The sequence below is a fragment of the Tursiops truncatus genome, chromosome 1, assembly GCF_011762595.2.
Source record: "Tursiops truncatus isolate mTurTru1 chromosome 1, mTurTru1.mat.Y, whole genome shotgun sequence".
Taxonomy (NCBI): domain Eukaryota; kingdom Metazoa; phylum Chordata; class Mammalia; order Artiodactyla; family Delphinidae; genus Tursiops; species Tursiops truncatus.
Window position 1 is genome coordinate 124,415,145 of NC_047034.1, and position 144,179 is coordinate 124,559,323.

At 37.1% G+C, this 144,179-nt stretch overlaps 1 long non-coding RNA gene across 2 annotated transcripts; it reads right to left on the minus strand.

The window, feature by feature from the left end:
* Positions 1 to 28,370: 28,370 nt before the first annotated feature.
* Positions 28,371 to 94,050, minus strand: LOC141275857 (uncharacterized). Of its 2 annotated transcripts, XR_012324324.1 has the most exons (3): positions 93,986 to 94,050; positions 93,643 to 93,847; positions 28,371 to 28,483 (listed from the first exon to the last, which is right to left on the minus strand). It is a non-coding gene; the product is annotated as an uncharacterized lncRNA (long non-coding RNA). The 2 variants fall into 2 exon arrangements; XR_012324325.1 differs by lacking the exon at positions 28,371 to 28,483 and having other exon boundaries at positions 92,028 to 93,847.
* Between the last annotated feature and the right edge of the window lie 50,129 nt (positions 94,051 to 144,179).

The window sequence follows — 144,179 nt, forward strand, 5'->3', positions numbered from 1 at the left end:
ATCTGTCACCAAGTCTTGTTAGTGATACTCTCAAAATATATCTCAACTCTAAGTAAGCTCTTCCGACCAGCTTCACTGCTACTTGCCAAGTAAAAATGGCCTGAATTGCTGCATAATTCTTTCAACTAATGTCCCTGCTTTTGCCCTTGTTCCCTACATTCCATTCTCAATATACCAGAAAGGGAATAAAACTTCTGAACATGTAAATCATATCACATAACTCCTTTGCCCCAAATTCTCCAATACTTTCCTACGACAGTCACAAAAATACCTTACTCCTGTTCACAGCTCACAGCTGAAGCCCATTACCCTTTTGACCACATCTGGGCAAACTGCTTAGAAGGCCTAGAAAGCTGCTCCCTCCTTCGGTGCAGGTGGGCCTCAGCCCCACCACTAACCACAGTGAAAGCCTAAGCCAGTCTCCTTCCTTGCACTGTCCTTTTTGTTAACCAGTTTGGGCCGCTCACCCTGTTCTTCCAACAAGTCTGATTATATAAGGAATAAGCCTTTTCATACTCTCTTGGGGTGTGTATGTGTGTGTGGTTATTGGTCTTGACATCCGGAACAAATTTTCGGGGGGGGGGGTCCATCCTTGCTGTGCTACTAGCTAGCTAGCTATCTGTCATTTATCAATCATCCATCTATCTTCTCTCCTCACCAACTTGGAGTTTTCATACTTGCCTCATGTACTCTTGGTGGTGTGTATACCTTTTGCTCCAATTTATTCACATTTAAAAATTCTATACGAGGACTCCCTTAATCTCTACATATAGGCTTTGAGTTTGGGCCTTTATTCCTTCTCCTAAAAACTTTCTTTATATCATTTATTACCATGTGTTATCACTGACAACAACTCTCTCCTTGACCAAACTCTAGATAGGAGCCTCTGAGCCTGACTAGACCCCATCCTTGGCATGTCTTCAAGAACCAGTTTTAGGGGCTTCCCTGGTAGCGCAGTGGTTGGGAATCCGCCTGCCGATGCAGGGGACACGGGTTCGTGCCCTGGTCTGGGAAGATCACACATGCCGTGAAGTGGCTAGGCCATAGTGAGCCATGGCCGCTGAGCCTGCGCATCCGGAGCCTGTGCTCCACAACGGGAGAGGCCACAGCGGTGAGAGGCCCGCGTACCGCAAAAAAAAAAAAAAGAAAGAACCAGTTTTAGTAAAAATCCTGTCCAATCAGTTTAGTCAGAATCCCCCCCTTACCCCTGATGTTTCTCCTTAGTAGTTTTCTATCTACAGACCCCTACCCTGCTCCTTGGCTATAAGTTCCCCTTTTTCCTTGCTGTACTTGGAGTTGAGCCTAATCTCTCCATACTGCAAAACCCCACTGCAATAGTCCCTATAACTATCAAGACAGTTCTGAATAAAATCTGCCTTTCCATTTTAACAAGTGATCACTTCACACTTTTGATAATACTGACCAACCTCTGAGCACATATATTGACATCCAGAGTCTCTAATCGTATTCACATACAAGTAATACTCCACTGTGTGGTTTCTCTGATTGCTTTTGTTTATTTTTAAACCTAGACACCTAGATGAAGTTACTCCACATTTCCATGCTTTAAGTTGTACACAGAGCAAATGCTACACTCCCTGGGCAACTTCTCTCTTTTGCATTTATAAGGAGCATATATTCCCAAGTCTTGTCCTCCTCCTTTCTTAATAATAGCTGTAGTTTTCGTCTTGACATTTTGTGTCTTTCTACAACAAACATAAATTATTACTCCCCTCTTGGTTTGGTGATCAGCACTTGCCTATCAGTTGTGGCACACTTGCTATCACATGCCTTCCTTTTCTCCCCGGTTAACCTGTCTTACACTCTGTGACCAATGCTTCAGAATTCACTCAGAACAGTTTGCCAGCTGCCCATTTCAATATATTTAAATGATCTCAAGAGATAACATCGATTTGCTCTTCAGTATCATTGTCAAGAACCCTTAACATAGTCTATTATCAAAACATTTTTCTCTTTTTTTCTTCCATCTTTTGTAGTTAGGGGCTGAAATCTAAGAGGGGTCTGTCTGCTGGGCTGCTCAGTCCAGGCTTGACGACTGAGCCTGGATCAGAATCCTGGAACCAGTCTTCTGCCTCATTGGTCTTGAAGCACCCTTTTATTGATGCCCTCAGAATTGAGAAAGCTAAAACTTCCCCTAACTGAGCTCACAAGCAATTGAGACATAAAATAGAATGTTCCTCTATTAATAGATAAAACGTGGTAAAGCTAACCAAAGATTAGAATATTCATACTGTTTGATTTGCACATTCTGTTCCTCTGAGAACAGCTGTATGAGAAACTAGTGTTTTTATGTGAACTTGATATGACGACAAGGCTGTCATAAAGGCTAGTATAATAGATCTACTATATTGTGATGAACCACCTCCACTGGTAAGGACAAGCCTGCCAAGTAGAGACTCAGAGCTTTTCTTGGATGGTTTTCTTCTGTTCTAGTCTGCATGCCGACCGCTTTCTCTCCATTCACATATTCTTTCATGGGACAATAGCTTCAAAATAATAACTACCTTATATTAAGTACCTGCAATGCTTCTAATGTTTTAAGATAATAATAATAAAATAATAATAATAATAAACACATTAAATACTATACTCCAGGCACTGTTCTAAATAACTTGTTTATCCTCATAACAACCTTATGAAGTAGGTACTTATTACAGTCTCTATTTTTAAAAATATACATAATCTTTACAAAGGAGTGTATAAAATATGAATATTGATAAAATGAACACCTAAGTATCCACCACCTAGCTTAAGAAATAAAAAATGCATCTCCCTCCTTTCCTACATTATCTCAATGGACCAGTATCTTGAATGTGTTGTTAATAACTCCCTTTCTTTTCTCTTGGTTTATTGGTTTGTCTTTTATCTTATTGACTTGTAAGGCTTTTATTTCACTATATCCTGAATATCAATATTTTATGTTTCATATAAGATGCTGATATCTTCTCCCAGTTTATGGTTTTATTTTCACTCTCTTTACTGTTATCTTTTGCAATTAATTTTAATGTAGTCCAATTTATCAATCTCTCTCTTTTTAAGTTAAAATTATTTTTTTCTTGTTGAAAAAATCCTTCCCAATCCTGAGGTTGTAATAATATTATTCAATGTCGCTTTCAAAGGATTTGATAGTTTTGCCTGTCAACCCCCGGAAATGATTTTTATGAATGTTGCGGCAGATAGGTAATTAGTTACATCTTACAGATAAAAAATCTGAGGCGGGGACATTGTCTTACTCAGGTTTACAGATGTTAAGTAGTAGAGCTAAGATTTGAATCCAGGCAGTCTGATTTTGGAGCCCACATACCTATACTGCCTTTGAGGGCATTATTAAAAAAATTATACAGATGTGGAAACTGAGGCTCAGCGAGGTTACGTGACTTGCCCAAGGTCACACAGTCAGTAAGAGCTACAGATAGTATGCAAACTTTAACACTCCTTAGATCAGAATTTGTATATTTTCCTTTATATGTCCTGTCTTCCTAGAACCACATGCTGGTCTGTGGATTCTATTCCCACAAACTCTCTGCTCTCTGTTTTATTTTGGGAGTGAGTCATTTTCTTCTCCTCTGCAGAGAGCTGGTTTTACCTGTACTCTTTGTTCTTAAATTGTTTAACCCACAAAGTAAAAATTTATCTCCTGGTCTTGTATCTTATCTCATCTTTTTCTGAATTTATCACATCACCTTATTTCTTAGTCTGAATTTATATGTAATTTTCACCTCTTAGAGCCCCATCTGCTGACCTTCTAATATTCTGCATTCAAATTCTATTTACAGCAGATCATTTTACTTTCAGCTTCATGTTTCCTCTTTTTCAGTGATGGCAATTAACACATCAAGGATTTCTTTGATCTTGCTCCTTCCCCGCTCCTTGGGCTCATCTTTTACTGCTCCTTACATTTAATTTTGTTTCATTCTTTCCTTCGTTCATTCAACCAGCGCTCACTCAATTCGACTTCCTATGTTTAAGGCCCTGTTCTAGATGCTGAAAGAAAAAAAATGTTTTCGCCCTCATGATGCTTGCATTCTAGTGGGAAGGCAGATAATAAACAAGTAGACGCATAATGTCAGATGATGAAAAGTGCTATGGGGAAAGGAAAGGGAAGGAAACGAGTGTGGTCAGCTGGAGTTGCTTTTCTTTTTTTCTTTTTTTTTTTAATTAGTTGATTCATTGGATAACTATGGGGAAAAAAACTAACAATTGGCAAGTATCCTGAGTCCTAGATTTGGTTAAGTGCTTTATTTATTTATTTTAAGTTTTATTATTTTTAAAGTATTTTTATTCAATTTCACTTACACTTAACTACTTCTCTAGAAGTCAAGGATGATAGCTGACTTCTCCTTGCCATGCCTTGCAAGGGCAGAGATACAGGTAAACCTTTTGATAAAAGTGGGCTACTGTTTCTGACTCTTAAAGATAAATGCTGGCTACTGTTTCTGACTCTTAAAGATGATATACATATGCTCCTTTCTATGGTTACTTTGAGTTCAAAGGAAGCAGCAAGCTTGTCACTTCTGGATTTTTAGAAGGTCCTTAATTCAGCCTAAATTATCTCAAAGTACAGCCTTTATGCAAACAAACTACTCTTTCTATTTTGCTGATACATCTTCCTCTGCTCAAAATGTCATTTGTCCTATTGTCACATAATGAAATTCTGCTCATCTTTCAAAGTCCAAATTAGATATCACCACCCCATTCCCTGCCAGGGATACTTCTCTGACCACCTGATGCAGAATCCAAGAGCACACCCAAGCATGTGGCATCACTCTTAGTTCATTATACCTAGTCTTGCAGTGCTTTAGTGTCAAACACATAGAGTCCCCTAGTATACTGCAAGTTCCTTAAGGAATAAAAACAAGACTGATTTTAGGGAATTTCAACTAAAATAATATTCTTATTTAGTACTGTAGTTCTCCTACAGCCAGAATTTAATAGGCCTATTGTATAAACTTTTAGAAGTATTTATTGAACTGAATTGAATTACATGATTGGTCAGACCGAATAGTCTTTTCTTCTTTCATGAAATCATTTAGGATCTGCTCTATGCCTTGAACTGTGTCATGAAGTAAAGATAATAACATAAATATAACATCGGTCTTGTCTTATAGACTGGTGAGGTAGACAGATGAGATGAAAACATGCAGTGCAGTGGAAATACAGAAACTGGAAAGTCAGCACTTCTGCTTAGTTACCAGCTTTGACACTAGCTAGCTGTATGCCTTGGATATGTCTCTAATCTATTGGTGCCTAAACTTTTTCATTTGCAAAATGAGGGGAGTAAATTCCCACCTTTCAGAGAGACTTTTAGGTGTACAGATAATGCCCAGAGCATAATTATCAATAAGTGGGAGCCATTATTATCACTGTAGTATGACCTTGTGTATCAGCTAATGTGAGAGCAGCCAGGATTGTTAAACCAATTCAGCCTGGAGGATTAATCCAGATGACTAAGTCAATACAGTGGTATGTCCACTCAAACCAGACTTGTTCTTGGGGGCACAACACTGCTTGTAGAAATGACCACTGTCAAGATCACCTCAAATTTCATGTGTAAGAGAACGTGTAAGTAGAGGGACTTTCCTGGTGGAAAGTCAGTGCAGGCGACACGGGTTCCAGCCCTGGTCTGGGAAGATCCCACATGCTGCGGAGCAACTAAGCCCCTGCACCATAACTACTGAGCCTGAGCTCTAGAGCCTGTGTGCCACAACTACTGGGCCTGTGTGCCACAACTACTGAGCCTGCGCTCTAGAGCCCGTGTTCCACAACTATTGAGCCTGTGTGCCACAACTACTGGGCCTGTGTGCCACAACTACTGAAGCTCATGCGCCTAGAGCCCATGTTCTGCAACAAGAGAAGCCACCGCAATTAGAAGCCCACGCACCGCAACGAAGAGTAGCCCCCGCTCACCACACCTAGAGAAAGCCCATGTGCAGCATTGAAGACCCAATGCAGCCAAAATTAAAAATATAAATAAATAAATAAATAAATAAATTTATTTTAAAAAAGAGAATGGGAAAGTAGGTAACATTTATTGAATGACTGTTATTTGTTACATTCTTATTAGGTGTTTCATATACATTATTTCATTCAATCTTTACAATAGCCACGCTGGTAAGTGGTCATTATTATTCCCTTAGTATACACCTAGAAACTGAGATTTGGAGAAGTTAAATATATGCGTTTCTAATATTGTAGTCCAAAATAGCCAATTAAACTTCAAAAACGTGTGTATGTGTATAATATATAGACACCATAGTTGTTTCACTAGGAAGCATGTTATTAAATAGTGATTTTGAATATCTGCCCTCTTTAACTGCAATTCAGGTGTGTTTATAGAACAATGTCATCCCTTTGCCGAATCGAGTGACACATAATGTACTATCTAGCATAACAACTGAAACCTAAGGTGTCCTTTGAAAATTTCCAGTCTACTTTTCAGAATATAGTAGGCATAGGATTACTGGCAAATAGAAGAGTCATCTTTGCCCTCTCATATGAGCAGACAGCTACTGTACCTCCCAGGTAGTAGAATAGCAGAATATGATTTCTAGATGAAATCATCTGTTTGTTGGGGTCATCCCTGTTATTATATAATCTAGGCTGAGTTGATACAAAGACCATAATTAAACATTGTTAAGAATTTTCTCTGTGCCTCCTGTGGCACACCAGCGGCTATTCCCTTTGCTTCTTTTTCTTTGAATTACTAGAACACTGTTGGCTGTACTTTGTATTTCATATACCCTGGAATGTAGTCAGGCTCTTGATATTGTAATCCTTTAACTGAGAAAATATTTAGAATTGCTTTTATGAAAGAATATTGCTGTATATTCAAGGCTGAAGTATTAGTGCTCTTCTGCTCTGCCTCTATGATTTTTAAAAAATGTAGATTCATATATATGTATAATATACATAGGTATTTATATGTTGTATATATAAATAAATATTTGAAGTGCATGTGAGTGTACCCATCGACAATATTCTTTTTAACAAAACAAACAACAAGATAATAGATAATGAGTAGGATTTTTTTAAATTGAGCACAGTGATAAATGTGCCCAGGTCTGCAAATGTGAAGAGCATTCAGCTAGCATTTTTAATACCAAAGATAAAAATGACATGTCAAAGGAATATATTTTTCTGTGATAAAAGGTAGATGACTGTTCCAAGTCGGGATCTGTCATAACAGAAGTGGCTTCACAATATGGCATCCTTAGCCCTTGGCAACAAGGATAGTGAGGACAATTAAAGGAGACAGGGCCTGGCTCTGTGAGACTGACTCTGTCGGCCTGCAAGCCTGGCATGGTTTGGACAGACCTCACCGCTCGGTGCCTGGGGAAGGAAGAGGAAGAGGAACGTCCAGCCTGGACTGTGCGGCACAGCAACGGCCTGTGAACAGTGCCGGTGGTGGGCAACTAATATCATTCAGCGGATGGTGTTCTCAGGATGATGCAGTGAATCTCACAGTCTTAGACAGGAAGTCAAAGCGCCACTAAGGAGAGGAGAACGATAGGCTGGTAAGAGCTAGACAGTTTCAGAGCAGTTCAGGTTATCAGGCAAATGGGGTGGGCAAAGAAACCAACGTACCTGCCTTGTCTTCTGGAAATAAAAGTATTAACATGGTATAGAGGTTGTGGAGCAGAGAATCCTGTGACTCAGAAGCTTCTTGGACTCAACCAAGAGCTTATCCATGGCACACTAGACACTGGGCCCATTGGCTGCATAATGCAGTCCAAAGCCCCTCACATGATAGCAAGAGACCTTCTTATGTAGACTCTGACTTTGTCATAATTGGCTCGGGAGGGAGGTAGGCAGAGAGGAGCTTGCCTACCAGGTAAAGTTGGTTGAAATTAGGTTGACCTGAAACTGCAGTCTGTTATTGACCCACCAGATAATACTTGAGAGGCAGGAAAAGGAATGACCATTGTTCTGCTTTAAGATGAAAGGTATGCCCTTTGCAGCTAATATTTTGAAATTCTTTATTAGGGATTTTCCAATTTGAAAACAAAATCTTCCTATCCAAATGTCCAACTCAGCATTTTTGGGGACCCATAATTATCTGAAAAAAGAATAACAGAATGAATGCAAGAAACAAGATGCCTTAGATTAAAGAACAAAGGCAAAGACAGCCCTCATTTCTGTGATGTTTTTCACATAACTGAATGTCCCCAAATGCTTCACAAAGCATTTAATTACATGCTAGCAGCGGAGGAAATGCTGGCATTGCTGTGTGCCAGCTTCAGCCCACGTAAAGTGGGGAATGTCAAGTTAACTCTCTAACTGCAAGGAATTTGCAGAAAGCTCGCTCCCAGTTTTTTCTCTTGGAAAGCACAGCTTCTCATTTCTTATTACTTACACATTTCCTGGGGAATGAAGTGGCCTAAATACACTACTTCCTAGCAGGCAGTCACAGGATGGTAGTCAAGACAAGATGGTAAAAATGGGTGCTATCTGCAACCTAAGAGTCCACAAAAAAGACCTGAACATCTAGGAGTATGTAAGAATGGTGGGCAGGAAAGCATTTGAGAACTTCAGCTGGAGAGTGACAGAATTGGCAAGGCCAGGGGTATATAAAACAGGCTGAGAACATTTTAGGTTTTGCTTTAAAGGTTGGCCTACATTTCAGCACACCCACTCTCTTTAGATCCATAGGTAACAAAGAGCTCCCACAAGCTCTTTGTGGGAGCCCTTAGTGCAAGGATGGCATGATTGACCAGACCCTGAAATAGTTCAACTGTGAACCTGGATGAGTCATGGCCTTGAAGCCTGAAACCCTAACATGCACTGGAAGAACTGCTTATATTTTAGTAGAATGGGATCATGAATAAATGTATAGACACAGCAAAGACTCTAGACTAAGTCTCTTCTATGAGGAAGAGACTGATATACAACTGAGGTGAGTTCAGGCTTTATTCTGTAGACAAAGGGCATCTGTTAAAAGATTTTAAGCAATGATAAGTTAATTATTTATTCAATTTCTTAGAAAATATGTACTGAGAATCTTCTTGTATGCCAGGCACTGGGGATGTATAAATGAAACAACCTTTGATCCCAAGGAGCGCACAGTTTAGTAGAGGCAACTTCTTGTGTAAATAAATAAGTACAGTTAGATATTGGCAGTGCTTTAGTAGCATCATATTTTATGTTTATTTAAGGATAACAAAGAGATATGAGGAATTGGTCAATTTGACCTGAGTATTTAAGGTAAGAGGTTTAAGAAATACAAGCTAAAAGAAGAGCCTGATGAGATGACTTTTGAAAGATCAGTGAGATCCCATTTGGTAAAGGCGCAGGAAAGGGGCATTTTGAGTACAGGCAGAAACATGGTCAGGGGCATGGAGACTTCAATCAGGCTGGCTTGTTTTGGAAACTGGAAGTAGTTGAGTATAACTGGAGTGCAGGGGTGAAGTGGTATGGTGGGAAGCAGCTAGAGGGGCAGATAATCATCTTATAGTCCACACTATGGGGTTCTGAGTATAACAGCAGTGTGGAGAACAAGTTAAGGTTGATGTCAATGAGATAGCTAAGAGATCATCATAACTGCCCCTTCAGAATAGGTAAGAAGAAAATATTTGCAAAAGACACATATGATAAAGGACTGTTATCCAAAACATACAAATAAATCTTAAAACTCAACAGTAAGAAAATGAATGATTAAAAATTAAGCAAAAGAGAGACTTCCCTGGTGGTGCAGTGGTTAAGAATCTGCCTGCCAATGCAGGGGACACGAGTTTGAGCCCTGGTCCGGGAAGATCCCACATGCCACAGAGCAACTAAGCCTGTGCGCCACAACTACTGAGCCTGCACTCTAGAGCCTGTGAGCCACAACTACTGAGCCTGCATGTCACAACTACTGAAGCCCGCACACCTAGAGCCTGTGCCCGCAACAAGAGAAGCCACCACAATGAGAAGCCCACGCACTGCAACAAGGAGTAGCCCCTGCTCGTTGCACTAGAGAAAGCCCGTACACAGCAACGAAGACCCAATGCAGCCAAAAAAAATTAAATAAAAAAAATTAAAAATTAAGCAAAAGATCTTAAAAGACACCTCACCAAACAAGATATACAGATGAAAAATAAGCATATGAGAAAATGCTCAACTTCATACATCATTAGGGAATTGCAAATTAAAAACAATAATGAGACACCACTACATATCTACTGGAATGGCAAAAATCCAAAACAGTGACAATGCCAAATGCTGGTGAAGCTTTGGAGCAACAGGAACCATTATTCATTGCTGGTGGAAATGCAAAATGGTGTAGTTACTTTGGAAGAAAGTATGGCAGTTTCTTACAAAACTAAACATTCTCTCTCTAATAATCACACTCCTTGGTATAAAATCAAATGAGTTAAAAACTTATGTTCACACAAAAGCCTGCACATGGTTGTTTACAGCAGCTTTATTTATAACTGCCCAAACTTGGAAGCGACCAAGATACCCTTCGATAGTTAAGTGGATAAATAACCTATGATACATCTGGCCGATGGATTCAGGGCTAAAAGGAAATGAGCTATCAAGCCATGAGAAGACATAGAGGGAACTTAAATGCATATTTGTAAGTGAAAGAAGCCAATCTGAAAAGACTACATTCTACATAATTCCAACTACATGACATTGGTAAGAAAGGGGGAATAAAAAGGGAGAGCACTGAGGATTTTTAGGGCAATTAAACTAGTCTGTGTAATATTATAATGGTAGGTACATGTCCTTATACTTTTGTCCAAACCCATAGAATGTATTCATACAACACCAAGAATGAATCATAACATAAACTATGGACTTTGGGTGATAATGATGTCTCAGTGTAGGTTCTTCAGTTGTGACCAATGCATCACTCTGGTGGGGAATGTCAATAATGGGGAAGTTATGCATGTGTCAGGGCAGGGCATATATTGGAAATCTTTGTATTTTCTGCTAATTTGTTCTGTGAACCTAAACTGCTTTTAAAAGTAAAGTCTATTTAAAAAAAGATAGTGCCTAAACAAAACAATAGCAATGTGGATGAAGAGGAATGGTCAGATGTCCAACAGTTATTGCTAGAAATGTGATGTGGGGATGACAGTGAATTCTGGCCTGGATAACCAAGTAGTTGATGAGGTTGTCTATTACTTTAGACAACAGTATTTCTCCACATCATCACAGACTATTGAATCATTACTAATTTATAAATAGAAAATACTTTCAAGCATTTGTTGTTTTATAAATATGTTTTTAGATGCAGCTCATTAAGCTTCACAACATCTAAGCATTTAACACATGGCTTGGCAATCAGCAACCACTTGTTGAATGAATGAGTGAACAAATGTACAATGATGTTGCATAAGGATTGAATTGTGTCTGTAACTTAAATCTTGAGTATTATGAATATTTTTGAATCTTGAGTATTATGTAATCTTAAGTATTATGCCTGTAATTTGGATTCAATTCTGATTCAAAGTCCAGTGTTTACTGCACTGCACCACAATTGCCACTTTTTAGACAGAAGGAAAAATACAGAGATCATGCCACAGTCATATACCCAGGATTGAACCCATCTTACCACTTGTACTCTGGGCCTCTGCTTACAAAATGGTAATGATATCATTCTCATGAGGCTGTTTTATGTTTAAATGAAATGAGATGATGAAATCTCCCAACACATAGAAGATATTCGACACAAGTTAAAGGAATCTGCTTTGATCATATGTTGTGCTAATTTATAGCAGTTCTTTACTTTTTTCATTCTTACCAGTTGCTACTGCTAATGTAGCAGATTACTGCTATAGAATCTGGTCATTACATTAACACTAGATATGATGTGGAAAGGCTCTCAAAAAAAAAATACTTCCCCCTTGTACTCCTTAAGAAAGTCCAAACATTAACAAGTCATGTATCATATAAATATGTCTCAGACTAAATTCTGTAATAGACAGTCATCTACTAGCAGACAGACACACTGATGGCCAAGCAACATATGTGGAAAGTGAAAGGAAGCCTCAGGTCTCTATCATTCCGGGTGCTGAAATAGTACCTGAGTGAAAAATTAACTCCAGAGAGTTATGAAAAATTCCAGTGTCAGGATTCTAACCTTATTGTTATAATCTTGAGGGAAAAAAAAATCAGCAGAACAGATGGTCTAACCAAGGGCCAGTTATGAATCCTAACCCTTGGCCACTCTTCTGCCTGGTATAATGATTGAGTTCAATAGACATCATACATGTATTTAATTATATTTAGTACACTTATAATTTAAGTGATGTATTTTAGAAAAAAGTCACAGACAACACAATAAAGGGAAAGTTCAGTGAGGGGATGGAAAAAGCCTTTTGGAATCAGGACACATGGGTTCTGATCTCAGCCCTGCCAATAATGAACAGAATAACTTTGGGTAAATCACTTTGCTTCTCTGAGCTTCCATGAATTTTATAGCACATTGCAGCGATTTATAGCATTTAATATAATGTTCTAGTTAAGGATGCTTTATAAACTCTAAATTTCCATGTAAGTAGTTAGATTAAGATACTGTCTTTGTTGTTCCAATCATCATCATCATCATCAAATTTAGTTTCAAGCTCAGAGTATTAATCAAAATTGGAGCATAACTGGTCATCAGTGGGGACTGTCTTGATCAGCACAGTCCACTGAAAATATAATGCAAGATACATAAACAATTCTAAATTTTCTGGCAGCCATAATTAGATGTGGAAAGAAAAGGAACAGGTGAAATTAATTTAAATACTATATTTTATTTAACCTAATGTGTCCAAATTATTATCATTTCAACATGTGATCATCAGAAAAATCATTAATAAGATTTTCATGTTTTTTTATATTAAATCTTAAAAATCTGATGTGTATTTTACACTTTATCCCATCTCAATTACATACTGAATTTTCACCAAAAATACTTGATCTGTATTTAGATTGCATAAAATTTAGAGAAAAGGTAGAATCACATATCCAAGTATTCCCAAACATACTTAAAGTTTTCCCATAACTGAATTCAGTGTCAGTTTTAAAATTTAAATCAATTAAAATCAAAACTTCTGTTTCTCAGTTGCACTAGACACATTTCAAGTGCTCTGTATATGCAGGGCTAGTGGCTACATATTGGACAGTGCCAGCTCTAGAGTATAATGTCTTCAGGGGTTCAGGCAAGCTTGTAGATAAAATATAATAGTACAACAGGTACTAGGCATAAGCAGGGACACGAGGGTACAGGAGACAACAAACAATCTATAATAAGAAGAGTAACAATAATAATAATTCCTCACATTTCACTTTAAGAAGCACTTACTCGATATCAGAAATGTACCAGCTGCTGGGAGTTCAGTGATGAATGTCCCTGTCCTCAAGTAACTTAGTAGCCAACATTGAGTTAGATTAATAAAAGCTATATAGCAAGTTACAGTTTAACTACATTTATGCAAGTGTTACTTAATCTACTTAACAAACTGTGAACTAAGTAGAATTATCAGGGTTTTTTAGATGAGGGCAAGTGAGCTGAAAAATGCTATTCCACAACATTGAAATGAAACTTGGGGCTTAAAGACACCATTTGGCAGGGTCACAGAAAACTGGAGAGTGTTTTGGGCCCCCTAAAACAGCCCCCTATACCAGGGAGCACCTTATTTTCTCTCAAAGTGATTGGCACTCCAGTCCTTCAGTTAGTATATCTACACTATTGAATTGTGCACCCCAGTAAAATGTGAAAGAAGTCTAGAATTTAGCAGGTCTTACCGTTCAGTAATTAGTCTTAGGATCCATCAGCAAAGCACAGCGACCCCACCTTTAATTCAGAGACAGGTAAAGCTCAGTTGTATGCTTTAAAAAAGAAATGTTTTATTCTGAATTTCATCGTCATGGTTTATATCAATTTTTTCTTTGTGCTATGTAAGAGAAAAAAAGGATAGACTCGAAAAGGAGAGGATAGGAAAAGAGGAAGTAAAAGAATAAAAAACTGAGCACTTCAGGATCTTAGTTACTGCCAACATGTTTTTTTTTTTTTTTTTTTTTTTGCTGTACGCGGCCCTCTCACTGTTGTGGCCTCTCCCGTTGCGGAGCACAGGCTCCGGAGGCACAGACTCAGCGGCCATGGCTCACGGGCCCAGCCGCTCCGCGGCATGTGGGATCTTCCTGGACCGGGGCACGAACCCGTGTCCCCTGCATTGGCAGGCGGACTCTCAACCACTGCGGCACCAGGGAAGCCCTTCCAACATGTTTTATTCTGGCACTGCGTATTACCTTTTACAATCAGTCCTGCTCCTGTTTCATGAACCTCCATAACATAAGAGCAGACTTCTAGAACCCCTCACAAGGACTTCATCCTAAACGTCTTTTCCTGACTCAGGCTGTACACCGCACTGAACCTTCTCCACCTAATCATTTTCGGATCTGATGCTTTAGCAAAATATTTATAGCTTCAACCCAAGGTTCATTCTCAGATTATGGTTATGATTATTCATTCATTATGATTATTCAATCATAATTATAGATTATGATTAAAAGTCTTCAGACTATAATGCCTCTGCTTCTCTCCATTTCCCCTTCCTTTTACAGCTCTGGGCCTGCTCGTTTGCAGGGCCTGCTCAGTGTAATCTGTAGTGGGAGACCCTCCTATGGGTCAGGAGATACTCCATATCTGTGTCCCCAGATAGAGAGGCGAGAACACTCTGAGGTCTTAGTATCACCAAGGCTTGATGAATAAGTGAAGGGTGGATGGATGGATGGTTGAATGGATGGATGGACTGATGCATTAGTGATAAGGTGTGCAGAACAGATGGAAGGATGAAGCAAAAGACAAGGTGACTCTACATGCCAGAAGCTCTTTGTTACCCAGCATTCTATTACCTAGCCCTTCACCACTTCTGCAGCACAGCGATAACTGAAGCAGCTAAAAGTGGCCCTGAGGCTCTGAAAAAGCTAATGTGCCTTCTGAATTCTCCAAAGAAAAAGTGCATTCAAAATAATTCTATGCTCAGGATATTGGGTTGAACTCAAATGTTCTGATTGGCAACCCAAGTAAATACTGAGGTATACAACATGGATGTGATTTTTAAAATCATAGAAATTAGAGATGAAAAGGCAATTTGAAAATTACTTAGCCCACCAGTCTCATTTAATGAGCTGTCTATATTCCCGGCGTCTACTTGCTCTTTAATTATTCATGAACTCACTTCTATCAGGTTTGTCCTCACCACTCCCCCAAACCGCATTTGTCAGGGATATTAATACCCTGAACAGTACTAGATTCTAGGGTACAGTCACAGTCCTCATTGTTTTCAACCTATTAGGCAGCTTTTGAAACAACTGATCACTCTTTCCTTGAAACTACGGCTTCACTTGGTTTCACTCTTATTCCTCCTTCTCAGTCTGCTCTGATGGCCCCGCGTCTAAACCTTGCTCAGGACGCTGGTCTTCTCTGCCTCCACTCACTCCCTTGGCAGCCACGTGCAATTCCATGGCTGCTTTATCCGTATTTCAGTCGTTTTCAGATTTTTATCTCAAACTTCGAGCTCCCCTACTCTCCAGGCTCAATTATCGTACTGCTGACTCGAGATTTCCTCTCGTATATACTTATATATCTGTATCTACATCTTTATCTATAGCTCTATATTTATATCTATGTCTATATCTATTTACATCTAACTTGGATCCTTTGATTCTTCTCTCCCCTCCCCAAATCCGCTTTTCTCACAGTGTTCCTCACCTCAGTAAATGGCATGAAATTTTAAAATCATCACAGATTATTCTATTTCTTATGCATCTCACATCAAATTCATCAGCAAAAAAGCTATGCTATGAAATCTGTCTTCAAAATGTATCTAAGACCCAACTATTGGGGGCTTCCCTGGTGGCGCAGTGGTTGAGAGTCCGCCTGTCGCTGCAGGGGACACGGGTTCGTGCCCCGGTCCGGGAAGATCCCACATGCCGCGGAGCGGCTGGGCCCGTGAGCCATGGCCGCTGAGCCTGCGCGTCCGGAGCCTGTGCTCCTCAACGGGAGAGGCCACAACAGTGAGAGGCCCGCATACCGCCAAAAAAAAAAACCTAACTATTTTTCTCTGCTCCCCCCGGTTCCCGTCCTAGCCTGAGTCATCAGCAGTGGTTCCTAACTGATCTTGCTTCTACACTTATCCTCCTAACAGTATTTACTCCATACAAGAGTCAGAGTGCTTTAATAGAGCAATCAGATTGTGCCTCAAATCTGCTGAAAATCTTTCAATGGAGTTTTCTGCAACTCAGAGTAGAAAGGAAACACCTCCCCACTAGCTACAGGCCCTGAATGATTTGGTCCTGCCCACTCTGACCTCATCTTTTTCTACTAGCCCCTTCTTCACTGTGCTCTTACCACAATAGGACACTTATTATTTGTGGAACATGATAAGCGTGATCTTGCCTCAGGCTCCTTGACCTTGCTGTTCCCTTTGCTTGGAATGCTCTTTCTCCAAAGATACACATGCTCACTGGTCTCTGCTCAAATACTACCTTATCAGAACGGCCTCCTCATACCATCCTATTTGAAAATTGTATCCCCTTGCTTCTTTAACCTCTGTACCCAGTTTCACTTTTTATAACTCTTACAATAACTTGCACGCTATATGGCTATCCATTTGTTTTTGTCTTCTCAAATACAGTGTGAATTCTATGAGAAAGAGACTCTGCCTGTTTTGGACACTACTACATCCTCAGCACCTAGAACTGTGTCAGCCCCTAGTAGTGACTCAACAAATATACATTTTGAAGTATGTGAATGAAATAGAGGCTCAGACAGTAGCTTGGAGAGTCAGTAATAAGAACTGGACCTCCTGACTCCCAGTTTGGTGGTATCCTGCCTGAACATTAGTACACCAAGAACCCAATCTCTGACTGTGGAGTTAGAGAAAGGGTACTGTGCACACTCATATACTGATGGTAGAATATCAACAATTCATTCCATAATCATCGTTGAGTACCCACTGCTTGCCAGGCACTGAAGTACAGACATGAATAATACCGAGCCTCTGCCCTCAAACTACAAATTCTCAACTAATCGCGGTGTAGTTTGAACCCAGGCAAAGAATTCTTCCAGACTCATGGTGTTTGTGTAGTCAAAAACGATGATGCCTGGTAAGTCCTACAGAATAAAGAAACAGTGGCCAGGCAGCCAAAAAAACTATCCTAAACAGTAAGATTTGTCATAAAAACCTCTGAAAGGGTTTTATATGGGAAAGCAACATGAGAAGGTTTGCGCTTCAAAAAGTTAATTCTATTTGCCAATATTGAGAAACACTCTTGGAAAAGAGGCAGGAAGGCCAGTTAGGAGGCCATTGTCATAGAACCGGCGCAAAGTTATGGGGGTCTAAGGTGATGACAGTGAAATTTATTCTATTATGGAAATCCTATTGGGATTACAGCATTTCCAGTAAACATCAACATGATTCCTCTATGTTCCTGAAAGGAAGCAAGGGTGGCAAATAAGGATCATAATAAAACATCCTTCAAGGCCAGCATCCAAACTTTTTCTCATTCCGAGAGCAGAGGCATATTTATATACGAGAAGATTACTATCTTGATAACCAACTCTGACAGCAGAGGCTGGTATCAGTGACAAAAGTAGAAAAGATGAGGAGCTTGTAATGGTATATCTGAGATAAGCACCTCGGTTTTTTGAAAAGGCAGAGACAAGCAGAGGCAATTCAGACATAAGCCTGCAAGATTAGGGAGAGCTGGGGTGTGGGAAAAGAGGTGAGACCTTTCCAGGGAAGTTGGAAACATGACACTGAAAATGATATCCTTCTTGGGGCTGGTAGCAGGCCAAGACCCAGTGGGAATGTTGTTACCATTTACACTCCCTTGACTTATGAAGCCTTGTATCTCTTTATACAGAAGGACAATTGCAACTGTGAACCAGGGAGAAGCAGAGAGAAGGACTGGCAAAATAATCTTCTGACTGAAAGAATGATTTTCCACAGTGTAAGACCCATTGGAAAGTGGCTTATTTCTTCCTAATAAAGACAAGATCTTTGAAGCCCAAGGTCTGATGTCTAACGATATATTGGAGAGCACAGGGAGAGAGATTTGAAGAATGTCAGGAAATTAGAAGATGAAGTTTTAAAGGTTCAATTTTGTAAATCATTCAACCTCCCTGTTCCTTTTTCCCCCTCACATCTAAAGTAAGGGTTATAGACCCTGCCCTGTCTGCCATACGGTGTGGGAGAATTACACTACCAAATGTAAAATAGATAGCTAATGGGAAGCAGCCGCATAGCACAGGGAGATCAGCTCGGTGCTTTGTGACCACCTAGAGGGGTGGGATAGGGAGGGTGGGAGGGAGGGAGATGCAAGAGGGAAGAGATATGGGAACATATGTATATGTATAACAGATTCACTTTGTTATAAAGCAGAAACTAACACACCATTGTAAAGCAATTATACTCCAATAAAGATGTAAAAAATAAATAAAATAAAAAAAGAAACAGGAAAAAAGATGTAAAAAAATAATCATAAAAATAAAAGAAAGGTGAAACCAGTTTGCAAATTCTACATGAGTATTGATAAATATCTCCCTTGGGAGATCTTTCTAAATGATAAATAAATCATTCTGTATGTTAAAATTTTAAAGCTCACATTAAAAGATACTTTTGCATTTTGCTTTTGTTGCTCATTTTCCCTCATGAAAAGCTAAAGTCACACTGAATTGTAAATGTTCAAACACACATACACACAATGAGGATCTGGCTTCCTGGATAAGTTGCTGCTCTATTTTCTCTTGCCCTTCTTTTCTTAGCTACTTTTAGACCATTCGTTCACACTGATCATTGGTCAGCAGGTGCTGTGTGAATAGAACTTTGTAGCTTCCAAGATGACAGGCACACAAGATGAATAATGAATAAGTGTAAAGAAAATGTGAATAAACCTCAAATGTTACCTTTTCTCACAGTCTGTGGCTGTAGGATTTTCAATACTGACTGTGACAGATGCATACCAGCAATTGTACAGCCAGGACTCAGACACTTAGAAAAACAGACTGATGCTAAACCCCATGATCTATGGAAGTATTCTGACTCAGTTCAGTGTTTTAAGTTCAAGAATTCTTAGAGGCTTGCAGGCACCAGCCACTTCCTGTTCTTGCTTCCTTTACAAGGTGTTATTTCCAAAAGATGTAAAATGTTGGGAAATGTAATTGAGAGGAAATATGTTCCTAATGTCAGGGGCAAACATCAAGGCTTGGTTAGCAGAGAAAATCACTGCTCCTATAGTCAGACCACTGGCGGTATAGGCACACGGCACAAGGTAAGCTAGTCGGGACACCAGGGTGCTGATGAGAAGAAAAGGGTGGACAGTGTATCTTGGGCAGAGTCCTGACAGCTGTGAAAGCAGGCTCATTTGGGGAAATTAAAGAAATTTAGTATGTGTGGAGCCTAGACTGAGAAATAAAGTGTGAGAAATAAAGTGGAGAGAGATAGGACTAGAAAGTACAATGGAGGCAAGACGGAAGGGCTTTCCATCCATTTTAAAGGTGGTTGAGGATTGTCCTATTTCTGGCTGGGGCAATGCCTGGACTGCAGTGTGTACAGCAGCTGTGACGTTATAACACATTGTCTCAGGGCCTGAATAGTAGCTGTTTTCAGGATTTGTTGGTGGTTGTGACCTGTCACTTAACGGTTAGGAAGGTTTATGAAGAAGAGGTGCTATAGCTTAGAGGCTAAAAATCTACTTTCTCGAGTCAGATAGCCTGAATCAAAATCTCAGTGAGCTGTGCAACTTTGAGCAGTTATTTAGCTTCTTAAATCTCAGTGTTTCATCTCTAAAAATGAGGGAAATAATAGTACCTATTTCATACTGTTCTTCGGGAGATTACAAGAGTGTTTAGTCCAGTAATTGGAACACATACGAAAAAGCAAACATGTTTGCATTTATCATTACAGTTATTATTTTTGTAAGTTGACTTCCATAGTTTCCCCAGCATGCATGATATACATATATATATATATATATATACACACACACAAACACACATCAGTGGAACATCTGAGAGATTTTGTTTTTTGTTTTTCTCTCTGTCAAATGGATAAAATTAACATTTACTATGTGTCAGGTACTGTGATAAATGCTTTCTATACATTACCTCATTTTATCCTCAAACTTTTCTGTTCTTCCCATCGCTGTTATAAGTGAGATCTCATGGCTTGTAAGAGGTAGAGCCAGATTACAATCTAGCTCTGTCCTAATCAAAGTTTAAAGCTCATAATCATTGTACTAGAATGCCTACTGTGACGATGATGGCTTTCCTTTTAGGATTATAATGCAGAGCCCTACAAAGATTCCCATTTGCATTCCTCTCTTTGGGGTTAGCATCCATGTAAAATACAGTATACTATATATGTTCATATAAATCTATATTCATTCCCTTTCAGGAAGAAAGATAGCACTACTGAAAACAATCATAGTATACAGGTATAGTTTTAAATACCAATAGTGGTGAGCAATCTGTGTACATACAAACTAATTTATACTAATCACTAGTAGAGTCTTCTATCTACACCTAATTCACAAGGTAATTCCTTTCATATGCCCACAAGAGGACTTTTTCATGTTTTGAGTCTCATTGATTTCTTACAATTTCATATCTAGTCTGTAGAATAATATTAATATCCTCAATATCAATTAATAATGTCAACAACCACAACAATAATAATACAGATTACTTATTAACACTGACACTCTACCATTTATAGAAGTAAGGTATGTCAGGCACTACTTAAGCACATTATATATGTTATTATATATATTACATATATACATGTAAATAAAAATTATCCCCATTTACCATATGAGGAAACTAAGATTAAAAGAGGTTAAGCAATTTGCACAGGGCCATACAGGCAGCAAATGGTGAAGTCAGATTTTAAATAGAAAGAGAACTGAGTCTAAAACCTATATGTGATCTTTCTACTTACTGTACTCTACCAGAAAGATTTTTTTTTTTCATTCAGCACCATTTCTTCTTGCTACAAATCACACATACTCTACTCTTCAATGTTCTAGAAGTATTTAGAAATACTGTTCTCTTCAACCCTCCTCTACTACAGGACTGAGGGCAGGCATGGCCTACAGGGTTTTATGTGACTAGAGACAGAGAAAACCTTGGGGAAGGGCAAGAGAGGGGAATAGCGTTGCAAAAACTAAACTGTAAAACAACAGGTCCCAAATAGAAATTCAAAAATCAAAACAGGAAGTCTCAAAACTCTGTGAAGATTCAAAAAAGCTGAGAGAGCCAGAAGGTTTTGACATCTGTTGTATGTATGCAATTTATAAATTTGCAGACAATATGGTGTGTGTGTGTGTGTGTGTATGTGTGTGTGTGTGTATGTGTGTGTGTGTGTGTAATGTATTTGAATTTATAATCTAGAGGTAGTCATTTGAAGAATTCACAGGTCATAGGAATTCTAGAGCAGAAAGGCCCGGGCTCCAGAAGTGGCTGTTACCTGAGTCAGCTATGTTTATTTCCAATCAATTCCAGAGGCTTTGCTAATTAACTTAATAAATATTAAGAATGGGTTTTTAATGGTGACAAATTAGTACTATTCAAGATCTATGCTTTGTCTAAGATATTTGGAGACACTCCGCACCCTGGCATAAATAGGAAGTCCAGTGAGACCTCCACTGTTCACTCTTCAGGAGAGTGGATGATGAGTGTAAGACTAATTGAATCCTGCTTCTATATTTTGCATCATCTCTAGTGAACCCAGAGACAGCATGTCATGTTCAGAACACCTAAAGAACCAAAAACTGGTACATCTTTGAATGTACAGAGTAGGGCTGTTGAGCTGTTATTTGTTACAGCTTTTTAAACAAATAGCATTTCTAAAAAATATCTCCAAGTGTGGGTGGATCTGCTCTGACACTTGCTTTTATAATAACCTGCTATCCAAGTATTGATGTTGTCAGGGAGTAGCTAACACTCATCTCTAGCTGACTGCAGCAGCTACCAAAATCTATCACAAGTAATCTAATAAATGTACATAGACCATTTGGCTTCAGCCAGTTCTCTACAACAGCAACATTCTAATCCTGGAATATGAGAACTTTGGAAATGAGTGCAGGGATAGAGGATTAAATACAAATAGAGGATGATCTCTGGCAGTTTGTCATAATAGGTATCAATGTCTGCTTTCCACATTTACAAATGAGTCCACTTTGCCACCACCCGCCTGCAGACATCTGAGATGTAAGATGTGGGGTGGAAGTTGACACCTTCCTTATAGCCAAGATTTCCTTACTGATGATCTTGCCAAAATAATGACAAGGAAAATGAACTATCAGCAGCTGTTCTCTCTATTATATGCCAAATATCTGGTTATTTCCAAGAATCCAGCTTTTTGTCTCCATATTGATCTAACATGCAAGTTACCAATTCTTCACCTTAGTATCTGCTTAGACCAGCTTCACTCCATTTCATTAAGCACTTACTGAGTACCTAGTTATGTTATATGTGTATCATAGACTTCCTTAGTGAAAATCCTCAATAAACTTGATGTGGTTCTACAAATTGTTCAGACCAAATGATCATCTAAAACAGAGTTCAGTTCAGCGTGGAGGTTGATGCTGTGATGAATCTTCATGCTGATTTTCCATTTCCCTAAATGCAAGTCACATTTTGTATTCACTTTTCTATGTCCTTTTCTGTTATTGTCACCAAAGGTTACAAACTTTCTAGAGAAAACCAAAGTCTGTGTGAAGACTTTCTATAATTAATGTAGGTGAAACATGCTGTCAACTCTTTTAAGGATTGCTATAAATGCACCAACATATAGCAGAGCCATTTATCTTTTCCAGGTTTTTTTCTTTCATTCATAAAGCAAAAATAAAGCAAATGAACAAACAAACAGAAAACAAACACACACAACACACACAAACAAAAACCAAAGAACCTCTTTCTTAATGACTTTCTCTAGAATGCTAGAGATCTTTTGCTGTAATATTGAGAGAGGGCTGGAAACCTATCAGCTTCATGGCCCTTTATTGCACTATACAGCAGGCATAAGTCAGACTGAATAAATCTGTTCCTCTTTCTTTAGTGTGTCTAAAAAAAGAAACAGTAAAACCCATCAAAGCATGTTCTAAAGAGAGGCAGTCTTCTGTTATGATTCTACCTGTTTGTGCCTGTTTGAGCCTGTACTTACTTTTTCATTCAGCACAGAAAGGTCAATATTTGGAAGAGAACAAGAAGGATATTTATGAAACTGTAGGAACACACATTTCATTTGGCAGTGCTAGCTGTGCCTTCCATACTTTTCTGAGCCATCTCCATAGGAAGCCAGTATAAATGCTACTTATTATTTTTGTGAATCGAGCTCTTAATTTGCATCTGCTTTCTATTGGATAAGTCCAGGAAATTGAGATCACAAAGTTTAAGAAGGAGAACACCTGTTTAATGTTCCATGGTAGTCAGATTTTGTGCTTGATGCTTGCTCACAGCAAAAGCCTTGCAGCCAAGAGGCAGAATGAGCAATTTAACCAATCACTGACTGCTTGAGTCCATTATGTAAATGGAAAATAAGGCCATTGTATTAATGGGGGAAAAAATGGAAAAATAAAGTCATATCTTAACAGTTCATTGTTTAAAGAGAGACTTATTTTAATGTCTGTCATATAAAATGGGTCTTTTAAAAGCAATACATAAAAATTCAAAAAGGAAGTCTGTTCTGGGATTATAAACATACATGAATCTATCATTAAGGTTCTAATATAGCATTTCTGTTTTCTTTGTTGGATCTAACAAATAGTAATCACAAACATCAAAATATATTGCACTGCGAAAAGCTTATAGACCTTTATTGGAAGTTGGCTTTTTCAGCCTCAAAAACCAGCCCTTACTAAGTGCCACTTCTTTGTACATTTGTTTGTTTTAATCCTTACAACAACCTTGTGAGGCAATTATTTTATTTTATTTTTTTTCTGATGATGGCTTGATGTTATATCTGTTTGATGATGTATCAGTTAGCTGTTGTTGAGTAACAAACAACCATAGCTCTCCATGATATACAACAGACAGTTGATAGCTTATGCATCTGGAATCAGCTCTCCTGATCTTGGCTGGGTTTCTTCACAGGTCTAGAGGTTGTCTGGCTATCAGCTGAGGTGACTGGAGCTATTTGGCTCTCCTCCACATGTCTCTCAAACTGCCACAGGCTGCCCCAGACATGTCCTTCTCATGGCAATAGCAGAGGTAAAAGTGGACTAGACTAGTGGAAATGTGCAGTTCCTTTTATAAACCTCTGTTGGCTCACTCCTATTAACACCTCATTGGCCACAGATATATATAGAGAAAATACACTCTGCCTCTCGATCGGAGGCACTCCGAAGTCCCATGACAAGGGATGAAGAATTGGGCCCATTAAAGCAATCAATCTCAAACAGACGACAAAGGCTTAATATTGTCTATTTATTTCAACAAATTGCTGTCCATGTTCTATTGATTTAACTTTCAACATACCTGCAATATTTGCAACTTTTCTATACACACTAAAAAACTAGAAACCAAACCAGACTCTAAACAGCTCTTCATGGATCATTTAATTATTCCAAAACTTTCCCAACTCGTTTATTATTTTTCTTAATAATGAAAATGGTGCTGTGACAGTCACCATTTATTGGCATTTGTTATATGCCAGACACTGACTAAACACTTTTAAATCTTACAGTGATCCTACTGAGTGGGTACTATGTTCCTAGTTTCCTAGTTAAATCTTACAGTGATCCTACTGAGTGGGTACTATGTTCCTAGTTTATGAGAGGGAAAATGAGCTGTAAGGATATTGAGAAACTTGTCCAAGTTTGTCCTGTTAGTAAGTATTGAAGCTCAATAGTAAATATTGAATGGAAGTATTGAAGCTTCCATTGAAGATGGAAGTCCAGATCTACTGGATGTCAATACCTGGACTCTCAATAGCCAGTCTATCACATTTTAATCCATCCAAATGCTAATCATTTGAATTGCCTGCATGTTGTTATCTCATGTCATTCCTCTGTAAGGAAAATTACAAATATTGCCTTTTGCCTTTTGCCTTTCAAAAAAAAGCTATGTCGTTCTTGTGACACACAAATTCCAACATACTCTGGGTACAATATCATAAACTTTTTCCCAGTAGACAGTATTTGTTCTAATTATGCAAAGCACTCGACCATGACCTGCAGAGGCCTGCTCCTTCCTACTTTCCTCTCTTTGTTCAGACTAGTTTGGGCCCTCTCTAACAGTATCGCGCTTCACCCATCTGCCTTCAAGATGTCTCTAATTCAAGGAAATGTCTACTCCAGTTAAAATGACACTTTCAGTTTGTAAAATCATTTAAGAATTTACAGAATGCTTTTACATTTATAGACACATTACTCAATTCTTATAACAGGTGAAAGGGCATATAAAAATAAAAAATAATAGGCTTAATTCTCTCTATTGAAAATAAGGGAAGATATCCTTCTCCTCTCCTTTTTCTGACTGTTTACTTTAGAAAACTTATAAGTACTTTCTTTTTGCTTTGAAATGCATATAAATTCTTTGAAAAACTAGATAGGCCCTTTGTCAGTTTTATGACCAGGAGTATCTTTCTCAAATACGTGGGAGCCATTTCTTTGAAATATAAACATCAAGGGAGTTAGCACCGCTACCTCTTCGTTTCAGTGGGAGGGTAGGAACCCAACTTCATGGATCCCTTGCTCCAAGTTGCATAACTGCTTCCTATTATAAAGATATGAAAAGTTGTTTTTCTTCTGGATAAAGCCAATTAACTAATACAGACAGTCACTCCAACTATGAAGTGATATTGGGATGAACTATGTGTGGCAAATGGTATTGTCAAGTCCTCTTACTTGACAAGGACAAATTTTTCTTTATCTTGAGTACAGGTATGTAATGAGTCATATCAGCTTGGCTACATTAAAGGGTGAGATTTCTTTCTGTCTTTGCAGTCTCTTAGCAGATTGCCTGTGATGTGCAAAACTTCCTGCTTTAATGTTTGTGTAATAATAAAACTGTTTTCTTTCCCTACTTTGTAGAGAGAATTTTTAGGTTGGGAGAAGATTTTTTGTCTTTAATGATATTTCCCCAACACAATCCACAAGGTAAATATTACTACACTCATTTTACATGCTAGGAAACTGAAGATCCAAAAGATGAAGTGATTTGCCTATCCAGACAGTCTTACAGCTTACTATGTTGTAGAACTAGTGGGTTTATAAATTCACGAAGATTGGGATCATGTCTGTCTTGCTGATAATTTTATTACCAGTGTTCCACCAAAATATGGCAATAGTAAAAGTAAACTTAGTATTTTTGGAAGAATAAATAAAACCCTGAATCCTAAATTCATTCCAATATTATATTTGCTGCTAAACTTGTAGCAATTTAGAGTTATGGTGTGGTACCTACAACAGCTAGGAAATTAAGGAGAAGGATTGTTATCTGACTGTGAACTAGTGAGAACAAAATATAATGGATCAGAGTAGAGATATTCAAAAACTCTGAAAGAGAATATTCTAACACCTAGGACTAAACTATAACTTAATTAAATATATAAAAAGATATAAATAAATAATGCAGTGGTGTTTGGGGATGGGGTGTGGTCAGCAATGAGATCACTGAAAAAAAGACAACAGAAGCAAATTCTGGCAGAGCTGATCCTGTTACTGGTCACATCGGTAGAAGCAACTTCAGCCAATAGTGTCACTGGCAAGATCATCCCTAAAGTGAAATGGGATCATCAGATGATCTTGTCTCAATCTTGTTAAATTATATAACTATCTAATTTCTGTAGGGCCATTAAATGGCTTAGTTAATAGATTTCAAGTTATTTCAGTCCCTATTATTTTATTTTCTTAGAGTAAGTCAGTTAGTTTCTGGTTCATATTTGCTTTCTCATCAGGTATGACTAGCATAAAAGTATGTTCAACAGTCGTTTTTGTGTCTGTCTCAGTATCATTCTAACTTCAGTAGCCCACGTTAGTCAAACTCTTAGGAGTTGACCCCTTCTGGGCACTGACATGAGTGAATCTCTGGGCCTTCAAAGAATAGAACCATATTAGATGGGCCTTCTCTCACACCACCAGGTCTCAGTACATTTTACATATGACACACATGACAGTACAAGCTCACGTACCTAAAACACCATCTCCGGGAACTATGCCCTAGCTCTAGCCTTCCCCATTTGCTACTCATTCAAGAAAGTGTATGGGAATGAAAGTAAGAGAACATTACAACATATGGCATACTTTCACAAAAACATGCCCCATAAAACATTTCCATACTTTACCAACAGGCATGCTGTTAGACAAAAGGTGGGGAAACTATACAAGTTTAGAAAATTCTGATATGACAAAGCAGTAGGTTGCTGAAGCTGGTTCATACCAACTCATAAGAGCTAAATCTGCTAGTCTCTCATACCAACTCATAAGAGCTAAATCTGCTTGTCTCTTTCCATCTCTGCACTCAGTAATGTCATATGGGTACTTTGAAATAGGCCAAGGTGGGATTATTGACATGAAATCTGCAAAGACTACAAATTGGAGATTATTTTCCAGAAAGCAGTTTATCAGCATACCTTTGGATGATAAATTCTTTATCACAGGAATTCTGAGAGATTTTTAACTTATAATACCCATGATGTCTTTAAGATATTTGGCCATGAAATACTTTTGTCAAGGCAAAATTGAATGCTTTATAAACTATAAGAAAAATGAATTAATTAAAAAATTATATTATCAACTATTTTACTGGTTAATTACATATGGCATACCACCCTACTGATCATTCCTTCACTTATTGATGTATTTATTCAGTAATAATTCAAGAGCCTACTAAGCAACAGACACTAGTGTACCAAGATACTAGAGTTGAATACTGTTCTCTGATGCCACTTCCAGCTGTTAGTATATTCTGAGTTTTACTGTCCTCAGTGTTGAGATTTTCATCCACATGTCCCTGAAAGCAGCTCCTGTTTAGTCATTGGCAAACAGTGGGATATTCCATGTTCCTATACAGGACCTAATATCCTAGACATCATGCTAAGTTCCTTAAATACCTTATCATACCAATCCTCATCCTTTTATGGTACCATAGTATTTTTATTATCCTAACTATTACAGGTGACGAAATTCAGTCACATAGAGATTAAATGATATGTCCTAGGTCGCATGATAGCAAATTCTAGAATCAAAATTCAAACCTAATAAACAACTCATAGGTATACTTAACACTAGGATTTACCACCTCCGGACAAGATATTTAAGGTTATGTTGTGACACTTCCATGTACTCAGAGGGGAGGAACAAGCTGAATGTGTTCACTCATCTGTTCATTAAGCATTTATCTAGTACTTACCATGAGATATGTTAATCGTGTTTCTCAAGATATGTTTTGTATACACCAGGTGTGCTCAGAAGTGCTCCATGGGGGTTCCATGCAGAGTCTCAGAAGAAATATAGCTCATCTTCCCAGAATTCAAAATTTCTAAGAGGAGGAGAGTATATTCTCATGTTAAAACAAAAAAAGATGCGTTGGGAATAGAATGCAAAATTTATGTATGTTTTACATAAGCACTGGAAAATTCTCAGAGATTTCACATTTTGGAGTAGCAACTACCTTGGCCTAAGTGTCAGAATTCTTGTGGTCCATTGATGAGCTGGAAACACTTTGTAGCTGAAAATCTCCTAAATGTTAGCCATTACATTAGAGTGCAGGTTCCAGAGTCAGAGGACCTGGATTTACCTGACTGATAGGTCTTTTGTTATCTCTCCTGCTCCATTCCCCAAGTATGCTGGACTTCTTTCTGTTCCTACTCACTCTTCACTCTGGCTGGAACTCTCTTTACCTAGATCTTCTTATGCCTGGTCTATCTCCACATTGAGCTTCAGCTAGACTCTCACTTATTGAAACCTTCTTTGACTGTCCTATCTAAAGTCACAGTCTAATTCTATTTTCAGTTTTGAGGAAACTGTAATGTTTTCCACAGTGGCTGCACCAATTTACATTCCCACCAACAGTGCACTAGTGTTCCCTTTTCTCCACATCCTCGCCATTTGCAAAAACATGGAAGGACCAAAAGCATGGATAGACCTAGAGGGTACTATACTTACTGAAATAAGTTAGAGAAACACGAATACTGTATGTTATTATTTATATGTGGAATCCAGGAAATGGAACAAATGAAATGAATATAACAAAACAGAAGCAGACTCACAGATACAGAGAATAAACTAGTGGTTACCAGTAGGGAGAGGGGTAGGGTAGGGGTAAGGAGGGGCTTAAGAGGCACAAACTATTATGTACAAAACAATCTACAAGGATATATTGCACAGCACAGGGAATATAGTCAATATTTCATAACTTTAAATTGAGTATAATCTATAAAAATATTGAATCACTACACTGTACACCAAAAACAAATATACCATTGTGAATTAACTATAAGTCAAGAAAAAATAAAATAGAATAGATATCACCTTGTGATTCCCCAGCCGCTGGGCAGCTGGAGGCTGGGTGGTCAGGACTGCACCCCGCTCCCAAGGAGGGGAGATGCCAGCACCTCCAGCTCTGTGGTTGAAAGCAGAAGCCCCCTGAGTCCTTCATGTCTGATGTCCCATCGGCACCATGTCATTAGCAGTGTGGATGAAAGGTTCTTGGTTCTGCAGCCAGGAGTTACTGCTGTGCCTCTGAGGTGGGAGAGCCAACTTCAGGACACTGGTCCACAAGAGACCAGCTCCACATAATATCAAATGGCAAAAATCTCTCAGAGATCTCCATCTCAACACCAGCACCCAGCTTCACTCAATGACCAGCAAGCTACAGTACAGGATATCCTATGCCAAACAACTAGTAAGACAGGAACACAACCCCACCCATTAGCAGAGAGGCTAGCTAAAATCATAATAAGCCCACAGACGCCCCAAAACACACCACCAGACGTAGACATGCCCACCAGAAAGACAAGATCCAGCCTTATCCACCAGAACACAGGCACTAGTCCCCTCCACCAGGAAACCTACACAACACACTGAACCAAACTTAGCTACTGGGGATAGACACCCAAAACAACGGGAACTACGAACCTGCAGCCTGCAAAAAGGAGACACCAAACACAGTAAGATAAGCAAAATGAGAAGACAGAAAAACACAGCAGATGATGGAGCAAGATAAAAACCCACCAGACCTAACGAAGAGGAAATAGGCAGTCTACCTGAAAAAGAATTCAGAATAATGATAGTAAAGATGATCCAAAATCTTGGAAATAGAATAGACAAAATGCAAGGTACATTTAACAAGGACCTAGAAGAACTAAAGATGAAACAAACAACGATGAAAAACACAATAAATGAAATTAAAAATACTCTAGATGGGATCAATAGCAGAATAACTGAGGCAGAAGAACGGATAAGTGACCTGGAAGATAAAATAGTGGAAATAACTACTGAAGAGCAGAATAAAGAAAAAAGAATGAAAATAACTGAGGACAGTCTCAGAGACCTCTGGGACAACATTAAACACACTAACATTCGAATTATAGGGGTTCCAGGAGAAGAAGAGAAAAAGAAACGGACTTAGAAAATATTTGAAGAGATTATAGTTGAAAACTTCCCTAATATGGGCAAGGAAATAGTTAATCAAGTCCAGGAAGCACAGAGAGTCCATACAGGATAAATCCAAGGAGAAATACGCTAAGAAACATATTAATCAAACTGTCAAAAATTAAATACAAAGAAAACATATTAAAAGCAGCAAGGGAAAAATAACAAATAACACACAAGGGAATCCCCATAAGATGAACAGCTAATCTTTCAGCAGAAACTTTGCAAGTCAGAAGGGACTGGCAGGACATATTTAAAGTGATGAAGGAGAAAAACCTGCAACCAAGATTACTCCACCTAGCAAGGATCTCATTCATATTTGATGGAGAAATTAAAACCTTTACAGACAAGCAAAAGCTGAGAGAGTTCAGCACCACCAAACCAGCTTTACAACAAATGCTAAAGGAATTTCTCTAGGCAAGAAACACAAGAGAAGGAAAAGACCTACAATAACGAACCCAAAACAATTAAGAAAATGGGAATAGGAACAAACATATCCATAATTACCTTAAATGTAAATGGATTAAATGCTCCCACCAAAAGACACAGCTTGGCTGAATGGATACAAAAACAAGATCCATATATTTGCTGTCTAAAAGAGACTCACTTCAGACCTAGAGACACATACAGATTAAAAGTGAGGGGATGGAAAAAGATATTTCATGCAAATGGAAACCAAAAGAAAACTGGAGTAGCAATTCTCATATCAGACAAAATAGACTTTAAAATAAAGATTATTAGAAGAGACAAAGGAGGACACTACATAATGATCAAGGGATGGATCCAAGAAGAAGATATAAAAATTGTAAATATTTATGCACCCAACATAGGAGCACCTAAATACATAAGGCAAATACTAACAGCCATAAAAGGGGAAATCGACAGTAACACATTCATAGTAGGGGAATTTAACACCCCACTTTCACCAATGGACAGATCATCCAAAATGAAAATAAATAAGGAAACCCAAGCTTTAAATGATACATTAAACAAGATGGACTTAATTGGTATTTATAGGACATTCCAGCCAAAAACAAAAGAATACACATTTTTCTCAAGTGCTTATGGAACATTCTCCAGGATAGATCATATCTTGGGTCACAAATCAAGCCTTGGTAAATTTAAGAAAATTGAAATTGTATCAAGTATCTTTTCCAACCACAACGCTATGAGACTAGATATCAATTACAGGAAAAGATCTGTAAAAAATACAAACACATGGAGGATAAACAATACACTACTTAATAACGAAGTGATCACTGAAGAAATCAAAGAGGAAATAAAAAAATACCTAGAAACAAATGACAATGGATACACGACGACCCAAAATCTATGGGATGCAGCAAAAGCAGTTCTAAGAGGGAAGTTTATAGCAATACAATCCTACCTTAAGAAACAGGAAACATCTCGAATAAACAACCTAACCTTGCACCTAAAGCAATTAGAGAAAGAACAAAAAAAAAAAAAACCCAAAGATGGCAGAAGGAAAGAAATCATAAAAATCAGATCAGAAATAAATGAAAAAGAAATGAAGGAAACAATAGCAAAGATCAATAAAACTAAAAGCTGGTTCTCTGAGAAGATAAACAAAATTGATAAACCATTAGCCAGACTCATCAAGAAAAAAAGGGAGAAGACTCAAATCAATAGAATTAGAAATGAAAAAGGAGAAGGAACAACTGACACTGCAGAAATACAAAAGATCATGAGGGATTACTACAAGCAACTCTATGTCAATAAAATGGACAACCTGGAAGAAATGGACAAATACTTAGAAAGGCACAACCTGCCAAAACTGAATCAGGAAGAAATAGAAAATATGAACAGACCAATCACAAGCACTGAAAGTGAAACTGTGAATAAAAATCTTCCAACAAACAAAAGCCCAGGACCAGATGGCTTCACAGGTGAATTCTATCAAACATTTAGAGAAGAGCTAACACCTATCCTTCTCAAACTCTTCCAAAATATAGCAGAGGGAGGAACACTCCCAAATTCATTCCACAAGGCCACCATCACCCTGATGTCAAAACCAGACAAGGATGTCACAAAGAAAGAAAACTACAGGCCAATATCACTGATGAACATAGATGCAAAAATCCTCAACACAATACTAGCAAACAGAATCCAAGAGCATATTAAATGGATAATACACCATGATCAAGCGGGGTTTATTCCAGGAATGCAAGGATTCTTCAATATACACAAATCAATCAACATGACAAACCATATTAACAAACTGAAGGAGAAAAACCATATGATCATTTCAATAGATACAGAGAAAGCTTTCGACAAGATTCAACACCCATTTATGATAAAAGCCTTGCAGAAAGTAGTCAAAGAGGGAACTTTCCTCAACATAATAAAGGCCATATATGACAAACCCACAGCCAACATCGTCCTCAATGGTGAAAAACTGAAACCATTTCCACTAAGATCAGGAGCAAGACAAGTTTGCACACTCTCACCACTCTTTTTCAACATAGTTTTGGAAGTTTTAGCCACAGCAATCAGAGAAGAAAAGGAAATAAAAGGAATCCAAATCGGAAAAGAAGAAGTAAAGCTGTCACTGTTTGCAGATGACATGATACTATACATAGAGAATCCTAAAGGTGCTACCAGAAAACTACTAGAGCTAATCAATGAATTTGGTAAAGTTGCCAGATACAAAATTAATGCACAGAAATCTCTGGCATTCCTACACACTAATGATGAAAAATCTGAAAGTGAAATCAAGAAAACACTCCCATTTACCATTGCAACAAAAAGAATAAAATATCTAGGAATAAACCTACCTAAGGAGACAAAAGACCTGTATGAAGAAAAGTATAAGACACTGATGAAAGAAATTAAAGATGATACAAATAGTTGGAGAGATATACCATGTTCTTGGATTGGAAGAATCAACATTGTGAAAATGACTCTACTACCCAAAGCAATCTACAGATTCAATGCAATCCCTATCAAACTACCACTGGCATTTTTCACAGAACTAGAACAAAAAATTTCACAATTTTTATGGAAACACAAAAGACCTCGAATAGCCAAAGCAATCTTGAGAATGAAAACCGGAGCTGGAGGAATCAGGCTCCCTGACTTCAGACTACACTACAAAGCTACAGTAATCAAGACAGTATGGTACTGGCACAAAAACAGAAAGATAGATCAATGGAACCGGATAGAAAGCCCTGAGATAAACCCACACACATATGGTCACCTTATCTTTGATAAAGGAGGCAGGAATGTACAGTGGAGAAAGGACAACCTCTTCAATAAATGGTGCTGGGAAAACTGGACAGGTACATGTAAATGTATGAAATTAGATCACTCCCTAACACCATACACAAATATAAGCTCAAAATGGATTAAAAACCTAAATGTAAGGCCAGAAACTATCAAACTCTTAGAGGAAAACATAGGCAGAACACTCTATGACATAAATCACAGCAAGATCCTTTTTAACCCACCTCCTAGAGAAATGGAAATAAAAACAAAAATAAACAAATGGGACCTAATGAAGCTGCAAAGCTTTTGCACAGCAAAGGAAACTATAAACAAGACTAAAAGACAACCCTCAGAATGGGAGAAAATATTTGCAAATGAAGCAACTGACAAAGGATTAATCTCCACAATTTATAAGCATCTCATGCAGCTTAATAACAAAAAAACAAACAACCCAATCCAAAAATGGGCAGAAGGCCTAAATAGACATTTCTCCTAAGAAGATATACAGACTGCCAACAAACACATGAAAGAATGCTCAAAGTCATTAATAATTAGAGAAATGCAAATCAAAACTACAATGAGATATCATCTCACACCAGTCAGAATGGCCGTCATCAAAAAATCTAGAAACAATAAATGCTGGAGAGGGTGTGGAGAAAAGGGAACCCTCTTGCACTGTTGGTGGGAATGTAAATTGATACAGCCACTGTGGAGAACAGTATGGAGGTTCCTTAAAAAACTACAAATAGAACTACCATATGACCCAGCAATCCCACTACTGGACATATACCCTGAGAAAACCATAATTCAAAAAGAGTCATGTACCTAAATGTTCATTACAGCTCTATTTACAATAGCCCGGAGATGGAAACAACCTAATTGTCCATCATTGGATAAATGGATAAAGAAGATGTGGCACATATATACAATGGAATATTACTCAGCCATTAAAAGTTAACGAAATTGAGCTATTTGTAATGAGGTGGATAGACCTAGAGTCTGTCATACAGAGTGAAGTAAGTCAGAAAGAGAAAGACAAATACCATATGCTAACACATATATATGGAATTTAAGGAAAAAAATGTCATGAAGAACCTAGGGGTAAGACAGGAATAAAGACACAGACCTACTAGAGAATGGACTTGAGAATATGGGGAGGGGGAAGGGTAAGCTGTGACAAAGGGAGAGAGAGGCATGGACACATATACACTACCAAACGTAAGGTAGATAGCTAGTGGGAAGCAGCCGCATAGCACAGGGAGATCAGCTTGGTGCTTTGTGACCTCCTATAGGGGTGGGATAGGGAGGGTGGGAGGGAGGGAAACGCAAGAGGGAAGAGATATGGGAACATATGTATATGTATAATTGATTCACTTTGTTATAAAGCAGAAACTAACACACCATTGTAAAGCAATTATACTCCAATAAAGATGTAAAAAAAATTAAAAAAATAAATAAATAATAGAGTAAAATACAGTCACACTCTATTACCATATCTACTGTATTTAGAACTATGTGTACTTTTTTTCATAGCATGTATCAGTATTGGAAATTATTTATTTTATATTTGTTTTTATTTATTGCCTCTATTAAGGGAATTTAAGCATTCCAAAAGCAGGAAACTTGTCCACTTGTCCACAGTTTTATTCCTAACCCTCAGAACAAAGCCTAGCATAAAAGGGCCTTTAATAACACTTGTTAAATGTTAAATGAGTGAATAAATGATGAAGTGTGTTAACCATTTGTTACTTTACTAACCCTTCTCTCTCAGTTTCTATACCTATTAAAAGGGGGAAAGTATGGCATTTTTTTTCATAGTATCACAATGAAGATTTACAAAATATATAAAAAGTGCTTATAAGAGTGCCCAACATATAGCAAGCACTTAATAAATTTATTATTATAAGTGAAAGACACATAAGAATCAATGTATACAACAAAGAAAGTCACTTTTCTATAGTTTCTGTGTTTTACGGGGACTGTATTGAAGAGGCATTCTAAATTAAAAACGTACAGATTCTTTAAACCCACTGTCTCAAACCACAACTAAGCATCAGGTAGATTTATGTTGGTCTTGTCACTGTGGACATAAGCTGCATTATCCCCAAAAAGTAGTGCAAAACATAAAATTCTTCCCGAATAGGAAGGCTATAAAATGTTAGCAATAACGTAAAAGACAATGGCCATAATGATTAACAGCAAGGGCATGGGCAGAAAGCTGCGTTATCTGGTTAATACGTTTTAAATGTTTATGAGTTGTGAATGTGTTTGTTTATGTATTCGGTGCTGACCACTCACACAGAAAAAATGACAATGATGCTTGCTCTTTTTAAAATTTGAAATCGTAAAATCTTTCATTGAGGCTGCTTCAATGCTATAAAAACTATCCTATGTGTTCATTATCAAAAACTTCCATTTTTAGACTATATTCCATGTTAACAGAAACATTTTGGTGTAAAGTGGGCATTTTACCCTAAAATCCTATTTTACAAAGCCTATCCAAAAATTGGGGTTATTTAACTGTTATAATTTAAGAATTACAGATTACGTTGGGGTTCTTTTTCACGGGTTGATAAACAGTCATATCTAGCTCATTTCTGAGCATTTAAAAAAATACCATTGTATAACCTATTATGAATTCTGTTGTAGGTACAGGGGAAAAAAGCGGTTTATATGGCTAACCAAGTCCTGTCAATGATGTTTACATTCTAGTGTTGGAGAGAGGGACAAAAATCAAGTAAGTGTCCAGAGCATCCTGAATCTCAACTCTGGCTCAACTTGTCTCGTGGATCTGAGGGCCATTTTTGAAGTTTTGGCATCCAAACTGGGATACTGCCAGAGTAACTGCCATGCTGTCAAGCACTTTGCCTTCTAAGGGTAAGTTAGAGAACCTCGCTTCCTAACACAGCCCACCAGTCACTGTAGCTGGTACTGATTAACTCTGTGTACTTGTCTTTCATTCAGTAGTAACAAGAGTCCTGACTGCCATGTTTTCAACTCATGTCCCAACCTCTTGCACTTGCTTTTCTTGTCTCCATATTATTTCTTCTCTTCTCTATTTATGTAGTTCAATCTTCCCTACTTCACCATCTCTATGTTTTGTATACTACCTGTTCTGTTGTGAACAAACTGGCGTTAATTTTTTTCCAGATCATGAAAGAAATACATGTTCAATATAAGACATTTATAAAATTTTAAAAGTATATATTAAAAAGAACAGTTGTATTGCCCCAAAAGCACAACCCAGATATAACATTTTTGGTATTCTGTGTTTGCCTACAATCTTTTTCCCCACATGTGTATCCTTACTAGTTAAATGATTTTTCGGAATTGTTGTTTGATATTTTCAAAATTGTGGAGGAAGCCAATTAGGGGATCACTCTGCTCCTTTGTTTCTCTATACACTGGTTCTCACTATTCTCCAAGAGGAAAAATCAGAGTGGAGGGTTTAGAAGTGGAAACTGGCACATGAGTTGTCCAGCCCCTTCCTCTTTTCCTTCTCTTGGGACCCAGTCGCCTATAAAGGAGCACACTTTTTGTTCTGCTCCTCCATGTGGTAAGTCTTAGTGAGGTGGGTACCTGGTGGGAGGCCTATCCCAGCCCAACTCTGCTGAAGACCGAATGGGAAGCTCTGTCTAATTTTGGAGTGTTACAAAGACCACATGCCACTTTCTTCAGCTGCAGCTTTTTTTGTAATAAAGGTGATATTTTAGCCTTCATTCTGAGGAGCTTTTAATCTTATTTTTCAAGTTGTTCAGGACTTGGACAGGAAAGAAGGATATTGCTTTATTCTTCACACAGCGACAAAACACATGTGCTCTGTGATGGATGCTGTGATGTGCCATCTAGGTGGCCCTTTCATAAAAGCTTGTTTTCCCAGCTTCTGGAATTAGCATCAGCACAGGGCTGTCAGCCCCTTCAGGGACCACCTCAGGTGTGAAGAGCATCCCCATCCAAGGTCATGACCTTTCTTTGAAAGCCTACATCCAATAGCTGATTGATGCATGGGTATAAAGTCCTGGTCCATCTTTTGGGACATTCAATTGTCATTTTAGCTCCAGAGCTCCCTAAGCATCAAAAAAAGATTATCATTGGGTATAAGTCATAGGTTGGTTTCTTCTTTTGCTTCCTTTTTCTCTGTTCTACAGATGTTGTTCCCAAGGCCCCTCCTTAAGAAATATCCAACATACCAAATTCCATCTCTGAGACTGCTGAGTCTGCTTCCTGAGAAACTTAACCCCTCATATTGATATATACAAATACACACACATCACTTTATTAAAGGTATATGTTGTAATAACCACATATTATTAATAATACAGGAATCTAATAATAGAGGAATAATATTGTATTCAATGGTGATTCCATAATTATTCTATCTAACTCCTGTTCTTGGACATTTTTTGTATTCCTAATCCTTGCTGTTTTAAATATCACATCACAAAAAAACCTTTGTTTACAAATATTTTTGCACATATCTAAATCTAATTAATTGTGAAGGATAAATACATTTGTGAGAGTGAAATTACTGCATAAAATAAGATGCATATTTTTAAAACGTTTTGATGTTACTGTCAATTTGCCCTCTGAAAAATCTCACACCAATACACACTCCCACCAGCAGGAAAGGTGAAAATCTATTTCAAAGCACATTTACTAACATCGATGTTTTAAATAATATACTATCTAGTTATTTAATTATGTTTTTATTTTCCTTATTAATGAGTTAGAAAATTCATTTATATATTTATTAGCCAATAAATATTATCTCTTTCTTTGTGAATTATATGTCCACATACTTTGTTTATTCTTCTTGGTTGTTATTTTCCTTAAAAATATTTTATAAAACTTTTCAAAACCAAAGAGTAATGACATTTGTATAGTACTGAGCTTAACATGAAAGAAATCTATCATTCTCTCCATTTGAGTGTTCTTTCATGATATAGTCTATACCAATGATTCTCAACTGCCAGCAGTTTTGCTTCCCAGGGCATCTAGCAATGTCTGGAGACAATTTTGATTGTCATGACTTTGCAGGGAGGGTAGGGAAAGGAGGTGCTACTGGAATCTAGTTAAAATCTAGTGAATAAAGGCTAAGGATGCTGCTAAACATCTTACAACAGGGAAGACCACTAAAACAAATAATTATCCAGTCCAAAATATCAATCATGCCAAGACCGAGAAACCCTCATCTGTACAGAGAGTTCTGCAAAGTTCTTGGTTGAGTTTATTCATAGGGGTGTGTGTGTGTGTGTGTGTGTGTGTGCACGTGTGCAAGTGTGGGCATATAAAAATTCTTCAATTACATTTTCTGACTTAATGTTGGTTGAAATGAATTACTTTTTATGTGTGTATTTTGAAACTCCAAATCTTTTTTTTGGTATTTGATTTCTTACTCTCCTGGGTTTTCTATTTAATGATATTGTTCCTGATAATAATACAGGTGTTATAATTTTGAAATTATTTTGTGTATAATGTAGGTAAGAAAAATTAGTAAGTGTACTGACGTTTTTGGAAATCAGGGTTTTCAGTTCCTCCAGGACCCTACATGCTATAAAGCACAACTATTAATTATAGTATAGGGCTGTTATTTTCTAATATAATAGTATCACTAGTAACAGCTACTATATACTGAGTCTCTCTGCTGTCTGTCTGGTGTGTGTCACTCTACTCACTGATACACATGCAATACTCCGTTTGTTCCTCATAATAATTCTATGAAGTGGTTATTATTTCCCCTGAACTTCACAAATGAAGTTCAGAGATTTTAGAAATATGTCAAATGCCATCCAACTAAAATATGGCAAAGATTCAAACTTTTGCGTGCTCAACTCCAAAGCTATCCTCCTTCTATTTAAAATACTAAAAATGGAGCTAAAATACCTTAGTGAATTCAGATCTTTAGCCTATAGCTGATACTATTTGTTCTTGCAGATGAAATCTGAGGATCCTTTTACCAGGTACTACCTACCTCTGAGACTGTGATTGGAATTGGACGCATAAGTATATGTAAGTTATTTTCAATTATCCACTAATCTAAACAATAAATATTTCCAGTCAGGGCAGTAATAAGAGGCACCGATATTTATCTTTCAACATTTTCATGTTGAAGGGACAACAACTGCTATTGATTGTCAGTGTGAATATTACTTCAATGTCACAAATTTCTCAATAGCTTTTTTGGTTTTATTGGCATGAATTGTTTGTTTATATATATCATTCTTTCTCAAGATGTGAATTCCTAGCATATTTATTTTTTCTTAATCCTCCTCAACATACATAAAATGTCAGTCTGGAATAATTATAGGTAGAGCAAATAATAAGTCATTCTATGTGACAGGCACCTAATGACTTCTGGGACCTGGTCATGTCATAAGCCTTCTTTGCTGAAGTGCTTTTCTGCTCCGAGGAAACCTTCTTTGAGGCTGAAGCTGTTCTCCCCTCCCAGACTGAGAGACAGTAATGAGAGGGTTAACTAGTCCAATTATTTGCAAGTGTAATTGTCCATAATTTGAAGACGGCAAATATCCTGCTTTCTGGAGCTTATAAGAAAGAGAGGAAAGATTCACATTAACTAGGAGAGGTGAGCTTCCTTTGTCATTTCTCTTTCAAGGAAGCTTCAAACACTTTGCACTGAGGGAAAACAAAGGTGTTAGACTGTTAGAAAAATAATTGCAGCATTGAAGCTAAGAACTGCTGTGAATAGCGGCAAGTGGAGAGAATTGTTAGAGCTCAGGAAGTTCAGCAATGGACTCTTGTCTTGACCAGTTTATAACAGGAGCCATATTACAACCTAAGTAACTCTGGAGGTCCACTGGACTGCATGCTCTCAGTTTCTGGGAAATAGCCCTAGAATCTCATAGATTCTCTTGTTTCACTTCAGCTAGTTCAAATGGGTTTATTTCATCGAAACTAATGAGTTCTAATGAATAAAACACTACAGTAACCAATTCAGATACTGAATCCTCTGGGGAAAGGTATATTCCCTTTTTTGAGCATTAAGCCTTCAGCTCTGGGAGACAAGCAAAATGCACACTATCCCTCAGATGAAAAGTTCAGTTTCTCTGGGAAATCTATTTGATTAGCTGTAGAGCTATTTTGCTAACCAGTATGCTGAAGAGCTAGAATCTCCAGTATTCTAGAGCTAGAATCTAAGCTAGAATCACCCTTTTCGTGGTGCAGGTTGCATTTTCATAACAGGTCAATTAGACAATGAAAAATCACTTCTCGAAATTAATTCAACACACTCCACTGCCTTTATGTTGGTTTCAGCAAAATGTCTAAGATATATATTCATATGCCTTGAACAAAATGGTTCAGTAATTTGTCTTCAGCTGCTAGTCACTATTCATTCAGTTGAATTCATTTTAAGTGTGATTGTGTCCAGACTGTTGTGTGATCTGATTAAGGAACCACAAAAAAGACATGTAACTTCCCTTGGGAAATTTGTATTTTGGGGGTTTACATTTCTAGTCTGAAATAACTCAGTGGCTACTTGGTTACTTCACTACTTTATTTTCATTGAATAAATCATATTTTGGAGTCACAGCCTTTAAATTCTAGGTGATGCTGCCCGGGCAAGTAAAAGCCATGTGGCTGGTTCAGCGATCCATGGAAAACCAATTTCCCTTCCAAACTGAGAGATCTCAAGAGAAAAGAAGACAAAACAAAACAAAAAATACATGATTCTAAATGAACCAGACTCTTGAAGTTGTGTTCATCTCTAACAGCTATGATTCAATGATCCCAAAATATAAATGTATGAAAACAAGAAAGAAAGACTTCACCTGAATGTAGAAGAAAACCATCCACTGAAGATGAATGATTCATGAAATATTTTTCCTATTTTTTAAAAACTCGTTTGCAGTAAAAATCTTTTTGAATAAGAAATTACACTTGGGAGATTTTCTCTATGTACACTAATGTTTTTTTCTTTTTTTTTTTTTTTTCTATTTTGGTTCTTTGCAAATGGGTCTAATCCAAGTAAAAAAATAACTGGAAAATTCAGCTTTCTTATCTGTAGAATGGGATTAATAGTACTTATATTTTAGGGCTTCCATGAGAACTAAAGGAAATAATTCATGTAAAAATGTTTGAAATTCTAACCATTTTTATTAATGTAAGTTCATTTATTCATTCAGCAAGTATTTGCTGAGTGAGCCCTATGTGTCAGACACTGTTCTAGTTTTTGGAGATGTAGCAGTGAGGAAGACAAGCTCCATTCCTTCAGAGACCTTACTTACTAGTGAGAGAGAAAAACATTAACAATAAATGATAGTATTTAATTAGTGTTCATTTACTTTGATGTGATAACGGTTATTGGGATTGTGTAGGAAAATTCCTTATTCCTAGGATAAGGTGAAGAATTTAGGGGTGAAAGAATGATGAAGAATTTAGGGGTGATATATTGCAATGTTTGCAACTTTAAAATATTTGGCAAAAAAGTCTTATGTGTATGTGTATATGTATACATATATGTTTGTATATTTGTGTGTAAATGGGTGTATACACACACATACATGAGAGAGAGAAAGTAAATGTGGCAAAATGTTAACAACAACAAAAAAAATTAAAACAATAAATAAATATATGCTATAATATTTAGAAATGATCTTTCCTATGAAGAAAAATATTCATTTTAGTATAGCTATTAAACAAAAAGCCATGACATATCAATAGGATTTCCGGACAAGAGGGATTACCAGATTTAGATGACAGAATAGAATGATCCTAATAGTATCATTCATGATCTTGTCCCACTAACTAACCAGACATAGTGCAAAGAAACTTGAAGAGGATAGTAGAAGTCAAACTACTAGGGGTTACATATATTGTGAGTTTTGAAATCTTTATCAAAGTAAACAAACTGAACAATAGGTAAATTGTATCTTTTTTTGCGTTACGGGGGCCTCTTACTGTTGTGCCCTCTCCCGCTGCGGAGCACAGGCTCCGGACACACAGGCCCAGTGGCCATGGTCCACGGTCCCAGCCGCTCCGCGGCATGTGGGATCTTCCCAGACCGGGGCACGAACCCGTGTCCCCTGCATCGGCAGGTGGACTCTCAACCACTGCGCCACCAGGGAAGCCCTGTATCTATTTTTTAAAAAAGGTTGTTAATTCTGGATTTGATAACCTTTTTGAAGTAGGTTAATAAAAAGAAAATGTAATTGGCCAATATTTCTGAAATTGAATACTCTTTCTGCCCCTAAAGAACCTATTAAAATAGCAATTATAATAATGATAATGATTAATAAATACTTATAATGATAATAATATAGTAATAACAATTGTTAACATTTATTGAAAGCTTACAATGAATCACATTTTTGCAAAGCCCTTCAAAAGCATAGCCTCATTGAATCTTTAAAACACTATGAGGAAACAGACTCACAGACATAGAAAACAAAATTATGGTTACAAAAGGGGGAAGGGGTAGGGGAGGGATAAATTAGGAGTTTGGGATTAGCATATACAAACTACTATATATAAAACAGATAAATAATAATGTCCTACTGTATAACACAGGGAACTATATTCAATATCTTGTAATAAACTAAAATGGAAAAGAATAAGAAAAAGGATATATATATAGAGAGAGAGAGAGAGACATATATACATGTATAACTGAATCATTTTGTTGTACACCAGAAACATTGTAAGTTAACTACACTTCAATAAAAGAAAAAACACTTTGAGTTACTTGCCATTATCTTCCTCAATTTATGGGTGAAGAAACCAAGACTTATAGGAGTTCAGTACCTTCTTCAAGGACACAGAGTTGGTAGAGAAGAATGTCAAATGCTTCTCTATTGATTTCAGAGCTCTAAAAACACTTTGCCAATACTCTTTGTTCTTACTGGATTATGAACTTTTCCTTCATTACCTATTCTGTACAGTTTATTCAGCGTCCTACTATATTGGGTACCTTATATATCATGTCTTTCTTAATTATCTAAAAAAATATGATGAGGTATGTCTTAGTCAGCTATTGGTATATAGCAAACCATACCAAAAACGCGTGGCAAAATCAATAAGCATTTTTTCTCACTCATGGATTTTTGAGACAGACTGGGAGCCAGCTAATCTAGTTCAGTCTCAGCTAGAATTGGCTGCAAGCCATGGATCATCCAGATATGATCTACATGCCTTTCATTCTCTTTGGACCATTCAGCTAACTTGAGTATATGTTTCTCATGACTATGACAGACGCACAAGAGAGCAAACCCCACCCAACCCCACCCAGCCCAACACAAGCAAATGTCAAGCCTTTTTTCTCATCAGACCTTATAAAATTCCTTCAGCCAAAGTAAGTTACATGGGCAAGTCCAACATCAATGGAGCTCGGGAACATATTTAGACTTAGTGGAAGAAACTGCAGAGGCATATGGCAAAATACATGGATACAAAGAAGATAAAGATTTGGTGACAATGATGCAATCTACCACAGATATCTACAATATTATTACAGCTGAAAAATTAGAGACTTAGGTTGCTTAAAAACTTGACTTTGGTTAGCTAGCTCTTAACTGAAACAGTAAATCTTTTCTGCCCATTCTCAAAGAAAAATGGCTTTCCAGTATTGGGAGATGTTAACGAAGAAAAAAGAAGGAACTTGAGAGAGTTTATGGTGCCTCTATTCTTCCTCTGTGTCCCTTGCAATACCTAATCTTGTTCGTGACCCACAATGCATGGCCAATAAATGTGTGATGATCAAGAAGTAGCCATCAAAGACTCCAATTAAACCAGAGGCAAATGCACAAAAATGATAGTGTTGAGTGGGACATTTTTATAGGTACCTTTTCTATACTCATGGTATTTGTACAGAAGGAATTTTAAAGTAATGCAAAAGTAGAGTTGGCCTTTGAGCAAAGAAATACATATATTTTGGGGAGAGAGATGATTAAAATGGAACTCTGGCATTCCTTAAGTAGCATTATTAAACAATCTATTTAGCAAACCTGTTATCCTCATCAGTTTTTACTAGGAAAAAACACAAAACAAAGCAAAACAAAAACAGACGAACCGTGATTACAGACTTGTGCTTCTCAAATGGAGGCAAATTTGGCCCTTTGTTTCTCATCCTTCTAGAGATGCAAATCTTGGGCTTTTTTTTTTTTTTCTTTTTTCTTTTGCGGTACACGGGCCTCTCACTGCTGTGGTCCCTCCCGTTGGCGGAGCACAGGCTCCGGACGCGCAGGCTCAGCGGCCACGGCTTACGGGCCCAGCTGCTCCGCGGCATGTGGGATCTTCCCGGACTGGGGCACGAACCCGTGTTCCCTGCATCGGCAGGCAGACTCTCAACCACTGCACCACCAGAGAAGCCTCAAATCTTGGGCTTTTAATAGACAGTGATAACTTGATTTGCTCTCAACTCAGTAGTTTTCAGTATAATTGATGCCAAGAAAACAAATGTTGCAGGGCAGGTACAATTGTTTTACAACTGAGAGAGATCATTTGGGTCCATTGCACTGCAAACACATTGAAATTAGTGAAGATATATAGAGCATGTGAACTCTTTAAAAGTAGATGAGAAGACAGAGATGCCCTATGAAGAATGAGAGTCAACGACTATAATAATAAGAGCTAAGATTTATAAAATGCCTACTATGAAAGAGTCAATACTGCACTATTATAATCTGCATTATCACACTCAGCCCTAATAAGAACTCTTTATTTTCTCATGCATTCAATAAATACATGGTGACCATCTGTTCTTTAGTAGACCTTGTGCTAGTTGGTGGCAATATAGTGAGGAACAAAAGTCATCATGGTCCCTGTCCTTATAGGGCTTATATTCTAAACAAATAATCACAAAAATAATTATACCATTGTAACTGTGTCAACTGCTGTATAGATGAATTTAATCAGTAATTAAACCTGACTGAAGAGGTCAAGGAATGCTTCTCTGAGGAAATAATTTGAGTTGAGATCTGAAGGACAAAGATGACTTAATTAAACGGGAGAAGAGCATTTGGTCAGAGGGAAGAGCACATATGTGCAAAGATGAGGCAGGGAACAGAGGTGCTCTACCCTCTGGAATGCAGAGTGAAGAAAAGCAGAGAAGGATGAGGCTGGAGAAGAGATGGGGGCCAGACCATGCAAAATGTGGTCGATAGAGATGTTTTGTCTTTATTCTAAGTACAACAGGAAGCCATTGAAGGGAGCCATAGGAAGAAGACCCAGCACAGGTGACATTATCAGATTTTCAAACTGTCTAGCTACTAGGTGGAGATAGGTTTGGATAGAAGAAGGCGGGCAGGGTGAATGCAAATGGACTACTTCAATAACTATTTCAATTATCTAAGAAATGATTACAGCTTAGACTATTTTGATGGCAGTGGAGATAATGAGAAATACTGTCTTTTGAAATTCTAAGGCACACTTGAAAAAAGTTTAACGTCTCTGAAATCAGGATACTTCTTATAGTCTCTGTGCTATATTAATTATCCAATTGCCATGGCCTGTGTAAGTGCATGGAAATTTTCAAAATCCAAAAGATAACAGAGCAATTCTCTTAGAAATGGTATATAGCCAAATTTCATGATGACAATACTGTGTGAAAAAACCTGGTGCTCTAGAACTCTTAAGTCAAGCAATATGTCAATGCATGCATTGGCAGCATTTTTTCTGTTATGGGTACTTAAAGTAATGGTGTATGTTACAGTTGATGGGATTTTAGATTCACTGAAATATGACAAAAGGATATTAGAGGTTAAACCAACAAAGGCTAGTTAAGTATTGATTATGGAAAATAAGGGAAACAGATGACTCAAGTGCCTGTTTTGGTTAAAAATATATGTAACTATGAATCAAGAGGTAAATAATACCATACCAATATTATTCCCATTTAACTGGCCAACTAATTGAAATAAGAGGAATTAAGAAAACTGTCAAAGGCCATACAATTTACAGGTGACAGGGACTGGATAGGTCTGATTGCAGTGCCTTATATGCTAAGACATATACAAAATAAAACCTGGACCAACAAATATCAGAGAGTAAGTAACTGATTCACTAATGTATGGAAGTATATTAAACATTACTTGATCTCACAAGTAATTAAAAAAATATAAACTAAAATAATAATGGAATATTATGTCTGTCACATTATTAAAAACAAAACAATAAATTAAATGATGAATAAAATAAATGATCAGATATTGGCAATATTGAGTATAAATTCCTTTTCATAATGTAAAACTAACATTTAAGAACAATAAAAATAAAATAAATGTGACAGAAAGGAACACGTGGGTCAAATATATGCAAATAATTATTAATTACACAAAGGAAACTGCTATTTTGACATTTTCTAGACTTGGGTAGCATTCTACATTTTCTTCTTATTGTTTTTCTTTTTCTTCTTTTCTTTTTCAGAGGGAGCGGACAGGGGGAAGAGGACACCAGCTTTCTTTTACTACAGTGTTTTCATGAACACTGCTTTTGGCTCACGTTCAGGATCCTGGGATCAATTTCTAATTCAGACATCCTCAACTATCTCTCATGTCAAGAGCCAATTGAGATGACATCTATCAATGCCCAGCATAAACACTGTCATCCCAGTGAGCTTCAGCCTGTCTGAACAGATGGGGCTTAAATCTCTGGACTCATTATTTACCTTCCAAGCCCTTCCTCTCCTCTGGCAAAGCACTTGGACACAGTTACACATAAAGCTAAATGGCCTGCATTTTTGTTCATAGATTGTACCTTGTCCTTTTCTTCCTTTCGGCACCATGGTTTTAGCCATTTATCATCTTTACGGAACTGATTCAAGAAGATGTGTGTGAATAATCCACATCCCTAAATAATCTGCTATGGTGTAATCCTTGGCAATTCTGAATTTCACCTGGAATTCATGAGAAAGATGAGTGTCATTGGCTTGAAAGCCATGTGAAGTAAACCCTAACTCCATCCTACCTGGCTGAAATAAACCAGAATATTGATTTCTGGGTTTCTGTAATAACTGTTGGTTAACGAGGGAAAGAATAGTTCAATCAAACTATTGAACATCTCATGACATGTACATGTACATTTGCAAGACCATGACTTGCAAATCCCACAAAGTGGTTGAAAAGTATAATTTGGGGGTTTAGAACTGACAATCACTAAGTAAACTTTTCCTTGTTTATCCCTTTCATCTTTATGAAACTATCATCTTTTTTAAGAAGAAATTTTATTTTATTTCATTTCTGTCACTCTTGAAGTCAATGCAATGCCACTCTCCTTGAAATTAAAAATGGAATACTGAGCTCTGAGTAATATTAACAGAAGTATACTGAAATAAAAATGTTAGGCTCAAAGAGAGGCTGATTATTTTTATATGACAATGTTGTGATATTTTACCTAACATACCTGATATATATGCTAAAAGTTGGGACTGCAACCTTAAGGAATCTTATACACAACAAGTTGCAAACTGTTGACATACAGTTTGAATTCAGCTTTCAGATGGTTTTTGCCTATTGTTAATTTTTTAAAAATAGTTACCACAGTGAAAACCTGGAGAAATTTAAATAGAATTGAAAGCATTCTGCCATGGAAACAATCAATCACGTTTGATCCGTGTTAATATAGGATTTCTTCTAAGTTTCCAAGCTCATAGTATATTTATAAGTTAATCAAAGTAATTATTTTTCTCACAGTGCCAGTTTTTAGTTTTTTTAAAAATCCTTTTCTCTATCTTTTTCATTATATTAATGTGAAAATTTTGCCTCTTAGTTTCATCTCCTTATTTTTGTTTGCTTTGCATGTCTAATTCCCTAGAATGTACCAAGTTCCTTTATTTTTCATCATTTCTTGAAAATGTAGTCACTCAAGGCTATACATTTCTCCATGTGAATTGCTCTTTCTGTATCCTATGTTTCGATATAAGATGTTCTCCTGTTCCTTGTTTTATAGATAATTTTAATTTCACTTCTGATTTTTTCCTTGTTAATCTGAGTTATTTAATAGTGTCTTTCAAGTTGCTAAGATTTTTAGTTCTAATTTGATTGGCTCATAATCAGAAAATCCACCCTTAAAAAATCCTGACTTTTAAAAAATCTTAGGACATTTTTATGCAGACCCATACTAAATAAAATTCTAGATATTATTTATTAAATGATTATAATATTTTATGTTTATTAAATCAAGCTTATTGATCACATCATTAAAGTCTTCATAGTCTTTATTTTTAAAGATTTTGTCTACTGAATCATTTTAATTTTGGAGAGGTATTTTGAAGTCTGTTATAAATTCACAATTCTATCTTTTTTTCACTTTATTCTTATGTTTTTTAACAGTTATGCTTATGTAATTAGGTGCTGTATTGTTTGGAGTATACACATTTATGACTATTATGTCATCATATTGGGTCTCATTACACAATGACTTATTTTAGCCATTTTTGTGCTTTTAATATTAAATGCCATCTTATCTGATATTATTATTGCCATTATGGTTATCTACTTATAGCAATTCCTTAGTATCCCTTTTCCAAGCTGTACTAGATAGGATATGGGTAATCTATAATACACACAATATATATTCCCATCTCACAAATATCAAGATAGGTGATCCACAGTTGAATTTGTGGCTAAATGCTATTAAGTCCAGGGCTTCTATCTTCTCAATTCACAGATTCCATGTTGTATTCTAAAATAGCTCTCTATCTTCTATCACATCCACATTCCAGCTAATTGGATGGAAAAAGGAACAAATGAGCGGACAGGACCTTCCCTTTCAAGGGAATTATTTGCGAGTTGTAAACATCACTTCCATTTTTATCCATTCACCAATAGTTCATCTTTTAAATTTATTTTTGGTGCGTTAGCTCAGCAATTTCATACATATTTTCTCCCTGTACAATTTATAAGTTGTGCTATATATTTCCATTTCTTTTTCAGGTACATGCCTCTATAATATAAACTGAAAATGTTACCAAATAATTCCTCCACAAAAACGATTCTGTATAATAAAAACTTTGGTCTCAGCCCAAAGAGAGGTATGGCCCTTGTCCCCGGTTCCTTTAGGGTAACATTTAGACCCTGATGATTTCTCAAGTAATAGAAGTTACTTTGTTATTCATGGTTGGCCCCTCTGATAACACTTGATCATTTATGCTAATGAGATGATTCATGGTGGGCCACTAGGTAATTTATACTAACAAGGATAGGGGCTGGCCATGTCAGAAGACCAACCATGTGATTGATTAGAGGCTTGGGACTTTGAGTAACATGCGATCAGCCTGACCTCCAGGGAACAGTAGTGGTAATGGAAGTTGAGTTCAACTAAGTGGGCAATAATGCAATCAATCATGCCAACATGATGAAGCCTCAGTAAAAACTCTAGATGCCAAACTCAGATGAACTTCATGGGATGCATATACTGTTACACATCAATGCTAGGAGGGTAACACATCCCTGAGGACGTGGAATCTTCATGTTTGGAATCCTCTCAGCCCCCCATTCTGCCCTATATATCTCTTCCTTTGGTTGGTTCTGATTTGTACACTTTTGCTACAATAAAACTGCAGTTATAAGGATAATGCTTTCCTCAATTCTGTGAGTTTTGGCAAATTACTGATTCTGAGGAATTCTGTGGAGACCCCCAAATTTGTATCAAGCTGGTCTGAAGAGAGGATGGCCCTTGAGAACCCTAAACTTGTGACTTGGCTGGTGTCAGAAACCAGACAGACTTGGAAGTTTTGACTTAAGGACTGTGCCCTTAACCCCAAATTTGGTTAATTCTGGGCACTCGACTGCACTACTTCTCCTCTACTCACTTAAAACTATACTCTCATACTCTCTCCCCCTACAGATAAGTGATAAAAATACTTTACTTCCCCTCTTTTTCCTATTCTTACTCCAACTCTTTTTGACATATTATTACTCTTATTTCTGTACTATTATTAGAATTTATCTTGAATATGCTTCCTATATTTCAGGAACTTCATTTAACATTGCATTCTTGAAATGTTAAACATAACATTCATTCTCAAAGGATCTGTCACTATTTATTTAAATTTAACTGTTAGTTTTATTGCTCACCACTTGTTTCCTCCTGATTCATTTTTCCGATCCTGAGTTCTCAGCTTTATCTCCTGATTCTTCTTTTTTATTTTTAAATGGATCAAGTTCTTCAGAATGTTTCTCAAATGTGGTATATGGGTAGTGACAATTCATCCCTATTTTCCTAGGAAGTCCTACTTGTTTTGGTGGAAGTATTTGATAATGCCATTTTTCACTTTCCTTTAGGATGATAAATTATATCCCCCTCCAGCTTTCCTAGCAAGTCCTAGTTTATGCCTGTTATTGTAGAATAATTATTAATAGTGGCACTTTTCACCCTCAATTGGAATGATAAATTATATATTACCCTATGTAAGGGAACACATATTCTGAATTCTTGAGTATCTGTATCTATCTATCTATCTATCTATTTTGGTCTTATGTATTAATACCTTGGTCAGATATAGGTTTCTAATGTTTTAATTTTTATTTCTGACTCATTTATTATTTATTTATGTATTATTTATTTATTTATGTATTATTCCACCATCTTCTAGCTTATTTTACTTTTGCAGTCAGTTTGCTCTTTCTGTTTGAAATGTTAAGAGATTTTTTTTTCTTTATCTTTAAATTTAGAAATTTTAATGCCTAGGTACATGTCCTTTTTTTTTATCACTCATACCAGCAACTCAGTGCATCTTTTAAAATGATAAAATCTGGTCTTTCTTTAGTCCAGGGATATTTGTGTTAAATGGTTGTTAAATTAGTGTAACCCCTACATGTGTTCCTTTCACTTTTTCTGGAAGTTCTATTATTGGTATGTTATATCCTGGATCTATCCTCAGAGCCTCTTTTCCATCCATATCTGCACTTTAAAATATTTGCTCTGAACTTTTCTTTCCTTCTTCTATTTGATCTTTTGGATACTAATTCAGGTCTCAACAATGGTCACAATTTCTTCACTTTACTTATCAAATTGTTTAGTTGGAAATCATGTTTTAATGGTGAAATTTTTATTTCCAAAAAGTAATTTCTGTGTTTAATCTGAATAGTCTTGTATTTGTATTACTTTTCTATTCAAGTTGATGTTTTTCTCCTCCAGCAGCTATATTTTGTCAGCCATCTGATCTTTTGGTTGTCCTTTCTCTGCAGGTGTGGGACCCCCTTTAATATGTTATGATTTTTTTTTTTTTTTTTGGTCAGCTTACTAGAGACAAGTTCTGAAATTCCCTAACTAGCAATCGGCTCACAAATTATGGGATGAAAAACATTTTCTAACCTTGTGAGCTGGCAGTGTTCAGAAGAGAGCCTAAGCTGGTGGTGCCCTGAATGGTCAACACAAAGAACTCTTTCAAATCCTCCTAAACTCTAAGCTTAATAAGTCTTTTATCTCTAACCTGAAAGCCAAACCTCACTGTTCTACAGATTACTGACACTGTGGGAAGGATGACCAGAAAGAGAGAGAAGCAAACAGGGAGAGAGAAGTTGTGAAGTTGTATAAAAAATTTTTAATTTGATTGGTGCTGCAAAATTGAGTATTTCTGCCATCAACAAAGATTCACCATCACAATAATAGTACCAGTTTGGAAAGCATAACAAGAAAGACAAAAATTGGTGGTAATCAGAGCATCAAAGCATCTAAGGTGGAAAACCAAAGGAAAATTACATTTTATGCCTGATTTCAATAACAATGCAGCTTAATTTTTTATTCAAAATTGTATCTTACTATAACAGTTAAAGAAGTCTTTTCCCTTGAAATGACGGTTATGATAATTGAAAGCAATATCTAAGGCATACTAAAAATGTGAAATTCAGAATAAATTTATCCAACTTTCATGAATTAATAAAATAAATATTGAAGATGGTGGGGGTACGTACCCTATAAGGAGAAAAAGTAATTTCAATCAATTAGCATTTGATTTGGGTGTAATTTTCTATGACTATGCTTTGTTTTTCTTATTTCCACCATATGTTTATTATCTTATAAATAAATTATGTTTAGTAAAATTTAATTAGCTGATATTTGTAAAGCTGTCTAAAGATGGACTTTGTATAATTGCTAAGAGGTTTTTTTTTATTACTAAGTATCAATATTTTGTCTGTGCGCTTGCTGCAGATAAAGAACATTAATTTTTAAAATAGCAGTAGAATCTCTCATTCTACATAGCCTTATAGAAAGAATCAGGGGACTCTAAAGCATCTGAAGAAACATTCTCAAGGAGTTAATTTCTAGCTTATACAACTATTTACAGAGCTCAGATATATGTTCAAAGCATTTCAAGGCCTTGAAAAAAATCATGCTCTAGTCACAATGTCACTGTCCTCAATATTAGCACACGGGTAATCTCGGGTTACAAAGACCAGCATTCAAGAAAGGCTGCTGCATGGTGTTCATGAGAAGATATGTAGTGTGATTGAGAACTGACCTATACCAATTTGGTCACAGATAAAAGGAGCTGCCAGTAAAGTCAGAGCTAGCTGGTGTTTCTTACTCCCCATAATATAGCTGCCGGGTTATAAAGAAAGCAAATCATGAATTAGTCCTCAGTTCTGTCCCCTACATGGACATTTATTAGATTACTATTTATTAGGAAAGCTGATACAGAAGGGGTTCATACAATCTGTTTTCTACACTTTAAGAATCCCCAGTTCCGGGCTTCCCTGGTGATGCAGTGGTTGAGAGTCCACCTGCCGATGCAGGGGACATGGGTTCGTGCACCGGTCCAGGAAGATCCCACATGCCGCGGAGCGGCTGGGCCCGTGAGCCATGGCCGCTGAGCCTGAGCATCCGGAGCCTGTGCTCCGCAACGGGAGAGGCCACAACAGTGAGAGGCCCGCGTACCACCAAAAAAACCAGAATCCCCAGTTCTATGTCCTCTAGGTGAGTCCGTCACTAAGTGGTTTTGATAAGGACACGGCAAAATTCCTGAGACAAGGAATCCATCTAATTGGCATCATGCAATCCAGACATTCTTCCAAAACCAATAACTGGACACATGACCAATTAGGGGATCAAAAGCATGGATATTGTCTCTGAGAGGAGCAAGTAACAAGCAAAGATGGTTTAGCTAAGCCACATATCTTGAATGTTTTCAATTTTTCAAACAAGTCTCCTTTTAAAAATAAATGATGAATACAATGGAATATTACTCAGCCATAAGAGGAGACAAAATTGAGTTATTTGTAGTGAGGTGGATGGACCTAGGGTCTATCATACAGAGTGAAGTAAGTCAGAAAGAGAAAAACAAATACCATATGCTAACACATATATATGGAATCTAAAAAAAAAAAAAAAAGGTTCTGAAGAACCTAGGAGCAGGACCGGAATAAAGATGCAGTTGTAGAGAATGGACTTGAAGACACGGGGAGGGGGAAGGGTAAGCTGGGACAAAGTGAGAGAGTGGCATGGACATATATACACTACCAAATGTAAAATAGATAGCTAGTGGGAAGCAGCCACATAGCACAGGGAGATCAGCTCGGTGCTTTGTGACCACCTAGAGGGGTGGGGTAGGGAGGGTGGGAGGGAGATGCAAGAGGGAGGAGACATGGGGATATGTGTGTATGTATAGCTGATTTACTTTGTTATAAAGCAAAAACTAACACACCGTTGTAAAGCAATTATACTTCAGTAAAGATGTTAATAAAATTTAAAAAAAATGATGATAATAACAACATTAATTTCATCAGTAAAAACCCATTTTTATATCTACTGCCCACTTAGTAAACTATCAGTTGTGGATTAGGTGTTGATAGCAGAGGATGTGTTTCTCTGCTATCTCTGGAATGTGACCCTTTATCATACTGCTAGTTGAAGACCTCTGGACTCTAAAGTCCTGATAGCATGGTACTGTCTAATCGCCCCTAGAGCTAAAAATAACTGGCACACGTTAACTATGTTGAAGTGTTTTAAAGCAAATTATAGGCATTATAAAAAAACGTGCTGGAAGAAGTATGGGATTTTGAACAAAGGTCTCTTTAGCAAATACTTGCTGAGGTATGTGATGTTTCAAAAATTACTTAACTTCCTGTAGTCCCAATATATTCATCTATAAAGAAGGGAATGTAGTAATACATATTTCATAGGATTGTGATGAGAATTAATTGAATTTTCAAAAAGTGCTTTATAAATGGTAAACATTACTTTTAGGTTTAATAAAGGTTAAATGATCCTTAAGGGTAGGTGGAAGTATGTTTTTGTAGACAGAGAAGGAGGGTTTTCTTAGTCCTACTTTATGTCAGGGATTTTGCTACTTGCTTTATTGAGAAGATAGAAAAATATAAGCTCTATAATCTTTAATGTCATAGTAGAAAACCTATAAGCTCCATACTGTTTGATTCAGTCATATCTAATAAAAATCATGCTGATACCAGAGGCTATAAGGGATCTTATTAGCAAATGTTAATGAAAATTGGGGGAGGATAAAAGATTGTGGACTCAGGTACATTGCAGGAAGCAAACTTCTGAACTCTAAAGTCATTTACTGCTAATTGATAAAGATAAAATTTTGGAATGTTTGCAAGGCATTTGACTTAGTGTTATCACAAATACACACTTTATTTCTTGCTAGAGTAAGATCTGTGTCAGATTTATACCTGTTCTCTATCTCCTCGTCATAAAACTCCTTGCCTATTTTTGAAGAATTTCCTTTAAAATTAGGGACTTCAAAAGTTTAAAGGCCTCTCTTATGAAATGTAACCAATAATTATGAAGCTATATATTCTAGTTGCTTGCAACAAGTATATTATGATTCATAATTGTTTGCTGCCCCTCCCTGGAGGACAATTATAATTTCATGGCCAGCTGATGACAGAATCAGCCAGTAAGTGAGAATAGAAATGAGTGAATTACATTTCAAGCAGAAATTTTAAGCACCAGCTCACACTTTCTCTTTGTTATGAGTCAACAATGTTTTATACATTGGATATTGCAGAGGGCCCAGAGGGAATACACCATGAAGAAGAGCCATACACCACTCCATGATGGACACATAGCATTAGTGATAAATGAATCTTTGCTGTTGCAGAACACTGAGATTTTACAGTCATTTGTCACTGCAGTCTATCCTGCAGTGTTCCACTCACAATCTGTAACTTCATTTGTATATAAGACTTTTAAAATCCATTGTTACTTTGTTAATCAGAGAACATCATATTTTGTGTCTGACTTTTTTCCTTCAAGACACAGGGTGACTGACACTGATTATTTTGAAAAATAATGTGAAGGGATTTTTTTTTTTCTTCAACAGCAGCTCTACCTGGATCTAAATTAAATAGGAAGCCAGCAAGGCAGGTTTCTTGTGTCTTATATAAGAAAAGCAAAGAAATATCACTGGCAGTAGAAAAGTACTAATACTGCCCAGAGTGATCCCAGGCATGTAGTAGTTGCTCAATCAATATTTGTGGGATGACTGGATAAAATATAATACCAGTTAATTCAAGTAACAGTGACATGTAAATTGGTCTTTATTTTCCTACAGTATTAGTCCGCTCCTGCTGTAAAATAATTGTATAAGAGACAAACCCAGGATTTCAGTGGCTTAGGAAATTAGTGTTTCCTTATTCATAGGTCTGTGGGACACTTGGTATGGCTCTATTTCAGTCCAGTCTCGTTTATGACTGTTCCACATGTTTCTCATTCTAAAACTGGTTATTCAGTGAATTCTGTCCTCATGTGGAAACATAGAAGCTCAACAGAATAAGTCAAACCATGCAAGTATACTTTCTGCTTGCATACCTGTGCACATTTAATTACTCAAAACAAGGCACAGAGCCAAGCTGAATATCAACAAAGAGGAGATACAGTCTCTATCTACTCTCCTGGAAGGTCCATAGCAAAATTTACTGACACAAAGTTGTAAGATAAGGAGGGCGTAAAGGGTGGGAACAAAAATACTAACTCATCCACCAAAGATGACTTGTTTTTGAATAAAAATTTAAAAGCAACATCAATAAACAGCAGTAACCTCCTCTAAAGTACTAATTATCTCTGCTGAGAATTTTGCAGCAATCTTTGGTCCACTGAGGACTGCTTAAACTCAATCGTTATAAACAGTTGAAATTCTGAAATTGAGTAATGCATGACATGGGAATCTCTGCTAGGAATAAATGATCTTTTTAAAAAATCTAATTTTAAATTCAAGAAGTATTTGTGAACCTTTGAAATGTATTTTGAGTAAGGCTTTGTAATGAAACACATGTAACTATAATTCATATGTTAATGAACATGTATGATGGTGGTGGTTAATTATATGTGCAAACTTGGCTGGACCACAGTACTCAGAAATTTGGTCAAACACCAGTCTGGAGGTTTCTGTGCAGGTATTTTTTAGATGAGATTGATGTTTAAATTAGCAGACTTTGAGTAGAACAGATTATTCTCCAGAATGCGGGTGGGCCTCATCAAATTAGCTAAAGGCCATAAAAGAAAAAGACTGAAGCTCCCCCCAGGAAGACCGAATACTACCTCCAGACTACGTTTAGGCTCAAGCTGAAACATTAACTCTTTTCTGGGTCTCCAGCTTGCTGGCCTGCCCTGCAGATTTTGGGCTTGCCAGACACTACAATTGTGTGAGCTAATTCTTTAAAATAAATCTATCTCTCTATATACACATATCTTATTGGCTCTGTTTCTCTGGAGAACACAGACTAATACAATGACTAACATTACCTATGAATGGCAGAAAAGGTATGAATTGGGAGATAATTATGAATTTTACAGTTATGAATGATTAACGCATATAAAACATCTCTCATTTTCAACATGAAGTGAAAGTATCCACTCTTTATTAATTGATAATAATAGAGACAAGGTGAGAAATGCAGATACAGCATCATCATCAAATCTACCTTCCGCACCAAATCCTTTAAAAATTACAGAAAAATATGTTTTAAATATAATAAGTACAGAATATAATGGAAAATAAGATAGAGTGACTTCAGCAGAACAGAAATTTTGAGAACCACCTGAAAGGTGAATTGCAGACATAACTGATTGGCCAGAGACAAAATTAAGAAAACCACAGCCTCCAAAATATGAAGAAAAGCTGGAATGTAAATTCAAGCAATTTTAATGATTCTTGAAACTCAGAGTCAGATTGTACAAAGAGTCAGAGAGGACCCTGGAGAGTTTACCTAAGCAGGACTATACTTTTGGAATGCTGAGTTCTTTTTCTTCCCTTGCTCTAACTGAACAAGGAGCAGCAGGGACATTTCTGAGGCTCCTAGTGCGGGCCTGGGGGTTTGAGAGAAAAGCAGAGCAAAGCTTGAGCTAATGCCAGTTTGCAACCTAAGTTGAAGTTGGGGTAAAGGGATGGGGGAAGAGTGGAAAGCAAAGAAAGGTCATTCCTGACAGAAAGGAAATGATTTACAGTGCTTCCAAGTCAAGTCAAACAGTTTTATTCTGGTAATTGGTGGAAGCCTGGGGCAAGAGGACTAGTTCTTCTGTCTGTATTCTCCCCAGCACATCCTGAAGTAAAGCTCACTTGTTGCGTCCTCCACAAAGATACAAACCTCACAGTCACCTCAGCCAGTCAGAGAGAGGGCTATTGGTGACAAAGACTGGCATACGTGCAAACGAACTGTTTCTCAGTACCCTGACTAATCTGCTAGTCCTTCGCTCCTAACTCAGATTGGCAAACTATGGATCACCAGACTTCTGGAGAAAGGCAGTGAACTGAAAGAGAATGAAAAGATAAACAAGATATCCTGTATTTAATATATTTTAAACATATTTTTCTTTAACTGTTAGCAGATTTGATGCAGAACGTAGAATTGATGATGATGCTGTATCTGCATTCTTCATCTAGTCTTTATGATTGTCAATTAATAAAGCGTGGAGGGGCTTCCCTGGTGGCACAGTGGTTGAGAGTCCACCTGCCGATGCAGGGGACACGGGTTCGTGTCCCAGTCTGGGAGGATCCCGCATGCTGCGGAGCAGTTGGGCCTGTGGGCCGTGGCCACTGAACCTGTGTGTCCGGAGCCTGTGCTCCACAATGGGAGAGGCCACAACAGTGAGAGGCCCACAATACCACAAAAAATAAATAAATAAATAAGAGTGGATACTTTTACTTCATGTTTAAAAAGAGAGATTTTTTTATATACATTAATCATTCCATAACATTGTAAGCAAAGAACAGTTAACTTTGGTAAAAGATCAGAAATTCCAAAAATAAAGGGGGATTTAAAAAAATTATTTAATTAACATTCTCCAAAAAAGAGTATCTCTTGCAATAACAAATATTAAGAATCTGCACTATGAAAATTACTAAAATGAAAAGAGTAGCTGAAATTAGAGAAAAATCAGAATGGTGAAGTAGAGAAGAGAAATGGCTAAAGAACAATTTAATGACGTGTAAAATTAAGTCAAAGAGATTTTTTAAAAAGTAAAAAGACAAAGAAATTAAAAGTGCAAACAAATTAAGACTCATAGAGATCAATGCAGGATATCTAATATCTGTCTAAAAGGATTTCCAAATCAAACAATAGAGATAATTGATGAAAAGAAATAATAGAAGACCTACCTTCCCACTGAGATAAAGACATATGGTCTTAGATGAAATTGTCCACTGAGTGACAAACAGCATAAATTTAAAAAGAAAAGAACATACACATATCCTGATTTACCTAAGAACTTCAAGAATAAAGAAAAACTGCTAAAATTTTCAAAATCACTAAGTTACTCACAAAAGAAAAAGATTTCCATTAAGGATCTGGGTGGTGCCTATATTGTAGAATGGATCTTACGTTTTCTACAGAAAAAAAAAATTGGAAAATAACTTTGAAACTATAATTTTACACTTAGCCAATATGTTGGTCAAGAAGAGCAAGACATGACATGTGAAGACAATTAAAGGACATTCTGCAGGAAAGTGAAATGTGAAATCAAGAAAAACACTGAAATTTAAGAAAGAATGCTGAGTGAAGAAATGTAAAAATAGTAAAGTTTCTATAAATGTTGATATGCAATATCAAAAATAGTATGTGGATCAAAAATCCAATACAATCATTACATGAAAAATTGGGGAGGGGCAGATGGAAGAGGAACTTGGTGATAAGTGAAACTGCAAAGGTCTTCAGATTGGATTTTTTTTTTAATAGTGTTTATTTATTTTTACTTGTTGACAGTTTTGCTTTATTTATTTATGGCTGTGTTGGGTCTCCGTTTCTGTGCCAGGGCTTTCTCTAGGTGTGGCAAGTGGGGGCCACTCTTCATCGTGGTGTGCGGGCCTCTCACTATCACGGCCTCTCTTGTTGTGGAGCACAGGCTCCAGACGCGCAGGCTCAGTAATTGTGGCTCACAGGCCCAGTTGCTCTGCGGCATGTGGGCTCTTCCCAGACCAGGGCTCGAACCCGTGTCCCCTGCATTGGCAGGCAGATTCTCAACCACTGCGCCACCAGGGAAGCCCTCGGATTGGATTTTGATCAAAGAGAGAGTGTAAGTATTAACTTTAGACTTTATTATTCTTAGAAAAAATAGTCAAAATATCAGCTTCAAAATCAAAGGTAATCATTGGAAGCCTAGAAATATAATGTATAATTTTTAAAACAACTCAAGAACACTTCAAAAAACTGAAATGAATGATAACTATAGAAAAAGGAGAAAAGATAGCCAAATTTCTGCCTATAAAATGATTGGAATCACAAAATTTTATAGGCAATTCCTAGCAAATTTTAGGACCCAATTGTTTCTGTGTTATAATTTTTAACTCTATCCCTGACTTATATCTGTTCTCTTAATTAACAACCTCTGTGACAGTAAGAAATGAAATGATGAAGATCTAAACGAAGGATGACTATAGGATTAACACAGAGTAAAAGGATTTCCACGAGATTAAAGAGATAGAATTGCAAAAACTGGATCAGTGCAATGTGGGGATGAAGGAAAGGTAGTAGTTAAGGATGATTCCCAGTTCGGGCGATAACTTCTTAAATGTCATATACTTAGGAAGCACCATGTGTTGTGGGGAGAGAGGAGATGTTAAAATATAGGTACAGTATGGCATAGGACCTGGGGTCAAGGAGTATGACATTTGAAGGCTCCAAATCATTAACACCAAACCTCATTCTACCTGGGCAATTTCTTAGCCACTCCAATTGTAATGCTCAACCTTCTTGAGTAAGGAGTCAGAGTTAGTGTAGCAGCAATGGTTTTCCTTTTATTCCCAATCCTGTGCCCTGGTTTCTGGAGATAACATCTCAGGAGCTACAGTTCAACAGAGACACTCTGACGTCATGTTGACTAACCTTAGGTTTTAGCTAACCTTAGATTTTGTAAATCACCATCAGTCATTTATTACTTGAATATTTTGTACTCATGCAGGGGCTAGTCAGTCATTTCTGTTCTTAGAAAATTACTTGCTCTTCCCAGAACCATGCAGGTTAGTCTTAACTGTCTTTATCCACCTCTCTCAATGTACACATAGAGAGAGGGAGCAACATATATACATATATATATATATATTCTGTAGGCAGATATATGTGATCAAAAAATACATATTTCAATATTCCATAGCTATTCATAGCTATTATATTCAAAACAGAAGCAGAGTACCAATATGTGCCAACATTATTAAGTTTTCAGAATATGTAAAATGATAAAAAGATTCTAAGATAATTCCACAAAGTAAGCATAAGTCCTAACAACAAAACTGGAGAAGGAATAAATGTATTCTAATCAAAAAGGATTTCTTTCTAAGAAATACAAGGAGGGTTTAGCATTAGGAAAATCATATTATAATTCACTACATTAGTAGATTAAGAAAAAACAATTTTGATCATCCTGATAGATGTAGAAAGCATTTGATATGATTTTTGTTTAAAAACATCTTAGCAAGTTAGAAATAGAAGGAAACTTATTTGACAACATGTGTATACCAGAACTTCCCAGCAAAACTTATACTTAAGGGTAAGTAGTTTTAAAAGTTACACTGAACTCAGGAACAAATTGTAGATACCAGCTACTACTGTCATTAGTCAATATCTTACTGGAGATTCTAGGCAAAGCAGTAGATTTAGAAAAATAAATTAAAACTTTACATATTTAAAAAAGACAAACTGTCAGAATTTACAAATGATATAATTCTCTACCAAGGAAATCCAGGAGAAATTATTTGAAATGTTCAAAAAATTCATAATTGGCTTTAGTAATATTACTGGATAAAAAGAGCTACATACAAAAATATCACTACTTTATACAATAGAAATAAATAATAAAAAAAAGGAGAAAATATTACTTGAATTAGCACCAAAACTATAAAACGTTAGGAATATAACCACTACCTATTCAAACAAAGAGGTAAACTTTTACTAATAACCATAAAAGAAGACTTAAGTAGACATAAAATTCACAAATGGAAAAACTAAATATTATAAATATATAAAATTCTCATGTTAATCTGTAAATTCAAAGCTATCTCAAGCCTATATTCTCAGATGATTCTGACAAGTTAATTCTTCAATTCAAAATGAAAAGGAAAATACATAGGTAGTAAAGAAATTTTTGGAAAAGACAATAAAACCTTTTATATATCTAAAAGGTTTAACCTTTTCGGTATCAAGCAGACCCATATTTACATGTACCCAGAGTTATCTAAACTGTGAGTTTTGAGGGCACATGTCCCTACAAACCATCCTCATTTCTGACACCAGTTGCAAGTTCATGGGGTTCCCCATACCATGCTTAGGTGTAATAATTAGCTAAAAGGAGTAAGGGAACTCATTGAAAACTGTTACACTCACATTACAAGTTGTTGATGGAAAAGGATACAGATTAAAATCAGCCAACAGACAAGACACATAGAGTCGAGTCCACAAGGAGTCCAAACATGGAGGTTCCAGTAGTCCTCTCTCCACCAAGTCATGAACAGCCTGGTCACATTGTAGACAATCTGCACAGAGAATTGCCTGCCAGGGAAGCTCACTTTCAGTGTCCAGAGTTTTTATTGGGGCTTTATCACATAGTGCCTGCATGGTTGACTTTTAGTCTGAAGCCCCTCCTAGAAGTTAGGCTAATATCTTTTGTCATCAGTTCTTCTGGAAGTTGGAATTGGTATGTTGCAGCTCAAAGTCCTCATCATAAATCACACTGTTAGATTGTCCAGTGGCCAAAACCCTTATGTCAGGCAGAATATTCCAGGGTTCTAGAGCTCTCTTTCCAGTCATCAAGGGCAAAGCCCAGACTTCTCTTTGGGTAAGGTTAATTCTTCACTACACAATATGGAAATTTAGTGTACAGCATGGAATTCAAATAGGAAATAATCTGCACATTTTCATATAAAAGTAATGGGAAATCTCTGGGAAAATGTATACTAAACTGTAAACTATAATATACGCCACTGTATGAAGAAAGCATAGGAATACTGGGGGTCAGGAATGTAAGGAGGGATTCATTTTTTGCTCTTTGTACTTCTAAAGTATTTGGATTTTTTTTAAACAATAAGAATCAATTAATAGATATCTTGTGTGATTTAAATAACTATTTCAAAAAATGAGATTTTCCCCACTTCCACTAAATAAATATGAACATAAATGTATACAAATCAGGTTTAAGAAGAGCCCCATTTTTAGCTCACATGCATTAGTCTGGGCTTACCGGCTCTCCTACTTACCTCTGAGAAGATGGAGGTTGGAATGAGCTGACTGCAACTCTATGAATCTATGAATATTATTTGTATATGTGGAGCCGTTTCTTTTTTTTTTTCTAATTTTTTTTTCTTAATCATTATTCCCAGTCAAATGGCACAGGCTTGAGAAGGGCAAAGACAGCCAGAGATTGCACTCTGGCCTACCCTCAAAGTATCCTTTATGAACTACCCTTCCTAAGTCCACCCTTTAAAGTCAATGTTTCCCACACTTCCTCCCTTGCTCTGCTTCTCTCACCAGACTGCAAAGCCTCAGAGGGTGAACTCAACTACCTTGAAGTTGTCTTTTATCATTTGTGGCGATTCACGAATTATATTCCCTGCCTCCAATTCCATGGACTTCAATTTCTGTGTTTGACCTCTTTAACCTCTCTGTAACCTGTTTACTCTGCACTAATCCTAAAGTCAGTCTTAGTTTAGGTCTTCATCATTTCATTTCTTACTATCATAAAGGTTGTTAATTAAGGGACCAGGTGGTAATATACATAAGTGAAGCAGACCGCTCTAAGAAAATCCAGAGTAGTGAGGGCTATGATGGGCTGGAGGATTCTTGCCACTTTTAAAAGCATTCCCTTTCAAAGTTTTGTTTGCTGTGTCTGTGTTTTGTTTTGTTTTCCATCATTGTGGCTAAATACTTCTGTGGCCAAATTCTGAGCTAGTTTGCAAACTCCGTGAACATGGTCTCTATACCATGTATCTTACAAATCTATTTGGCTTCTGGAATGATCTGTTTAGAAATGTAAATCTAATAATGTCATTCCTCTACTCCAAAGTTTTTCAATGATTTAATTCTAGGCTAAAATGAAAACATCTTACCCTGGCACTCAATCTTTTAATGATCTGACTTCTGATTATCTTCAGCTATATCCCTTACCATTTCCATTTCACACTGTGATCCCGCTATTTTGAAATTCTGTCAGATCATACAATGTCTTATGCTCTACATTGTTTCTGTGACATTCGTGACTTTTTAGAAGACTTCCTTGACTTTACTTACTTCACTTACTTGACCTTCCCTTATTCCACTCTGATGTAATCCTCTTGTTCATTGTTTCTTCACTGCCACTGACCTACTTCCTTCAAAGCAATTTTTACACTTCATGAAATAGTATATGTTTGCTTTCTGCCTCTTTCACTAAAATGTGTGCTCTTTAAGGTAGGCTTGATGTTACGTTTATCTCTGTAGAAATGGCATTTGGAACTTAACAGAGACAATATCAATATCTCTTTATTTCCTGAATGTATTTTTCTTCTTCTAACTGTAAAGTTAGCCATTACTTTCAATATAACACACTCGTGAACACAGCATTTGGCAGCAACAGGATTCAATCCTTCCTCTACTAGGTACTACCTGTGTGACATTAGATAAGTTAGGTAACTTTGCTAAACCTCGGTTTTCCCGTAGTGCCTACCTCATCGGATGACTATGAAGATTTAAATAATATAATTCATTAGTACAAAGCCTAGCACTTTGGAGCTGTTCAAAACTGCAGATTATGGTCATGGTAATAGTACAGATCTTCCGCAACTTAGGATGGGGTTACACCCTGATAAAACCATCACAAGTTGAAAATATCATAAGTTGAAAATGGATTTAACACAGCCAACCTACCAAACATCATAGCTTAGCTTCGCCTAGCTTAAAGGTGCTCACAACACTTACATGCCTACAGTTGGGCAAAATCATCTAACACCAAGTCTATTTTATAATAAAATGTTGAATATCTCATGTAATTTATTGGATATTGTACAGAAAGTGAAAAACATTACACTTCTAAGCATAAATTAGTTGTTTACCATCGTGACCATAAGGCTGACAGGGAGCTGCAGCTGCCCAGCATCACAAGAGAGTATCATACTGCATATGGCTAGCCTAGGAAAAGATCGAAATCAAAATTCAAGGTATGGTTTCTACTGAATGTGTATCACCTTTGTACCATTGTAAAGTCAAAAAATTCTTCAGTTTAACCATCATAAGTTGGGGACAGTCTATAGTAGCAGAAATAGAAATAATGCGGATAACATTTTAAAAATCAAACATTTGAAAACATTTATTTAAAAGCTAAACTGCAATTCAAAAGAAACAGTAAAGCATACTGAACTCTTATTACAGTGGTTCTCAGTAAACCCACACATACCTTTTCTTGCCTCAAACTGAACTAACTGCATCACCCTGTCCTTCATCCCCCAGAATGCTCCTCCTCCTGGGTTTCCTATGCACCGAATAGTATTGCCATCCACACCCTTGGCTAATCCAGTGACTTGGGAAGGCCTTCCTGACTCCTCCTCCTCCTCAACTCTAGAGCCAATCATCAAATCCTGTTGATTCTATCATACAATAGCCACCATACTAGTCTCACTACACTTTATCTTGCCGACCCTAACTGATTTTCTAAATAGCAACCAGAAATAATCTGAACATTTCTCTTCCCCTCAGTACTTCCCATTGTGCAAACTCCTTCTCATTGCCTAGACAAGTCTCACAAGACTTGCCAGACTATGTTCTGGCCCAATATTCCAGCATCATCTCTGGCTACTCCCTCCTTTACACTTGGGCTCCACCAGCTTATAATTCATTCCATTCCTCCAATCTATCTTGCTTTTTTTCACCACTAAGTCTTCACACAAGCCATTTCCTTGTCTATAACTGGCTTCCCAAGTCTTCTTAACCCGGCAATCTACCATTCATTACTCAGTTCCACCATATGTGTGATTTCTTCCAGGAAGCCTTCCCTGACAGATATCCCTTCTCCCTCTATGGCTCATGTAACAGAGCACTTGACCCGTTTCTGTATTAAAAATGCCTGCTCACTTGTCCTCCTTTTATGCTCCCTTATACTCTGAGCTCTATGAAAGCAGAAACCAGGTGTGTCTTGCTCACCATTGTATCCCCAGTGCTTACCTCAATACCAGCCGCACATAGTAGGAACTGCAGTACCCATGCATGATAAAAAGAATGAATGGACGAGTGGACTGTTAAGCCTATTTTGAAGCTGCATCTAGGTCAAACTGGTGGGTGTAAACTCCTTTCATCTTTATTCCAGCTTCTGTGGTGACCGTGGAAGAATCACTGTTTTCCTGAGTTTTCATAGATGTCTGTAGCTAGTCTGTTTGAAGTTCAGCAGTTCTATGAAGTTCTGGGCTGTGAAGTATAGCAACTCTCCTCTCCTCAGCAGTAAGAGACTTTTTCACACTTTATTTATGAGAATAGAAGTGCTGATTCTTTCACTGTGCATTTCTTCTCCAACTAATTGATTTTATTTTCATAAACTTAGAATTACTTTTCTAAAACTCTACTTGATTCTTCTTTTCAGTCCTCTGTGTTTAGAATGCCACTGATTTTTATTACCACTACAACTGGTAAAACCAACCAGCTATGCTGACTGGGTCAAGGTCTTCTTATTTAGTCTAGATATTCAAACTTCACTTTCTGACTTAAAAAAACAAACAAAAAGTACATTTCCAGGCATCAGTGATTTGATGCATATGGAATGAAACTATCGCTACCATCTATAATCTCAATTCTTTGAAGGAAATGGTGGAAAATCTATTCCCTATCTCTATTAGCAATTTCCAATGAGAGGAATGCTTAGATTTTAGTGATAAAAATCAAATTCTTCCCAAAAGTTTTATCATCATGCACTTATGAGGATAAATAAAGGAACAGTTCATCAAATGGAAAATACATATGGGCTTTGGAGCTGGATGAAAATGAATAAAGTTAGAGTCATGGCTCTGTGACTTCCTAGTTTCATAAACTTTGGTATTTTATTAAACTCTCTTAGACTCATTTTCCCCATTATTTCTTTAAACAGTTTACCGTAGTACCTACAATAGCATTGTTTTGAATGTTAATTGAGTAACACACATAAAGTGCCTTTTATCTAATGTTATTGTACAGAGTTTACCTATATATTTTACAGTTACTCTTTGCCATGAAGCAACATCTGCAGCAGAGTTTTTGCAACAGTATGCTGTTATATAATCTGAGCCTGAAAGATGCACACTGATCCTGTCATCTTTGTAAACAGTCCTTTGACGAAAGCATTCCCTGGGACCTATCTTTACATGTTAGACACTCAGTCTGATCCAAATGTTTCCTATCTTCACTTAAGGTGGTTCCAAATTAGTACAAAAGTTATAATATTCAAAGAGCTCTGCTACAGAGCATGTTCCAATGCTTGGCTTTCAGCTTTCAAGATCATCTGATGTCAGGTGATGTGGATTACTATAATTTTTTCTGAACTTCCTTCTTGAGATTTGAAATGGCATATTCTCCCATACGGTCCTGCCTCTAAAAGAATCTGCTTGAATCTGAAAGCAGAATATGGATAGAACACTGCTCAGCCTAAGCTCAGCATCTGATATGCGTAAAGATTTTATAGAGTTGGCACTTCTCACCTGCTGACTCACATGGGAAGCACTCTCTACCTATATATTGTGGCCAAGATTTCTATTGAAAAGATGGTTCTTCAATTTTGTGAACATTTAATGAAGTGACTTCTCTAAGCTCTTTACCTGAATGACTAAAAATGACAACTTTATTCATAGGGTTGCTGCTGAAGGGAAGGTGCTTTGACTATCTATAGCTGCTTCACAAGCCATCTAAAACAACAGACACACCCTAAAGTGACCAGCAATTACTCTTGTATAATCCCCTCCCCTTAAGTGCATGAGGAATCTGATTTCTTTCTAACAGTATATGGCAAAGGCAATGAGCTATCATTCCCTTGATTAAGTTACCTTACATGGCAAAGGTGATGGGATATCGCCTTTGATTCAGGTACATTATATAAGACTCTGTCTTAGCAGATTAGAGCAAGAAATAAACAGCTACCTTGTGAACTGCAAGTGGAGAAGGCCATGTGTCAGGAAACTGTGGGTGGCCTCTAAGACCTGAGAGAGGTCTTCGGCCAACAACCAGTGAGAAGCCGAGGCCCTCAGATACATAGCTGCAAGTAAATGAATTCTGTCAACGACCCAAAGGGGCTTGAAAGTGGATTCTTATCTGGCCAAGGCTCAGATGAGATGGCAGCTCGTCTGACACCTCGACTGTAGCCTTGTGAGATTCTCTGCAGAGGACCGAGCCAGGCCATGACCCAGGACTCCTGACTCAGGGAAATGGAAATAATAAACGTATGTTTTAAGCCACTAAATTTGTAGTAATTTGCTATATATCAATACAAATGAATACAGTAGCCTGAAACAAAAATGTTTTTTTATTTCTCAGGCTTCTCTGGATTGACAAGGGCTCACGTGGGGGTCAGCAGGAGTCACCATGTGGCTGCTTTCAGCTGGAAGCTCAGAATGTATGGAATGGTCTTAACACTCCCTCCCCCCTCCCCCCATGTCTCTCCAACAGAAGAGCTGGACTTCTTGCAGAGCGGCTCAGAGCTCTAAGCAAGAGAGAGTGTAAGTTGCCATCTCTCTTAAAGCCTGGACTCAGAAGTCCTAGAACCTCCCTTCTGCTATACTTTATTGGTCAAGGCAAGTCACAGGCTATTTCAGATTCAAGGTAGGGGAAATAGGCTCCACCTCTTAATGTGGGAGCATCCTAAACATCTGGAATGGGGGACATTGTTGATGGCAATATTTGCAGGCAATTTGCTACAATCCACCCTCTGGCCACAGTTCACAATCATTTCACGTGCAGAAGGCTCTCACCCCCACTCAAAACTCAGAAGTCTTATCAGGCTTAATGTCCAGTTTCTTGTGATCCACATTCATGTCCAGATAAGGCTCTTCTAGTGTGGGTCTTGTCAATCTAGAGACTTGTAATTTAAAAAGACTAATTCAGCAGACAATGGCAAGGTACATGTTCTCGGAGCACCCCACTTTTGAACAAGGAAAATTTCTTGATTAGGATTCAGTCTGTTCCCTGGGAGTGATTTTTTATGGCTCTAAGCTTCATCCTTGAACCCTTACCTCTGCCTTTCAGATCATCTTTTTGCATAAGAAATGTCCTATATTTATAGCTGAGTGGTATTTTCAGCCTTCATCCTGCCAATACAAAGTTGAGGGCCTAAAAGTCTCTTCATTTTAAATTTTCTCTGTCCCTTTTCATCCAATCTAATTAAACTACCTTAAAAAAAAAAAAACACTGTGTTTCCAAGGTATCAAATTATAATCCAGTACACTAGAAAAATGCCACAACCACAGATCTCTTTAGGTCACTCTCTACTTTGGGCTGAGATTCAGGATGCTCTGGGGTAATATCTTTAAAGTTCTTTGAAGCCTTTTGTCTGGTCAAAAGGGTCTACAAGGCACTGACTTAAATCTCTCAGTGTTTTTAACAAGCAGTATTAAAGTTATGCCATTGATTCGATCTTAACTCTGAGTCCACATTTTGCTGTCAGAGCTTCAATTTGATCTTTGTTCTGAAGCTATTTCTTATGCTGAGAACCTTTTGTAGGTTTGAGTAACTGGGAATGAGAAATAGTATTATTTTCCAACCCAGCAAAACCCAGTTGAAAATATTTCTTCTTGGTTCTGTTGAACACTGAAAAGTTCCTTCTTTAGTTCATTTGTCTCTTATAGTATCTTCTCATAGCTTAAAAAATGTTTTCAAAATGTTGCCTGGAAAGCTTCCAAGCCATACAGAATTCATTAGGTACTTCTTCTATCTTCTAAGTAACTTCAGACAATAATCTTAATTTCTTCTGCCAATACTTAAGTACATACTCTACACTTTTTCCAGTCTTTCATAGTAATTTTCCCAGTTTTCTGGTCTTCCTTCATTAACAATCTCCTCATCACCATTCAGGCCTCTGCCAACTACTCAGTCACAATGCCAATGCCATATATTTTATGTTGGAAATAGCACCGAAGTTCTTACATCTGAATAACTGCCCCTGAGGAGCTTTATCCACATAGGAGTTTGATTAAGGTGACAGGATCCTTGACTTGGAGCTGATTTCATAATGGGATGTGACTGGGGAGAGGTGAAGGTGTTTTGCAGATTGGGGGGTGTGAATTGCTGTGGCAGAATACAGAGATAGATGGCCTCTGAAAATGGTTATCAACATTTCTTCCACCCTTGTACACACATGCCACTCTTCCCATCAAGAGATGGAGTCTGTTTCCTCTCTTCTGGAAACCGGTCTGGTCTTGTGATTTGCTAGAATGCAGCTGAAATTACATTCTTGGCCCAAGTGTTAAGAAGACTGACATCTGCTTTTTGCCTCTTGGGGACAGTCATTAGACTAGTATATATCAAGAGGCTACATGTAGAAACACTGTGGTGGATAAGATGCAACTTTGGCCACTTCAGCCCCAGTGGACTTCCCCATTGAATGTGACCTCATTCAGTCTGTACAGTGTAGGAAAAAATACCCAATTTAGCTCAGTCAACACAGAACTATGAAAAATAATAAACTATTTTTACATCGCTAACTTTTTAGTGCTTTTTTATGGCAGCAACAAGTAACTGAAGCAAATCTTGATCATGGAATTATATATAACACGGTTATATTATGGGTCAGCTAAAACTGTGGTTTCTTCAAGCATAACTAACTTATATAATCATGCCACTAAGATAGTTGCTTGTATACTTCAAAATAAAGTATCTGAATAATGTGGGATTGAGAATAATTTATTTACTTATTTAGTGATTTTATTAAACATATTAGGATAAGTCAGAAAGACAAAAGACTGAATAAGATATTTTGTATATTTGGGTTCCACAGATGTGTAGGAATTGATTCCTTGATATCTTGTTTGTTATAAGGTGGTTGTAAATTTCTCAACAAATGTATACCAAAAGGTAGGGTGACAGATATTGAATATTAATAATGTGCCTACTAGATATGCTTTTAATCATGTGTACTCACATATTAGGATGGAGGCTGGATTAATATTCTTAGGAGAAGCTCAAATTAAATTGCCCTTCTTTGTTTAGTTTTCCTTTTCTCATTAGAATTCTATCCTCATTAGCTGAAAATACAGTGTCTTGTAGTTAGCAATAACCAAGCAAAGGTTATGTTTTATTTCTAAAAATTATATAACTAACCAAGCTCTATAAACTAAAGGTTAGGAAAATATAACCCCATAAGACACAATGAAATATAAAAATACTCAGATAATCATTGCTTTTTCTGTGGGGAAATTGAGTTTTCAGGGAGATCAAGTGTCTTGCCCAAGATTGAATCCACTTCTGTTTGTATCAGAAATCCATGCCTGTCTCTTTTTCTTTTCCTCTGTGTACAGAGTGCCTCCTAGAAACTGAGGTGCTTTGTAAAAAGTGAGACCTGGGAATATAACATTGAACAGAAAGTGGTGAAAGGTGTGTGGTCGAAGGCAACTCTAGATGGTACTATTCTTTTATAGAACATAATGTTTTTGCTTATTAATCACTTGTTGTGGCTGCCTTCATTTTCTGCAATGTTAGAAGGTCCAGTACGATGTTTCAGGTCTTAATTATACTACACCAACTTCCTCATCTCTCAAGAAAAATTTATCAAGGAGAGGGAAAAAAAATGTCATCTAATAAAAAATATTGCTACATTTTAATGAGTGTTTACTATGTGCCCCCCAATAATTCTGTGTCCAAGAAATGTTTATGTAATATTTCTATATCTAAGGACTAATATCACTTATCATTGTTACACTAAAAGTCAAGACAGATAGCAAGACAGGTCATGTTATTGCAAAAGTCTAGTGTAATGAAATCATTGTGCCCAACTGGTTACTTTATCTGGTTACACCACCAGAAAACAAAGCAGGAGAAAGAACCATGGGTCAGTATTTACAAAATCTAACCTAGGGAGCTCTCAAAAAATCTCGTTTCCTGTTCCACACCCTCAGAGATTCTGATTAATTAGTTGTATCAGTCACGGTTCCAGCAAGGGTCAAAAGAAGTGATTCGAAGAATTTATGAAGGGACTGCTAAAAAACACTAATGCAAAAAGAAAAAATCTATAATGTGGAAATATCACAATTTTAAATAAAGTGTCATATGGAACCACACTGGAACCTCAGGCAAAAGGAAAAATCAGAAATAGTGATCCTGTCTTTATTTAAAATTTTGACATTGTGTTCACCATGGATTTTTTGCATTAATTTTGATTTTTAAAAATTAGTGCATTAAAAGGTTATTTATCTTGATTACCGAGTTTTCTGACGTACTCCTTTCCCCTAAATTTTGTACTCAAGGTGTGCACCTGTGTCTCCTCATACCACTTGTGTCCTTGCCACACAGAATGTGTGACATCACCAGAAACATGGCACCACTTCTGACTGCTTAGACTCATACCACAGCTTTACTACTTATCAATCCTATAACCATGGATTATTTACTTTACCCCTATGAAACCTTTTTTCACAGATTACTTTTGAGAATTAAATGAAATAATCCTCAGAAACAGTACAATGCTCGACACAAAGTTAGTTCTCAATAAATAGCTAGTATTATTATGTTTGGAGTTCTAATTTTATTTGACTAATTGAGGAAGGACAATTATTCCTTTTATGATATTATAGACTAAAATAAAGTGGGGTTTTTTTCTTCAGAATTTTAAGACGTTGTACCAGTAGCAACAAAGAAAAGCTCTGCTTGCCCTAGGCCTTCTAAGAGGTCTCATTCCAGACCAGCTTTCTGAAACAATGGAAATATTCTACAATCTTTACAAGCTACTAAAAGCTATTTCCCCCTGACCCCAACCCAATGGACTAGGCTTTTCTCACCACTCCAGCATTTGCTGATTTTACTACATAGATTACATTCAAAGTCTGCAGTCTCTGCAGTAACCTCCAAAGTGGGAGCTGAAAACCCAGGAATATGTAAAATGATCCATTGGAAACAGGGAGAAAATAGAGTACATCAGATTTATTTTTAATATAAATATGAGGAAGAAATTAAACTTTCTAATATTCAGTAAATGGGCCAACCTCTTCTTTATCTTGCCTTATTCAATCTCTGCCTTATTCAGTCCTCACCCTACCTAAGCTTATTATCAGAAAATAATCCCAGAAAAGAATGAACACTTCACACAACAGAAGTGTTGACAGTAGTGTTCTCATTGGGTGGTTTGTGTTTGAACATAAAACATTTTGCATTTTATGGGATATCATATGGTTAACTGTGTTAAAAAAATAAAGATTTAAAAATAAAATCTGTACAATACTATGTAATAAAATGAGAACTGGCTATAAAATCTTTTGGCAATATAGTAAAAAGATTTGAGCTGTTGATCTTAAAAGTAAATTATGTGTTTTTGTTTTGAAAAAGAAAACAGTTCCAAATTTGCTGACTTTTATTCTGGTATGACAAGTGGCTGTTGGGTAGCTGCTACTTATCAGATGTTTAAATAAATAAACTCTTTTAATTCATCCCTTCAAGTTAAAAGGGATATTTCAACAATAAGCAAGAAAATAATTGCTTTTTGAAAGAAATTCTTGCTGTGGAGAGAGAATATGGAAAATAGATGCTTAGAATTATTTCCATCCATCTCTAGTGTTGCTGCCCAAAATGCTGTATATCACCCATAAAAATGCTCATATCTGCAGACTCTAATCAGAAACATAGTCTTTTAACCTTCTTAAAATTCTCACAAATAGTATTCGGTGGGGAGGGGGTTTGAAACCCTTTTTTAAAAATGTAAAAGCACAGTGTTTTATAGTTAGGTTGAAAAACAACCAATTGAATCGGAGAAGAAGGAAATTTACAAGATGTAATGATATAAACTATCCATAAGTGGTGAATAAACTTAAAAATCTTGTGTAATAATTTTTTAAATTGCACTTTATGATGCCTTTCTACCATTTGGATTTGTAAATTTTTTTCAGCTATGGCAGCCATAAAAATCAGGAATAAAAAAAATGAAACCAAAATAAGACCTTTATATTGATATGTCACAAAATGTTAAAGATTAAAAGGCAATGAGGCTGTACCACAATGTTCACTGCAGTACTATTTACAATAGCCAGGACATGGAAGCAACCTAAGTGTCCATCGACAGATGAATGGATAAAGAAGATGTGGCACATATATACAATGGAATATTACTCAGCCATAAAAAGAAAAGAAATTGAGTTATCTGTAGTGAGGTGGATGGACCTAGAGTCTGTCATACAGAGTGAAGTAAGTCAGAAAGAGAAAAACAAATACTGTATGCTAACACATATATATGGAATCTAAAAAAAAAAAAAAAGGTTCTGAAGAACCTAGGGGTAGGACGGGAATAAAGACGTAGACGTAGAGAATGGACCTGAGGACACAGGGAGGGGGAAGGGTAAGCTGGGATGAAGTGAGAGAGTGGCATGGACATATATACACTACCAAACGTAAAATAGATAGCTAGTGGGAAGCAGCCGCATAGCACAGGGAGATCAGCTCGGTGCTTTGTGACCACCTAGAGGGGTGAGGTAGGGAGGATGGGAGGGAGACACAAGAGGGAGGAGATATGGGGATACATGTATATTTATAGCTGATTCACTTTGTTATAAAGCAGAAATTAACACACCATTGTAAAGCAATTATACTCCAATAAAGATGTTAAAAAACAACAATAAAAAAGACAATGAGCCATATTCAATCACATTGCTTTTCCCTTATGTATATTTATATATTAATAACAATATATTAGTGAGAGTAAAAATGATTGTATACCTTTAATAACATTTTATCTCATTCTTTTAAAGTGTATATTTGTATACATTAATGATATTCATAATACATTAGTACCATAACATGTGTAGGGTTTTTTTTGTTTGTTTTTTTTTTTGCGGTACGCGGGCCTCTCACTGTTGTGGCCTCTCCCGTTGCAGGGCACAGACTCCGGATGCGCAGGCTCAACGGCCATGGCTCACAGGCCCAGCCGCTCCAAGGCATGTGGGATCTTCCTGGACCAGGGCACGAACCCGTGTCCCCTGCATCAGCAGGCGGACCGTCAATGACTGCGCCACCAGGGAAGCCCAACATATGTAGTTTTTTAAAAAGAAATAAAAAGTCTAATATTGGGAAGGTCCAATTCTTTCTTTTGAGTTATCAAAAATGTCTGAATGTTTGGATAGTTTATTTCTAAGTCTACTCTGTATGTCTTGACTTCTAATTAGGTTGAAAAAGCCTTAGCACATATATTCTTTAACTTATGCTCACAGCCTTTAAGATATTGTTTACCATGTAAAAATAATAGGCAACAATAAAAATAGGTATCACTTATCAAATGCTATGCCAGGAATTATATTGGTGTTTCATAGTATAGTACAAGTTGCCAAGGAATACTCTGTTTAAGCCTCATACCATATTTATGAGGCAATACATTGCCTTATGATATACCAAGAAACTGAGAGTCAGAGCAGCTAAACAACTTTCTCAAGTTTACAAAGCTAGTAAGTGACAAACTTATGATTTAAATACATTTCTTTCTGGATCTGAACAATAATATTACTAGTAAAATAAGTATAGTAATAATAATGTCTAAGATTTATTGAGATTTTATTACATGCCAGGATTCTAAGTGCTTTACGTTGTATCATATAACCCTTACAAGAATTCTTGGAAGAAGGTACTATTATAATTATCCTATATAGAGTTTATTAACTAGAGTGTAACATAGCATTTACATAACTAACCCAAGCTAGTAATTGGCAGAGGAATATTTAAGCCCTATAGACCATCCCTTAAGTATACTGTACTGCCCCTAAAGACTATGCTGTTTACAATATGGCATCGTCTTCTTACAGATTGATTGACCTTCACTGACAGTAATGGTATCATTGTTAATCTCATTACCCTAGGATTATTTCTAGGGTTTTATGCTTTTAATGAATTCTTCAAAGAGATAAGATGAATGAAGATCATAATGTTGGAGGCCAAACCCAGAGAGAGAAATTTGAAAATTGAAAAATTTGTCTACATAATTTAAGTTCTGGACTCCTTTAGATAATTTAAGTGTAAGTGCTTTGTTTACTTGCTCAATTTAGCTTTAGAATTGTCTCACTTCGCCACATCACTGAGCATGTCTGCTGCTACGGACTATGTAAAGCAGAGCTCTTTTCATAATTAGACAATAATAGTGACTAAGATATTCCCTGTAAAATATGTGGTAAGTTGTAAAGCCCTTATTTAATGTTTAAATCAGGTTGTGGCACTTGTGAATTTTTTTTAATGGCGCTTGTGAATTTTGCATTCTAGGCTTTATACCTTGTGGAATTCAAATCACTTGCAGAAAAACTTAGATTTAAACACTGTAAGTTGTCTATTTATAAATGCCCTAACAATCTACCCTATTAGCTATTATTAGCTATTGATTGAAAGGTTTTCAAGAAAAATGAAATGTAAGATGTACTACACGGCAAATATACATTCTGCTTCCAGTGATGGAAATGCTTCTGTTAGATGTTGAGGAATCATAACTTTAAACAGGTTGTGCTTTTCCCCATAGATTCTGTAGAAAACTCACTGTGACTGTGTAGTTTCATTTCTATTGAAAGAAAATTTAGTCTCAATTCACTGATTATGATGCTATGTATTAATAACTTCCTATTATGCTAAACCAGCTGGACACACTTGACTAACTCTGGAAGGCAGTGGACAAATACATTAGCTGTGTGGTCCAAGTTCTAACTTTCCATCTGTGAGTTGGCCCCATTTGCTGATACACTATTTGGGAGATTAATAAACAAAGTTAAAAGAATGTTTATAAGAGCAGTGGAAGGTGGGCACAGAAAGGCAAGATAAAGAAGGCATTAGGAAATACAGTTGTTGCTATTCATTAAGCTTTTCAAACTTAGACCTCTTAGACCTGAGAAATAACTCAGGGGCTCTCTATATAAAAGAGTTACAAGAGAAGGATTGTCAAATCAGTTTAGTTTTGTTCCACAAATATTGATTCACCACCCCCAACTAAGAGTAAAACCAAATGGACTATTTTTCTTCAGTAATAGTGTATTGTTAAGCACAGCCATGGGCTAATTCTGGATGTGACTTTTCAAACAAGCCTCTAGAAAAAAACAAAAATTCGGACTTTTTAAAAAAGATTCTTATTCTCTCTCTCCCTCTCTCTTTTTCTCTCCCTCTCGGTCTCTCTTCCTCTCTCATCTATTAAGCTATCAATCTTATTTACAAAAGGCATTCAAACATAGATTATGATGGTAAATATTCAAATGGTTTAATGTTTTCTCCAAGGACAAAAATGTCTCTTGAGAAAAATTATGTCATTGAAAAAGAGTGAAAACAACAATTTTAATCATATACTACAACATTTTGTGCACAATTAATATTATTTCTCTCTAATATTCTGACACATTGACAATGCTGTGGATGGACCTAGAGTCTGTCATACAGAGTGAAGTAAGTCAGAAACAGAAAAACGAATATCGTATATTAATGCATATATGTGGAATCTAGAAAAATGGTACAGATGAACCTATCTTCAGGGAAGGAATAGAGATGCGGATGTAGAGAACAGATGGGTGGACACGGGGAGGGGTGGGATGTATTGGGAGATTGGGATTGACATATATACACTACCACATATAAAACAGATAGCTAATGGGAACCTGCACAGGGAGCTCAGCTCAGTGCTCTGCGCTGACCTAGGTGGGTGGAATACCGGTGGGTGGGAGGGAGGCCCAAGAGGGAGGGGATATATGTGTACATGCAGCTGATTCACTTCGTTGTACAGCAGAAACTAATACAACATTGTAAAGCAACTATACCCCAATTTAAAAAAAAATACATGAAATTGATATAGCCACTATGGAGAACAGTATGGAGATTCCTTAAAAAACTAAAAATAGAACTACCATACGACCCAGCAATCCCACCACTGGGCATATACCCCGAGAAAACTATAGTTCAAAAAGAGACATGTACCACAATGTTCACTGCAGCACTATTTACAATAGCCAGGACATGGAAGCAACCAAAGTGTTCATCAACAGATGAATGGATAAAGAAGATGTGGCACATATATACAGTGGAATATTGCTCAGCCATAAAAAGAAATGAAATTGAGTTATTTGTAGTAAGGTGGATGGACCTAGAATCTGTCATACAGAGTAAAGTAAGTCAGAAAGAGAAAAGCAAATACCATATGCTAACACATGTATATGGAATCTAAAAAATAAAAATTGGTTCTCATGAACCTAGGGGCAGGACAGGAATAAAGATGCAGACGTACAGAATGGACCCGAGGACAGAGCAGGGGAGGGGAACCTGGGACAGGTGAGAGAGTAGCATTGACATATATACACTACCAAATGTAAAATAGATAGCTAGTGGGAAGCAGCTGCATAGCACAGGGAGATCAGCTCGGTGCTTTGTGACCACCTAGAGGGGTGGGATAAGGAGGGTGGGAGGGAGATGCAAGAGGGAGGAGATATGGGGATATATGTATATGTATAGCTGATTCACTTTGTTATACAGCAGAAACTAACACAACATTGTAAACCTATTATACTCCGATAAAAATGTTAAAAAAATACATAGATTAATTAGACTGTGGAAACCATTATGTGAACTTCTTCTACAGTCAAAGGAGTAAAAATGCTCTGATTTCCAGGGATTTGCAATGAGGTCAAAGGCTTCACCATGCTCCCTAAGATAATATTTTATGATAATTTCAATAAAGTCCTATTGAAGACCCAGTATAAGTCAAACAGAGCTCTTAACACTTAGCAAGAGAAGGAAGTGCAAAAGTGTATGTTCACATGATTATGTGGTGATGTGATAATAGCAGTAAGACCAAGGGAAGATGTTACCATGGATTGCTATAGACAATGTGTAAGAAAAGTTATGAAACAAGACTTCAAAGAAGAGCAGACTTACTCTACTCCTTTATTATAAAGAAGTTCATTGACAGGGGAGAAAGCAGAGAAAGAATATTCTAGACCTAGGGAAGCTGAGAGATAATGATAAATAATATTTATGGAGTAACTGCTGGACATTTTACTAAAATTCTAAGCATGTGCTTGCTCATTAAATCCTGATTTAGAAAAATCTTATGCAGTAGGTAATCTTATTTCAGTTGTAAAAACAAGAATGCTAAATCTCAGATAGGCTAAGTAATTTACCAAAGATCACAGAACTAGAAAATGTTTGTGCCATGATTTAAACCAAGATAGTATGATCACACAACCCATGTTTTTAAACAGTACATTACACTATATCCCAAAGGTGCTGAGATGTAGAATAGCATATTTCCAGGGAGTACCAAGAAGGTCAAGGAGGTACTTGCTTAAAGCAGAATGTGTATGTATATATATATATATATATATATATATATATATATATATATATATATATATATGTAAATGTGTGTGTGTCTGCTATCTGTATTTATGATATTGCTTAGTCTTGGTTTCTGAGAAAGTAATTACTTGAGACACAGTAGATTTATGCCTTTATTGTTTTGCACCCAACATAAGACTCTAAATTCCTCAAACACAATCTCAAATAGATTGATTGATTTTTTTCATAACTATTTCTCACTAGGATTGAATGAAATATAAATTCCTTTCTTCCCTTTCACTTATTTGGATACATTCATCCTTTTTCTAATAACAGTTTCTAATTTTTATTAAGAAATCACTCCTCTCCTCTTAATCCATGAGCTTTGTAGAGCTAATATCATGCCCAGGGGAGATATAGGAACCAGCCTGGAAAATCAGACCATCACATACCTCTGAACACAGACAGATTTGTTTCATCGATGGCATATGACACAATCATGATCAATGAGAATTACTCTTGGGTTTATGGGGGTATATCTGGAGGAAAGAATTACTCTTTCGGCTCAGATTTATAAGAAGAGGATGCAAAGCGGGAGCTATTGTCAATCATCTTGCCACCGCATTTTGCCAACGGTTCTTATTCTGCCTAAGTATAAAAGTAACCATGAAGGAAAATGTATGACATTACTTTAGTCTTAAATGTGGATAGTAATTGAAACAAATGTTTCTTGTTTAGGCTAGTTTAAGTATGACTTTCTGTTAGCTGAATATGAAAGACTGAAAGGCTCCTGAACAATACACTGATACATATAATGGCACTATGGTAAGCAGCTTCTGACAAGACCCCATATTAGTTTTCTGTGGCAGCTGTAACAAATGACCGCAGACTTGGTGGCTTAAAACAACAGAAAACTATTACTTCACAGTTCTGGAGGCCATGAGTCCAGAATCAGTATCACTGGGCCAAAATCAAGTCAGCAGTGCTATACCCCTCTAGAGGCTCTAGGGAAGAATGTATTCCTTGCTTCTTCCAGTTTTGGTTGGCTGTTGACATTCCTTGGCTTGTGGCTGCATTACCCCAATTCTGAAGGTCAGCATCTTCAGATCACTCTATGCTCCATCTTCATATCCTCTTTTCCCTTCTATGTATAAATTTCCCTCTGGCTCCCTTTATAAGGATGTATGTATTGTTTTTAGGGTTCACCCAGACAATCCAGGACAATCACCCCATTTCAGGATCCTTAATCACATCTGCAAAAGTTCTTATTTTGCCACATAAGGTAACATTCACAAGTTCTAGAAATTAGGACACAGATATCTTTGGGGAAGGGCATTTTTCAACCTACCACAGATCCCAATGATGCCCACTTCCCAGTAGTCATACTCTTGTGTGATGCCCTCCCCTGAGTGGGGGCTGGACCTAGTACCTTGCTTCCAATGAATAGAATATGGAAAAATTGATGTGATGTCACTTATGTGATTAGTTTATAAAACAGTTTGACTTCCATCTTGCTAGTCTTCTCTCTTTCCATTTCTTTCTTGGCTTACATACTTTGATGAAATAAGCTGCCATGTTGGATAGGCCCATGTGGCAAGGAACTGAGGGAAGTCTCTGACCAATAGCCACTGAGAATCTGAAGTTCTCAGTCCAACAGCGCATATGGAACTGAATCTTACCAACAGCTAAGTGAATAACCTTAGAAACAGAATCTTTCCCTAGTTGAGTCCTTTGATGAATACAATCTATCCAACATGTTCATTGTAGCTTATGAGAAACCGTGAAGAAAAGGACTCTGCCAGCCCATTCCCAGACTCCTAACTCACAAAAACTGTGAGATGATAAATATTGTCTTAGGCCACTAAATTTTGAATTAATTTGTTAAGCAGTAATAACAAGGCACTAAGTAAATATCCACTGAATAAAATGATAAGTGAATGAGGCTCGTAAGTGTTAACAGTTGGCCTATGCATGGTAGAAAACAGGTAAGAACAAGAAAGGTGTGATCTGGAAAAGATTCAGTCCAGTAATCAATCAACAATAATTTGTAAATCTCACAGAGATGGTACACTGTTCTGTGTTACTAAATGAACAAATTTTATCTGGGTATAAATTAAAATATCTACTATAGAGTATATTGCCATGAAACCTTTGATCAACTTAGAAAACAGTCACAAAAGTTATTGATTCTGTGTTTTTTGATAATTATGCCAATGTGCTCTTTACTCCTTTTATTTTCTTAAAATCTGTGTGTCTGTCAGCCATTGCTATATAAAAAACAACCACAAAAATTTCAGTGACAAACAACAATAAGTATTTATTTTGCTTACACATCCGTAGTTTGAATGGGTGGGTAAAGAATCAGTTGATCTAGATAAATTTCAGTTGAGCAGCTCTCATTCACAGGTTAAGAATAGATCTGATCTATGAACCTCTTTTCCACCTCCTGGAATTAAGTGGGCTTACCAGGGCACATATATTCTCTCCATGGCAGTGGCAAGAGGACAAGCAAAAGCATTCAATGGCTCTTAAGTAGAGCTGCCAAGTAAAATACAGGGTGCCCAGTTAAATTTGAAATTCAGATAAGCAACAAGTATTTTTTAGCATAAGTACATCTCATGCAATGTTTGGGACATCCTTATACTCAACTAAATTATTTCTTATCTGAATTTCAAATTTAACTGGACATCCTGTATTGTTATTTGCTATGTCTTGCAACCCTAATCTTAATACACAGGTATGGAACTGGCAAAGAAAGCCACATGGCAGAGTCCAAAGCAAAGGGTCTGGTACATATAAGCCATGGAGAGGAGAGAGTGAATATTTTGAACAACAATCTACCACAATTTGTTAAGCCCTGCAGTAAAAGCAATAGAACATAAGTTAGATATTTTAAACTTTTTTCTCTTACTTAGTTTTCAAAAACCCATGTCAGCAATATAAAATAATATCATCAATTCCATAGACCATAAAATAAAATCAGTCTCATTATCTTTGTTCTCATGTTTTACACTAAAGGTAATATACAAATATTTCCCAATAATATGTCAGTTAAATTTAAATACCCATTTCCTAAAATAATAGTATATTTTAGTTTCAATTCCTCCATGCATAATTTTGTGCCTGTTTGTATTAAAACAATTCTGTGCTTATCTGAATACTCTTTTTTTTTTTTATCATACCTTGGCTACAGTGCAAACTTCTGTTTAATCTCTGCGTTAGAGAATCCATTTCAAGCACAGCTCCAAACATGTTTATGTATTAGAAGTTTTTAATAGATTTTTAAAAATACTTTTTTTGAGTAGTTTTAAATTCAAGGATAATTTAGGGGAAAATACAGAGATTTCCTATATACCCCCCTACCCTGACACATGCATAGCCTCTCTATCAACATCCCCTACCAGAATGGTACATTTGTTGCAATCGATCAACCTATATTGACACATTATAATCCCAAAGTCCACAATTTACCTTATGGTTCACTCTTGTTGTACATTCTATGGGCTTGATTAAATGTGTAATGACATGTATTTCATCATTATGGTATCATACAGAGTATTTTCCCTGCCCTAAAAATTCTCTGTGATCTGCCTATTCATTCTCCCCTTCCCCTTCAACCTCTGGCAATCATTGATCTTTTTACTGTCTCCATAGTTTTTTTTTTTTTTTTTCCAGAATGTCATATAGTTGGAATCATAAATATGTAACTTTCTCAGATTGGCTTCTTTCATTTACCAATATGCACTTCCTCCATGTATTTCCATGAATTGATAGCTCATTATTTTTAGCACTGAATAACATTTCATTGTCTGGAGGGTCACAGTTTATTTATCCATTCATCTACTGAAGGACATCTTGGTTGCTTCCAAGTTCTGGCAATTATGAATTAAGCTTTTATATACATTGATGTTCAGGTTTCTTTGTGGACATGGGTTTTCAACTCCTCTGGGTAAATGTCAAGGAGTGTGATTGCTGGATCCTATGGTAAGAGTATGTTCATTTTGTAAGAAATGACCAAACTGTCTTCTAAAGTGGCTGCTCCACTTTTCATTCCCACCAGCAATGAATGAGAATTCCTGTCATGTCATACCCTCGTTAGCATTTGCTGTTGTCAGTATTCCAGATTTTGGCAATTCTAATAGGTGTGTAGTAGTATCTCACTGTTGAGAGCTCTTCATATATTTTGGATAACAGTCCTAATCAGATAATGTCTTTTGCAAATCTTTTCTTCCACCCTGTGGCTTGTCTTCTCATGCTCTTGATACTGTCTTTCACAGAACAGAAGTTTTTAAGTTTAATGAAGTCCAGTGTATTAATCATTTCTTTTATGAATCATGACTTTGATATATCTTTTGATGTATCTAAAAAGGCATCACCATACCCAAGGTCATCTAGGTTTTCTCCTCTGTTATCTTCTAGGTGTTTTATAGTTTTTCAGTTTACATTTAGGTATGTGGTCCATTTTGAGTTAATTTTTGTGAAGAGTCTGTGTCTAGATTCTTTTTTTTTTTTTTTTACATTTGGATGTTCAGTTGTTCCAGCACCATTTGTTAAAAAGACTATCTTTGCTCCATTGCATTACCTTTGATCCTTTGTCAAAGATCAGTTAACAATATTTAAGTGGGTCTGTCTCTGAACTCTCTATTCTGTTCTTTTCATCTAACAATATTTGTCTGTTCTCTCACCAACAGCACACTGTCTCGATTACTGCAGCTTTATAGTAAGTCTTGAAATCATGTGGTATCAGTCCTTCTTCAATATTGTGTTGGCTATTCTGGGTCTTTGCCTCCACTTTAGAATTAGTTTGTTGATATCCACAAAATAACCTGATGAGATTTTGTTTCGGAATGCATTGAATCTATATATCAAGTTGGGAAGGACTGAGAAATTTTTTTAAAGTATATTTTTCTATGCATTATTTTATAAAATCAGAAGCCCTTCAATCACCTCTGGTAATTTTGATCCAATAACAGAGTTATTTCACACTCTGGATTAATGGATTATTTTCTCTTGTCCTAGTTTGTATGTAATTTGTGCCTACTCAGTTCCTGCTACATGCTCTGGCATGACATATTTTTAAAACTACAAGGTGAAGCATTATTAATATTACCTCAAAGCAGGAATCATTCAGAAGCAAACAGATAAGCAAGAACAGATAAGCATATCTTGACTTTGAATGAGAAAACTATTGCGAGAGGTATATAGCCTTTTGGATGCTTTATATGCATCTATTCACTCCTTTATTCATTATTGAGTGTACATGCATTTCTTAAGTATCTATAACATAATAGACATTGTGCTAGATGCTGAGAATAAAAAATGAAGAAGTCACCAATCTTTTAAAATAATATAATAATATTTTTTTTTCTGAGTACAAGATAATATGCCACACAATTTGCATACATTGTTTCCTGTAATCATCACTGCAAACCAGATAAACTGGGAGTTTTATTTCTCATTAAACTAATTAAGAAACTGAGGGCTATGAGGCTGGACTTGCCAATGATTGTAAGTTAATGACAACAGGACCAGAATTTAAACCCCAATTTATTTCCGTTCTGGAAGCCATGTGTTTTACCCTAAGTTCACTGTCTGGTAAGAGAAACTTTTATGAATGTAGAACATAGAATTGCACAGTGTTTGAGAACATGTGCTTTGGAGTCAAATAAACCCAGGTTTAAGTTTTGACTGACACAGACTGTACAATCCTGGGCAAGTTGTTTAGAATTCCAATGTTCAGTTTATTTGCAAGGGGGAAAAATGGACAAAATAGCACTGAAATCACAGGCTTCTTAACTAGCATCATGCCTGGACCAGCCCAGTAGGCACTCAGTAAATCCTTCTGGATAGATGTAACAAAGCATATTAAACATTTTTCATACTCTTCCCAGACCATCATCAGTACTTAATAAATGTCAAATCCCTGAAATTCCCCTGACTACTGGAGTTCTGATTTCTAGTAAGTTCCTGCTTTTTTCTTTCTTTTTTTTTTTTAACATATTCCTCCACTTTTTTTTTTTTTTTTTTCAGTACGTGGGCCTCTCACCGCTGTGGCCTCTCCCATTGCGGATCACAGGCTCTGGACGCGCAGGCTCAGTGGCCATGGTTCACGGGCGCAGCTGCTCCGTGGCACATGGGATCCTCCCGGACCGGGACACAAACCCGTGTCCCCTGCATCGGCAGGCGGACTCTCAACCACTGAGCCACCAGGGAAGCCCTCCTCCACTTTTTAATAATGGCTAGTTTCCATCCTGTAGTGGCTAGGACTCTCATATTAACTTATCTAAATCAACAAAAAAAACCAATTAGTGAACCTCTGCTTTATAGAAACATGTGACTAATTGTGTTATACAGGAAACACTGCTTTCACTGATTTTGTCATATCACATTTAATCCACACAGCAATTTCAGGAGGAAACTGGGTTTCATGATATTTAATAAGAAACAAGAAATATTAGCTTGGCTTTATCCTCTGACTTCTCACCATAATAATCAAACTCAGTAATAGTTCATGGACCTGTGAATTTTATAAAATATGGGAATCTGGTTGTATTTACACAAAGCAGATCAAAATACCAAAGACTAGATGGTCTGAATCAATTTTTCATACCTGGGTAATCATCTTGAATTGCGTTAGTTGTAATGTAGAGGTCTGTACTAACTGTCAAGTATACTCGGGTCTGAGAGAATGATCATTTTTAGATTAATTTTGTCTGGTAATTTGCTTCACCTATCACTGCTTTATTTCCCCAAGTAATCAGGCTACATTCTACTTAAAGAAAATCCCCAAACACAGCCTTTGCAATCTGGTTGCTGTTATTAACCACTACTGGGCTGGAGGAAAGCAGAGGCATACTTGTTTGACTGAAGGAATTCTGTGCTATTCATCAATATGGAGTACTTTTTTAAAAGGTAGGATCTCAAACTTAATATTATTTGGTCTAGGAACTCAATTTTAAGTCAGATTAGGTCTAAGATGTAATATAAGCTTGGAAGCAGTATAAAATAGCTTTGGACTCAGAGTTATTCGATTTGAATCCTATGTCCTTCCCCTGTTACCAGCATGACCTTGGGAATTCACTTGTGATCCTGACTTTTGTCATCTCTAAATAAAGATGATAATATCTCTTTTTCCAGACTGTTGTAAGGATAAGATAACGTATGATAAATGTTTAGCACAGAGCCAGCATAATACAAGACACTCAGGTGAAGGTATCTAGTGGGCAATTTAATACATGGCCATGGAGCTCAGGAGCAAAGTTGGAGCTATAGAAATAGAGAATTGAGGGTCACCACTATATAGATAGCAATATATAAAAATGCCCTCACATTTGAAAAAAAGGTAGTTCATTTTGAAGACCAGTGCTTTTAGTACATCTGAAGATGCCAGTCAAATGAAAGGTTCATCACTAGTTATAACATCAGTATAATCAATCATGTTTTGAGTCCCAGGTCCTGTAATGAGAAAGAAAGCTAAGACTTTAGAAACCTAGAATGACAAGCCAGTGTTTCTGGCTGTCTGTTCAGTGGCATGTCCATGCTGATTTCAAACTAAATAATCATCACTCTGTTGGTGAGTCCGATGATGCTTTTATCACAGCAGGATAAATTCCCCTTGTCAAAACTGGCACCAATTATGCAAATGAAATTTGAAGGATTCATTAGCTAAATGGTAATTGGAGCAGCTTGCATTAAAGAAATGATATACAAAATTTCTATCAAGAAAAATTGCTTCATTTTTACAATAACCTTAAAAAGGTTTCTCAGAAAATGATAAATAAATCAAGATTTTAGAATAATTTTACAGATATTTAATGCATTCACAGCTGATACTCTGTTCATGATGCATTTAACATGCATTCCTTTGCTAGTCATTGTCTTTGGTTACAATATACTTCTTATAGTACTAACAGGAAAGATATTAGGCATTATTTGAAGGTATAGCATTGTACTGTCAATGAAAAGAAATGTAAAATCAACAAGGTTTACTGGAAGAAAATTTAAGGTTTCCTAATCATCCCAGGTAGATTTGATCAATCCCTTATATGTACAGCAATAACATCTATCACTGACCTTACTCATTCAATGAGTTTGAAAGTATTTCTTTCATTTTCCAGAAAAGTTTGTATTGAATTGATATTTTTTTCCTTAAACACTTGTTATAATTTATCGGTGAAATCATCTGAGTCTGGAACTTTATTTGTGCTAAATTTTAATTTTAAGTGAGTTTCTAATAGTATATAGTTGAGTCTGGCTTTTTTTTTTTAACCATTGAAATAATCTTTATCTCTAAACTGGGATATTTAAATCATTTACATTCAATGTGATTTCTGAGATAGCTAAGTTGATCACCTTGCTATTTGTTTTCTATTTGTCCCATTTCTCCCTGTTCCTTTCCTCTGTGTTCTTCTGGAGTCACTGGGGAATTTTTTCCCCCCCCCGCTGGGCAATTTTTAAGGTTCCTTTTTATTTCTCTTATTATCTTATTAGCTGTAACTTTTAAAAAATATTTTAGTGATTGCATAACAGTTTAGAGTTACATCCTTAATTTATTACAGTACACTCCAAGTGATATTATACTACTTCATGCATATTATAAAAATCTAAGAATAGTATACTCTTATTTCTCTCTTTCTGGCCTAAATGCTATTGTTGCCACACATTTTACTTACAGATATGTAATAAAACCCACAATGCATTGTTATTACCTTTGTTTCAACAGTTAATATCCTTTAAAGAGATTTAATAAGAAAACACTCATATATTTACCCACATGGTTACCCTTCCCAGTGCTGTTCATTCATGTAGATCCAGATTTTTAACTTGTATCATTTTTGCTTTGCCCAAAGGACTTCCGTTAATATTTCTTGTGCTGTGAGTCAGCTGGTAATGAATTCTTTCAGCTTTTGTATGTCTGAAGGTGCATTTATTTCACCTTCATGTTTAAAATATATTTTTGCTGGGTACAGAATTCTAGATTGACTTTTTTTTAAATTTCCATACTTTTAAGATGTTGCTATATTTTTTTCACATGCACTATTTTCAAGGAGAAATCTGCTGTCATCCTTAAATTTGTTCCTTGGTATGAAATGTGTCTTTTTTTCATCTGGCTGATCTTACAATTTCCTTGTCATTGCAAGTTTTGAGGAATTTGATCATGATATGCCTTGGTTTCGTTTTCCTCATGGTTCTTGTTTTGGAGATTCATTGAGCTTGGATCTGTAGACTTACCTCCCTTCTCTTCGCTTTAGGAACTCTGCATTTGCATATTGTGCTGCTTGAAGTTGTCCCAACAGCCCACTGATGCTCTTTTCATTTACTTTGGCATTCTTTTGACTTTGGTCTTTTTTATATCTTCCATGTCTCTACTTAACTTTTTAAACATATGGAGTATAGTTATAATAATTATCTTAGCATTCTTTGTCTACTAATTCTAATATCTGTGTCTATTTTGGGTTCATTTCAATTTTTTTATTATTCTCATTGTGGGTCAGGTTTTCTTGCTTTCTTTCATACCTGACAATATTTGATTGGGTGCATACATTGTGAATTTTACCTTTTTATGTGCCAGATATTTTTGTTCTCATAAATATCTTTGAGCTTTATTGTGAAATATAGCTTAGTTACTTAAAAACAATTTGATTCTTTTGAATCTTCCCTTTATATTTTGTTAATTATTCCCCACTATTAAAGAAAGACCTTCTTGACTTCTCTACCAATGCCCTGTAAGTTTTTCCATTTAGGCTGGTGGAAAGAGGTACTATTCCCAGCCCTGCATGAGTATAGAGGCAATGTTCCCTTTTTTCTCCAGCCTCAAGTTGTTTTTTCACATGCATGTACTGATCACTTCATGATTGAATACTTGAGAGGGACCTTCTGTAAATTTCAAGGGTTTTTCTTCATGCAGCTCTCTGGTACTCTGTCAAGCCTGTTGGTTTTCTTGAACTAACTACTCATCTTTTCAACTCAGAGAGTCAGCTGGTTTTTACCCGAATTCTCTCTCCCTCAGCTGGAGCCTGAAACTCTCTCAAGGCACTAAGCTTAGGAAATCATAGGGCTTATCTCATTTGTTTCTTGTCTTTCATGGGTAATCTTTTGTAACTTAATTCCAGTGTATTAAAAACAATTTTTCCATATAGTTGTCTCTCTTTTTTTTTTTTTTTTTTTGGTCTTTTGCAAGGTTGTTTTTTACTTGAGTAGAAGTCCAGATCCTGTTACTTCATCATATTAGATTTTAATTTAGATGTGAATTATAGTGTCTTATATTTTCTTCCATGTTCTTTACCATTATGCTACACTACATTATTGCGGTTTTTCTCTTATAGGGGAATTATAAAGGATATACAATATACAAGGGGTACTAAGGATGTAGATGGTGAGCTCACATCTCACTGAAGGAAAAAGAAAGTTGACAGCTATAAGGAGAGGTGGGGGAAAGAAAAGTGATAGAAGTCTAAAGGCTGGATATGCCACTGAAGAGAGGGAGCCAGAAATCCAATGAGGGATGAACAGACAGTTGCCAAGCAAATATCCACGGCCAAGTTGTAGTTGGACAGAACAAACCTCTGGTAAGCCAAGCTTTATGGCTCCAGCAAACACTGTAGTATAGAAGCAGGAACAGAGCAGAGAAAGTAGAATGTGAGGATAATGTCGGGCTCGGTACTGGAATGCAAAGAGAGGGGTGGGTCAGGGTGAGAGAAGATGTCGACAATAGAATAATAAAATAATTCAGGTAGCTGGGTTGGCAACAAAAAATACCATTTGGCCAGAAGGGGACTCATTTAATACTTTAGGAAAACAATATTCTAAAATATCAATATGCACGGAAAACAATTTTTGTGCTTGAGAGGAAGCAATGCAAGAGACGACAGGTGAGGATGGCTTAATTTTGGACAGTACCGAGGGAACTCAGGGATAGCACTTTATTCTGTTATTTGTGGCACATGGCTGATTAGAAGTGGAAATGAAGGTTAATAGAGGCAGAGGGTAATTGACCATGAGATCAAGTGTCTGAAAGATAGCAAATGCATTGAAAGGAATGATATTTTTGAGCCAGATGCTGTAGAATTCCAGGCAGAGTGACACTACCAGGAGGGAGCTAGTGTGGATGCTTCCCCAGTGCTGAAGAGCAGAGGGAAGATGGTGGGGAAGTGAGGAGCTGGTGCCAGGCCAAATCCCATGTGTGATCTTTCTGGCCCAACCATATGCAATTACAAAGCTTTTCCTTGCAGGCCTCGTGGGACGAAGCTGCCTTCCCCACACCAGAGTTGGTGCATAGCCTGTGCATTGCAGTCCTGGAGGGAGTTATAGTCAAGGACTCAAGCCCCCCCATCCCTGGGCCAGCCAGACATGCTCATATACATATCTGTACTCCTAATTCAGGCACCTCCATTCAGTTCAGAGACTTCCTTATTGAGGGCCTTGGCGGAGGTACTTTTCTCCACTTAACTTAGTACCTTTCCGTTCCCATCCCTTACCAGCACCCCCTGCCACTACCACGCACACAGGTCTATAAAAAGGCAGTGACCTTCTGTCCAGGCTCCTCCACAGTAAGAAGATTCCCCTGCCTGTGCTAATCCACCTGACTTGCCTGGTGCATTCCACAGAAAACAATGGAAGGGCTTCCCTGGTGGCGCAGTGTTTGGGAGTCCGCCTGGCGATGCAGGGGACGCGGGTTCGCGCCCCAGTCCGGGAGGATCCTGCGTGCCGCGGAGCGGCTGGGCCCATGAGCCATGGCCGCTGGGCCTGCGCGTCCGGAGCCTGTGATCCGTGACGGGAGAGGCCGCGGCGGTGAGAAGCCCACGTACCGCAAAAGAGAAATGGAACACCGAGGAGCCAGGGCTACTTTTTGCCTCTTGCTTGCTCTGTCACAGTTAAGTGAATGAAAGCTTGAATGTTACTTTCAACTTGGCTCATTATCCTAATTGTGCACCTTGATATCTGGTTCTTCACCAGTCAGGGACTAAAAATTGAACTATTTTCAAACTAAAATGAAATTACTTCAGGCTCCATAGGACCAGTTGCAAAAGATAAGCCTAAACATATGAAACTCTGCTAGTAACAATGAAAGAATGTTAAATTGTCCTGGGTACAAAGTTTTACACATCACATGAAGATTTTTTTCCTCTATGAGTTTCTGCAAACTGGATAAAAGTCAGAAAACTAGTTAGTGAGGGTAATCATGGCATTCTTAGTAACCAATGCATAATGTCACAATTATAACAATTAAGCCAAAACTGATGCTGATTCTGTCATGATAGAATATGTGACTGATATTAAAACTGTTATTTGAAGATCAGAAACTTACCAATTTTATATAATTTACAGTGTTGAATTCAGTGTGTAAACCATGACAGGTACACAGTAAACATTTGTGATTCCCAACTAAATTAAATACTTAGGCTATTGTTTTGTTTTGTTTTAAATTTGATTTTTTCATTCATATGTCATTCAATCATTTATGCATTTTCTTCAAATGCTTTTTTATGTCTCCCACATACCAGCCACTTTATGAAGCCCTAAGATAAAAAGCTGAAAAATACATGGTTTCTGATCTCAGTGAAATATCAGTATTTATACAATGCTAGCTTTCTTCTGAAGACCATCACTCAGTGTTGATAAGATCACTTCTAATGAGACTGTACTAAAATCTCAAGAGGAAAATAAGCAACTTTTAAACATCAAATGCAATGGAGATCGCTGATAGTGAATGCTGTACAATAAAGAAAAAATAATAAATAGGGCTGTTTCTTAAGGATTCTTAGAGCACAGCAGAAAGACAAATATTCTTAGATTTTTTTTACATCTGTGCAGGATTTTCTCCATTCTGATTGTTTTTCTACCAGTATCATGGCCTTGTCTCCAAAACATTTACTGTAGATGTTGTAAAAATCTAAGTAAAAAGTTTCTTCCCCATTTTCTTCCTCTCTTCTTCTCTCCCTGCCTCCCTCTTTTTCTGCCTTCCTTCTTTTTTTCTTTCATAATCATATAGGATTATCTCAGTAGAAAATATAGCAAGAAATTTGTTAGGTAAACACTTGACCTGATAGGCCTGTTTACGTGTGGTGCAGTGGCTTAAAATTGGGAAAAGTGAACCAGAAATATAAGCTATTTAAATTCACATAGGATGTCCTCTTAGACATGCTTAATGATTTGCTTGATTCTAATTGCAGTACAAGAATAAGATGAGTGCCCAGACCTCAAATCAAAAGGCAAAATTGTCTAGACTTTCAAAAAATGCACTATGTTTTTTCTTTTGGCATTTTGGAGCTAGAAAACAAAAATAATCTCATAGGCAAAAGCAAAACTGATTAAAACATTTTGAGAATACCATTTATATATGTTTACCATGTCACATACACAGCACTTACTTAAGAAAAAAAATTGGGGGAGTATTAAAAGCAAAGAAAAAAGCCTGTAGTCAAAATGGATTCTAAGGAAGAAACAAACATTTTGACCAAGTTATCACAGTTATCTTACCACCTAGGAAAATAATATATCCTTGCTAAATATTCTAGGGCTAAAACCTAGGTTTAAATTACAGCTCTAGATTTAGGGATGCTGCAAACAAAATCATCCATTCCAGAGAATAAGGAAAATTCACTTATTCTTCTTTCTCCCTCCTTCTTTCGCTCTCTTTAATCTTTTCTTCTGTCTTTCCCACTCTTTTATTCCCCCCAAAATATGACTACTTATTATACAGCAGAGTAGGTACTGAGGTGATAGAAATAAATAAGACAGATTTCTTCTCTCTAGATGATCAGCTGCAAAAGAGAAGCTTAAAAATATGAAATTGGTACAATATATCATAGTGTGTGTCATAATGGAGGTTTTATCAAAGTGCAATGAGAACACAAGACCTAGGATCTATTTTTCTGCCTGGGGGGATCAGAAAAGGCTTCAGAGGGAATATGAAATTTGAGTTGGATCAGGAAAGTTGAATGAAATTTTTTGCAAATTACCGTTACCCCTAGTTTTATCCATATGTCACCAGGGTCCAGGGCAAGGAAGAAGTACTCACCAAATTCCTCTGGGATCTTGACTCTTCTCTGTCTTGAACTTTAGCTTCTCTTATTTCATGACAACAGGAGAACAGATGATGTTAACGGAGCCCTGCCCAAGGCAGTAAATCCAGCAGAGTCCCTCGGAGGCAGTCCCAGCAAAGATGCGGACAGGAGAGAGCTCTCTGCCAAATACCAATGACTTCATGGCAGCCTGTCAAGCTTCTGCATCCATCAGGAAATAGGAAGCATAGACACACAGGAACACATATGAAAGATCATGGGCTAAGGAGCAGGGTAGAGAAAATGATCAACATCACAAAAGAGTGAAAGAGGTAATATATAAGGATAACAATGCCTTACATTTGCATGGCAGTTCAGAATTTCATATATCTTTCAGCATTTTCTTTAAGCCTCACAGCAACTCTGTAAGACAAACAAGGAAAATATTAACTTTTCTATTTGACAACTGAGGAAATTGAGGTTCCAACAAGTTAAATGAGTTGCCAAAGGTCACACAGCTTAGTTTCCTGTTAGTCCAGGATTTCTCTTGTTTCTTGTAGTCTGATTGTGGCATTTGCCTGAGGGTATTCATGCTGTTGCTATGAGTGAAAAAACCATGCTCCAGGAATCATGGTTTCCGAGTTTGATTCTCATTTCTGCCATTCATTCTCTTCATAATAAAGAAATAATAGTAATAAACAAACAAAAGGCCACTATTCTTTCTGATTATGGGGAGCAGAAAACCACAATCAGTACCTGATTTGTTAACTGCTTATTTTTTTTTGCCAGTTCCTGATTCAGAAGCACATTCATAACCTGAAATGATACATACCTGTAGTATATCTAACCTGTACCATACTGTACTATCCAAAGTTGCCATATCTACCCTCTGAAAGTGCCCAAAGTATGGTGACTTAGTAATTTTATAACCAAACAAGACACAAAGCTCACTGTTTTAAAACGCACAACCATAGTGCTGTGCATCGTAGAACAAGTTCATGGGGCACATTCAGCTCTCATGTTTGATGAAAAATGCAGTAGAGGCAGTGACTAGCTCTCAATTTTTTTTTCTTAATTTTGTCTTTTCATATAAACCTTAAAATAAACTAACAGGATGGCAATGATCTTTGTCCCCATATAACCAGTAGTGTAAAACAGAGTATTTAGATTAGCGGCATAATATAGGTAACATTCAGGAATAGAAGTTTGCCCCACAAAAAAATAATCTAAATGGTGATGCCCAAGAACATAGGATATAGCTTTCCAGTGCTTACCATCTCCAGGCATTTGTGTAACCATCTACCAGCTTTGCTGCAATGGTATATTACATGTATTGTTAATGTTCCTTCAACTTGAACTTTTTGCTTTTTCACTTAAATCGACTTATCTTTTAAAAAAATATCACTTACTCTAATAAGAGAGGAAGCCCAAAAATAAAAATGACAAAGTAAAATCATATTATTAAATTGTAATATTGTTCTCCACCTTGAGCTCTTAGATTGATGCCCCTCGCTTTCATGAGAGAGAGAGAGAGAGAGAGAGAATTTGTCTAGAGAAGAGCTAAAGATATGGGGGCATCAAATTGAATATTCTCTTTGATGATAATCAGAAGGTTTGGAAGAGAAGTAAAAAGAGCATGCCCAGTGTATGATCCACTGTCATTTAATACTACCTCAACATGTCACCTAAAACCATCTCTTACCCACAGCTAATACTTTGGGTTGCACTAACATATTAATTTTCTTTCTTCACATATGTAGTATATAGGAAATGATTAATAAATAGGTGTTAAATATATGTTAAATCAAATCTGGACTGATTATCTCTTTAGTACCTTTGTCTGGACCAATTACCTTATAATCCTAATTGATGGCATCAGACTTTCACCACAAATTCCAAGAACAAAGTAAATACTTGGTAATAACTAGTTGATCAGTATTTGGATCAGTTTGGACAGAACAGAAAGGCATGTATTCCCACCATCAAACTGAACGATAGGGATGGAGGCCCCTTTATACTTTGTGCTATGCATATTCAAATGAGATATACGCTATTTCTATTTTTCCATTAGTATGTTAGGTAGGATATTGAACTACAAAGTTTCACATAGAACTCAAAGAAAAAATAGCTTACATATGTTAACTATAGTATAAATATTATGGAAGAAGCTCTTGCTTCTTTACATTGACTCATCTATTTAGGAAAGCTGACCTTTATCTAACTAGAGTTTCCAATTTAGACTTGCCCCTAAAATGACTATAGCACATGTTCACTGCCAAACATTCAACTGTTATTCATGTTGACATTTTTCACATATTCTGTCCTAATTGCATCAGGGAAGCATAATAAGGTTGTACCATGTTTTAAAGATAAAGAAGGTTCTGTAAAGCAATAAAAAAAAAAATGTGTTTTACACATTAATACTGGCTCTCAGAGATCCCAGAGGTGGAATACAAGGAAACATGTTTTTTGAGAATGATAAACACCATTCAAGTTCAGAAGCATTTTAGTGATGTTGAAAACTTAATAAAGAAAAATATATAGAATCTAAAATGTGAATGCATTTTCATAAAAAATAAAATAAGAAAATATACATTGGATCATCAGTAAGAAAAAAGGAAGATAAAATGAAACAAATTTTGATTGATACATACAGGTTAATATTAGGAGATATTTACACATATGTTTTAAGTTGTATATAGAAGTAATCTAGTACCTTTTTAAAACAAAATTAAACCACAGAGGTTAGAGATGAGGTCATGAAGCAAAGAAAATACATGCTTCCATGTACTTCACACTTTTAAATGTGCATAAAACTGACAAATTATAAAAGTAAGAAGTCACAAAATTGCTGTAATGTATATTTTTATTACCCCATTAATCCAAAATTATCTAATCACTATTCTGCCCAAATCCAGGGAGATGGGCTAATTAATGAATGTTTTAGCCATGTTCATCACTATAATTTTACATGGATACAACAATAGTAAAGGAGAAACTTAAATGAAAGAAGAACAAAATCTTAAAATACTGAAAAAAACCTCTACTGCTGGTGGGAATTCAAAATGGTACAACCACTTTGGAAGTCAGTATGACAGCTTCTTACAAAACTAAACATTCCTCCCACATGATCCAGCATTCACACTCCTTGGTATTTACTCAGAGGAATTGAAGACTTATGTCTACACAAAAAACTGCACACAGATGTTTACAGCAGTTATTCATGACTGGCAGAATGTAGAAGCAACCAAGATTGTCCTCCAACAGGTAAATAAATAATCTGTGCTATATCCAGACAATAAAATAGTATTCAGCCCTAAAAAGAAATGAGCTATCAAGCCATGGAAAGACATGGAGAAACTTTAAATGCCTATATCTAAGTGAAAGAAGCCAATCTGAGACGGCTACATACTGTATGATTCCAACTATGTGACATTCTGAAAGAAGCAAAACTATGGAGACAGTAAAATGATCAGTGGTTGCCAGGGGTGAGGCAGGGGTGAGAGATGAACAATCAGGGCACAGAGGATCTTCAGGGCAGTATGATATTATAATGACAGCTGTATGTCATTATTCATTTGCCCAAACCCATAGAATGTACAATACCAAGAGTGAACCCTAAGGTAAGTATGGACTCTGGGTGATTATAATGTGTCAATGTAGGTTCACCCTTGGTAAAAAAATGCACCGTTCTGGTGAGTGGTGTTCATAATGGAGGAGGCTATGCCTGTGTGAGGGCAGGGGGTAAATGGAAAATCTCTGTATTTTTCTCTCAATTTTACTGTAAACCTAAAATTGCTCTAAAAAATAAAGTCTTTAAAAAATATTTAGGAAGCCAACCATGTTCAAAGTAAAGATATTGGCAAAGTGATAGTTCTGAGCAAATGTCTTATTAGAGTTACAGATTATGTTTGACAAAGTAGACTCCAGCATATTTATATATACTATTTTCTCAGCAAAGGGTGATAAGCTAATTTTATGGAGCTATATCTACAGGGAAGTCTTATCTTCAGATAAGTCTTTACATTTAAAGGTCTCAAAGAAATGGACCAAAGAACTATTCAATGTAAAATATTAGATACATAAGACTGGACAAAAATCAATTTTAGGGAACTCCTCATTCAATATTTCATCATTATTTACAACTCTCAGCAAAGTGATCAGTCTTATTCATTCAACAAATGTTTACTGTGTGTTGCCTGTATGTCAGACACAGCTTTAGTGTCTAGAAAGTTTTTTCTGCCTAACCAAACTGTCTTATTTGGCACAGTTCAATTTATTAGACAGTTTTTCCTTATTTCATTTTTCTGGATTAAGCCTTTGAAGCTACCTAGGTTAAGTCTTCTTTCTCTTTTAGAAGACATCCTCCAAGATTAAGGAAAACATCCCTAATTTACCAGAACAGACTGCAAAACAAAATACAGTTGAACAACACAGGTTTGAACTGTGTAGGTCCACTTATACATGGACTTTTTTCCAAAGTAAATACTACAGTACTACAGAATCTGAGTCTGGTTGAATCCAAGGATGAGGGACAGTGTACTCAGAGGACCAACTATGAATTACATGTAGATTTTTGACTAAGCAGAGGTCAGTGCCCCAACCCCTGCATTGTTCAAGGGTCAACTCAATTTCCTTTTCTGCTCCTAAGTTCTTGGCATATACCTAGTTTTAGTGCTATATTTAGTTCTTTAAAACACTAATCACAAAGATGTGACTAGTTGATTACATGTGGAATTTCCAATGTTCAATCCATGAGTCTCTTCCCACATGGAACAGTATCTCCAGGTTATTTTGTACAACAAAAACCTCAGGACTATGAATATCTTTTCCCAGACTTACTGATTGAGGTTCAGGCATGATTTTCCTATTGATTGGTGGTCATTTTAAATTGAATGTCTCACAAAGATATCAAAGCAAAATTTCTAAATCTAAATGTCTTCTCAAAGTCTTTTTTTTTTCACTTCTCACATTCTCTATCCTCGTAAATGAAGCCACTATCCACCCATTGTTCTAGGGTAGACTCTTTGAAGTCTCACATTCTTAATTCTTCCTCCTAATTATCTCTCAAAGATGGTCTCTTCCTTAGTTTAAACATCTATTATTTCTCATCTACATCACTGGAAATCCTCCAAATTGGTTTCTGACTCCTGTTTTCCACCCTCTAATCATATGCCATGCAGTTCTATGAAAATTATGTCATTCCCTGCTTAAATTTCTGAAATTATTATACATATCTTGTATAGGATATGTACCCATGTAAAAGATTTTTCCCATCTTTCCTTCTACATTTTGTACAAATTCTATCCCTTAATTGTTCTACTCTAATTGAGAGTTTCACTTACCGAGTCCTGGTGAAATCTATAGTCTTATTTACTTTCTTGCATTAAAATCTGAATTTTATCTTATCTTCACTCACACTCTGCATTGGAACAGAAATTTCTGAATGCATTGGTGGTGTTTTCAGTCTCCTAGTCACATGCTAACATTTTGAATTACTGGGCAATTTTATCATGATGTTTTCCTTTCAATCCTATCCAGTGTCTTTCGCAGTAAATAGTGATCTCATGTGTACTCAGCAATTAAGAGTATATTGATGTCAATAGTTAGCACATATAAATATAGCAAGACTGTGTAAGCTCAAATCTTTACTGTTTATCCTGGAGTTATTCAACATATTATAGTCACTATATGCATGTTAGCCTATTGGTAGGGCCAAACAGGTTTCGAAAACATAGGAATTAGATAAAGATAATTAACTATTCAAGGTATTAAGTTAAAGAGTAAGCTTAGTGGGCAAATGGATACTCAGTTTTTCTCTATATTTTGTCATATTTTGATTTTAGGATTGTTTTAAACACTTCACTAAGAAAATTTTCATATTCAAAAATAGAGAGAATGAATTTCTATGAATTTCTGTCTATTCTGGCAATAGCAGTCTGTTTGTGTCCTGTGGTTTGTCACTTAACTTTTGTAATACCTTTTCTCCTGTGCTCTCAAGATAGAATGCCAATAACCTCTCCTCAGAGCTCTTAGAAATAATTTAAAAATTAAAGCTTTCTGATGGAAATGCTAAATACAATTTAGATTTAAATACAAATACAATTTAGATTTAATGGGAGAATTGGGGTCTGTAAATTTAGCAATCAGAGCAAGGGAGCAGGGTGTTGACTGTGTTTTATTAATGAGAACTGGGAATCAGGGTTGCAGAGTTATACTCCCAACTCTGTTACTTTTTGCTGTTATCAGGAGAAAACATTTAACCTGTCTCAATTTACCCATCTGGAAATAAAAATTGCTTTTCTTTTTTTTTTTTTTTTTTTTTGTGGTATGTGGGCCTCTCACTGCTGTGGCCTCTCCCGTTGCAGAGCACAGGCTCCGAACGCACAGGCTCAGCAGCCATGGCTCACGGGCCCAGCCGCGCCGCGGCATGTGGGATCTTCCCAGACCGGGGCACGAACCCGTGTCCCCTGCATCGGCAGGTGGACTCTCAACCACCGCACCACCAGGGAAGCCCTGCTTTTCTTTTCTGATGCAAGCCTTAACTAGATTATTAAGGCTGTCTGAACTCACTTTTTTATTATTTATTGCAAAAAAGATATACAATTTTAAAATAAATATTACATCATGCATAAGGGTGTTTGTATTAGAATGCTCAGTTTCCAAGCCTGAGATAAATGAGGCAAAGCCATCTGTATGGGATGCCAGACAGAGCCTCACATCCTAGTGGTTCAAGAGCCTAGCAGTGTAAGTGTTTATGGTCCATGGGTCAAAGCTAAGAAAAAGGTCACTTCAGGATAAAGATGATGTGCAACTAAGTAACTCCCTACCAACTCACACGCACAAGGCAATGAGCTCCAGTGTCCTAGGGAAAACAAGTATACAGAAAACCCAGATGCTGGAAAACCTTTAGTAAGATCAATGAACAGTAATCTGTGGGGAAGGACCAATTAAATAGATATATAGAAAGTAGCAGAGTAACAGATAGTTCTGACACAGGCCAATGGCCTATGTCAATGGTCAAGTCACAATTCTTTGTCCCAGAACTTTTTGAGTTATGTTTACTCAAAACTAAGGCAGAGAAGAGATTTCTGGATGTCCCACAATTGTCATTAGTTTTTCTTTCCCGTGAGACTGGTTTCTCCTGATTGGTTCTTATGTAGCAGAGAGGTCTGTTCTACCACTACCAGCACTATCACCCTGGTGTCTGTTAGGGGCATGCTGCTCCCAGGTGTGGACATGGAGCTGAAACCAAATGCAAGAGGGTTGAGATGCCTCTATGGGGCTAAGCTGCTTCTTAACTCAAGACTTTGATCCCACCCATCTCCCGCTGACTGGCATTATTCCTGCCCCCTCTTCAAACTCCAACAGCTATAGAAGACCTCATGTCAGGTCACCAGCTCTCTGCCTTTGAACTTGAAAGGATTCAGTAATCCACAAACTCTTTCCAGACCCTGCTGCTCTTGCCTAAACTGAAAACTTCCTCCCTCTGCCTTTCTTCTGATTTTTCTCTCAGATTTCATCAACCATTTTGCTTTGTGCTTTCCTCACCCCTCTTTTAATAAAAGTCCAGACCTTCTCCCTTTCCTTTAGCAGAGTCACATTGTTGTTCACTTGATTTCGGTTTTAGCTGTGGGATTATTGACCACAAAAGGATTGGAAAGGGATTTTAGAGATGCATCTAGTCCATATTCTCCATCTGGTATCTGACCACTCCATTGTACCTTCCAGTCTCTGCTTCCAAACCTCCACTCACATAAAATTCATTCCTTCCTGGGCAGCTTTTCTCATTTAAAGAGAATTAGATATTACCTGTGTACTTGTCAATTATTCATTAATAAAGCTGGAAAAAAAAAGAGTTTGCATGAGGAACTTAAAAAAGGAGACTTTGATCTTAGACAAAGAAATAACAAAAAGGATGTGGGGGTAGGTAAGTAGAAAGGTATCTCATTCCTATTTTAACCTGACAATTCTTTAAAATTATTTTTTAAAAATTTAAAAAATGAATCAAATTCCTTGTATTTTAGTTTCTAATACATAAAATGGAACCAATAATAAACCTCACCTAAACGTCTTACCCTAAATATCTCATAGAGTTGTCATGGAAACCTAATGAAATAACGTATAGCAGACTCTTACTTGGGCCTCAATCAGATCCAGTGCTAGAGCATAATTTGTGAGTTGATGGGGGGGCCTGCTCAAAGAATCTATGTATTTGGCATAAGTGTCCCTGAAGGTGGAAGAATTAGCGGAGAAAATGTAGCATAAAATATGTTAAAGCAAAGCATTCTGTCCACTTCCATGGAGATCACAGCACTCCTCTGGCACCTCAAGGGTCAGCAAGGATATTAGCATTCTCACAGAGGCACTAGTGGGCATTTTTAAAGTAATCTGGAGAACATTAACAAAAGAATACAGTACAGATGAGAAAGAAAATAAAGGGCTTCTTGTGGTAGCAGTAGTTGACACACAACATTGTGAGACAAGGTCAAACATCTCCTTGGGACTCCCAGAAACACTAGGATGGGAGGGGCTGCCAGTTTAAGTGCCAATGGGATCAGGATGCCCCACAACTGTTTTTTAATGTTAACATCACCTACTTGAATGTGAGGAAGAAAAGTCACATTATCTATATTAAAGAGCTTTGCAAACTACAAAGTTCTATGCAAACGTAATATAATACTATGCTTTTACATGAGTAAAGCCTCTGGGCATGTCTTTTCTGTTACAGATGTACACTTTTAAAAGAAAAAAAATATACAAACTTTTTATCAGTTTTATGAAATTAAAGTGCAAATTTTTTTTTCAGTTTTTTTATCAGTTTTATGAAATTAAAGTGCAAATCTGCACTACTGAAATGCAGAGAAAACAGGTTGCCTTACTTTTCTCCTGAGGAAGCGTCTGTCTATTTTTAGACATGTATAGGAGCGCTGCTCTTGAATAGCTAATTAAAGAGCTAAGGGGTAAAGTCAATGCGGGGGAAATTCTTTTGATTAACTTATACACTGCATTTATTTCCTCTGGAATAATCTGCATCATCCATAGAGTACCCACTTAATTAATGTTCTTTATCAAGCACCATTTCTGGGAAAGGAGGAGAGGGGCAGGCGTAAAAAATACTAAAGAATCCTTCCTCCCCCTCTTAAGCAAACCCCTTTAGTCACCTGTGCTCAATTTTATAATCTTGGAAACCACCTGTCTGAAAGATGAATTTCCCTCAAACTCCAGCATACTGAACTTTGTGCAAAGTTAAAGCAAACATGTTTTATGCATGATCTTAGAGTCTAGATGAATGCAGTGAGCAAAACTACATGGACAGTCCTTTTCCACCTCTGCAGACTAATTATGGCCAGTTTGGGCCGCCTGACAGAATCCCAGTTCTGCTCTTAATCTAAATGTGGAGTGGAATGTCCCTAATGCATAAGCATTTACTTTCAGGATGGACAGAGACACTGGGCCCTATTCTCTAGAAACTTCAGTCATTTTATCTACAGTCTGAAACAACAAACAAATACATTCTGATATGTGGGAGGCACTAAACAAACATTGGTCATTAGTTGTTGATTTTATTCAACAGTGAGTGATTACTCATTGCCAACCCTGCGCTAAGTGGTTGGAATAAGGTTGTGAAGAAGACAAAGCCCCTCCCCTGGTGGAAATCACATGTATAATAAGTGCATAAACAAATAAAGGTTGTATTTTCAGATGATGTTCAATTCTTTTTTAAATTTAATTTAATTTTTTATACAGCAGGTTCTTACTAGTTATCTATTTTATACATATTAGTGTATATATGTCAATCCCAATCTCCCAATTCATCCCACCACCACCATCTCCTCCCGCTTTCCCCCCTTGGTGTCCATATGCTTGTTCTCTACATCTGTGTCTCTATTTCTGCCTTGCAAACCAGTTCATCTGTACCATTTTTCAAGATTCCACATACATGCATTAATATACAGTATTTTTTTCTCTCTTTCTGACTTACTTCAGTCTGTATGATAGACTCTACATCCATCCACGTCTCTAAAAATGACCCAATTTCATTCCTTTTTATGGCTGGGTAATATTCCATTGTACATATGTACCACATCTTCTTTATCCATTTGTCTGTCGATGGGCATTTAGGTTGCTTCCATGACCTGGCCATTGTAAATAGTGCTGCAATGAACATTGGGGTGCATGTGTCTTTTTGAATTATGGTTTTCTCTGGGTATATGCTCAGTAGTGGGGTTGCTGGGTCATATGGTAATTCTATTTTTAGTTTTTTAAGGAACCTCCATAGTGGCTGTATCAATTTACATTCCCACCAACAGTGCAAGAGGGTTCCCTTTTCTCCACACCCTCTCCAGCATTTGTTGTCTGTAGATTTTCTGATGATGTCCATTCTAACTGGTGTGAGGTGATACCTCATTGTAGTTTTAATTTGCATTTCTCTAATAATTAGTGATGTTGAGCATCTTTTCATGTGCCTCTTGGCCATCTGTATGTCCTCTTTAGAGAAATGTCTATTTTGTTCTTCTGACCATTTTTTGATTGGGTTGTTTGTTTTTTTTTTTAATATTGAGCTGCATAAGCAGTTTATATATTTTAGAGATTGATCCTTTGTTGATTCGTTTGCAACTATTTTCTCCCATTCTGAGGGTTGTCTTTTTGTCTTGTTTACAGTTTCTTTTGCTGTGCAAAAGCTTTTAAGTTTCATTAGGTCCCATTTGTTTATTTTTGGTTTTATTTCCATTTCTGTAGGAGGTGGGTCAAAAAGATCCTGCTGTGATTTATGTCAGAGTGTTCTTCCTATGTTTTCCTCTACGAGTTTTATAGTGTCCAGTCTTACGTTTAGGTCTTTAATCTATTTTGAGTTTATTTTTGTGTATGGTGTTAGGGAGTATTCTAATTTCATTCTTTTACATGTAGCTGTCCAGTTTTCCCAGCACCACTTATTGAAGAAGATGATATCCATTTCTATTTAAAATCATGCAGATTAATTCAGATGGTGAGTATAAGAAGGTATGAATCATGTAAAAATCTCGGGGCAGAGCAGCCCAGGCAGAGAGAACAGCAGATGTAAAGGCCTTGAAGGGGCAATGAACTTGGCGGATGGGAGTGACAACAAGAAAGGACTGTGGGAGCAAAGAGGAACACGTCCCAGAGACTGGGGGGACTTTGTAAGGCTTTGTGAGCCCTGATCAAAATTTGGGCTGTATCAGAATGAGAACAGAACTCTTGGAAAGAAACATTTTGGAAGGAAAATGATACAAACTGAACTGTGTTTGGAGGTGGCTGTGACTGCAATGTGGAGAATGGACAGTACACGGCAGGAGCAGAAGCAGGTCAACAGGCCAGAGAATTATTGAGAGGAAAGTTAGTGTAAGTTGTGATGAGAGTTCTTATTTTAATTTTTTCCCAATTTTTAGTACAATCGTAAGAAATATGGTCCTGTGCAGCTTTTTTGAGATTCCTTTTTAAAGAAGTCTGTTGCTAAGCAGGTTGCTATGGAGACTGAGCAAAGCCAGGAAGAAAATGACTTCAGTATTTTATGCAGACTTTATTTAAATACCAGCAAAGGGGAGCCAGGAGTAGTCTAATCTCCCAAAGGAGAAAAATGTATGAGTTAGAAAAGGTCAGAGAAGGAGCTTGTGCGTGTATATGTGAGTGTGAGTGTGTGTGTCAGTATGAGTGTATGAGTGACTGTGTGTATGTGTAAGCAGGTGTGTGTGTGTGTGTGTGTGTGTGTGTGTGTGTGTGAATGTATGTGTGTGTATGTTTTGGATGTATCTGTTTTAACCACTCCCAGAAGAAAGATTATTGGTGGCATGCCTCTGGGTGATTAACAATAATTTGTCTAGAAAGGGGATGTAACGCTTGATTCAAGAAAAGTTAGAACTAGTCAAGATCCCATTGGTTGATCAAAAAAGTAAGTAAAAATAGGAAAATTGAACTCATTTGGGGAAGAACGCAAAATGTAGTAATAGGAAGGTCTATCTCTCACTAGAGATGGTTTAGAATAGTGTAAAGACAAACCTAGACTTTAAAATTAGACAAAAAATTCAGTACCCACTTAAAAGCTATGAGACCTAGGGAAAGGTTCTTAAATATTTATAAGCTTTGGTGTCCTCAATTGTAAAATAAGTGGAAAAGTTTATTTTGCTGATGGTAGCTGAAAATGTTAGTGGCTCCTCCAACAAATTCATTCTCTTTCCATAGCCAGCAATACTTGGGAGACAACTGCCTAATTCAGGCCTATGTTTCTCATCTTCTTCCTGAGTCCTTGCTCTCTTCCCCCTCCCTTGATTCCAAGTTTGGTAATGTGAGTTCTTCTGGCTCATGGAATATGTGTATGTCACTTCCCAGGCAGTTTTTAAGAAGCAGTTGTGCTACCACGCATGCTCCCTTTTTCCTATTGGCTGACTAAATGTGGAGGATGCTGAGAACTTAGAGGAAAGAGCAACGACAAAATGGAGGAAGCCTGAGTTCTAGAATCACCCCATGTAGGAAAGAAAATCACTTAAAAAGATCAAAGATGGGACAATTTAGCTGTGTGTAAATAAACTTTAAGTTGCTGAATTAGTAAGCTACTAAAATTTGGGCACTGTTTATATTGCCAATACATGTGCTTATTATGAACACTGCAAATGACCCATAGTCCATCACGTAGCAATGCATGTTTGAGAAATTAAATGTATTAGTTTTATTACCTTGCACAAATTACTTAACCTCTGAGTCTTAATTCGCTCATGTGTAAACCATGTCTCCCCTAAATATTTTCATTTCCACTCTGAATATCCCCAATTCTGTTCATCATTCTTCAAATGGAGGAGTTTTCAGATCTTGCATTATTATTATTTTCTTTTAAGTTTTTAGGTTGGTCAATGCTCCTCTTAAAGGGCACCACTCAGACTTAAACATATTACCATAAACAAGTCAGTATAGTGGGATTATAACCTTGTCTGTGTTAAATATTAGACATTTGTTGTAGTTAAAGATCACATGGAAACAGGTGAAACCAGTGTCTCTCTACTTATTAAGATAGTAATGAGCTGATGTGTATAAGAGAGCCTATGCCTTCGTTTTGTACTGATGCAATCATATTCTGGGACCAGAGTATGAATATCATTGTATTTTTTTAACTCATTGTTTTACCATGGGTATCACCCACCACATTAACTATGTTTTCCAACTTTGTGTTATCTCCAAATCTGATAAACATGGCTCCTGTATCTTTTTCCAAGCCATTATTAAAATGTTGAGCTGAAAGGCCAAGTTCATTATATTTTCTTCTGGAGGACAGTTTTAAATATACCAATAAGTAGCCACATTTTAAAATATATATTTCCAAACAGCCATCAATCATCTTTATACTCAGAAAGTGATTTTGATATGTTGATGAATTTCCACTTTTTATATTCCTAGGTAATTTCAACTTCCTATTCACCCATCCATAACTAATCCACTATTTGGGGCCTATCTACTTGAGAAGCAGATGCATTCAACAAACATTTAACAAAGTAGTTCTCAAAGGGCAAGTCTCACTTTCAAAGGGGTGTTTTAGAAATTTGAGAGTATTTTTTCATTGTCACAATAATTAGGGGACCCCTTAGAATTAAGGGTATAGGAATGACCAGGGATGCTATATATACTTCAATGCACAGGCCTGTCCTGCACATTAGATAATTAACTCACATCTGGCAACTATCAAATATCCTGTAGGAGATTCATGTAGATGAATAATCTCTATATAATATCTGAGCTTATGTCCTAACTCTATTTTGCACGAAAATACAAACACACATATACACACACATTTTCTCTGTTTTAACTACACAGAATTTTTCAGAAATGCCATTATGCTAATCAGCAAAAAGTACTTTCTTAGTAAATCTATCAAGACTTGTTCACTTTTTTGGAAAAGCACATCATAAATTGAAATAATCTTATGAAATTTAAGTTTTCATACAACACTTCCATGTCATTCTGCACTTTTAGTTGCTGCATCCACACTATGTCTATGTATATATACACTGAGACTATATATTAGCTTATATTTCAACTAACAAAGATAAAAATGTAAATAATATTCAAAAGCTTTCTGTTTTTCATGTAGTTTTCATAAGTAAATGCAAGTGTCTAACCACTTATTATGCCTTCTAGTGTATTCATACCTTATCCTTTACTAATGATACACATGCTATTTTATGATAAATTGATTTCTTCTGATTTTTTTCTTTTTATTAGAGTTAGGATATAATATTGATATTTTTTAAAATGTGTTTAAATAGGCTTTATTATTTAAATTTCAGGACATTAAATGGGATATTTCATATTATTTGTTATAAAAAGGGAGGAGTTAGGTCTGATAGGATTAAAAACATCAATTTAATATTTTATATATATAAGGAGTTCTGTGGCTGATTGGTGGAGACTAGATAAAGAATAAGAAATAGCTCTGGTTTAAGGAAGAAAAGAATAGATTAGAAACAGCTATGTAAAAAACACAATGACAGACATATGAAGAAAGTACAAACGACACACAGAAAGGAAGCACCTAATTCAGTCCTGAGCGTGTAGCAGGTGCTCTCATTGCCGCTTGACCCTCATCATTCCTTTATCTGCTGACAGGTTCTTACTGCAAGCACTTGTGATTTTTCTGCCTCTGGACATTCTCTGATCATCTTTCTTTGAGAATGTTCACCCCATGCTCAGGGAAGGCTGGAAGTACAACCAAGATAATGGCCTATTCCCTTGCAAGAGCAGTTCTCAAGCAATGAGGGAAAAGAGTTGCTGCATACATATCCCAGCTTCCTCATCCCTCAGGTGGGATTCTGAGGCATTTTCTATGCAATTTCTCAGAGATTCCCAACATGATTGAGCCCCAGGTTCCCACAGTGATAACTTGCTTATTAATTTTCCTTGTATCAGCTTCCTTACCTCCCCCACACATCATTTTTCCACTTCTGTTTTATATCCTGGATTCACCTCCCAAAGAAACTGCTTGAATGCAAGTCCTCATTTTATGGTACTTCCGGGTAAGCTCAACTTAAGACAGGTTGTAAATTTCATTCGCATGTTTGCTCTAAGATCCATTCCCTACCTCCTCCCTGATCTGCTTTGCATCTCAGGGAACTAACTTTCCCAGCCTCCCCTTGGCAACTGACATCTGGTTGGTGTGGGCATGGAAGTCACTGGTGGGCAAGGGCAAGAATAGAGGAGAAGGCAAGAGATTTATATATTTCTCACTCTGCATGACAGCATTTCCAGCAGCAGCTGTGCTTTCTCTGGTTCAACTCCCAAGGAGCAGCCTATCATCAGCTCCCACCTGGCAGCCCATACCATGGTTCTAGCTTTTGCAGGACAATCCCAAATCCTAGTTTCTGATAAACCACCTGTTTCTTTTTTACTTCCAGCATGATGTATCTAGGAAATTCAAACAGTTTAGTGTTGTTGGAATACACAATGTAAGATGGTGAATGACAGGAAATGAGCTAGAAAAGTAGGAAGCAGTTAGATGAAGGAGGATGTCAGATGCATTTTATGGAGTTTATCCTTTAAAGTAAAATTTCCTGAATTCAAGTGCTGTCTCTTACTTATTTTTTCTTTTAGAAAACCGTTCGTAGTGTTGAGTTATTCAACCGTATGTGAATCCTTACTTTTAAATTACAAGACAGTTTTTTTCATATATTTTAGTCTGTATATTTCTTTGGGCAACAAAATTATTCCCTACCCCAGGGACAATGCAATGTAATGAGGCAGACATCACACTGGGGGTTAGGAGATGTGAATTATAAAACCTGTCCTCCCACTTTGGGATGATGATGACATAAACAAAATTTTTTAAAAAAGAACAAAAAGCACTGAAGATTACTTCAACATATGCATAAATAGTTGCCCTCAAAATACTTCTTAACTCTTGTTACTTTAAAGAAAATTACAGGCCAAAATTCAGATGTATATGGGTCAAGACACTCTGCCTTAAATGAGTTACTACTTCTTCTCTTTTCAGTGAAAACAAAGTCTAAAGACTGTACAAGGACTATCTGTATTAACACAATTCAGGAAACTGTAAGTTAATTGCTTTTCTTCCTGGTTCCTTCTTCCCAACACTAAAAAAGAAGGGTAATACAAAGAATGGTTGCCATGATAAACCATGGAATACTAAATGCCAAAGTTTAATACAAACAGGTAGCAACAATTTTGTGCTTCCCTATGTTTTCAGAGGCCTGATGAATTCATTATAAGGGTTGATAAATTAGCTGAAGTTTAATTTATTTTAATCAATATATTGAAAAATGAAAACCTCTAAAACCACTGTTGCTATTTTATTTCCAAGCCCCGTCCCCATAACCAAATCTCAGCAGAAGTCATGATAAGTTAGGGAGCAAAGTAAAGCAACTTTGACAAAAACTGTGTTTGATTGATGTGTACACAGAGAGGGGTAAGCACAGCTCAGCCATTTCTAGAGACGATTCAAGTGCTTTCAAGTTTTCATATCCTACTGCACACTAAACTTCCTTAGTTACAAAAAAAAATGCTTTCCTTTGTGGGAAATTGGCAATTACCCTGGTATTGCAGTATGACATTTTCCCCAATAGGCTGTCAAAAACTAGGGCATTGAATTGTAATTTTTGCCAAGTAGTTTCCCTTTTGACTTATAAACAAGTGATATTTCATCCTTCTTTACTGTATTCACTTAAATGCAACAGAAACTCAACTCTATGGGCGCTATCAAAGTGATACAAATTTGAAGAATTCAAAGAATACCTATTATTTCCTTAATTCCAATAACTATTTTCTGCTGTATTGCACTGTGTGACTTCTTTGCTTCAAAAGAAATTATCATTCTTTAGCCATAAAGAACTACTCGAGGGGCATGCCACTACATGATCCCCATGTATTCTGTAATTTAGAGACTGCCATGATTCTAAAACTGAAATACAGTTCAAAAAAAATTCAGTTAAGGGGATAGGCCAAGACTTCTAAATACCACATTTTTAAACAGGCTCATTGATTCCTGAGAGGTAGCAATTTGCCACCATATTTATAACTTTCATTAAATTGAAATCTAATAAGACTTTCAATTAATCAAAAAAGAGTTTATTGATCTCCTGTATCATGTAGCTTGTGTCTGACAGGCTTGGCTGTAAATCCTGGCTTTAGTTACCATCTTTACAATGCTGAAAGAAAACTCTAAATTTCCTTGAGTCTCAATGCCCTCATATGCAGAATATTGACATACTGATTTCTTCCTTAAAGTAATGCTGTGAAGATAAAATTAGATAATTCTGTGGAGTCATATTCTGGATATGTTTCTTTTTCTTATGTGATTTGAAGTACAAGTACTTGGCGGAGTTGCTGTGGGGAAGGATTTTAAATAGTTTGGGTGATTGCTATGGACTGAATGTTTGTCTCCTTCCCAAATCCATATGTTGAAGTCTTAATCCCCAATGTGATTATATTTGGAGGTGGGGGACTTTGGGATGTAATTAGGTTTGGATGAGATCATGGGGGTGGAGCCCCCACAGTGGAATTGAAGGCCTTATAAGGGGATAAAGAGTCCTGAGTCCTCTCTTTTCATCACGTGGAAACCAGGAAGAAGGCTGGAACTAGAACCTGACCATGCCATCACCCTGATCTCAGACTTCTCAGTTTCCAGAACTGTGAGAAATAAATGTTTGTTGCTCAAGCCACCCAGTCTATGGTATTCTTGTTATAGCAGCCTGAGCTGACTAAGACAGTGATGTTACCTAACATCCACTCAGTGAGCAAATGTCCTAGAGCAAGCACAAAATTTTGCTGTTTCCTGGGATTAACCCAGTTTCCACTTGCCTTGCACATTTTGAGCATCTAACAGCACAGTGTTACTCTAGAGTTAAAAAAAATATATTTTTCCTAATGTGACCCTTAAATGAAAGCCATTCACTTCATTACCTGCCCAACTCAAGAAACAGCAATCTGTTTCCATGATAAACAACAACAACAAACAAAAAACTGGTTGTTTTGGCCTTACTAGGAGATTCGATGACTGATTTTGGAGAGACAACAGTGAGTAGCAGCTGGGGGCTAGACCGGGATCGAATCCTGGCCACGGCAGTGAGAGCACCAAATCTCAACCACTAGACCAGTAGGGCCAGCAGACAAAGTCTGGGTCCCAGTTCTTGTCTGCCTTGAAAAAATGTTTTTTGACAAGGAGACAGTAGGTAAAGAGGAAAGTTGGGTGTTTATTAGAAAAGCAGAGGACATGCCAACAGATGCATGGGCGAGCTGAAAGAGAAGTAGCACCTTTGAGAAGTTTAAATCATTTATAAGAGGGCAGTCTTCTGGGTTTTTGTTTTCCTCTGACCAATCGTCTTGCTTTGACCCCATGGCTGATTTGCCTCAGGGCCCTCACTTATGTGTGTGCACATCCTTTAGCCAAGATGGATTTCAGTGCAAGGGCCTTTGAGGGAGTTACCACAACTTATTATGGTCTGGCGTCCCCTCCTTTTGACCCCCCAAGGAGCCTTTCTGTGCACGTGCAGTCGAGGTCTCCCTGACCCCAAGCATGAGAAATATGTGACCTCTTGGTCTTTTACCAAAGCAGTGCTTAGCCCATCTCTGCCCCTGCCACTACTGTTATCTTAAAGTGTCCACAGGAGACCAAGTTCAGCTATTTACCCTGTCCCTGTTGTATTTCTATCTTGAAGTATAAACAGGAGACTGGCTGTAAATGTTTAACCTGGGGCCCATCTATCCCCTGCCTCAAGAAATATGAACAGGAGGCTAGTTGTAAATGTCTGGCCTGGAGCCCATCTATCTCCTGCCTCATAACTATCTATAAAGTAATAACATATGAGATTTCTTTTTGCCTTTCCTGGAGAATCAGGTAGGATTCATGTTGTAAGGAATAGAAAAAACAACTCAAACTCCTTAAGCAATAAGAAAATTGGATCCTACTCCTAGATTAGGGGTGACTCAGGACTCAAACAATATTCCTGAGACACAGGTCTTTCTCATCATTTCATAGCTCTGCATTTTCAATGTTGGGCAGGTTCATATGAAAGTCCTTCCTCCTTCGTCCTCAAAAGGCTCTTGACGCTACAAAAATAGGAATTCAAATTTTCTCATGGCTCAGGTCAAAGCTCAGGAATTGTGTCCTGGTTGTTTTTGTGTGGGTCATATGACATCCCTGAATCAATAACTGTAGCCAAGGGGATGGAATTCACTAATTAGTTTAATTCAATCAGGACCCACTTTGGAGCTGTGATGAGACCATGTCCCATCCAAATTCCACATGGCTGGAAAATGAGGGATTATAATAGAAAGGCAACTTGATTCAGTTTTGGTGGGCTGTATGTTTCTAGAAAAAAAAAATGTATATATATATATATATATATATATATAACTGAATCACTTTGCTGTACAGCAGAAATTAACACAACATTGTAAATCAACTATACTTCAAAAAATAAATTAAAAAAAAAGAAAGGCAACTTGATACTGGGTAAAAGTCTAACAAATAATCACCATGTGTGCTGACTTTATAATCAAATCCTCACATAAAATGTGATTCCATAGGAACCATGTAAAAATACCTCTCCTTGTACTGGGCACACACATATTAATTTCTCATCTGCTCTCTTGTCTTTACTGTAATTGGATCTCTTATCTTATGTTAGGTCCAGAAGAGGATACAAAGAAAGTTTGGAGGTTCTGCCAGAAATTAAAATAGAACTACCAGGGAAGTCCCTGGTGGTCCAGTGGTTTGGACTATGTGCTTCCACTGCAGGGGACACGGGTTTGATCCCTGGTCGGGGAACTAAGATCTTTCATGTCATGTAGCCAAAAAAAAAAGCAAAACTACCATATCATCCAGCAATTCACTTTTGGGTATTTATAAAAAAAAAAAAAAAAAAAAGCAGTAACTCAAAAAGATATATGCACCCCCCCCATATTCACTGCAGCATTATTTACAACAGCCAAGATAAGGAAACAGTCTGTGTCCATCCATGGATGAATGGATTAAAAAAATGGATAAAGATATATGTATATATATATATATATATATATACACACACACGTAGATATATAATGGATTATTATTCAGCCATGAAAAAGAATGAAATCTTTGCCATTTGCAACAACATGGATAGACCTCTAGGGCATTATGCTAAGTGAAGTAAGTCAGACAGAGAAAGACAAATACTATATGGTATCTCTTCTATGTGGAAACTAAAACAAAACAAAACAACAAGATCATAGGTACAGAGAATAGATTAGTGATTGCCAGAGGCAGGGGGTGGAAGGTGGGAGAAATGGATGAAGGAAGTCAAAAGGTGAAAAGAAAAAAATGCAGTTGAAGTAAAACAGACACAGAAATTTTGAATCATATTCAAAATACCGACTCTCTCTCTATATATGTTTACATTTTAAAAGTATAAAAAAAAATCTGCCCTCAAGGATTGGTCTTCATAAAAAAAAAAAAAGAAAGAACAATTTGTGAGAGTATTAAATTATGTGCTAAACTGAGTAGTACAGATATTGAATCATTTTAAATTTCTGGCTTTGCAGTGCATTATGAATAAAATATTCTATCTCACTGCCTTACATTTTATAAAAATGTTTTTGAAACATGGTGGGTTTCACAGTGCAATTCCAAAATCAGATTGAGGATGCTATTTTATAATAGCACAAATTTTAGAGATAAGCAGATCTGAGGTTGAGTTTATTCATTTAACCTTCCTGAGATTATTATAGTAGAGGTTATAAATATCTACTTGCGGAATACTGGGAGGATTAAATGAGGAGATGCACCTAGCACACTACCAAACACAAAACAAATAATAAATAACCATTATTGTTATTACTGTAATTTGTGCCTGGCAGTCTGATTTGGCATTCAAACAGTCTCTTCCATAGAGGCAATAAGGACCATATAATAGTTTGACATTTTGTGATGAGCCAAAGATGTTTTGGTATACACACACACACACACACACACACACATGTAAACACACACTGCTTCTCTGCAGAGTTGGTCACAGAACAGCTCATGGATGGAGATGCTGAGAGTTGCGGTCTGCAAAGTCAACACTCAAGCACAGGAAGGAATGTTGCCCACCCTATGGCATTCTGCTTCATCCTGCCCCCGTCCACACACATAATTTGCATGAGTAGGTGGTATCAACCCCTTAATCAAGAGTGACTCATTTCCTTCCCAATATATGAATCAAAAAAGAATAGAACATGACCAGACCCCCAGGCATTAGCCGGGTTACGCCATTCTTCCAAGAAGTTAAAGAAATACACATTAAACATTCAAGTGGCTTGTCGAGAAGGAATTTTCTGTTTAATGGAGCCATTCTGTCATTCTTTCCGAAACTGTCATGCAACTGCTGATAGAAATTCAGAAGAATTTTAGCCTTTGAAGCAAAACAAGTCAATCACAAGGGAAGAACCAAATGTCACAAAAGGTCTCCTTCCTTCTGAAGGGTCTTCAACTCAGCTATTCAAAAATGTGGTTCACTCTCTCAGCGGTATCCTCTCCTAGTTTTTCTGTGTTTGGGTGTGATTTCTGTCTTTGCTAGCAAGCCGGAAATAGCCTCTTCCCTCCAACATGTGCATGTGTTTGTGGGGATGGAAAGAGAAAGGAGGAGAGAAGTAAAAAGCAAATGGAGGCAAACGTGGGGCAGGCATCTCCCACGAGTCCCCGGCTTGCAAGGGTACACGGGCCCACTCAAGCCTGAGCTCTCCACGCTGGTCTCCCCCCTTCCTCTGGCCGCCGGCCTCATGAGTCATGACCAGAAGAATCTCCACCCTTCTCTGTAGGTGAGTAGGAGACTGTCTGGGCTAGAATCAAATAGACAGTCAACTGCTGCAGTGAACAACCTCTACTGTAAATTCTTGTGTGCTCGTTACCTCCAGAACAGCTCTTGATATGTTATCAATTTATTCACTGAGGGAGGAGAAGTATCATCAAGAAAACACATCGGATCTTGACAAATTTCTTCCTTCACTGCCTGCCTGTGCTGAAAGTGTCATCTTTTGAAAGTGTTTACATTTTTTTTAGTGCATGAAAACGCTCATCTGCACCTTCCCCTGGGGACTTTTCCTCATCTCCCTTCTGTTTTAAGTTTGATTTCTTCTTCTAGAGTTTGGTATAATTCATGGAACTGTGTTTACAAAGGTGAGTTTCTTTCAAGTCAGCCACAGCTCACTAGTCCAGGGGCCAACTTGAACATGGGTAAGGGAGTCTATGGGTGTCCCTAGGAGAGAAGGCAAGAACTTACCCACAACTTAAGAAGAGATGTCCCTGAGATAACTTACTCCCCATCGCTGATGTCTGTATCAGCTGCTGACTTAGAATTAGATTCCACTCTGTGTTCACACTTATGGGGGTGGAGAAAGGGATTGGGCAGCCAAGAGTTATTCGAATGATTCAGCTACAGCTACCAAACTGTGCTAGGTGGTTACCAAGCAACAGTCTCAAAAGCCTCCTGGCAGCTCTCTTTAGGATCTCTCTTCCCTTTGCAGTCAACCCTCCTTTGCTTAGCCTGTACTTTCTGCCTATAATGTCTGTCCCCTTCTGCTCTTGCTGAATTTTCTATTTACTCTTCATGACTTTCCAGGTGCCATCTCCTCTCTGAAGCCCTTCACTGCTCTGACATTCTCCATGGGAGAAAGAACAGTGGAGTGGAAATTAATCTAATTGACTCAGATCATCCTTCCGAGACACACAAGCACACAAGTTAGAGGTCTCTAGCCTCCCCCCACTTTGGTGTATATGTCCACTATTTTTCTCCACTGGGATAAGGTTAAGATTATGGTACCAACATGGAATAAAACATGGGCATTTAGGCAATCGGGTCTGTTTTATAAAGGATGAAATATATCTCGTAGAAAAGGCAATATAAAATCTCTTCTCCCTAACAGCTCTCAAGTCTGTGCTCTATTCCCAGGGCCAAGTTGCCTCCTGACTGGCAAATAAGAAAAATATACCTCAAATCAAGGAATTTTATAGAGAAGTATGTGACAAAATATATGACTAAAAATAAACAAATCAATAAATGCAACTAATGGAAAGTGAGGGCTTGTCTATATCCTATCACTTCTAACGAAAAATGTTTCCATTTGAGTTTCACTTTGTACCTTTTCAGGGAGGTTTAACGTACATTTCCTCATTTTTAGTGGGCAATAACATGATCTCTGGAGTCCAAAGGACTAGGTGTTAGTCCCACTTCTGCTATTATTTACTATAAAGATTTGGCAGAACTATTTTATCCTTTTAAACTTCCTTTATCAGTAAAATGGAAATATGAATACTAGTTAACATTTATTAAGCATTACTATGTGCTAAGCATTGTGCTATATAAGCTTTACATATGCTACCTCATTTAATACTTGTAAGTACCATGTGGTTAGCCCCGGTTTATAGATAGGGAAGATCATAATAATAATTGAATTTATCACAAACATTGATTGAAGGGCCCTTTATACTTGAGGTAGATACTATTATTATCATTTATTAACAGATTAGGCACAGAGGTACCAAGAGGATAATTGCCTGCTCAAGTTCATACAGCTTTTAAGTACAGAGTTCAATTCCAACACCAGTCTCTCTCTAAAGCTTGTGCTTTTAACCAGAATGCACCACTGACCTAAAAGTTTCTGCTGCTGAGCTGCCTCATGCGTTTCTTGGGAGGAACCAATAAGACTTTAAAAATGAAAGGGTTTGAATGCTGCAAATCTCTATAACAGCAATGGGAATTGCATGGCTTCTGTGTCACCAATCTCTACCAATATCTCCCTCTGTCCACTAAAGAAATTGTTAATTGCAGGTGTCATCAAGCTATGGCCCTGCAGTGAGCCAAATTCTGCCTCCTGTTTATACAAATAGTTTCATTGGAACAGAGTCACGCCCATTTCTCTATGTATTGCCTTGACTGCTTTTGGGCTGCAGTGGCAGAGTTGAGTTGTTGTAACACAGATCGTATGGCCTTCAAAGCCTAAAATATTTACTATTTGGCCCTGTACAAAAAAAATTGGCCAACCCCTGGATTACAGTATAATTTTCTACCAACCAATACATAGTTTCAGAATCATTATCAACAAATTGCTCCTGGCACCCCCAAGACTGATTGAAATTTGACAAACAAATAAAACTGTTAGGTATTCCTATAATTTAAAATATCATTTATCATTACTACTAAATCAAACTGAATCATTTATAAATCAATGGACTTAAGTAAGGTCACATTTGGGAAGACAGGTTTCTTGTTGCTTGGGCTTCTTAAACTTGGGGTGGAAAGCTCTCTTCTCTAACCATGAAAATCGATTAAAGCATATTTCTGACCCAGGGTTAGGTACGGGTCAGAGTAGGGATTACTGAGTAACCCACATGCTCATTCCATTATTTCTGGTGATCCTTCTGTATGTGGCCTCTGCAGACTTCAATATCACACTATGACTAACTCTGCCACCTAGATGAACCAAGTCTGATTCACCAAATATCTAAAACAAAAGGAAAAATGCAGATGAGAAAGGAGCTACCTGAAAACCTTCAAGGGAAAGCAGTGTAGAGAGAATGAAGGGGGTGGGGTTGGGTATGTTGCCCATTCTGGTACATTCAGAAATTCTATTTCACGTCAACGTCAAATCTCATTATCTTATTCCCAAAGGCCAGGCACAAAAATGACCACAGCACACCTATCTTAACCTTGGGAGGGACAATTTTTAAAGTGCATGACGTCAGCCATATACAGAGTGAGCCGAAGAGCAGCAATGAAGCCTATATACAGCAATGCCCAGTAGCTTATCTTAAGGAAATATTGTGCATGCAGATTTCCAAGACACCCACACCTCGGAGATAATGCCAGTGAGTTAATCAAATAGTTTTCTGCCTGAACAACTGTGATACCTAAAGCTGCTAGGAACGTCATTTTTAGACATCCGTGGGAGGGATTCTTTTTGTAATTCTGCATTTCTTTAACTCCCACCACATGTCTAGGCTTGCCTTCCAGAGACACACATTGCCACCTTTTCAGAGCATTTTTTATTTTCTTCCTTCCTTTTTTTTTTTTTTTTTTGGCTGTGGACTACTTAGTAGCCTTCCTAGGGCTGATTGCAGTAAATGCTAAAATAGCAAGCATAATTTCACTGGCACTACATGAGCTGATCTGCATAGAAGTCCTGCTGGGGACCCTAGAATTCAGTCCGTCATTCCTCCTTTCCCTAAATCTGCTTTGTTCATACCTCCTAAGGCACCATTCCTCCCCTGAAGCATCCAATGAGAACAAAGCATCAGTTAACTCTGACACCTTTAATTGAATGTCTTTATAAGACAAATCCTAGGACAATGTTGGTGAACAGAGCGTAGAGCCAATGTCCTGAAAGATGATCTCTGAGGGGCGAGCAAGATTCATAAATAGAACATGCAAAAGAGTGGACTAAGTTCTGTGACAGGAGTGAACACAAGAGAAAATGGAATCACATAGCGGGGAGGGAGTGTCGCGGAAGGCTTCCAAGAAGATATATGTAAGCTGAGGTAGGAAACATCAATGATATTTAGCCAAGAAAAGGTAGTGGAGAGAAAACTGTTCCAGCCACAATGAACAGCATGTACAAAAAGACCTGGAGGAGACAGAAAACATTTGGGAACTGCAGGAAGGCAGGTAGAATTAGTTAAATAATTAGGCACATAAGCTTGGTGGTCCAAAAGCTCTGAATGTAAATCTCAGTTCTGTGACTTTGGGCAAGTTTTTTAACCTTTATATGCCTCAGTTTTCTCATCTGTAAAATGGCAGGGATAAAAATACTTGCCTTAGGGCTTCCCTGGTGGCGCAGTGGTTAAGAGTCTGCCTGCCGTTGCAGGGGACACGGGTTCGTGCCCTGGTCCAGGAAGATCCCACATGCCGTGGAGCGGCTGGGCCCGTGAGCCATGGCTGCTGAGCCTGCGCGTCCGGAGCCTGTGCTGCGCAGCGGGAGAGGCCACAACAGTGGGAGGCCCGCGTACCGCAAAAAAAAAAAAAAAAATACAAAAAAACCTGCCTTATAGAGTTATGAGGATTAAACAAATAAAATGCAAGTGGCACATAATAAGAACTCAAAAACTGTCAGCTATTATTACATTAACATTTTATTACATTATAATTAATTATTTGTAGTATTATCATTGTTAATTCTTTTTAATATTAAAATGTTACTTTTTATTATTAAGCCTCAATAAAAGTCTCATCTGAACAAAACTGAGAATAACAGTACCTTACCTTCCTGGGTTTTTACAAAGATTAAAATTATCCCTGGGTTTAAGTAAAAAAAAAAAAAAAAATGGTGATACATAACTCTGTTAAAAATGCTTTCACCTGCAAATAACGAAGACCTTCTGATAGAGTCAACTTAAAACAATAAAAATAAATATTAGGGGGCATTTTTCTCACACAAAAAGAAACCTGGATATGGGTTCCTGCTGGTGTTGGTTTTGTAGGTTGACAGGGTTTGGGCTGGCATATCTTCAATTCTCTTGAAATTTCTCTTTTCTTGTTGCTTCTATCACAAATTGTGGCTTTGACTCCTGACATTAGATCCATATTCAAGGAAGAAAAACTGGGGAAGGAGTTATGTCAGGCACATGTCAGGTTATGTTCCCTTTGAATAGGGAGGTGAAACCTTTCCCAGAAACTTCCAGGAGACTTCTACCTACAACAAATTGACCAGAATAGCACCATGTGGCTACCTCTGGTTCAAGGGAGGCTGGAGAGTGAGCATTCACTAGGGAAAATGCCACTCAACTCAGTTGGAGTTTGTCAGCAGGGAAGGAGAGAATGGATATTATGCAGACAATCAACACTTTCGGCCATAGTATCATTTACTGACTCTTCCATGTGCCAAGCTCTGTGTTGAGTGCTTCATACGAATTATTTCATTTACTCCTCGTGTTTCATACAATGATGTATTTATTACTAGTACAAGTGTTGTTGTTTAATGGATAAGGAGACGGAGGCACAGACACAGAAAGAGACTTGGACACCATCATGCAACTACTAGGTAGTGAAGGTGGTGTCAAAGCCAGACAGACTGACTACAGGCCATTAAGCAAAAAAGAAAAGAAAAGAAATTATTCATAGAGCCTCTCAAAATTGTACTCGCAACTATGAGCTACTATCATGGTTGGAATATAATGTGTAAGATGGCAAGATTTCGCCTTCGTCTGAATGTCCATCCCACAACTCTGGCACTCAGCTTTTTACCAGTACCTGTATTGAGCACTGTGCCATCTCACGCATTCCCCCTTCTATCACCACCCCTGCCCTTGTGCTTCTTGAGTTAGCGATCATATCCTAAACTTCTTTAAGTCCACCTCTCCATCAACAGCTTGTCCTCAGCAAACCCAAAAGAATGCTGCTGATCAAAATCAACCAGAGTTTGTTTTTAAATTCAAAAGCCCCAAGTCTCACTTTCCTAGGCATAGAGTCTGTCCCTTAGAAGCCTCAAAGTGGTGGTACTGTAGGGAGAAGGGACCGCAGGCTGGGGACTCATGGCTGGAGACTGATTTCAAATATGCCAGCTCTTCTCAGCTAAAGTAACATCATTAACTCTTCTCCCTTGCTCCTCTTCTTAGGCTTTTCTCATTGCTGATTTGAGGGAATCAGAAAAATTCTGTATTTCTTGTTAGGAATAGCATAGTAGGGTTATGTGGCATAGCCTAAGACCTACCAGTCTGGGAATGTGTATCTTCATCAAACATCAGTAATTTAAGGTCTATTACAGAATGGAATAAGTAAATCATAAAAGCGAGCATGTGCCTAGACCTAATACAGATCCACCAGTGGGTCCAACTCAAGTAGGAAACGAAACAAAACAAAACAGAATCAATTTCTATGCCTCTGTTTATCATTAGACTTTATGCACGAGAATTATTTGAGCTTGGTCGGTGTCGTGTAGTCGATGCTATTTGTTTGCCGAAAGTTCCTCTTTTAAACTGTGTTTCTGCAAGGTCCACCCAGCCTTGCCCCTTTTGCACTGGAACCTTGTGGTCAGTCAACTAGTACTAGTCCCCGTGGGTATCCTGTCCTGATGACCTGCCTGTCTAGACAACCCCTTCAGTAAGGATGCTCTGGGCAGAATTCTGCTCTAGGACACTAACGTGACAATCAAACCTGAGACTTTTCAAGGTAGAAAAGAGACCAGCGAAGAGTGGAGAGGAAATGGGGAAGCTGTGTATTGTGCTAAAAACACAAAAGTTGGATACACCTGACTTTGAATCCTAATACAAATGCACTAACTGTTTAAACTGGGGCAAATTAATCTCCCGAAGCCTCATTTTCTTTATCTGTAAAACATGAAGGATACAATACTAATACCTGACAGAATAGACTTTAAATTAATAGTGCCTGGTACACAGGCATTCAATAAATGAGTCATTTACAGCCAGACACAGGGCAGAAGCATTAACAGAGCATATGGTTAGCACAGGAATCTGATCCCAGGGGAACCAGGAGACCCAAGGGAAGTCTCTTCTTCCTGGAGATGCTTTCTCCAAGCTCACTTTATCTTAGGTCTTGCCCTTCTCTCTCCTCAGCTAGAGCTGCTCTTCTGAAATAGCCACGTGCTGGCCCCCTGCTCTCCTACCCACAGCTCTCTGTCAAGCCTGCGTGCTCACCAGCTCTGGGCAACTTTTGGTTACAAGGTAGAAGTTATGACAATTCCAGCCATGGGGTTTTTGCACTGTTGGTGAGCTTGATCAGAGGGATGAGCTGGACACTTCTCCCCCTCTGACTAATCACACGAGTACATCAGCCTCTGATATCTGAAGGAGACAGGGCCTTCTGGGTCTGTTTCTAAGACAGTACAGTCATTCCCACTGTCATCAGTGAGTTCTGCATGAACAGCCTTACCTGCTAGCAACACAAGAGGAATGGGTGAGCTACAAACTGTGACTGGAGTCCCTAAGCCTGGTGCAGTAGGGCTGAATAGGATGAGAAGAGTCTGAAGGGATGGAAGGATAATTCAAATTTTACTGCTAAGCAGAACGCTTTTCAGCCTAATGATTTGTGTTTTAAACAATCTGCCTTGGCCATTTGAATTACAGACTGTATGTTTTCTCTATGGTGACCTCAGCCTCTGCCTATTTCAATATAATTTGCTATCGTTTGTCTGAGGTTTCCTTCTTAGAGGTCACATCTGCATGCCAACTTCCTTCACCAAGTAATTGGTGCATGAGACAAGTATGTAAGATCTGTCCGTGTTCTCCATTAGGATTAAAAGCCCACAGCTGGGAGTCAGTAAAGATATTTTAAACACAAAATATTTAACCTTGTCACACTCACAGAGCCACTGCACCATAGAGAATAGGAGAGGGTAGCCATTTGTGTTAGAAAAACAGTATATTCACATAGGAAGTTGCAATTCTAACTAGTACTGAAGCACAGTGGATATTAGAAAGCGTATTTGAAAGAAAAACCAATTTTATTTGTTTTACATAATAATGGATTCAGAGAAGTTTTCCAAACAGGAAAATTGGTTGATTCATCAAAGCTTATTTCCGGATCTTTTGATAGGCCAAGTATCTACAGACTGCAAGCCAAATCTAAGTGTCCTATGTGCTTTCCAAAGAACGTCTCAGTATGTCAATTTTCTTCCACTTTGGAAGAAAGGAAAACAAAACAGCTGAAGTTTTCTCAGAGCAAGAGGAAAGTATTAGCTCCGTTTTGCAAAGTAAGAGGCCAGCATTAAGTACCTTCCTTTAAATAAAAAAGAATTTTTTTTCTTTCTCTGCACTGTAAGGAAAATTGTGTCTTTCCTCACAATTGGGCAGCATTTCAACAACAAAAAAGCTTTCCGCTGAGATTAAAGATCATTCCAGACATCTAATTTCTCAGGGCATAGATTTCCTGCAGACAAAAATGAGATGAACTCTGGGATCAGGAAGAAAGCTTTCCAAAGCCTGTCTGTAGTTGAGTCGACTTGCCCGGCATGACATATTTGGATGATCCAATCATTTTAAGATAACAAATGCTCTCTTAAAGAGAAGGTAACCTCTCATATCATTAGAGATCCCAGTGTTGCTCTGATTATTACACTCTTTTCTTCTTCTTCTTTTTTTTTTTTTTTTTTTTTTTTGCGGTACGTGGGCCTCTCACTGTTGTGGCCTCTCCCGCTGTGGAGCACAGGCTCCAGACGCGCAGGCTCAGCGGCCATGGCCCACGGGCCCAGCTGCTCCGCGGCATGTGGGATCTTCCCAGACTGGGGCACGAACCCGTGTCCCCTGCATCGGCAGGCGGACTCTCAACCACTGTGCCACCAGGGAAGCCCAACACTCTTTTCTTCTTATCTATAATCTGATAACCAGTGGGAAGCCAGGAGAACAAAGCCATGTCAGACACTGTACATCAATCAAGAAATCAGTTGTAATACAAAGACAACTCATCTGGTGGTTTTGAAAGTTTATGCCACGAGCCAGCATAAAATGTAATCATCTCAGGAGTCAGGGCATGCTTTAGAGCTTGAGAGGATCAGCAGGAAAATACTTTATCGATGTGGATGATGGTAGCATAGATAAAAATCTTCATTTCAAAATGGTTTTAATAAACAATTCAGGATAAAGGAGGGCCTTATGTAACATTTCCACGGGGAGCATGGTCCTGAACGGCAGCATGGGGAAATTTAGAACAAAGAGCAGCAGGTGTGTTCCTCAGACACCATTTGTACATCCTTTCTAGTATAAGATCTGGCTAGCCCCACTGAGCTGTGGGATACCGCTGCAAGAAAAATACCTTCTCTTAAAGCCCAAAAGGATTGTTTTTAAGTATATATATATTTTTTCTGTCGTTGACAATCCAAAAAGGTCATTTCTCTGTTATTGGGCTCACTTCAGTAAAAGAATGATGTGGCACTCTAAGGTTCAGAATCAAGCTTATCTGAGTGTACTGAGTTTATCATTGATCTTCTGACATTAGCTGGCCAGCTGATGAGAGCAAAGCATCCTTAAGTGAGCTAGGTCCACAGCACAGAGGGAGAAAGTTGATTACGTGTTCTTACTTTTCTTAGTTCCAGTTACGTAAGAAGGTCCAATATCCAGCACTTTCTCTCTTGTGAAGCTGTGATGTTCTCCTTTTTCCCCAATATAATCTAGGGATTGTGATGTGTTTATCTATGTAAATGTGGGTTTGTTATGTCCATTTTATTATACTGAAAACTTTGTAAGATCTCCCTCCTAGGCTCTTTTAAATCATTGCCATTGGCAAAATCAATGGCATCATTTATCTTTACCAAACACTAACAATAAGGCAGGCGCTGTGCAAAATGCTTTCTATACATGATCTCATTTAATCCTCATAATCACCTTGTGAGGAAGATAATATTATCCCCACATTATGTAAATTAGAATATAGGCTCAAAAACATTAATTAACTTGCCCAAGATCACCCAATTAGCAAGTCACAGAATTGAAATTTGAATCTAGTCACCTGAACTCAAGGTCGTCTTTTAGGTGTTACTCTACACTGCTTTCCAAGGCTGAGCTTCAACCCCTCTTTCAACTTTATTCCATTTCCTTGCTAGAATTTTACATTTCAGTGACCACAGTCCCTCATGTAACACCCAGTGAAGAAAAACTGCAGTTTACTTTTAGTTTAAGGGGTTGGGGAGATCCAGTGACCCTGCAACAATCTAAAAATTACCCTATAAATAAAAATGCTTTGAAACTCTCACCCTTACACTATGTTCCAGCCACACTAATCTACTTGTTATTCTAACTGGGCTCTGCTTTACACTTGCTTTTCTGTTTGCCTCTAATTCCCTTCTTAAATTTTACAAAATGTTCAGCCTTTCCTTATTCTAACCCTTAATGTTCACTCTCAACAGCATATTTATTATCAGTGTTGCTAAGAAGATTTGCTCCCTCCAAAGCCCTCTGTCAAAGCCCTCAGGCTTCCTGCATGTGTTAACACCCTGTGTTTGGGTTCTCTTGTCTGTGTGTTTAATGCTGAAGCCTTTTCCCTCAGGATACTCCAAGCTCTCTGGCTCACAGCCTTGTGAACTAACCCCTTTGCTTTGTGTCACAAATAGAAGAGAACGCAACAAATAAAGGATTCTTTAAAGTCCCTTTCATAGTGTGAACTTAAAACAGCCCCTTTCCTACCTACACCACTCACTTCCTCAACTGAATAGAGATATAGACACTCAAAATTTCTATGTTAGATGCTCCACTTATCTAACTATTTTATGCTGCATTTCCATATCAAAAAACCCACATTTTATTGACTCATAATTCTTACATTTGAAGAGGATCTCAGATTTTTTTAGTCTTTTTGCACAGAATTATAAGAGATACTTTGGGCAGTATGTGAAGCCTTGAACAGAAAAAAAAAAAAACAAGTGCTACTGCTCTTCCACCCTGAAAGTCCTGTTAACCCTTGCAAGGCTGCTGTCTCCTAACATCTATGTAGCTAGTTAGGGCTGTGCTTCTACATCAGTGGGGAGCATTTCTGAGTAGCTTTGCTAAGTAGATTACAGCACTAGCAACTGGTAAAGATGAAAGTATAGAATCCAAGGTTTCTGCATTCACGGAAGTATGTAGCTCTACTGTAGAAATTCTGCTGTAGAAATTCTGATCATGATGGAAGATAACACTGAACTTGTACGAGGTGCCAAGCACTGCATTAAGTACATGCATTCTCTCCCTTCATCTCCTATAGGGTGAAATAATCATTAGCTTTTGTTCAAATTTGAGGCAACAAGCTAAATGTGCCTGTGTTATCACAACCAGTAAAGGCAGAGTCCAGGTCTGGAGTCTATACCCTTGACCACTAGACAATGCTAGAATTTACTAAAGTGCTGCAGAAATGAACCTCTACTGCTTCCAAACAGAGTAGAACACAAGAGTACATCAGAAAATGACAATGAGGAAAGAAATAGACCATTTTCCTAAGTGAATTAATTGGTTGTATCCAATTTATTTATTCAAAAAGCATTTGTTAAACCTACTTAGTATGTGCCAGGCACTGTCCTAGATGATATATCAGTGGCTAAAAGAAACAAAAATCTCGCACATTTCTGGGGAGGGAATCAGACAATGATGATAAATATATAAGGTAGGTGTTTGATAATGATAGTTCTGGGTAAAAAAAATAGAAGGAAGAGCAATAAGGAGTCCCAGGGAGCAAGAGGTCAGGGAGATGAGGGAAAAACAGAATGAAGAGTGAGAAGGCTGGTCAATGACAGTGACAGTGATATAGGAGGAAAACCAGGAGAGTGTGATGTCCTAGAAGCCAAGTGGAAAAAACTTTCCAAAAAGGAGGGAGTAATCAACTGCGTCAAATGCTGTGGTGCCCTCAGATGTGCTGTTTGGGAAAAATGGTGAGGTCAAACACCTAAATGGAGCAGATTCAAGAGAAGACAAGGTAGACATATTGTAGGCAGCATGTTTGCTAGGGCTGCCATAATAAAATACCAGAGACTGAGTGGCTTAAACAACAGAAACTTATTTTCTCAGAGTTCTGGAGGCTGGAAGCCCAAGATCAAGGTGTCAGTAGGTTAGGTTTCTTCTGAGCCCTCTCTGCTTGGTTTGCAAATAGCTGCCTTTTCACTGTGCTCCACAGTGTCTTTCCTCTGTGCATTACACCTGGTATCTCTGTGTACCCAAATTTCCTCTTATAAATAAGGCCATCTGTCAGATTGGATTAGGGCCCACTCTAATGAACTTATTTTAACTTAATCACTTCGTTAGAGGTCCTATCTCTAAATACAGTCACATCCTGAGATACTGAGGATTAGGGCTTCAACACAGGATTTTTGTGGAGACACAATTCAGTCCATAACACAGCAAGTATAGGCAACTCTTCTAAGGAGATATGCTGTCCAGACGCATAGAAAATTGGGATTTAAAAAAAATCTTCTAGCTCCTTGCTGTGACATGGATGCACCTACAGAATGTCATACTGAGTGAAGTAAGTTAGACAGATATCACATGATATCACTTATATGTAAAAAAAATGGTACAAATGAACTTATTTACAAAATAGAAATAGATTCACGGATGTAGAAAACAAACTTTTGGTTACCAAGAGGGAAAGGGAGTTGGGGAGGGAGTAATTAATTGGGAGATTGGGATTGACATATACATACTACTATATATAAAATAGATAACTAATAACAACCTACTGTATAGCACAGGGAACTCAGTAGTCTGTAATGACCTATATGGGAAAAGAATCTAAAAAAGAGTAGATATACGTATGTGTATAACTGATTCACTTTGCTGTACAGCAGAAACACAACACTGTAAATCAACTATACTCTAATAAAAATTAATTTCAAAAATAAATTAAAAAATAAAGCATATGAGCATAGGACAAGCTATCCTGGAAATATGGAACAAAAAAGAAGTGAAAATTGGGATGGTAATTGGGTTCAGTCAAAAAAGAGGTTTTCTGTTGCCTTTTTATAGCAGAAATGACTTCCATGATGTTTCCTATTCTGCAACTGATCTGGTCAGAGGAACCGTTACATACTATTGCAAAATAAGAAATTATACAGAACACAATTATATATTATGTGTAGTTTGTTTTGTGTACTCCTGCTTAAGTTAAACCTTTAAGAACTGTACTCAGAATATATTCTTCCAAATTCTACTTTCAATGAATGTCAATAGATGGTTAAGGATAAAGGTATGAATTCACAAAAACTTGGAAAATAAATTTATTTACTAAAGGACTTCTCAACTTTTTCAATAAGTAAAGCACCTTTTAGTTTTAAAGGAGGGAACAGACTATGCAGCATTTCCACACACATATAACTGCAATTTTCATTTTCATACATAATTTAATGCTCTGGTGTTCATAGCACAACTTTTGGGAAATGCTTCTCCATTTTAATAACAATAATAACAGTTAATATATATTGATGGCCTACTATGGGTAAAGCCAATGGGTCTCAATCCCAGTGGAAAGTCATTTTCATCTAGTCATTTGCTATTGATGTCACTGTTGCTGTTGTTTCTGTGTTGTTTTAATCCCTTCAGAGGTACTAAATCAAAATCTCAGCTAGAGTTGAGGATGATCATGCTAAGTATTTTCTAAGTATTATTTCATTTAATTGTTTCAACTGCTTTAAAGCATAGGTTCCATTAGTATAGTTCAATATATTAGGAATGGTAAAGGTTTGGCCTTAGGACTACCATTCTCACATCTCTCATCTATGGAAGAAAGCTCTAATCATTTGAACTGTTCTTTCTTACTGCATCTTGACTTTGCTTTGTAAACTTTCTTAACACAGTGCTTCAAGCAGCACTATCAACCTGAATTAGCCTAATAAGATTAATTTATTTGCTGTTTCTGTTACATATAAATTGTGTCACTGAGGAGACCCTATCTAACCATTAAAGTCAAGATTCTGTTGCTCAGAGTGGGTGAAACCAGTAAATAGCCATCACATCACTTTTAGGATATTGTTGCTTTAAAATTTTTTTTCTCTCCTGTGTACATTTTTCACAAATGGCCTGGTAAAGGGAAATTTATTCAGATTATTTTTCTCCTAACACCTAGCTGAAATTACCTTAAAAAGAAAGTAATTTTGAATGATATGGGGAAAAGGGGGGCATAATGGGATGTTAGGTTGCCAGCTGAGGTTTGAACAGTTAAAATATGGGTGAAGCAAAGGTAGCACCAGAATGAAAATAAGAAGTAAAGAATGAAAAGAGAGAAGGAAACCAAAACAAAGCCGCAAATTTTGAAAGTTTGCTGAGGATTCAAATGACTCTAATCCTGTTACTGGAGTTAGACTGCTTTAAAATATGCTTTTACAATATTATCTCTTATATGTTAAGCTTTACCGTTAGCTGACTGCAGGGTCAATTTCTCCTATTTTCCACTCGAACTGCCTTATTTGCATGGAAAAATACAAGAAAAAGTTCAGGACTGAATTCTGTCATTGTATATATTCTATTTTGAACCCAAATTTCTAATGCTCTTCTTCTTCTTAAAAAGCAAATTACATGTGACTTCGGAAGTCAATTCATGAATTTACCAGCCTTTCTAACTTTGCAAATCTTCTCACCTTGAACTGGAGAGTTAACCGCCTGGGAGGAACCTTAAATGTCTTAGACTCCAAAGTACTTGAGTCTCTTTTTTTCTGAAGTTTTCACTTCAATTGGCATTTTGAGCTTGAAAAACTCAAATAACCAGTAGAAGTAAATTATCTATGAATGAATGAAACACCTGATCTTGGATCAAGAAATAGATGAAAGACCCAAGCTATAAAGCTAGAATGGGCTGCAAAGAGAAGGCAAGCATTTAAGATTAGATCACCTTGTGACACTGCAAGAAGTCAAAAGAAATCTCCAAAGAAGGTAAAAATAACCGTCCCAAGCAAACCGAGAAAGATAAGAGGCCTAAGCTAACAACAAAGATTCCTTATTCATAATTGATGCTCTATTTAAGTACTGTGCCGAGGAGAGGGCTTTGCCACATGTTCATCAGTAACAGGGTTATTAAAAGAATACATCAGTTAGTAGGATAAACAAAGATTGTGCTGCAGCTCACATTGTAAAAATCAAAACCTCATGAAATGTATCCTCTTTAAAAAAAAAAAGAGTCAACCTGCTAAAGGAATGAAAGCTTGACCACCCTCGTCCTTCATCTTAGCTTGTTTTGTTTTTTATAATGTAACAGATTAGGCAGATTAACTTTAATGGGCAAATGAACTACATTTCTAGGAACAAAACTTTCCTCTTCCTTCCAGATTTAAATCAAGAGGCTTGAAGCTTTTGCTATTTAATCAGATTGTTTATTTCATGGAAATAATCAATGGTGTCAATAAGCAGCATCTGATAATTGGTCAGGGCTGTGCAAAGCAATGCGCATGGGTTGAGCTACATTTTTAAACCTGAGATGTTCAGGCCCTGTTTCAGTACTTTTCTCATCTTGTAAAGCTATTTGTGTACAATGCTGGCAGGGTACAAATCATGATAAATCTCTCTTTATTAAATACATTTAGGGTTTGGGGATTTCATGTTTTCCTACCTGGAAATAGCTTCCCTGCTCCCACCCTCCCCCTCACCCCCCATATTGAATGCAGCACCTTGCCACCCTAGCACTGAACTCTTATGAAAGATAAATTATATCAGTATCTCCCTCAGTCAGTAAACATACTTAGGCTATGGAACCACAGCTTTTACAAATGCCTGTCACCATATTTAGCACAAAGAGGGGACAGCGTCTACATTTCTCATTCTCTGATATATGGACTTTAGGTGGGAGAGGTTTGTAGCTGAAGACTGTTGATTATCATTCTTGGTGATCATTTGCGTTTATGCAGCACCTTTTACAGGAGTAAATCAAATCATTAAAGCTATTATACTAATGAAGGCAAGGTGGCAAGTGTCATTACCTCCATGTCTGTGGTGAGAGAGCGAGGGTCTCAGAGGAGCCAGAAAAGGAGCCCCCCACATGCTTCCCCCAGACTCAGATGGTTTCCATGGAGCTTACAGGCCTTGAGAGAAATCCTTCAACACTTTGATGAGGCCATTTCTGATCCTCATATAATGAAAATTGTTTTCCAAAATTGTTTGGAGGCCCTGATTTTCAATTTGTGTCAGACAAACCCTGTGCTCCCGCCCATATCTGAAGGGATAGAGCAGTCCTTGTAAATGTTTCTCTTCAAATTCCATCAGAGGGGTGGTGCTCCTAGGACTAAGAAACTAAGCATTTTGATCCATCATGCCCATCAAACCGCAAGTCTTTGAAAGATCTTAAAATCGTAGTCTCTCAAGATTAAAAATGACATTAAGGTCATCTGCTTTGACCCTCCCTAAATTTCCTTTATAGTAGCCTACCAAGAGGTTCACTTAAGACCAGCTGTGTGGCCAAACCACAACTGATTGATGAGAGAAACTTCTGTTCAATGAGACAAAGTCTCTCATTTATTCAGCATCATTTACATAATTCTCTGCCAGTGCCACACCTTAAGAATACAGTGACAAACCAGAGGAACACAGACCCTGATCTCAGGCAGGTTTACCTGCACCACCAACCCCCCCCCATCACTGCCATGCTGTTAGGACTCCAAAGCAGGTTGAAGAAGGACAGATCTTCCTCCCCTGAGCAACACTTCTGAGATTTTATAAAAGTCTATTAGACCATCTTTTTACTTCTGGTGAATATATTTCAAGCATTTCAACAAAACATTCCCTTGAAAGAAAGAGCTATTTTGTCTGCAACTTAAAACTTCTAAATCCTTAAGTCTCTCTCAGCTCAACCTTGCATTTACTTACCATAAACTGTCTTTGAATGTGGTGATCACTGTCTGGGTTTGTAAATACTGTACATAGCAATGCTCCTCTTCTGGCTCTTAGTAGGAAAAATATCTTTTTTTTTTTACCCTATTGCCCCACTCTAGTACCACAAGCTGACAGACACATAAACACATTTGCTGAAAATCTTGTAAGTGCCTCCTACTTAAGTGCTCCAGGAAATCATTTCATGGGTTCTCTCTATGCTTCTATTAAAAAATAAACTAAGGCATATTAAAATTTTAAGAGTTTATTTGAGCACTGGAGTGGTTAGGAGCACTCCACCAACCAGGAACTAGTGACAAAACTTTTATAGAGAAGATGCAGAAGCAAAGTAATGAAAGTATTTGATTGGTTAACAGTTTAAATCACTTCCTTATTTGGTAAAGCCTAGTTGGCTATTTGTGATTGGTTGTCCTCAGTTTCACTTTCTTGACCTTGAGGCATTTGCAGGTAACGGCTTTGGTTTACTTATTAGGCTGTTAAGGCATTAGAACCACCTTAGTCTAATAGCCACCTTATTTAATTAAATTTAACACTTCCATTACAAAGACAGCCTCCAAATTTTAAGTGGACAATTAATGAGTACCCAAGCATGTTTTCAAATTTAGGTGATATGTTCATTTGACCAATGAGAAAGATGTGCATTTGTCAAGGTCAAATCTGTTTTAAGCAGAGAGATTTCTAATTGAAGCCTCAAAATCACTAATAGCAAAGAAAATGAAAACCTTTATATTTTCAGGCTGTTGATGTTTTTTTGTTTTTTTTTTTTTTGGCCTGAATATTGTGTCTCCAGCTAGATTTGGGAATTGGAATAAGATAATGCACATTCCAACAACATGTTTATCACATACTCTCCCAGGCACTTTTTGGAAGCTTAGTGATATCTCCCAAGCATTCAAGAACAATTAAATGATTTCTGTTCTGGTCCTGAGCTACTTTTCTACCTGTCACATTAAAATGATGGATGCTTTCTTATTTTCCCAGGGCAATTTTTTCCTAAAGGACTAAATAGAATCATCTGAAAGATGAGATGAAGAGACCATAAAAAGGGGGAGAATCTGGCTATTCAGGTTGGGTCACATGGAATCTTCAGGATTCAGGATTTGGTCTTCAAATTTAGATAACCTTTTTTATTTTTTAATTTTTTTGCATAAGCCAAGTTGATCAGAGTCTTGGGACTGACTTGTTAGCCATTTTATTACATCAATAGGTAAGTTAAATTCCTAAATGCTAATTTTCAAAAGGGAATATAACTTTGATGACTAGACTATTAACATCTAAAATTTTAGGGCACCGACTCACTGTGTCAGTGTGCACAAGAAATTAACTATTAGTCAAAGGCTGTTGTATCAGCATGTATGGTACAGTGAGAATAAAACGAAACAGAGCTAGTGGATATGGATATTGGAGTTAGAAGTCAGAGGTTTCAATTCCAGTTCCACCAGTTGTTAGCTATGAAACTAATTTCTTTGGGCCTCAGTTTTTTTATCTGCAAAATGGGTGTAGCAATTGTATCTAATTCACATCCTGTGAGGAACAAATGAATACAGAACACAGCTCTAAGTAAGCACTGAGTACATATTAGACCCTTTCCTGAAATCAGAGTAAAAAGATTTGTATAGTCTAAAAGCATATTTCATCCAGACTCCCCAAAGTCTGATGAATTCTCTGTGATCATTACAGAATTGACCACTCTGTTGCCAGATTACTGTAGTTCACCGGATGGACAGTCTTATTAATGCGTGATTTGTACTAGGTTCAGTTAGAGCTAGCTTTAAATAATCATCCAGAAACTAGTCTCAGAGCACATAGGTGTGTAAAACTTTCTATGTGCTTACTAGAACTAGAACACTCTAGAGCTGTTCTCTCCAATGAGGTAGTTACTAATTTTACGTGGCCACTAAGTATTAGTTCTAATTGAATGTTTTGTAAGTGTAAAATGCACACCGGATCGCAAAGACTTAATGTGAGGAAAAAATGTAAAATGTCTCATGAATAAATTTTTATACTGATTACATGTTGAAATGACAGTCTTATTGATATATTGGGTTAAATAATATACATTTTAAAAATTAAGTTCACATATTTCTTTTTTACTTTTTAAAATGGCTATTAGAAAATTTATACTACATATGTGGCTGACATTATATTTGTATTGGACAGTACTGTTACAACAAGAGAAATGAGTTTCCACAATGAAACTTATTTTCATTTAATAGTACTTTTCTAAAACAAACATTTAATGTGTACACTAGAGCCCAGCAATTTCACTTTTAGGAATTATCCTGATATAATCAATGATATAACAATGGTGTTCATCACAACATTTTGCAAGCAACCTAAAAATGTCCATCCACGGGGAATTAGTTAACTAAATTAGGATCCGTCTACACTGAGGAATGCCTTGTAGCCCTTTAAAGTAATGATATCAATTTCTATTGCTTGTAGTGGGCAGCTGTTGCTTTCAACTTCTAATTCTTTATTTCTCTCTCTTTCTCTTTCAAAAAAATTACCCTCATTTTCTCTGGAAAATCACCCTTGTTCACATTCTCGGTCTTTGCTATCACGGTTTGTTCTACGCTTTACATGCAGAAGGCATGTAATCCAAGCTTGATTCATTTGTGTTTCACCCTCCTGACCTCAATATTTGATTCAGGAGTGGTCATTTCATCAAAGACTGTTCAATCAAAGCTAATCTTGGCACTTTCAAAGAGCTGGACTTGAAGGTGAGCATCATATATAAGCCTGTTGATATGTGCCACCAAGTTGTCTGCTTTTCCATAAACAAACCAATGAAGCCCATGCCCTCATGGAGCTGTAGGGGCAGAAAATTTTTCCCTTCTTCCCATCTAGTTTCTTTGGTCAGTCTAATAATTAAATTGACATAAGACAGATTAACAGAAGAAAAACAAATTTAATTTCGCGCATATAGGAATCCCATAAAAATATGAAACTCCAAGAAGTGACCAAAGCAGGAAGCTTTTAGACCTTTTAGACAAAGAAACAATTAATTTGTGAAGAATTGACAAGATAAAGAGGTTTGGGCTTGGGGTAGTAAATGAGTGAAGAAGTAACAAGATTTGTTTATATGGCCTTCTTGGTCCTAAATTCCCTATCTCTAGTAATAAGGATATCTCTTTACCTCCTGGTACAGGGAAGGTACCTATCACATGGAAGATTTACTTCCTGCTTTCAAGGGGATAAAAGAGAATCAGAATGTCCTTCTTGCACCAGCTATTTCTCAAGTAAATTTAATTCAAAATAATCAATATGCCAAAATGGCATATTTTGGAGTGGCATATTCTCCCCTTCAGTGTCAACAGACTAAGTAACTTCAGAGTGTTTTAGAGCAAATAAAATAGAATAGACAGTGGGGGAGGGGTATGCTTTATCTATGATGGGCAAAGTAGGCCTTTCTAAGAAGATGACATTTAAACTGAGATTGAATGGAAAGAAAACAGATACATGAAGACCTGGGAAGATAGGGACCATTATCATATATAAAGCTCCTATGGCAGGAAGGGCCCAAATGGGTCTGTATCAAAGGGAAGTCTACTGAGGCCAGGGAACAAGTGAAGAATGTGAAGAGCAGAAGTCATAAAGACAGATTACATCCAGATCATGTAAGATCTTACAGACCATGACAACATTTAAAGTTCGTTCATTTTGCAGTGCAAAGGTTTTAAGCAGAGGGGTAAGGTCTGCAAAGCATAAAGAAAGGTAGTCTGCTTGTCCCTCTTACAATAAGTTTTCCACAGTTAAGTATCTTAAGCTCATTATAAGAGAAAAAAGGTATATTCACAAATATCACTCAGAATAAGTGTATTTGTAAAATCTCTAGCATGTCATAATGCTCATCATTAATTTTTAGAACATAATGATTATGCCAGTGGCTAAGTGGAGTATTACATAAGGCAGAGATATATCATCCTTCAAGCCTAGCTCTCATTCAACCTGAACAGAGTCCTGGAAACAGAGACTATAGAAACAAGAGGAGTTAGGAATATTCTCAAAAGGTCAGTAAATGTTCCAGAGGAGAAACCACCAAGACAACCATGCAGAGTAGTAGAGTCCCAGAGGGTCTGCCGTTGAAAGAAATCAAGCCAGGTCTAAAAGAGAACTGGCAATGAGATAAACCTTTAAGTGCCACTTCACATTCGGTATTGATTTATTTGCTCCTGGATTTTAACTAATGTGCCATTCTTAAAGACACATCTGTAGGAGACCAAGAGGAATTTTTTTTTCCTTCAAGCAGATGTCTGAATGTCATTTACCTTTTCTGATGGCTGAAAAAACTTAGTTTACCAAATCAATTCACTTGGGCTAAGGTAGCATATTGAAATTAAAATGAGCCTATCCCTGGGCCAGCTTTGTGAAAAATTGTGAGTTTCTTTTGCATAAGTAACTTAGTATCAGGTTTCCAATTCTGAATACTTTCTATTTTCTTAGAGGACGGCTTTTTAAAAACCTTCTTCAGTAGCACTGTCCCTATCACTGGCGCCCAGACTATTCCCTACCCCAGTCAAAACCTACTTCTATCTTTTAATCATCTTCAAGTGGAAATGACTATGTGAAGTGCTAAACACACCTGTGGTTATATATATTTTAGTGGAATTTAAGTTTTTCACTTAACAAACACATACTGTGTACCTATTTTATTCCATACGAAGTGCTAATTGTAAGGAATAATGATAAAACACAAGGAAGGTCTCTGCCCAAGGATCTCAAACAATCATGATAACACTGTGGGATAAGCGATATGACAGATATATAGTTGAGGAATTATAGATGCAGAGAAAGGGTATGTGGAGGTGCTTCCTAGAGATGATGATGCCTGAACTAATTCTTGAAAGATAGGTGGTAAAAGCAGAGAAGTAACGGTCGTAGGGTACTCCAGGGAGAGGCAAGAGAAAACATGAAGTGTGCAAGAATATATCGCTAATCTGGTTGTGTAACTTCAGGCATCAGGCAATAGATGCAAAGGGAAGGAAACACGTGTTGGCCTTCCTCAGTGTCTGAAATCATGTGAATAAAGTAACACGCTGACTCTGAAAATATTAGACTTGGATAAAAACAAGTATAATCAAAAGTTAAGGGGTTTAATAAACTATCCAATGAAGCAGAACAATATCCACTCTATTTCTAATATAGTCCAGCATTTATTTTTGGAATCTGACTTTTTAGTTTAGTCTTCCAGGTAAAAGTATTTTATAATCTGCTTTATTACAGTAATATTTTGAAGCACTCTTATACAAACACATATCCACAAAATAACAAGATAAGAAAAGTGAAACAAGGTAGGGGAGTAATTCTTAATAAACATTTATGCAGTAAATGCATGCTGTATGGTTTGTGGTGGCCCTGGGTAGGGCTGCTCAGACATGCCTTTAAGAGAATCTGCTGTGAAGAGCATAGTTGGCAGATAGCTTCCAGCTGCCACATCTTTGGATGCACTACAGTGTTCTCTCCAAGCCCACACTCACCCTGAGTTGCTCAAAGCTAATGACTAAACATGGAGGGGATACAAGAAGTGCACCATTTCTGCCAATATGACATGCCTCTGATGAGTAATCTTTATTCTGTGCTTCCCCTCGTCTGGACTGAGACTTTCTCGGAACCTCCTCACAGCCTGAGGCTCTTACTGCTCAACCCTCTTTTCTCTCCTCTCTCCTTTCCCAGGGTCCAGACCTGCATCAGGGTCTGAAGAATCTCCCTGCCTACTCCTTCCCCTTCCCTTTATCTTCATAGGCATTGCTTCTAATAAATCTCTTTCATTGACTAATTCTATTTTGGCCTCTGCTTTTTGGAGGACCCTAACTGACATCAAAGCCTTATATTTCCTAGAGATAGACTCCATTTTTGGTTCTGATCTTCTTAGCGCTGTTGAAGAGTGTGAAAGATGGTATGTTACACAACTCATACCACAATCTAATAGGGTGATATTATAAGAATAAGGGAAAAAGCAGCTATTTACAAAATAATATAGCAAAAAAGAGGTATAATATAGTAACATTCCTTGTTAAGAATTCTTCCCTTCTGTGGCATCTTACAGTGCTGTATTGCTGTTCATTCTTTCATTCTTAAGATTTTCTCTGTTCTTCGCTTCTATAACACACCTTATGGTTTTCTATTTCTTTGGTATCCTCTTGTGCTATTTACTCTTTAAACATTTTTTTTTAAATTTCCCAAGTGTATATTATTGATTACTTCTCTCACTCAATAGAACTATAGAACTCTATAGTACACCCTCTTCTTGTACTTCTACCCTGAGTTTGAGATGTGTTGGTAGGTGTATGTATGTGTGTGTAATGTATATGTTTTCTATTGCTATTGTAACAAATTATTGCAAACTTATCAGCTTAAAACAGCAATCGTTTATTATCTCACAGTTTCCATGGGTCAGTTTTGGGTACAGCATGGTTCATTTGTTGCCTCTACTTTGGGTCTCACAAAACTGAAATAAAGTGGTTGGCAGGCTGTGTTCCTCTCTGGAAGCTCTGGGGAAGATTCCATTTGCAAGCTCCTTCAGATTGGTGGCAGAATCCAGTTTCTTATGGTTGTACAGCTGAGTCCCCCTTCTTTGCTGGCTGTTAGCTGGGGGTTCCCTTTTGCTCCTAGAAACCTCACTCCAATCCATGCACATGGGTACTTACATCTCAGAGCCAGCAATGGCACCAAGAATCCTTCTCACACTTGGAAACTCTCTCATGTCCTTTTCTGTTGCATCTCTTTGACCGATTCTTCTGCCTTCTTCTTCTGATTTTAACGGCTTGTGCGATATTAGGCTCACTTAAATAATCTGGGTTAAACACTCTACCTTAATCTCTGATAGTAACCTTAGTTATATCTGCACAGTCCCTTCACAACAGTATATAGACTAGTGTTTGGTGGAATCATCAGGAGACAAGAATCTTGGGAGGGTGGAAATCTTTAGAATTCTCCCTATCATTATTTGTATGTGCTCAAGACACCTCAAATTGCAGTATGTCCAAAGCTGAATTTATTTCTTTCCAATTCCTTACCCGATATTATTTATCCTCCCGTATTTCCTCTCTCTGTTAATAAGACCGTCAGCCAGTGTCATCTAAAGCAGAACCTAGTGCCAATACCTTCTATGGCCACATCCAAACAATCAGTAGTTCAAAACCCAAAAAGAAGGAGCTCTGGAAAGACCTCAGGCTTTTACTTGGGATGCCAATGTTACTTCTGAAATGTTTCTAAAACCCCTCAGATCTGCCCTATCCTTACCATTACAATCCTGCTTTAGATCCTCATTATCTTTTCCCTATACCTTTACACTTGTGTTAATCTCTTGGTTTATCCCGTTATTCCCTACTTTCTACTTCTTCACAAACCCCATTCATTAGAGTAAACATATAAAATTTAAATTGAGTTCTAAATCCAGCAATGGTTGACTGGGTTATTTCAGACAAACTTTCTTATGGATGACAATTATAAAAGTCAGGCAAATCAGGCTTAAAAAATTGGAAGGAATTGAAAAGTTACCAACAACAAGAATCTGGGAGAGGAAGGAAGTTTGGCAATTAGTACTTGTTTTTTCTGTTCAGGAATTTACTAATTCTAAAAGTACTGTTGGAGATTTTGAGAAGGTATGCAGAGTTTCTGGCAGACTCAAGGGGCTGGGAGAACCAAAACTGGATTCAGGACTCACCAAGCAGGAAGGACCCTGATATCTACCTGGCTTTCTATTATGACTCCACATGGTTAAACATATGAGAAGGTGTGACAGCCATGAAAAGAACTCAAATCCTCTCAGCTTCAAATCTCAGGCCTTTATTGTATCAAGATAATCTGGTATTGCTATTGTCTTTAGCCTAGATGCAGGCTAGAAACAAAATTTAAAATTCTTTTTAGAGAAAAAAAATCCAGTCTCAAATGATTTTTATGTTTAATGTCTGACATTCAGTAAAACATAATTAAACATACAAAAAGATTTAATCAAAAGCCAATAAAAACAGCAAATATAAAAACAGACCCACCAGAGACACACGTAATTAAATGTTCAAACCTAGTCATTAAGATAAATGTAATAAATATGCTCAAATAATTAAAATACAAAGTGAAGAATTTAAGCAGAGGACTAGAACCTATATAAAAGAATAAATAGAAATTTAGTACTGAAAAATATAATAACTGAAAGTAAAAACTTAATTGATGGCCTTAAGAGAAGAATAGACTTAAATAAAAAAGAATCAGCATACTAGAAAGTAGTCTAGAAGGATATATCTAGACTAAAGCACTGAGAGATGAGAGGATTGAAAATCTAAAAAAAGGGGTAAGGCAGGAATAAAGACGCAGATCTCCTAGAGAACGGACTTGAGGTTATGGGGAGGGGGAAGGGTGAGCAGTGACGGGGCGAGAGAGAGTCATGGACATATATACACTAACAAACGTAGTAAGGTAGATAGCTAGTTGGAAGCAGCCGCATGGCACAGGGATATTGGCTCGGTGCTTTGTGACAGCCTGGAGGGGTGGGATAGGGAGGGTGGGAGGGAGGGAGACGCAAGAGGGAAGAGATATGGGAACATATGTATATGTATGACTGATTCACTTTGTTATAAAGCAGAAACTAACACACCATTGTAAAGCAATTATACCCCAATAAAGATGTTAAAAAAAAAAAAAGAAAATCTAAAAAAAGCCTAAGAGAAATAGGAATTATGTTAATAAGGGCTACCACACAAATAATTGGAGTTCCAGAAGAAAAGAGGAGAAAGACTGGGCCAGAACCAATACTTAAACCTAGTCTGTATTCACTAATATGGATGGATAATTATCTTAATGGTAGAAAGGTTTGAATGCTCAGTCACCTTCATATCAATTCTCCTTTTTTGTTATTCCATCTTTGATGCATTTAGCATTCATAAAAATTAATATATAAGGTGCCCACACATCATGTATACTCTAATTCAGAGACAATTTAAGAGATTTTATGAAGTTATTTGATAATACATTATTTTTGCCTTTTAAAGTTGTCTTTAGTACCTAGTTCTCCCTTAAGTATGATTCCAATGTGTATTTATCAAAATAACTAGTTTATTTTTAGGCAGCTGAAATAAAATCAGTGTTTAAGACTAGCTAAAGAATAGGCCTAAAGAATAAAATCTTGGCTACTTGCCATGGATGCAAGACGCAATGTTATCCCATCCTGTTTAACTGCTAAGTTTTTATCTCCTCAAATTCCTTTAATTCTATTATTTATGGTTGAATTTACTTAAATTTTTATACTACTTCAAAATCATTTTCTCTGTTTCTTCAGCTGTCTTAACTAGTCTTCATATGACAACTTCTTCTTAAGTGCAAGCTTAAAATACCTTTAACTAGAAGATGTTTTCTTTGTGAGCTGGAATCAAAGAACTACATTCTCCTGAATCAGCTCTCAATTTAATGCACACATGACATTGAGGAACTTCCCCATTAATGTCATGTTTATTTTGAGATAAACCTATTTCACTCCATTCTACTCTTCTGCCTTGGTTATTAGAGACGGATTCTGACCCACTGAACATTCCTCAAGAAAATATTATATATATGTAATTATTTAATTGCATTCTCTTCTGAGCACATAGAATTTTTGCACGGTTTTAAAAATGTTTTTTGAAGGGAGATATTGATTACTAATATCAATGGGTCAGCTGTATGTAATACACGAGCAGACCAGGTTTTTACCCACATATTGCAGAAGATCTGCCTCTAACATAAATTATTACACATTTGCTAGTTATGATATTGTACCAATAGTAATTATTTTTATATGCTAATTACTATTTTAAAAGCAGATCTTCCTGAAAAGAGTATCACATTGAGTTTCTCACAGACAGCTGTATTTCAACATTTCAGCTTGCTGCCCCAAATTCATGAGCAACCTGAGATAAAGACGTGCCCTGGATCTTTGGCAGGCAGGTAAGCACACAAGATAGAGGATGGCCAAGGGGCAGAAAAAGAGAGAAGGTAGGCATGAGATGCCAAGGATATATTTGTTTATCTCCCAGTTTTGTGGAGTAGGCCAACATCTTCACCCTTGTCATGATTGGCCTTATGACCTAGAGTATAGTATGCTTATCTGGAGATACCTTTTGAAAATAGAAGTATGATTTATAAAGAATTACAGAAATCATCAATTTTAGTCTCACAGTGTGGTTTCAGGGTTTTCCAATCACCAATAATATTTTCTCCATCTCTCTCAGTATATTTCCTTTTGATTTATTATGGATCAGTTCTGGTCTATTTTGTCTATAAAGCTTTATCTTGTCTTGTAACCCACAAGGATTCCCTGATACTTTGAAACATTAATTTGACACTGACCTGTTAGACAACATAAAAGATTTATTATTTATATTATTGAAGCTCCAGAAGAAGCGAGTCTGGTGCAAAAATAAATTTTTGAAGAAATAATTGCTGGAAGAAACTTACAGATTAAACGCAGTTTAAAAAATGCCCTTAAAGGGTAAACTCATGGAAGTTCACACTTAGACACATGATTATCAAACTGGTGAAAACCAAAGACAAAGAAAAAAATCTTGAAATGAGCCAAAGAAAAATGACATTTTATCTATAGGGGAATAATGATTCAAATACAATGGATTTCTCATCTGAAACCATGGAGGTCAGAAGACAATAAGACATTTGCCAAGTGATAAAATAGAGTAATTGTCAACCCCAAATTCTATATCAAAGAAAATATCCCTCACAATAGAAGGCGAAATAAAGACATTTTCAGATGAAGGAAAAAAAGGAGAATCTGTTATCAAAAGACTTACTCTGAAAGAAATATTAAAGAAAGTTCTTCAATAAGAAGAAAACTTTAGGTGGAAAGATTTTCAGAAATGAAGGAAAAACAACAGAAATGGTAAATACCTCATTAACTGTACTAAAATATTTTATCTTAAGTTTTGTAAAATATGCATAACAGTTATATTTAAAAATTATAACATTGGTGAGTTTTGAAATGTGTGTAGTGTAATATATATGCCAACTACAAAAAATGGGATAAAGTAAAGGGACTGTATGGTACAAGTTTTCTAAATTCCATTTAAAGTGATAAAATATTAATTCTATGTAAAGTGTACATAACTGTAAAGTTAATATGTATATTATAATCCTAGAGAGATCACTAAAAAAACTGAACACAAAATATAGTAAAAAATTAGAGAAGAAAAAGCAATACTAAAAAGAAGTCAAATAACTTAAAAGAAGGCAGGAAAGGGAAAACAACAGAATAAAAACAAAATAAATAATAAAATGCTAAACATAAATTCAAGCATATCAGTAATTACATATGTGTAAAAGATCTAAACACACCAAGTAAAAGATACACTGTCAAAATGGATTAAGCAAAACAAGGCCCAGGATAAATCCAAGGAGAAATAGGCCAAGACACATATTAATCAAGCTGTCAAAAATTAAATACAAAGAAAGCATATTAAAAGCAGCAAGGGAAAAATAACACACAAGGGAATCCCCATAAGGTTAACAGCTGATCTCTCAGCAGAAACTCTGCAAGCAAGAAGGGAGTGGCAGGACATACTGAAAGTGATGAAGGAGAAAAACCTGCAACCAAGATTACTCTACCCAGCAAGGATCTCATTCAGATTTGATGGAGAAATTAAAAACTTTACAGACAAGCAAAAGCTGAGAGAGTTCAGCACCACCAAAACAGCTTTACAACAAATGCTAAAGGAACTTCTCGAGGCAAGAAACACAAGAGAAGGAAAAGACCTATAATAATGAACCCCAAACAATTTAGAAAATGGGAATAGGAACATACATATCGATAATTACCTTAAGTATAAATGGACTAAATGCTCCCACCAAAAGACACAGACTAGCTGAATGGATACAAAAACAAGACCCATATATACGCTGTCTACAAGAGACTCACTTCAGACCTAGAGACACATACAGACTGAAAGTAAGGGGATGGAAAAATATATTCCATGCAAATGGATATCAAAAGAAAGCTGGAGTAGCAATACTCATATCAGGCAAAATAGACTTTAAAATAAAGACTATTAGAAAAGACAAAGAAGGACACTACTAATGATCAAGGGATCGATCCAAGAAGAAGATATAACAATTGAAAATATTTATGCACCCAACATAGAAGCACCTCAATACATAAGGCAAATACTAACAGCCATAAAAGGGGAAATTGACAGTAACACATTCATAGTAGGGGACTTTAACACCCCACATTCACCAATGGACAGATCATCCAAAATGAAAATAAATAAGGAAACCCAAGCTTTAAATGATACATTAAACAAGATGGACTTAATT